Source organism: Seriola dumerili, unplaced genomic scaffold (genome assembly GCF_002260705.1).
Source record: "Seriola dumerili isolate Sdu_G_001 unplaced genomic scaffold, Sdu_1.0 BDQW01000081.1, whole genome shotgun sequence".
Taxonomy (NCBI): domain Eukaryota; kingdom Metazoa; phylum Chordata; class Actinopteri; order Carangiformes; family Carangidae; genus Seriola; species Seriola dumerili.
In genome coordinates, this window is record NW_019174336.1 from 4,085,495 (window position 1) to 4,228,223 (window position 142,729).

Genomic DNA, 142,729 nt, shown 5'->3' on the forward strand with positions numbered 1-142,729 from the left:
TTTGATTGGTTGTTATCATTATCACCAAGGTCATGTTGTCCTGCATATTTCTGAGCATTTGAGAAACTTGATTACATCAAAAAGAGTTTCCATTTCACATGCCGGATGTTTTTTTTAAATCAGATTCAGATATTTTATTTGTTTGAATTGCTAAAAAAAATGATTATTGTTATTCAATAAGCACAATAAATGACAAAAAAGGAATGTACTATTTTCCAGTAAAGGTATACACCTGGCAATATAGAGGACTGAATTTAGATTATTGGGACAGAAAATGCAATTGAAAAATGAGTGAGTAAATAAAATGTTGAATTTTGTGAATTTAAAAAACAAAAAAACTGTACTTTAAATAGTAAAAAGCTGTGTGGGGTTGCACTGGAGAAATTTAGACTCAGTTAAGTATTTCTAAAATCCTGCACCCAGCCCTTTAAAGTTGTGATTGTTCGTTACACAGGTTGACATTAGCATTTAAGATGCAGTTAGTTGCTTTTATACAGTCTCAGATAGAACCTGGATGCTGTGGATCACATGCTCCACAACAACCATAGACATACAGAAAATCATGCATTTAATCTAGTATCATACCTGCTCTTCTGAAGTTTGGGCACAGAACAGTCAGTTACATTGGAAGCAACACAACAAATATATTTACTTTTAAATAATTTTTATTGGAAGAAATACTTAGTGTTTTTGATAAAGCAGCTTCATGGCAACTCAGGCCAATTAAATTCATATGTCCTTCATTCACAAATGATACATTTTTCACAAAGGGCTTCAGCCTTCAGGTATTAGCCCTGAGCTCCAGCGATGGCTTCAAATACCTGATATGAATGTAAAAAATGTATCATTCAGTCAATAGTTTCCTTCCACAAACACTTTCTCTGAACTGTCACATGGTGTTATTGACAATTAAATCTCAGTGCCTGATACGGCAGTTGTAGCAGCTCACCAGTGTGGATGCTATTTTAGGGTTGTATGGACTTTACATAACTGGTCAGTGACCAGTGAAGTCGTGTTACCCTCTTATGGCTGACTGGACAGATAAGGCCTGTAATCACTCCATAGAGACTATGAAGGAGAAATAAATTCAAGACAACACTGAATTTCACATTCAATTGAGTCCATTTTTATGTAAACTGCTAAAATGCATGCATGCAGCTCGAAAACTAGAGAGATTCGTTGGAAGAAAATGCAATAGTTTGATATGGTTTATGACTCCGCAAAAGATTTTCAAAACCAATAGACACTGTATCCTACCTGGACCTTCATCTGTATTATACTGTATGTCACACCTTTGTAAGAAAATAGAACTGAAAGCTGTTAAACCAACAAAAGCCTCCTTACACCTTCAGTCCAGGTCACTCATGAAGCTCCCAGTAACTGTCACAACATCAGTGATAAATGAAAATGGAATGACAGGTGAACTGGGCCACAAACTGTGGTGCGAGACAAATGATCAACATTTCCTCTGTGCTGTAGTACTGCATACTGTATAGGTACACATTTACTAAAATACCTAATTCTTAATTTATTTTTCATGGAAGCCCTGACAGAAATTATTAAAATCATTTTGTCAATAAAATCAATAAATATAATGAGATTCAAACCCCCAATCTCCTGGGTGAAAACCTATATTTATCATACAGATCTATGACCTATTCTACATATAGGCTTTGTGGCTCTTTATACTATTTCACCCGACTTCATCAAGCATCTCTGCAAAAAGACTTTTCAGATTAAAATACATCTCTAGCCAAAAGAAACACGTGACAGTATTTTACATAATTTGCTAACGCACAACCTTGTTTTTAGAGTACATGGAGAAATTAAAAATAACCTGGAAAAAAACATGTTGAGTGTTTTTAGTCCTATTTAGACAAGGGTAGTGGTGCACTTCAACTTCTTGTGGCTAAAATCAGTATTACAAAAACATACACCTTAAACATTCTTTTTTTCACTTGCATAATTTCTCCTTTCCTCTGACACAAAATACTGTTACCCCCTTGTTCCCCATGGTCTTGTTTTCTCCTTCTGTACCTAGATGTTAAGTACCAGTAGGAACCATCTTATGAAGTGTTACCAACTATGATATTAGAATTTATTGTCAATGTTTTAGAATCTGGTTTCAGAAATGAATTAATTCAAAGCCATATTTTCCATGAGTATACATACATACATAAGCATACATAAAAAACATTTTTATCACTCTTTTTTCAAACTTCCACATACATTTTGAAGGCAGACAGTTCATTATGAGATTCTATATCCACACAGCTCCATTTTTTTCTTTGTCTTACTTCCCCCACACTCTGTTGTACTTAAAGACGTTTGAGGGCGATTGCAGTGAGCAGGATGTGATGAACATTCATCTGTATAACAGTGTGGGTTAACGGTGGATAGCCAGTCAAAGAGCACTTAACAGTTCCCCGGTAGTCTTTAGTCATACACACAGAAAAAAAAGTCCAATCACTGAACTCCTACTTCAGTCCTTCGTTGGCTCCATCAGCCTGTCAAAGCAGAGGCTCCGCACTCAGACGAAAATGGCCACATTAGCTCTTCACATTAAGAGCTCATGAATAGATTTACATCTCTGTGATCATTAACTGGAGGATACTCTCCACTGCCTTTCACGCCACGCTGTTTTTATTACACTGCCGCAGGTGTCATCACCATCATCATCACCCTCCTCATCATCAACAACATCATCATCATCATCATCTTCATCATCATCATCATCATCATCATCATCATCATCATCATCATTATCATAATCATCATCATCATCATTATCATCAACAACATCATCATCATCATCTTCGTCGTCATCATCATCATCATTATCATCATCATCCTCCTCATCATCAACAACATCATCATCATCATCATTATCATCATCATCATCACCCTCCTCATCATCAACAACATCATCATCTTCATCATCATCATCATCATCACCCTCCTCATCATCAACAACATCATCATCATCATCATCTTTATCATCATCATCATCACCCTCCTCATCAACAACATCATCATCATCATCAACAACATCATCATCTTCATCATCATTATCATCATCTTCATCATCATCACCCTCCTCATCATCAACATCATCAACATCATCATCAACAACATCATCATCATCATCACGCTCCTCATCATCATCACCCTCATCATCATCAACAACATCATCACCCACCTCTTCATCATCACCCTCTTCATCATCACAACCATCATCACCCTCTTCATCATCACAATCATTATCATCTTCATCTTCATCCTCCTTGTCATCATCATCTTCCTCAACACTGTCATCACAATATCATGATCACATCAACATCCTCATCATTATCATCATCCGCACCTTTAATGCATCATCATCCTTTTCACATTCTCATCATCATTGTCATTATCATCATTCTGATTCTCCTCATCACACCATTATCATCTTCAGCCTCATCATCAGCATCATTGTCATTATTCTAGTCTTCATCACCATGACAATGACGATCGATGACGAGGATCATCAGTGTCCTCGTCGTTTTTATGGTCGTCATAATTGTTATATTCCGGCATTAATGATCTCACTCTCAGTATTATCATCATCATCATCATCATCATCATCATCATCATCATCATCATAATCATCATTGATTCTCCTCATCACACCATTATCATCTCCAGCCCCATCATCACTACCACTGTCATCATCATATGCTTCATCAACATGATGATGTTGATGACAATGATCATGATCATTATTGTCATCATCATCCTCCCTCTCACTATCATCATCATCATCTTTACTCTTCCTCCCTCATCAAAATGTCATAATTTTTCTCAGTCTCATCCTCCTCATGGTCATCATCACCATCATCTCCATCATCATCAACATTATTATCATAACTGTTCACTTTCATCATTGATTATCTTTGCATTTTACACTATTGTTCCCAGCTTTCACTAAAAACTTTGAACTCTGCAATAATAAAAAGCTTTAGCCAGAGCCACACAACAAAAAGCATGAACAAAACACGCACAACTGTTGCTTTGTTTATTTTAGCAGCTCATTATGTTCTGTGTTCTTACACATCAGTCAGTTGTTTAACATGTAATAAGGGGAAAAGCCTAGTACTATATATACCGGGTTCTTCCCTAAACCTGAATTTAGCCTAATTAATCCAACATCAAAAAGACATTAAGAGTAAATAAACTAATCGACGATATCAGAATGAAGAAGTTTATTTCTATAATCGTCTTTTTTTGAGAAACAGTACAGCTCCTGAATCCTTTTCTGACAAGTTGCCTGTGTGGATCACCTCCTCTGAACCACAGTTGAGTCTCTGATAACAGATCTTTTAATATTACTCTGTTCTTCAATATCAGAAGATTGTGAGGTTCTAGGCAGAGATATTGAGTGAGAGCTAAGAGTTTCTCCCTTTCGGCTTGGCCCGGCATCAAAACTTATTAGACAGATAAATGAGAACTTGCGTCAAAGCAGGCCACTTTCTGTGCCTGCGTGTCGTTTATACGCCCCCTGAATACTGGCTCCATCAGATAGCAGCCCGCCTTTCACAGCAGCCACAGTGTCTCTGCATCTGTTGACCCACACTGCCGAAGCCAGTGTGGTCTGCTTTGGTGGCACTGACACAGCCATTTCCCTTTCACTTTAAGACTGTTTTTGTACAAGCTGTCTTTTTATTTCTCCAGATGAAGCTCTGATCTAAAGGTAGATGCATTAAGAGTCATAATTTGCCTCATTGATCGATGATGTGGAATAATATTCATAACAAGCTTTGGACCTTGTCTGAAAGACAGTTATACATGCTCACATGTGCGATTTGTTCAGACCCACTCTCAACTCAAAATTAAGTCCTTAAAAAAAGACATCCTTGACCAGTTTCCTGTAACCATGGAAATAGGAAGTGCTCTACAATCATGTTTCTGTATTGTGTGTTAGGGAAATGCACTGCTTCCTGCTGTTTTCACTGGCTTCCTCCCATTGGTGTGTGCTCAGGATTCAGTAGCTGGTCCTTGAAAGCTACACAGTTCATAACATGAGCTCTTGTTGTGCTCATTATTTTTATTTTATGCATTCGTTTTTCTTATGGATTTACCCACAACACCATAATATTTAAATAACGTAAGTTGAACAATTTATTGTAAAATATTCAGACAAATATTAAGATAAGATTGTAGTTTTAAGACAAAAGTTTTCTGTTTGAATTTCCTTTTAGTTGTGCACATACTGAATATGCCACAAATGTAATGTTTAATGTTTGTGTAAATATCTGCATTGTGCAGTGATATCTCATCCTTAACACTGTGATTAATTCATTGTTTAAAGAAACTGTCAAAAACCACAATTAAACTGACATAAACTGAGATTGTCAGCAATTCAATGAACAATCTTTCATAAAATCATAATAATTTAAAGGTAACCTGTAGAGTTTTTGACCACTAGTGTTATGGAGCAACGTTTTTCAAGTGGGTCTGAGTGTTGATGGAGCTTTTAGCAGTTGAAGAGACAGCTCTTTCCCTCAGGAGTTGGTTAAGACCAAGAACAGAGCTGACACACAGTGAATATTGGACTTAAATTCACCAAGAGGACGCAACACAACTCCAGATTAGTTTTTCTCCAAATTAATGTTGCTCCATAACTGCTGGATGTGTTTAAGCATGTGCTTGCTAACCAGCTCATCATATCAATTTAAAAGGTGATTATATGTCAGTATTGTGTTCACAACTTGTGTCCACTTCGCCCAAGTGGCAAAAACACAAGTTATTGGTGGTTAAAATGGTTAAAAACATCAACTCCTTCAACCCAAAAATAGTTTGTTTTTTTCAATCCTCTGATACGACCCATTAGAGTGTCTCCTGAAATAACGCCCCTATTGCGGCAGGTGTACTGGACCTTGGTTGTCATGATTACAATAATACACATGGGCTGTACTGAGAGTGGGGTACCTGCCTTTGTGGCTTCATGGCTTGGTTGGATCTAAGAAAAGATCATGATGTGGGTTAAAATAACAATTTCCTCAAAACATTAGATGATCTTCGTCTAATGTTAGAAAGAAATAGGCTTTTCAAATTTTTTTGGGGAAGGAAATGCACTCAACACATACGATATGTTAGGCCCATTGGATAGAAAGAGATACTGAATACAAATATTGAATTGTTTGTTTGCAGGAAAATTTTACAGGTCACCTTTAAATTTTGAATTAAAATATTTTTAATTCTTCATATTAAAAACATCAGTGATGGGTGTGAGAAGAAAAGTGTGTTATTGCACCTATAACTACGTTTGATGATGTCACTGTACTGGCACACCCTTAAGCAAGGAGAGAAGTTTAACAAAAGATCAACAAAAACAAGATTATCACCTGGTGTTAAGTTGCTCTGTCAATGAATAATATCATTTTTTTTTTTACAGTTTTTGTATCTTAAAACAATAGTATTAAGCAATGAATTGCGTCATAGATGCTACAGACAGGGAATAAAATATGGAAAATGTCTTTTATTTGTCTTCATTTTATGTGTGAAATTTCATTTTTAAACGTGGTGATTGTGAGGTTTATGTTCCAGAGCATCACACACTTAAAGCCATTCGAAGCTGCCTCCCTGGAGACATCAGCTCACGCTTCTCAGAATCTATTCAACATGGGGTACTAATTTACATCAAGCAACACTCTGCCACTTCTCCCCACTGGATCAAACCTGGCAGCGATGCAGATTGGTCATCACGTAACTGGTAGCACCTCTCTCCAGATCCCTCCCCAGCCTAGCCTACACCCAATCCTGCTGGACACTATCCAACCCATCGTCGTTCAGGCCCTTGTCGATCCAAAGCGGGAAATGGAGGGACCCCTCCAGCCGCAGACACCAAAGCCACCCAGGACCTGCGGTTCACCTGGACCTTCAGGGAAATCCTGCTGGAGCTTGGATATAAGGGTGGCTGTGCTTCTGTTGACTCTGGCTGGAGCTGTGATCGTGCTGCTGTTATACAGACTCTTACAGCTGAGACACAGGTGGGTACATATCACAGTAATACTTGATGTAATAAGCTCCTAAAATTCCCCAGTGTTTGGTGCATGCTGGCCCCCTGTTGCAAAATTGTTGCCATGATTATTGCCAAATTGCTGTCATGAGGTCCATGACTCTGCAAAGGGTTTATAATTTGAAACTATGGATAAAGGAAGTGGTGACACCCAGTTGAGGTGAGAAGGAGAGAAAGAAAGAACAGAAAAAAGAGAACAAGAGAGAGAAAGGCAGATTTAACTAACATTAAGTTGGATAGATTCTTCACTCCTATGCATGCACACCACTTAGGTATCTTTAACTAAACTCTTCATAGTTGGAGCACTGGGAAAAATGTGGTGGACTGCCACAAAGGTGGACCATGGACCATCAGATACAGTTTTTACCATCCCTGTCTGTCTCTTTACCAGCCTTCTCTGTGTGCCTGTCATTTGGGGTGCACATGAGAGCGTGACATACAGATCCACCAGGGACCAGAGAGATCACAATGGAGGGAGCCAGCTGTCAATTGTTGGAGTATAAACTGTTCCTCAAAAGAGTGATGGTTTACAGACAGTTATGAGGCAGGAATTGACTATACAAATATGTCTTTTGAATAAACTGTGTGAATGTATTTTTTGGGCTAACAAAAGTGTCAGTTAGCAAACGTTAGCTCATTACCTCTAGCATAAGTCTTTACTGAATGAAATAATGTACAATTCCAATAAAATGTCACAAGAGAGCTAATGGCATAGCAGATAATAGAACTAGAACTAGAACCATATATATATAGTGAAAAAGTCGATGATTCATTGTGCCATTTTCTGAAGTGACCAGACACCACCTTTGGACATAGTTGAAGTAGCTGTCTCCTCCTGCCTCCAATCTTTATGCTAAGCTAGGCTAAGCATAACTTGATATCAGCTCTATACTAAATGCAAACAGGAGATTCAAATGAATATTCTCATCTTATGTAAAATGTTGAACTGCTTTATCATGATGAGAATTTTACCTGGTAAATAATGTAAAAGAAAGAAAGAACTTGCTTAGCTGTGTCATATTTATTTTGTGTTTTTATTCTGCAGGCTGAGGTTGGCCAGGGCGAGGCATGGTCTGGAGTACTACAGCTTCTACCATACCGCCACCTACACTCTCAAAGACCCTGCACCATGTCAGGACCTTCCAACCAAGAACGGGACTGTCCCTGAAGCTACTCTGCCGGTCCAAACTGTAACGGCGGTGACACCCATTGCCATCACCCCACTGCCATCCCCGCTGGTAACTAGTCCACCCCCACTGCCTCTCCCACCACCTCCTGACCTGCCTCCACCCTCTCTCCCTACAACACCTCCTGTGCTGGCCCTCCCTCTCCCCCTTCCTGTTATCCACACCACCCCACCCAGCCCTCACCTGTCATGGGGAGCCTGCTCAGACGTAGATGTCTACTCTCGGATCGGAGCTTTCAGGAGCTCCAGACTCTCCAGCCTCTCCACCCAATCGAAGGTTATCCTGTTTGAACACTCGTCCCTCTGACCTTGGACTTAGACTGGAACCAATGACTGGAAACCAAATACATGTTCTTCTGATGAACTGTGTTATAATAAACTGGGGGTGATGAGAATATGTTCACTATATAATGTGTGCATGCAAAACATGGACACATATTTGAAGTTTCAGTTCTTTCAGGGATAACTAAAATTTCAAAAGTGCTGTTTGAATTTTGCCAGCCACGGGATTGATTCATCTACTATCTTTTGTGCCGGACCTGTGCAGGAAAATTGCAGTTTATAACAAAACACCTCAACTGTGATTATGTTTTGTTCCATTGGGGAATGGGTTTTGTCACATAATTCAGACTGGTGGAAGTACTGAATGACTTTCTGAAACCTGTTTTGGAGAAATAAGAAAGTTAGACTTGAAGAAAGTCTCGTTGTCATTCACAAACTGTTGAGTGGTCATTGTTCATTCAGAGCCTCACAATCTCTTCGATCAGCATCAGCACCTTTCTGAATCTTATTTTCTGGATTTAAAAATAGAAACTAAATTCTTACACATACTGAAAAATGAAAAAGTTACTCCAACAGTAAAAGCACTTCGCTAAAAGAGGGCGTTCATTGAATGTGCTCATGTTTTTGATAAATGGTGACCTGAACGCATCTGTTCACTTGTAAGAGTTAGCCACATACCAGAAGGTAAAAAGCTGTTTACCAACTGCCAAGAAAAATCAGAAGAAGAATAACGGTGTTTCACAGAGGCACCCAGGGATTACTTCGGCATGTCTAGTTTTGACAATTCGAACAACGTAGCTAGTGGTTAGCAGTTCATTTGAACATTTTTTAACAAATCTGTGCAGATTCCAAAAGAGAAAATCTCAATTTCAACTATAGCCTGTAATGAAGCCAGTGGTGCAACCTGTACCAACCTTTAATCTATTTTATGTTTTTGAATTGCTGCATAATTTGGTTCATGCAGGATAAATAAAATTTATAAAATCATTTCTTCACTTTCTGTATAATAAAAACATGCATATAATGCATTGCCAGGAGTCATCACTGCTTTTTCTGTTCCGCTGACAGCTTTTTTCAGACCAGGACAAGTGATGTTAGATGTGTCATATCAAAAAAACAGAAGGCTCTTCATAAAATTTTAACCCAAACACATTGCATGCTGGGAAGTATAAGATAAATATGTTTACAATATTTTATCACCTTAATTTGACAAATTAAGTCAAGTATCAGTAAAGAGCTCATCATTTAAAAGGAACAGTTTGATATTTGTGGAAATACACTTGTTTGCTCTCTGGTGACAGTTGAGAAGAGGTGAGACACTTCCTGGAGTCTCTGCTTGTTGCCTGATTCGTGGCCAAGAAATGTGAGTTCGTCAGTATGATTTGAATTGCAATTTAAAGTCAGAATGTTGCTTCAACAGTATTAGACAACAAAAAACGACAAGTTACTTGAATTTTCTCATTTGTAATGAACTATAGGTTCCGAGCCATCAGTTTTAACCACTTGTAATCCTTATTTATAGCAAAGAATATAACTTGGCATTTTTACAGTGTAGTTTTGTAGCTGAGCTCATTGTTTCCTCAGATGAGAGGCATTTCCTGAGCGGGTTTTCCATGGCAGCGTCCCTCCCTGTTTCACACCATTCTCTGTGTTTCCTCTGAATCTTACTTTGCAATTTGGTCACTTACATTCTGAAGTTTTTCTTTCTTTTCTATCCAAATTTTAGGCAAGAATCTTTAAATGTCCATTTGTCTCTTAACAAATTTAGGACAATAGTGTAGCAGTTAACAAAGACATAATTAGTGCAGGTGCAACCAAACTGAGACATTTACATATGAGCACAGACCATCATTCTATAAAGTAACTGTGCTAACACAGGCATCATCTGTCTGTTGTTTATATTGTTTATATAGTAACTTTAGTGTCCATCTTAGTACTAACTGCCTTCTGCTTTCCGGGTTGAAAATGGAGACTTCGTGTAACATCCCTTTTTATTCTTCTCTTTATCTGCTAGTGAGGTCACTGTCTCCATACTAAGAGCCTGCTAATTCAATCTGTGCATATACTGCAGCAGTATTTTGTAATTGGTTCTAAGATGAGAAGGAAAGACATTTGCATGTTATTCATCCGCTTTGAGAATGGCATGATGTAAAAATTATATGAAGGATTTCTTCATATGGTTTTTACATCACGCCATTGGGTCTTAAAAATTATTTTATCATCTATTTATCATTAAGACCTAGTTAGTGTTCAAATTGTAAATGCGATTCATGCATGCATAGTATAACAAACTGTTAATCCTCCTGTTATATGCGAAGCCCTTCATTGAACTCATTTTTAACTCCCTCATAAAGTCACTCATTCACAATAAGCAGGCAGCTGATTCTCCACCAGGGTGAACACTGCTGTCATTGTAGGAGCAGTTGTACATCTAACCTGAACTTTCTTTAAGAAAGGACTCAAACAACAGTGTCAGTTTAGACCTGTAGATGTAGATATTTTATTATTGCCTCCTACTGGTAAAAAAAAAAGTAACAGCTTGCGCCCCCTGCAGGTAATGAGTGTTACAGCAGTTTTTTTTAATGCTTGTACCAGCTGTTAACTAAAACAAAATATTAAAGTAGGAGCTTGTGTCTGTACATTTATAATTTTTTGAAGATATTATACATCAAATTTTCATTTAATTATCCTTTTAAACATTTGAGAACTGGAAGACTGTTCTCCCAAGTAAAACAACATTAGTCATTTGTTCAAAATCCCAAAAAACAACATGAAAAAACATATGTTGATGTTCAATGACGGATGGGAATTATCTCTGCTGGTGGTGTGAATTTTGGACTCACTCAGCAAATGTGGAGTTAGCATTACGATGTTAGAGAAACACAACACACAAAACTGGTGGCAACCAAGGTGGATGGATGGGTCAACACAGCATGTGACTTAAGAGACCACTGTTTGCTCCCTGTTTCCTAATAGAAATGTTGGTTTCAACAGACAATATGATTTCTCTACTATAAAATGCTGATTGGTCTTCCCTTTGTAGTCTAATTAAAAGAGTACGAACATCACTCCCACATCAGCAACTATCTCTCTGTAGAAGCTTTTGTCAGATGTTTTGTTTTATCAGAACAAGTATGGGAGTATGTTTCATATGTTAATACCAACAAAAGCTGTTACTGTCTTAGCCTGTAGGTGGCGGCAACATCAATCTGCAGGTGCAAATGTTGTCTGATGTCAGCTGAGTCTGGTTTCAAGTGTAATCACACGCTGTCCTTGTTCCTGAAATGAACATAAAAAGAGTTCGTGTGGAACACACTTGATAGGTGACCATGTACTGGATCATAAATCTGACTCCCTGTAAATGACTGTTTGTCCCAGAAGCCCTTCACTTGAAGTGCAGATTCTTGGTAATTGCTTCAGTTCTACTCTCATTTTCTAATCTCAGCAGTCACAATGAGAGGAAATGGTCATTGTTTGATTTGCCCTTGGTGTTCTCACCTCTGCATGGTACCAAAACAAGTCCAGTTTTACAAAAGAGTGATGAGAAGAGAAAAGGAAAAAGAAACTCAGACTTTGGTCATTAGGGACAAAACTTCAGGCTGTGTGAGAACTTCCTGCCACGGGAGGATGGAGGCCAAGTAACTCCTGTTTACTTAAATGAAAACCTGTCCAACATATAAAATAGCTGATTATCTTACAGGTTAATACAATTTTAATGTTAATTGTGAAGTAAATTTTAATGTTTTTGTTAATACAATGTACTGTATTGTTGCTGTGTGAGTGAATCTTCTTTCTTCAAAGGATTTTTCTTTTTAAATATAAGTAATGTACTGTGGCCCTGAGAGCTCAACGCACTGCAACTTAAAAAAACATATGCAATAGACAAACATGCTGCAAATTCAGAAAACATCTTCATTAATTTGACAACACATACAAGTGTGTACATGTTTGTGTATTTGCATATGATTTTTTGCAGCACATGTTGTCAAATTGATGAAGATATTTTCCTGAATTTGCAGTGTGTGTATCTATTTGCATGTGTTTTCTTAAGTTGCAGCACATTGAGCTCTCAGGGCCACCATAGTAATGTATAAATTGGTGTGGATTACAGACCCCAGTGTAAATCTTTCGTAACTGTGAAATTTCCTGTTGTAATGTTGAAACCCAATTTAGAAACAAGCAAGTATCGAATAAGAACTTTGGATTTAAGAATAATGTGCACTCCAATCCAGGGACTACTATTCAAACCCAGGATCTTCTGCTGTGAGGCCACAATGCTACACAATCAGCCACCATGCTGCCCATATAAAGTTCTTTATTGCTTTAATAGCAGAACACCTGAGCGCAAGTTCTCAGGTGTTCTATACAAATTTGTAGACTTTGTAAAGCGTTCCCCTAATCCAAGAGAAGAAGTGCCTCCTTTCTGTCATCTGATAATGAAAATACAGAATACAACAACATTGTGGGATGTCGCAACAATTAAGAAACAAGGTAAGATGAACTTCTCTCACTGGAGGTGGTGGTGGGGGGGGTACTCTAGGTGGATTCTAGTTGTGTCCAGAGTGGAAGCAGGAGTTACAGCACCCTGGGCACTAAACATAAAAATGCAGACTGAGGTAGTATAGTATGTTAATCATGTTAGAGCACAACTTGCACTTATATAGCACTTTTCTAGTCTTACTGACCACTCAAAGCGCTTTACAATACTTGCCACATTCACCCATTAACTCACATTCATACATCACACTCATCCACTGATGGAACAGCTATCAGGGGCTATATGGGGTTCAGTATCTTGCCCAAGGATACTTCGACATGCAGCCAGAGGAGCGGGGGATCGAATCACAGATTGCCTACCTCATGAGCCACAGCCGCCACAGCTGCCCTAACAATTCCTTGTTGAAGCCATAAGTGTCACGTACCCCATTTCTGTCTTCATCAGGTGTCTCCTCCAGGTGGATTCTGTTCATGGGGACTGCATGCTGAACCACAGTGACATCTGATGGTAGTGCATTATTTGTGCTGTTGAATGAAGACAGACAATTGATGACACACAGTATATGCAACAGCCCAGTGGTGGAAGAAGGAGGCTTAGACTCAAAAATCTTCACCTGGTGCTTTTTTTTTTATTGTGGTCACCAGTCAGGTGCAAAGTCCAATATAGGGAAAATTGAGTTTGTAACAATAAATGACAAAAAACAAAAACAAAAAGGAGACTACAAAACTCAACAAAAAACAAAGTTAGTTTGAAATCAATCAATTAATATGTGTCATGTTTACATGTAAAAACATGTCTCCCCAGACCCCAGCAGCGTACTCATATGCCCATTCAGGGCCCTAAAAAAGCATCTATGAATCACTACCAGAACCACCCCTCTGGCCCACACAAGGTACACTCCAGGTCCCCCCTTTGCTAAAGCCCTTGGATCCTGCCATCCGTTTTGACAGGTGGACCAGGAATCTCTGCATGAAGAAGAAATTGGATGAACACACATCACTTGGTAAACCAAATTATTACAATAATAATTGTACTTCCTCAGTTAGCTTCCCTGCAATCCCTTTCCACATGCATATAGCAAGCTCAATGATTTAACCCTTACCTCACACTATTTTAACATGTTAAGACTAATGCTAACGCTAATGCTGATGCTAATGCTAGTACCAATGCTAATGCTAATGCAACAACAACACTGGGAAAGTTGTGTGACAACCATGTCAACCCAACACAAGTCGCAACCATCCTATCAGCCAGCCAGATGGAATGAAAAGTAGGACGGTGTGACCACTTGGTTGTGTACAAGACCTGTATGTAACCCACTTCTTAGAAGGCATTGAGTAACCACATGACAGGGGGCATCAGGTATTTTTCTTATGAAAGCAAAAAATTATGTCCTGAATCATAAAACCAGATAGAAACACCACCCACCAGGTGCTTAGATGAGAGCTGCTGTTGAGATAGCTCCTGGTAATGAAGGAATGGTTGAGGATGCAAGTAGGGGTAATCCTCTCTTTGCTATCCCACTTGAGCATCGCCTTCAACAGCTCGATACACTCCCTCCTCTCATCAGCCTCTGTCATGTTGTCCTGATCTATCTAGTTCCGGAAACAATTGGTAAGTAGAACAGTGGTCAAAGTCATCTTCCTAAATCATGAAAAGATAGTGAATGAAAGTCACTCTACCTTACCACCCACCGTTTTGACTTCATCCAGAGAGCGAAACATGTAGGACCGGTTGTCCCTGGGGGAACTGGTTGGACTGCAATACTCCTCAGGTGTCTAAAAGAAGGTAGAAGTATTTAAGAAACATTTCTCAATAAATGCAATTGATTTAATATAGTAACTATAGAAAAACGTTAAGCTTTAAACTATCTTAAGTAAGATTAACGATGAAATAATGATTGTAAAACGTCAAAGAATGGAAATCGTACCTTAAGTATCCACTGGTCAGAATCAGTTTTCTTAAAAAATGAATTAGATTTACGCCCTGCATTGATAAGATGCTGCGGTGGTGGACCCACAAGGTCAGTGATGAATCGAAGCTGGAGACAAAGCAGCGCAGCGTCACAATCATCATGAAGCTTTGTTCTGGGCAAAATCCTAACAGTGAACTTGAACATTATAGCAGCTCTCATAGCAAACTGGTGACTTCAGCAAGCCCAATTATCATGATGGATCAGTAACACCTTGACATAACTTCTTCAAATTTGGCACAAACAATGACTAAGGCTCAAGGATGAACTGATTAGATTTTGGTGGTCAAAGGACAAGGTTGCTGTGACCTCAAAAAACATAGTTTTGGCTTTGTAAATGCAATGTCTCAGGAATGCCCTGAGGGATTTTCTTCAAATTTGGTACAAATGTCCACTTGGACTCAAGGGTGTACTGATTAGACTTTAGTGGCCAAAGGTCAATAATAATAAAAGTAAATAAAAGTATAATAAGCATTCTTCAGGTGGGGGTAGATTCTCTCTTTGGACATTGTAGCTAAATGTCAGTATGATATTGATTATCAAAATAATCTGGAGGGCCAAATATCATTGCTGGTGGGACAGTTGTAGCTGGTTTAAAACTTGTGCAATTGTTTGTGTCTGTGATTCCCTGTGGACTAGTGGAATTCTTGTGACATCATACATTAAAAACTAACACAACTTTTTATAAAGCAAATAAGACCCATCTGTGGCTGGCCATTCAGGGAGAGTTCACTGATGCAGAAGTACTTAATCTGTTAAGAAAAGATGGGAAAGCAAGGGGGGTCTGTTTATTGAAAATTACTTACCGCGTCATATTCGATTCTCGCTGGGAAGAGCATAAAGCCAAACACCATAATCGCCATCACACAGCCTAATGACCAGATGTCTATGGCCTCTGAAAATGGGAGTCCCAGCAGGATTTCTGGTGCTCTGAATGCAGACAAAAAACATAACATGAGGAATATTGTCATGTTTTGAGGATTAAACAAAAAAGGAAGTTATAAACTAATATTAAGCCCCAATGTTAAGATTTCTTGGTTTGAAAATTGATCAGTGTCTCTTACCTATATTCAGGTGTCTGGTGTGTGCTGCCCTGCTTGGCTTGAAATCGGAAAATAGCCAAGCCAAAATCAATCAGTTTGAACCTTAAGGGCCGTCTCATGTGATCCACCACCATGATGTTGTCTGTTTTTATATCAGTGTGGATTACACCAAACCTATCCAGGGCATCGCAAGCTGTTGCCATCTTCAAGAAATAATAATGACAATAATATTAATGATAAGCTTAATTTATAGAAAACTGTATTGCATAAAAACAGATGCAAACGTTGCAAAGATGCTTAAACCACAAAAGCTACATTCTATATTACTATTTTAAGTTCAAGGTTTCTTTGCTTTATAGTTGATTTCATACCTGTTCAGTAACGGTCCTGATGTCCTCCAGACGCATCAAGTCGTCCAAACCCAGCAGGTAGTCCTCTAGGCTGATGTCCAACATCTCAAATACCAGCCCTGTCTGACCGTTCACGGAGAACTTGCCATCATACTTGATGATGTTGAACTTGTCGAGGTTGTGGTCCATGAGGAATCTCAGCATTAATGCCTTGGGAGACATGATGCATTTGTTGATTCACACAGGCTAAACTCATAGTTCTATCCAGAAATGTAATTGAGTAAATGGAGAGTTTTTTGAGTAGACATCTGGCATATGACAAACATCTGGCCCATTTTGACAGCAAACAGGAACTGGAATTATTCACAGACTACTGAATGTAAGGGGGCTTTCACAGTCTGTGCCGCCCATTCATGGTTCTGAGACACTACAGCTTTTTCTTTCCATTTGCATTTCATCGGAGTAATCTAGGATGTAACTCATAGTCCTTTAGTTATCACATGCCATTAGTACATAGGCTACCCCACTCTTCCCCATTTTTTTTCAACTATGAAATGTAACACAGTCCCACCTCCCTGAGGAGATCCTGGTAGGGCCTGGGGATCTTTACAGCCACGATCTCTTCTGTGCCTCTTTTCGCACATTTGACCACTGTTCCAAACCCACCTTCTCCCACAACTTGCAGGAACTCATAGTTCCTGGGGATTTGGAGCCGGTGTTGAGGAGTGGTCTCAAAGAAAGAAGATGATGATGATGAACTTGAACTGCCCATGGTTGTGCAACTTTTTTCATAGACAGGTGGAATCGAAAGGTGAGCAAAGGAGAAGAACTGGTTGCTTTCATTTCAAAGACACCATAATGTAGTAAACCACACGCGTATTTGAATTCTCCTCAAAATTCAGTTCCTATTTGTTTAGGAATACGAACCACTAACACACTATATCACAGAAATGAATGGTTTTATAGTCTTGTGGCCCTGGCCATATAACAGGAACCCTGTGTCCAAATTTAGTTGTAAAATCATTCAGTTTGCATTGTGCTTATATTGTGCATATGCTTAAGCAGCTTTGTGTTATGGAGTGCTGGCTGCCCATACGCAAATATAATATATGTACATATATTGAATTTTCTATGTAAGTAATATATGTACATATTAAATGAAAACATATGTAAAAACTATATATAAATCCTTTCAGAAACTATTTTATATATTGACATGTATGTCTAGCCCATACAAGTATGTATGTTTATGTATGCATGCTCATATGGTAGACATACAGTATGTTGATATTATATATAGTGGTGTCTAAAAGTCTGAGACCACTTTCCTAGAATGGGAAGATAGACATGTTTAAAATTAATGAGACATTAATAAGAAAATACATATAAGCATGTAGAATTTTTATAGGTATGTTGCCTTAATAAACACCATATATAAATGTATATATATCTTTAACATATATCTTGCTTGCAACATGTTATAACTTCTTAAACTTCTTCATAGATATTTTTAACATATGTACGTATACAATTTTTACTGTGGGTGTTTTGTATGTTAGAAACTTATATCTTTATATATCCAGAGGATCTATACATGTGATAATTATATATCCCCTGATAGGTGACATATGGCATCATCACTCTTGATATAGGGACATATATGTCATACATGACATTTCTGTATGGGTAGTAACTTAGCATATTTTGGGATTTTAAATTATCAATAAATCGTTAAATATGATATACATTTTCACAAATTACAAATTACTCAGCAACGCTGAGTAACTACAGTTACTTACCTCACCAAGTTGTTTCAAAGTTTGATTCAGCGCATGATGATGGTCCAATTGAATGTTCTCTGTGTGTGAAATTCTAGAACACACTTATGACATCATCAACAATTCTAATGATTTATTATGAAACATCTTCATGAATGCATTCCATCAAAGCTTACATGAAAGAGTAAAAGAAGCAAAGTGGGTGTGTTCTGGCAGCAGCTGCATGCTCAGTGCAACATGCAGAAATTGTATGGTCATTGTAAACTGGCAAGATGTTGCAAAAAGTGTTAATAATGATGTAACTTGCCAGCTGGACTATCTATTCATGTGTCTCTTGATATCCAACCACTGATAAAAACACTATCAGTTACTGAGGCCACTGAGCTCAGCTGTACAGCAGCTGTACTGTAGACTGAAGTATAGCTGGTTCAGATGAACCAGTTTTTTTGGCTTTTGTTGATATTCTTGAAATGTGTCATCATTATTTTTGCTGAACATGTTTACAGTCTGCAGATCTGTGTTCATGGATGGATCACTGTACAGGCCTAAAAATCCCAGGGCCTAAAGGGTTAGGGGGCATCTATAAGCCAGGGCCCGTGTGTGATATGTTGGATAGTCTTGCTGTTTGGTCAAATGATTTAGTCAGACCTTCTGAAAAATTATTTTCATACATAGAACCTGTATTTAATCTCACTGAGATCAAGATCTTTTTAGAGAGAGCCAAGACACACAACAGTGCACAGCCAGTCAAACAAAAGCACATAGAAACAATCACACACATCTCTAACAAAAACTGTTCAGTATTAAAAAAAGATTAAATTCTTCTGATGGAATGAGACTTAAACATTTCATTATCCTTTAAGGTTCATTCTGTTTATGTGGCACAAAGTACTGAAGTCAGTCTTCCCAACTTCATCATGTAAAATATACAATACGCTGTAGGCACTTGAGAAAATGTGAAGTTGTTTCTAAAAGTAATGCCATGAATAGTTTCAAAGGTATAGTTTAATTTTTCATTTGCTAAAACAGCTGGGAACTGTAGGTTTAAGCAAGCGTTACTCAAACAGGAATACATAGTACATGTAGGGGACTATTTTCAGTGGTAGATTAATCCACATTTGGTGCTCTACTGTCGGTGGTTTGGTCCAATATATAAGTTGGATTGAATCAAAATAATCAAAGGAAGAACATCAGTGCAACTGTATGGCTCATTGATGTTTTTTCAATTAGTTAATAAGATACATGAGGCTTTGCCTACACACACAATACTTGTTAGTAGGGTCAGATCATTGATGGTTTTGGTTTTTGCATACATTTCACTGACAGTAAGACAGAACATTTCCAGCCTTCTCTTTTAACACAGCTGGATGCAGCATCTTACTCAACACTTTAAGACAAAGGAAAATCTCAGATAATGGTGGAATCATGTACACAAGTACACAAGTAAAAAACTTGAGTCAGCCTTGAACAATAAAATCAGACTTCAGACTTCAGACCGTCTGTATGTGTCTCAAAAGGTGCAGACATAGTGACAGACAGGATTCGAGAAGCAGATGGAAGATGTCATATTGATCCAACCTTAATATCTCTGAATGAGGATGCATGGAAACAGCTCTACCAGGTGACACATGTCTTTCTGTTTTGAAATGATGTTGTGCTTTCAGCATTTTTCCATTATTTTTGGAAAAACGAGCTGTGTTGCGAAATTTCCATTTACTATTTAGCAAATAACCACTGTGAATGAATGAATCTACTGTGGGTCAGATGGTCACTGTATGTTTAACAATCGTAGTCATATATTTCTACAGTGAGTAAATAAACATTATTATTAATTATTTGTCATTTTTATGCATACATATCAACTCATGAGCACTGTAAACTAGTTAAATAGAATAATAACTAAATTAATAAATAAATCCAAGTCCAGAAAGACCAAAACTGTAAAGCCCTACTAGCGCCCCCTAGAGACTGAAATATTCATTACATCCAGAATATGATATTCAGATGATTTAAATGTTTATAAGATGTGCTCAGATCGCTTACACCGCCTCTAAGATTTACTTAGATACTTGATATGTGAATCAATGGAAAGAGATGAAGGGACACAGCATAGCTTGCATTCTGTTTGAATGCAATGCACCAGTCATAAAGAAATGCAATAAATGTCACATCAAGACCAGATGATGAAGCTGTTTCTTTACCTTCTTCAGAACAGGAGGAACACCTGCAGAAAGAATCAAACAGCAACACAACAAACAATGAGTCTCTGTTTGATGTCTCACTTAAAATGACTGTAAAAATGAAACAAAGTGACAGCAGTGACACCTGCTACAGGTTCAGGAGGGTCGGGTTCACACCAGGCTTCACTTCAGAGACCCAGGCCTGGATCCGAGCACACTTGAGCCCAAAGTCCAGTTTGTTTGATTAGTGTGAGCACTGTGCACCATACCCAGGCACGGGTCAGCAGTCCACTCACGTGTTCTCGGGTGCAATTCCCATCAGGTGTGAAAACTTCTTAAGATTTGGACAGAGGAGTGGAAAACAACAAATTGTTCAGTGAACAGTGAAATTTAAATTTCTTCATCAGATTGTATTTTCCTCTTACTTCAGCTCACATGCTGGACCAGAGCACCAGACAAAAGCCTTTACGAAACCTTGGTTCAGGCTGGGGAAGCTAATTTAATAGAGATGTACACATAATCAGTCGTGACTTCATTACAGTTGGAGGAGTCCTGTGAAGCATCACGACCTCACAGCGGAGGCTTCATTTGTTCGCTCATAGCTGCAGGAGAGACACTCATATGTGACCTGGAATTCATGTTTTACACGATCCCATCAACAACAGTTTCAGTACCACAGAAACACGGTGGTGTGTTACACTTTCGAAACTGCGTAACTCAAGTTCACTGTGCTGACTTAATTAAAAATAATTAGGTCACATCTATCAAAAGAAGCAAAGTATCAATTATGAGAGTGTTAATTCTTACACAAAGAAAATCAATTCAAAATGTAAAATAATACTGCAACAAATGAAATAATTGTGGAGCAACATATTACATTTCTGTTGCCTTGTTAAAGTGCAAAAGACGACAAGTAGTTATGCACTAGTTAATATTCTGGATTATACTTTTGTTTCATTTGATTTGACAATAAACTATATAATAATGTATAAAACCGAAATCCAATAAAGCTTTTAATATATAAAAATATCTTAAAGCCCCTATGTGTAGGATTTAAATATCCAGTGTGGAAAAGAAAGCACCACAGACGGCACCAAATTTCATTCATTGAGTCATTTTTCTACAAACCAAAACTCATTCCATCTGAATGATTTGAAAGTCACTAATGTATTCAAATCTGCACCACTGCTTTAAATGTCATCATTCCTAGACATTATATAGTCAATTCTTGCTTTTCCCCCTCTTAACGAGAATCATCTGCAGCTCCTGCTCTGCTGTTTCCCTCTAAGCTTGTTAACAACAACAGCTCAAAGAAGAAATCCAAAAAAAGACAAGGAGGGGTTTATTCCTTCTCTGGGTCCTGCGAGGCCGTGAACGTCCATAACATATTTCCTCTGACAGCAGAATGCCACCGGCGCCCCTGTAGGGGAATCATGAATGAACAGTTCAAGAGTGTGTGGACCAAATTTAATCCACACTCCAATATGCCAGCTGATTTACAGCCAAGTGCACTTAGCTGCACTTGCACAAACAGACCCGGAGAATACGCAAGTATCTGCAATGACGTATTCAAACAGCGTTTCAGTGGCTTTAGTGTCGTCCTGCACATCTTCAAGTGACTGCATGGAATTTGACTCCTCTCAGGAAAAAGTTTAATGCTTTAGTCAGCAAGTCGTGCTTTCAAGCTGTTGTTTACTTTTGAGAAATGATCTTTTGAAATGTCTCTTGTCAAAAAGACAACAGCAAAGCTGACTGACAAATGCTGTTGTTCGGAGGGAGTAACACTTCAGGCACTCGCCACTGAAGAGACAGCATAACAATCGTGCTGTGGAGGAAATGTATCAATACAGATTTTGGTGTTTTTATTTTTCAGTTTTATTTTTGCCTTGACGTGACAGCACACATGGTGCCACACTGCAGAAAAAAAGAGTCCTATACAATATGCAAGACTGAAAATTTTCCTAATTACTGATTTTTCTGTGATATTAATGGATGTTAATGGATTTACATGTGGTTAGAGGTGTGTGTAGGCAGCGCTGCAGCTCAATGCCCAATAATACTTTATTACACAGCTGGGTAGTTTAAATTATAGCAAAGGTCACAGAGGTGGCTGACTTGTGAGCGACAGATTTAAAAAGAATGGTTAAAATCAGAGCAGCAGAGGTCTAGATACCCTGACTTTTAGTCTGTACCATTTAAAAGTGTTGCGTCCTACCCATAATGCAGCTCAATAGCATAGTTCCACTACACCCTCTCTGCCTCCTTCCCATTTAAAGCAAAGGTTTTCTGTTAAAAACGAGTTGTTGTTGTTGTTGTTGTTGTTGTTGATAGAAGATAACCCTGATGACATCATAATGACATCACCAGACTTTACATGAGGATGCCTGACACCTGGTAAGTGTGTTAAGTTAATTTTTAATCTCCAACATAATTTGATATGGGCGTCCTGATAGCCAAGTGGTTAAGATTCCACATGGAATCAAATGTTTTGAGCAGCGAGTCCCCGGCTTGACTCCCCACCGGCTGGGCCGTTTGCTGCTTGTCAGGTCTCTCCTCTCTCTCCTTGCTTTTCCTGTCTGTCTCCACTAGTCTATCCTGTAAAGGATAGACTAGTACGTGTTTTGCCGCAACAACATGAAACAAACAAATAAACAACTTTAAATTAGACCTACTTGTTTATTGCAGCTTATTGTTCTCTGACTGCTCATGTTTCTTTTTTCCAGGACTGGAGTAGATTTTAGCATTTATATTCATATTAAGATTATGACTCCACACAATGCACCTAAACACACATAAACACACACACACAGATTTTGACCAGATCAGTTTTTATTTCTTCATTTAGATTTTCTGTATTCTACAAACACAGCCAGGAATAACATTCTGGTGAAGAAACTACTGATTATTTATTTACTGGCTGACAAGTAGTAAAATGGAAAAACTATAGTATGTCTAAAAAATGAAAATATTCGTGTGCAAAAATGTGAACTCAATCCAAGTTGCTAAAACAACTGAATTCCCAGAAAACGTATGAAGACATGAGCTCATCGTTGTCACTTGTGACTAAAGCTCTGGCAACAACTTTGTGCTCCTTGATTTAAGCAATTAATGGAGTTGTAGCAGACCTGAATTAGCCTTTAACATCTACAACCACAAATGGCTTTTGGTGGGTCATTGATTACAAACTCGTGATGTGAACAGGAAAACCCACACACGTCAGGTTGTCTGAAGCAATGTTCAGAAGTCTTTGGTTTGAATATTTATAATGCATCTATCATGTAGCTTGAATGAAGAACTGGAATGAGCATGTATGTGACAATGTATCAGACAATTTGGGAAAGTATTATTCTAATAACCTTAGAGTTATTTATAATAAAAGGGGAAAATACAATGAGGGAAACCGTTTAAACCAACTTTAAAAAGTACCAAGTGCCTGGCACTCTTGTTGCCAGAGGACTTCAGTAGAGTTGTCGTCACTGTGGAAAACAAATAAATGAATAAAACAATAAATATTAGATAAACAATAAAATAATATAATAAAGAAAGACGGAAAGTAAAATAAAAACAAGCACCTGCTCATTGTCTGAGATGGCTGCCAGCTGTGGGCCCCTCATACCCACCTCTGTATTCCTGTGTCGCAGCAGGCCTTTGATCAGGTAATTGCCCCTCGGCCCCCGGAGTTTGGATCCCCCATATGTCGCTATGGCGACCACCTCTCCAGCATCCATCTGTGTGCACCCTTCACAGCCTTTTTTAAGATGGACTTATATGTTCTGAGGCTGCAGAGTGACGGAGGAAAAGGGCAGCGAGGCGCAGACCACTTTAACAGCAACCTTTTCACTGCTGCTCATGTATGGTGATGAATGTGTATGTACATGTGTGTGTTTCCTTTTTGTCTCCTTCTCTGTCAGTCTGTCCATCCATCTGTCTGTCTGTCTGCCCGCCCACCACATCTGAGACACTCTCCGTGTCAGTGTCGCCAGACATCAGCAAATCCACATGTTGTAAGAGGATCAGAGTGCAGCTGGGGGGGGGGCTCATAATGCTGTTTGAAGACACTTTGAGGAGAGTGACACATTTTCTGTTGCAAGTTCTGTGAAGATTTTTAGCCCAAAGTGACAAAGCTAAATTCACAAATATTATATCTCTATTAAAACCCCTTAACATGAAGATTTTCTCTTAATTAAGGCTATTAAAGTCATGTGTTGCCACTCTCTCTCACCAGACCACATATTCAGTTTCAGTTTGTTCCAGCTCTTCATAATAGAAATAGCCTATATATACATTTATTCAAATAAAAGACCTACACCTGCACCTTTCTACCAATTTTAAATCTTCTAGATTTACAGAGCTTCAGTTTTGATGTGTTTGGTATCTTTGGGCGTTCAACTAGAATTTGAATGAAAGTTCTGTGATTTAGATAATGTTTAGCTGCATGTCATGATGAGTTTGTACTGACTGACCATGTGGTTGATGAGGTTATTTGGCCAAAAAAAAATTTTTTATTTCACATTCACACAGGAATAAAACAAAAAAAACAACAAATCCACATCTGGAGATTGTACAGTCTCACATCTTCTCACCCGCTGACCGCTCCCGACAGGAAAACGCGTCTCATTATGTGCCTTGCTTGAGGGCACTGCAGTAGAGTGGCGGACAGATGTTTAATGCCGTGTTTACCATGCATATGAAGAGTTTGCAGGTGCTGGGTGACAATGATCTACACACGAGAGACAGAAAACACTGAAGCAAAGATCTGAGGAAGCTGCAGTCTCGAAGCGCCGACGTTCATATAGAATAAAAGACACAGTCATTAAATGAGAATATACCTGGAATGATGCCCTGGATAAGAGCATAAATGCTGCTCATTTTACATTCATTATTTCGATTGTTTCTGCACATGCAAGAAGTTTTGGAACATGTAGATTGAAGTAAAAATATTATTTCAGTCTGCCACTCACTGCAACACCTACTGTTTTTTTCTTCATTATGTATAAGTCTTTTTTTTCCAATTGACTAATCTCAATTTCCAAGAGTCAAAGGTGACATCTGCAGATTGCTTGTTTTGTCCAGCCAACAGTAAAAAAAACAATTGATAGAAAATATTCAATTTATAGAGTTAAGATAAATGACTTCAATGATTCATTAATAATCAAAATTGTTATTGTTTCATTTTGTGTTGACTGAGTCTTTAGCCACAGGAGACGCACGTTCACCTCTTTCTGATTTTTTTGGCACTTCTCTTACAAAGAATTTAGTTCTGGGATGTAGAATTTAAAAAGCTTGAATGTGCACACAAACATGACTTCAGAACAATTATTTAAAAAAATGATCTCTTTATTGAACATGACAGAACATGATGAGGAACATGGAGCTTCAATCAAAACAATCACAGCTTCATCTATGCATAGGCTACAGACATCTCTGGGAATATTTAAGGATGGTGATTATCAACAGTAATCAGTAGGAGCCCTCTGATCAGTTTAAGCATCATTCTTTGTTCAGAACAATCTATGTGTGCCTCTTTAATGAGCCGTTGGTTTTTAGGGCCGCTCCTCTCTGTTCACCTGGATGTCTTTAACTCAAACCTCAAAACCACAAAAACTGAAACCCTCACGGTCTGCAGAAATGACACTTGATGATTTTCTTGAAAGCGCTCTGGAAGTCTTTGTTGAAGTACGCGTAAATGATGGGGTTGAGTAGAGAGTTGGAGTAGCCCAGCCAGTTTATGACATCCTCCAGCCAGCGGGGAATGTAGCACGACTCTTGGCAAAAAGGCTTGACCAGAGCGACGATGAAGAAGGGAAGCCAGCAGAGGATAAAGGTGCCCATGATGATGCCCAGAGTCTTCACTGTTTTGCGCTCCCGTGCCAGCGCAATCTTCCGCTTCGCCTCGGTCGCCTTCTCGTGCCTGCTTTCGAACAGCGGCACGGAGCTCGGGGTGTTGGGCAGCGGCAGGTTGCCTTTGGAGTTGCTGTGAACTTCGATGATCTCCAGAGACTCGCCGTCCTCCGCGTGTTTCACCGCGCCGTTGACGCTCGGCAGCGGCCGGGGCTCCACGCTCCTTTTCCAGCTCTTGCCCTGCGCGTCTCCGGGAGTCTTTTTGTGGAAGAGCGCCGGGGATAACGCCAAACAGGAGTCGGACACTTTCTTCTTCTCCGTTTTACGCACCGTCCTCCTGATCCGAAACCTCGCTGCTTTGAATATCCGCCCGTATAAAACCAGCATGAGCGTCAACGGGATGTAAAAAGCCCCAAATGTGGAGTATATTGTGTACCAGGGGTCTTGCCTGATCTGACACTGCTTGGGGTTCGCCCTGTCCTCTGCCATGCTGTTGGGCTGGGAGCGCATGATCAGCATTGGCGGCACTGAGATGGAGAATCCGACGAGCCAGGTGACACTGATGAGGACCGCGGCTCTCCTCGGCGTCCTCTTCTTCATGTAGTCTATGGGCTCTGTTATGGCCCAGTATCTGTCCAGAGCGATGGCGCACAGGTGCAGGATGGACGAGGTGCAGCACAACACATCCAGAGAGATGAAGATGTCGCATGGAACCTGCCCGAGAGTCCATCGGTTTAAGACCTGGTAAAGCGCCGCCATGGGCAGCACTAGCACCGACACCATCAGGTCGGTGACAGCCAGAGAACCGATCAGGTAGTTGGCCACATTCTGGAGAGTCCGCTCCAAGGCGATGGCTGCGACAACGCACGCGTTCCCAAATATTGCGCACAGGATGAGCGCGCCAAGCAGGAAAGATGTGACCACTTGATAACTCAGCTTCACCTCCTCGTCCTCAGGGTTGGGGGATATGTTGGAAAGGTTGTCAAACTGTGTCCAGGTTGTCGTGTTGTTTGTGACCTCCATTGTTGTTAAACTCGATGTGTTTGGAGAGCTTCGGTTACTTGCTGGACAGCCCGGTGCGCATGACACCGTCGCTCTCTGCAGAGCGCATAGTGGGGTCTGTTTGCTGCAGAGAGGGTCTGAACTGCGAGTCTCGGCTGCAGCCTGAGAATGATGCTGAGTATTTATACCGATGATGGAAAATGCGTCACTTGTCCGTGAGGATGTAACAGAGTCTGACTGTTAGTGTATGTTTAGTCGGAAGCTCAGGTACTGAAGACGTCGGAGTTATTCAATAAACAGCCTATAATAACTTTACATATAGTTTTATGATCTTCTGACTGAAAGGCAATTCAAAATGATATTCTTTTCTTTTTCTTTTCTAAAGAATTGAAGTGGATTTTGGCATTTCGGTGAGAAATCAGATCAGTTTCTAATGCAGCTTTTGAAAGATTCCAGTCAAAGGACACTTGATGTTAGTGAAGTAATCTGCAGTGTTTTTCTATTAAAGAATAAAGGAAACCTCACAATAAAAAAACAAACTTTTATGCCTAGTTGTTTTAATAGGACAAGCACATCAATAGCCTCATTGTGGAACTACTATAATCAGCATGTACAGTTTGCGAAGTTAAAACGTACCAAAATTAAAAGAAATTAATGATTTGATTGCATCTCGTTGGCATATTCCCAAAACTGTTTGACTATCATTACAGTAACCTTTACATGAGACGTCAGGCTTATTCTATTCTATTCTATTCTATTCTATTTTCTTCTCTTCTCTTCTCTTCTCTTCTCTTCTCTTCTCTTCTCTTCTCTTCTCTTCTCTTCTCTTCTTTTCTCAGCAGCTTTGATCACTGCACCGGGGCAGTCAGGTGTGACACTGCCACCTGGTGATAGTCCGCTTTCATAACAGTTATAAAATGACTGATCTTTAATATTTTTAGTAATTGTAAATCAAATAAATACATTTAATTTATTTTTATTTGGACCAAATAAAAAAATATGATTTCATTGGTATTATTATGTTCACAGAAAAAGTGTGAGAAATTGGGACTGACTGTTTTTGTTGATAAAAATTAAATATGACACTTCTTATTAATAACAATCTGATCAATTCTCTTTAGCTTCTCGGATTAAACTGGGCTGCAGGGGCAAAAAGTTGTATTGCTTTTGGGTAAATTTAGGACTGATCAGGAGGTTGACATATTAATTTCAGTACAGTAATATATTATGGTTTGACCCATAATCAAAGAGTTTACAGAGGTGGCGGCAGAAGTCTTCTTTTCTTTTCTTTTCTTTTCTTCTCTTTTCTTTTCTTTTCTTGTCCTTTTTTTTCTTTTCTTTTGTAGAATCTCGGGGTACTGACCCTTTAAACTGTGCTGCGCGCAAGCGCATGGTTTTTGGTCTATACCACTTTCCGTAATCTCCCACATTCTGTGACGTCACAGCCTACTTTAAACCGGAAAGCCAGTGTAACTTTCTTGTTTTGCACAGGTTTTCCGTGGTTTTCTTCTTTGCTACACTCCTTGAACAATGCCGAACTTTCAGGTAGGCGTGTGTATGGCGTAAAAATATTAATATTGTCAATATGAGTTTTGTCATTATGTGCAGGATGTTATTTTAAGATTTAAACGCCACAAGAGAGCCTCTTGTTGACAGAGCTAAAAGCTAACATTAAATAGTTTTTATTCTGCCACTGTTAGTATTGGCTGTTGTACGTGCTTCAACATGAGAAAATTAAACAGTAATTTCGCAGCTGTGGTTTGAACACTGAAACAGACGGGAAATCCTCTCAACCTGCTACAGAATCAACACCTGTAAACAAATATATTTCTCTTTATAGCCTCATAGCCCAGGGTCAGCAGGCTTTGCATCTAAAATTCCAGTCAAAAAATAATACAGAATACCATATATTACACAGTTGACAGTCCAACTCTGTAGCAGTTTCAACATGACAGTGCCCAGGAGCTCAGTCCTCCTCACCCAGCATCAGTGCTGGACCTCACTAATGCTGTTGTGGCTAAGTGCGAGCAAATCCCTGCAGCCAGGCCCTAGAAGTTGTGTAGAAACCGTGTTTTTTTAGCGGCATATTAATGCCCTTGGTTTTGGAATGACTTGTTCATCAATCACATTTGACTGTTATGTTCAGGTGGCCACATATTTTATTCATATGAGTAGTGTTTAGCACTTTCTCGATGAATTTAACAATTGTATTTGTTTAAAATACAAGCATTTCCTGTTCTGGTCTAAACAGCATTCTAAAGAGCTTCACTCTAAAAAAAAATGCCACATTAATATACTGTAAACTTGATCTTACAGTGCACAGCATCATGTTACTTAATATGTAATTAAGTGCCTCACTGCAATAGTCTCTCTTATTATAATTCTTGTAAAAAGTTTATCAACTCTTAAGCCTGAGATTTTATGTAACATAGGTCTATGTTTGAACTTTTTTTACTTAGTTTCTCTTGGCGTCATTACACACTACATGCAGAGAGTTTGGCAAAAGAAAGAATTTGATACAAATTATAGTATGTGAGTATTTCTAGTATACAGTATATATGGCTGATTATGCTGAGCTTAGAGTTTTTGACAATTGTTGTTTTTCCTTTCTGAATTCAGTCTAAATCTGTGAGGACTTTAGCCAAGACAGTGTCACTCCTAACACAGTGTATGCTGGTGCAGGTGGGTTTTCAGTCTTATGTCTTGACTGTGCTTATTATCACCATCAGCGGAGATGGACTTAAAACTTACTGCCTGAAGAAAGGGAACCATGCTCCGCTGCAGAAGGTGTCGGAAAGGCGTCATAGACTCAACATGTTTGGCCATGGTGGGTGGAAAATTTTCAATATCTGATGTGTTTAGCATGGTTGATCTACATTTGCTTCATCTGTAAACTCACTTTTGCATATATTCTCAGGCCAGTGAGCTGCTACTGTGCTGGCAGTGTTTGACTCATAGTAATAGCTGTTGCTGAGGCAATAAATCAGTGTGTCAATCATTTAAAGCATATCACCTGTTATTTTTGTTGTTGTTTAAACCATTTAACAACAATTTAACATTCTGTGTGTCCAGCTGCTGCTTTTCTTATGTCATGCGCAACTAAGTTTTGCGGTGCCGGTCGGACAAAACAAGACATTTTAGGGCATCACCTTAGGCTCTAGGAAATTTTAATGTGCACTTTTTATATGTCTATATGTCTGTATATACATATATATGTATTATAGTCTATGAAGTTGTCAGGGTGTTGGTAAATGTCAAAGATAACAGCTTGTGTATCAATCACAAACATGATTGGCTGTCAGAGAAGCTGGGTCTGATGGGAAGTGTTCTTATCGCCTGTTTGTCTTTTACACTGAGGCAGGTTGAGGCCACAGGTGAAAGCTCATGTGCTATTTGCAGCATTTGGCATGTGAATGTTGACACGTTGCCAGAGTGGATACTGACCTCAGTTCACCAGGTAAGTATGTCAGCTTAGCAAGGTTAAAAAATAAAAAAGTATTTTTTTTTTCTCATGTACATATGGATAACCTGTGATCATATTTTTAATTCTATTAATTAAATGAATATTCATTCAAAAATATCCATTTAAAATTAAATCTAAAGCACAAAATGTGGAAAACATGAAGTGGTCTGAATATTTACTGAAGCTGCTTTATTATCTGTAAATATTTTAACGTTTGTCATATTTTGTAGAATATTTTTTGTTGGATTTTAATTTAAAACTTTAAAAAATATACATACATTTAAGTCATTTATCCGGCAGAAATGCCAATTTTTTTTATTTCATTTTTTATTTTATAGCATTTTTATTTTATATTTTTATTTAGCATATGAAATGTGAGCATTTGCTGCTTCTTTCCTGTTTATATATCATTGTAAACAGAATATATTTGTGAGTTTGGATTGTTGGGCAGACAAGACAAGTCATTTGAAGACATCACCTTGGGCTTGTGCTCGGCAATTTTCACTATTTTCTTACAATTTAAGGATGAAAGAAAAAATCAAAAAAATAATTAACAGATAAATTGATACAGAAAATAAACAGTATTTGCAACTCTACTTTTATCATACAAAACTGTGAATGGATTTAACATTTTATTTTCAAGATGTTGTTTTGATTTATTTATCTGTGGTTTCTGACTAGACCCAGTGGACTGTAGGAAAACTCAACTGCCAGAACTGCGGAGCTCGTTTGGGCGGCTTCAACTTCATTGATCGCAGTAAGTGTCCCTGTGGTCAGGAGGCCGCCGTTCACCTCAACAAAAGCCGTGTGGATCGTGACCATAAGCACTACGTTCTCATCGTCCAGCCGAGGAGGAGGAGGGTGACAGCGAAGGGACAGGCTGGTCTGCAACCAGACAGCAATCAAAACAATGAGGAGAGGCATGAGTTTAACAGGACTGCACTGGACAGTTTACAGCGTAACCGTGCTGCTGTCATGTCACACATCAGCCCTGCAGAGGTTTCAAATTCACTAACTGACAGTGAACGCACCCAGTCATTTCCTTTCAGTCCTCTGTACTGCATTTCTCATAGGAGAAGGTGCAGTTTGGAAGAGGATGCCACCTTCAGGCCTTCATGTTTTTGCCCTTCAAGTCTTACGAACAAGTCTGCTCTTAATTTGAGGAGAGCAGGGACAGATGAGTCTACACGGTCACCTGTCTCATATCCCACAAGTCAGCAGCTTGACACAGAGGGTGAAGCCTCAGTCAATGCTGTTGCCTTCCATTCCTTTGTTCCTGGGGGGAGACAGTTACCTCTGGATCAGCATCTGCTGCAAACTGTGGAAGATGTGGGGTCTTCTGTAGAGACCACCGCTGTCCACGAGGACGTTTCTGATTCAACCCTCTTCCTCAGAGGACGAACCGTCTCTGACAGTGTAGCTGAGCAGCAAGAGGAAATGGTGGTATGTTTTTGCTCTTTTAATTGACTTTATAGGAGCTATTAGTAGATTTTGCTATATATATAAAATTAGTATTAACAGTTTTTTACTTACCGGTCTAAAAAAAAGGTTGCAAGTTCATTAAGCATTGATTAGAACTGTAGCCAATGATAATTTTGATATATTATCACATTATATTAACATAATTCTTCATTTTTTTTATAACTAATTTTATATTACATTTCAAATAACACATAATGAATTTGTAGCCCATGTAGAATATAAAGGGACGGTATGGACCAGTATATTCAGGGCGTCCTGCATTGTTTTATAGCCGAGGAGGGCCCTCTCACTTGAAACAATGACCACGTCCACTTACAACATAAAAAATGTATATACATTTATGACATAAAGTACTATTTCACATAGAAAATGCCACATTTTAATCAGTGTGACTTTTACTAACTAAATTGATCATGAGATGGGATTCATGAGGATATTTCACTGTGACTAAACAGTTTCTTGTGGGAAATCCTGGCGTTCCTTAAATAGATGAAATAATGGCAGCATATTACAAAGCCGCGAGAGATATCACAACAAAGGGGTCGCGCTTTCATGGCCTGTAGCAGAAGTGAGTCTGTAAAAAAAAAAGAAAAAAAAGAAGAAAAGTAGAAGAAAAACAACTATATATAGTACAAACAAAGAGAACAAAAACATGTTTATTTCTTGAGGCCTTCATGAGGTTTCTTGAAAAGTAATAACCTGATTTCCATGAAATGTGCCGTGAATGTTCATGAACCCCAGAGAATAGATCTTCTTGTCCACAGTGACCTTCTGACCTTTTCAACGGGACAACCATCAGGTCAACTTGTCTCTGTGTCAAAAATAAGCGGGCACATTCCCATCACATTTACTGATGACACTGTTGCCCAGAGGCTAAACCTTTAGATGTTAGTAACCCCATGACCTTTCCTCTACCTTCCTCCACCCTCAGGTCAAATTCAATCGTTTGAGCTTCACTAATGGTAGGGCTCAAATCATCAGTGTAGTGTTTGTTGTTTTATTTTATTCGGTGTTGTTTGATGCAAATGCATGTCTTCATACCCTGTTCACTTCAGGAAACAATAAGGCAGCTGTGGTTAAATCATTGCTGCTTAAACCAATTAGGTTTTGAATCAGTGACTGGACTGTGTGTGTGTGTGTGTGTGTGTGTGTGTGTGTGTGTGTGTGTGTGTGTGTGTGTGTGTGTGTGTGTGTGTGTGTGTGTGTGTGTGTTACCACCTTCATAGCCTCAAGCCTCTGTGACCCCCCCAGCCTCAAACAGCCTGAGCAAAAGAGAGAAGAACCGTCAGAAGACTCTGCGGAGGAAACAGAGGAGGAGAGAGCGATGGCTGCACAGTCAGCTGGAGCAGGAGCAGGTGAGAGAGAGCAAAGTTCACCCTGATGTCGTGGGTGCATGCAGGTGTGCAATTTAAAGGACTACCTATACTTATCAAGCTCTTCCACAGACTCATCAAGTCTTGAAAAATCATTGGATGATTTGTCAGTTATTAAAAAGTTTGGGAGTTACACAGGGAAGCTAGAGAGAAACAGGAAACTATTTCATCAATATGTATCTTATCTGTTAATTATATGATAAAGATAGTATTAAGCAACTGAGAGTTTTATTTATTTGTGCAAGTTAAAATGAAACAAACACATGACATGCAAATGAAAATGGAAAGTAGTGAGAGGAAAGAATGTGTCATCTCTATGGACGGTAAATAGTTATGACTCTTTAAAAAAATATTAATTTATTTTCTTTTAATATATTCAGTAGGGTTTTAAGCAGTGTGTAGTTTTAGGTAAATAATAAAGTTCTCCACATGTGGATTCTGTATATTAGTTTGAAAATGAAACATTAGCATGCACATGTGTTTGTGTGCAGGCTGAGAATGTGACACTGTTGGACAGTGAGGAGGAGGACAGAGAGGGTCTCACCTGCGCCGTGTGTCTGGACGTCTACTTCAGCCCGTACAGCTGTAAGCCATGCGGCCACGTCTTCTGCGAGCCGTGTCTTCGCACGCTCGCCAAGAACCGACCGACAAACACGCCCTGCCCTCTCTGCCGCACCCTCATCTCACACACCGACCTCCACCAAGGTCAAGCTTCTTCCTGGACTCCAAACCACACTTGAGAAATATCTCATTACTGATAATAATTGATATTGACAAACATTTGCTGGTTCCAGCTTCGGAAATGTGAGGACTTGCTGTTTTACTCACTGCGCTGTACTGCTCTCATTCCTCCTCAGAGCTCAACCAGACTGCAAAGGCCTTCTTCCCAAAGATCTACTACACCCGCAAGCAGAACTTCCAGAACGCCCCGTGTGCAAAATGGCCTCTGCCCAGCTGTCGCAAACACTTCAGTACCTTATGGGGTGAGAAACTGTGAAACTGTCATGTGGTCGTAGGAGCATGTTTGTGTCTTGTGTCTTGACACTAGTTCCATTGTAATCTCTGGATCCAGGGTAACCGGGACATTGGAAAGGGATGAAATGTAAGGTTGACATAGATGTCAAATAAATAAAACCAAGTATGTTTGCTCACCCTGCCATAACATTGTTCACTGAGAAAGACAGATATGTTATTGCTTTCACCCTGAGTCTGTTTTGATGAAAATGAAATGGTCATTTTTATGGTCATTTTAAAAGCTATTTGTAAATTTAGCTAATGCCACATAGCTAACTTTACCAGTCTAGAAGAAACATTGCGTGTTCAGGATCAAACTTAATTCCTTTACTCACCAAGAGCTGTCTCCAGTGGTGGAAAGCAACACCAGTCTTGACTCTTGTCTCTATCATGTCTTTTCTTCTACTAAAGTTAGCATGCTAAACAGTTTGCCCGGCCCTACACGTTTCTTTCTGATAGCGACTCACTGTAGCCTCCAATCTGTCCTGAGGGCTTTTTATAAACCCTTGTAAACACAATGATGGCTGAAGCTCTTCTCAAGTTACAATCTCCCGCTCCCAGCAAGAAACCANTACACGTTTCTTTCTGATAGCGACTCACTGTAGCCTGTAGGTCTTCTCAAGTTACAATCTCCCGCTCCCAGCAAGAAACCACGTTCAGCAGCAAAGAAAACTTACAAGTAGCCCCTTTAATATTAGCAGCTCTGGCTTGTTTTAATCCTCCTCAAAAAATCTTGTTCCCACACGATGGAAATGTAGCATTTGCAAGCATTTGCAAATGAATTACTTCACAGAAATCCAAAACATNACTTCCATAATATTCAGCCATCAGGTCTCTGCTGTTGTTGTTGTTGTTGTCTTGTTTTAATTCTGTTCAAAAAATCTTGTTCCCACACACAGCTTCTCTTTTTGGGATAGTTTACAGCAAATAACTTTGGATGGAAATGTAGCATTTGCAAATGAATTACTTCACAGAAATCCAAAACATCCTAATGGTCCAAGTTGCTTAATCATGCTGACTACAGAGTATTATTTTATGTGTTTAACTTTAGGGTATCAGAGACAGGCAGCGACAGCAAGGAGACGCTGGTACTTCCCCCATAGAGGCAACGCTGTGGACCTCGCCTGGGTGTTTTACATCGGCCTGGTCATCGCCTACATCCACTCAGTCAACTGGATCCTGGTTTTCTTGATCCTCTGTTTCCTCATGTATTACTTCTTCTTTTGAGAAAACTGGAGAATTCGCAATGCAGGTTTATCTGTCTTCTTTTTCTTTAAACAGATATGAGTTTTTGTGGTTTCACGGGTTGGAGAGTTGAACCTGTTATTTCAGTTTAAAATATCTGAGAAATAGCAGTGGTTGAGACACTGGTGGTTTTTTTCCCCTGTTTTAAGTGCAATAATTTACTCTGAGGTGTCCTAAGATACAAAAATAATGGACAAGACCTGAAGCAGAGTGCAGTGTCCTCTATCAATTCTGTTACTTCCTACATCAGGAAGACCTCATCAAAAGTGCTGTTTGCTAGTGAAATCTTAGGTGGTAGAACTGTTCGGTAATAATGGTGTAATGGTTTTTATTAGACTAAAAACTGTAATGCAACTTGATACTGTAGTTGTTGGGATTTAAAGAAATAGTTCAACGTTTTGGGGAAATGTATTATTCTTTCTCTCAGAGTCAGATGAGAAGGTTGATATGATCTCATGTTGGTGTTTTAAATAGGGAGCTGGAGCTGTGAGCAGATTAGCCTAGCTTAGTTAAAAGACTAGAAGAAGGGAGAGCCAGAAAAACACACCAACCAACCAACAACAAACAAGATTCAAAGTGTTAGTGAGCTTTAAAGGTGTTGGTAGGTGTATATTTTAGTTTGAGACAGAGCCAGGCTGCCTGCTTCCTCCTGCTTTCAGTATTTATGCTAATGACTCCAGCTCAGTCATATGATTAATAACAATCTTCTCATCTAACTGTTAAATAAAGCAAACAAGTTTATTTCCCCACACTGTCCCTTTAGTGTAGCACAGACAGGATGAGTCAAACTAGCACTTTACCAAAAACACAAGTGATTCAGCAATATACACACAAAACTTTGAAAAATGTGAGATCCGTCAGCCTCTTGTAACGTCAGCGTCAGCGCGACTGAAAGAATTTCAGTCTGGTATTTTAGTGAGTGTAGTTCAGTGGAATGATGTAGAATTCAGATTCAGGTAAGATGAATTGAGAGGCACTGCTGAGAAAGTTTTGCTTCTATGTGTACATGTTGTGTTATTTACAAAGGAAAGGGTTACTCAGGAACCAGATATCTAACAAGTGAAGAGAGCAGCATTGATTGATTGATCGATTGATTTATCGATTGATTGATTGATCGATTGAAAGGCTGACAGTAGCAGGGAGCAGAAAGAGCAGACAGATTTGTGTCTGTACGGTGCCTTTTCTCAGTCTGTGTCTTCCGTCTACAACGGGAAACATGAGACTGGAACCAGTCGATTTTCAGTTTTAGCTCTGTGAGTGTACGCTGTATTCATAGGAAGCCAGACAGGAATAAGCTTTTAGTGAAGGAAAACGACTCACAGAAGTTAGATTTAAAAAAAATATATATATATCAGCTAGATATCAGCATTCATATTGTGTAAAGAGTTTATTGTCTTACTAAAAATAAACTATAAAGGCAATCGGGTGTGTTATTTGAGTGCACCCATGCATTTTTTTATTTAAACATATAAGGTCAGATTCAGTATTTTCATATTATTCTTTTGTTTTGTTTGTTTGACTGCTCAGTAATACGAGATTGGACCACATTAGTGAATTGATGCAAATAAAAATCTGTCTAAATAGACAACTTTATTTAACAAAATGATGAAGCCTGGTTTTTCACCTCTCCACATTTCTCCCAGAACTCATCACAGTGGTCCTCTGTTGTTTTTGTCAGTGGTGTAAGTGAAAGAAGGGGCACCTCTTATGTCTGCTGGGACAGGGTGATTTTTTTTTTTCCAAGTAATTCTTCATAGAAAAACAGCATTTGTTAAAATGATGTGAGCTGGTAAAGTAGGATGTAAAGTGATGTTCTTACAGTGAGTTCATCCCGTCTGCTACCAACAGTCAACGTAGGTCTCTTCCAACCATGAAGGTGATCCTCCTCCCCACACTAATCTATATTTTCTGTAATGATCAAACGACTGTCTCAGCCCCCTCGCCAGCTCTTTTCAACAATAAACCCACTGTAGAGAGAAGCTAATAGTAGTGAGATGGTGGAGACAGTACCGCAGCTAAAAGCAGAGGGAATAATGGATTTATATTCATCAGGTGAACACAAACACACCTGTAGTGGTTTGATAATGTTACTCTGTGTGTGTTGGATGTGTTAATTAATTGCTTACACCGTAGTCCTATAAGGTCCCATATTGTACACGTTTCCTGTGTTTTATTTTGAAGTGTTGATCCATAAGAAGATATATTTGTGGATTTAAGAACCAAAAACCATCACAGTGTAGTTTTACATCTCCTCTCTCAGGCCTCTCTAAGGAGCTCTAGTAACAACAGGTCAGTGCGCAAAACAGAAGAGAGCAGGCTCTGAGCCTCTCTTCTGATTGGCTGACTGTTTTCTGAGTGAACAAATAAAAATATACCAGAATTCAAGTAAACACTCAGAAAAACCAAATCCTGCAAGGCTGGATGGTGGGTCCATATGGGCGGGGCTTGGGGTGTGGCTGGTTGTGGTGACTTTTGTTTTTTGTTGTGATCACAAAGTTCCAGAAGTCCTGACACTACCTTTCTTAATACAGGCTGTGTGCATTTCTCTGTGGACTGAGCGCTTTGATACTCTCACAGTATTAATACAGACATTAGACCTGCTTTATAATCAAAAAAGACATGGACATCTACCTTTATGCAATATGGGACCTTTAATAAGATGAATATGTCTAGGTTGCTTTCTGTAAGTTTATTTTTGAATTTTTCTTCCCCCTGGTGGTCAACAGAATAAATGCAACTTTAAACAAATGTTTAAACAATCACACTCAAAATCACACCAGCAAAACAATGGCAACACTTTGAAGCTGAATCTGTTCACATCTACAGCAGATCAATGATATGCAAGCAGACTTAGATTCGTGCTGTAAAAAAGTCTTTAAGGTTTTAGAAGCAGCCTTGAAACGCACTAACATGTCTAATTCAGTGTTGATAACGTCCTGTCACACAGAGGAAAGCCTGGCTGTTGTTCTCTCTGGACCACTTGTGCTCTTAAACAGTTAATTGTCAGTCGGAGGGTGACGACTTGTTTTGCTGTTGGCTCCCTCTGAATCCTCCTCACACGTGAGCGCGCGGCGGAAGACGGAGGAGCCTCCCTCTCGGCCTTCAGGAGGGGCTGAAGGTGACTCTCCTCTCGGCTGGGATGCAGAGGGAGCTGCTGGGGGTCCGTCCGGCCCGCTACACAGTCCTGCTTCGGGAAATAACGAAACACGCCAGCGGTGGGCATTAACCCGAACCCTCGACCCCGCAAGCGTCTGAGCGGGTCATTTTCCTCTCTATAGAGGACACAGCAGCTATCAGAAAAGAGAGGGTATCTCTCTCTCTCTCTCTCTCTCTCTCTCTCTCTCTCTCTCTCTCTCTCTCTCTCTCTCTCGCTGTCTGTCTGTCTGCCTGTCTGCCTGTCTACGTCTGGCTGGGCTCCGGTGGAGGGTGTGCATGAATGTGTTCTGCACCGTACGGGCGGAAAAAGCGCCCAAGATCCGCAGGGAGCATTTTCCCCGTCAGTAGAGGCTCGCAGACGGAGCCGGAGCGCAGGGAGAGCACGGAGGGGGTTGTGGACGCCAGCAGGATGGTGAGTACTGAAACACCGAAAACAAATGGTTGATAAAAGGGTCCGTGCTTGGCGTCGCTCTGCACCAAGGGACAGACTCTATTGTATCCACCAGATTCTTATCATGCAGCAGTGGCGCTAAAGGGACAAAAACAGGTGCTGAGCATCATTTAAGGCTTTTTTTTTTTTTTTTTTTTTTTTTTTTAAATGGTAATCTTTCCTTCATTTGAAGATGCATTAATAATCTATCATGGTGTGTTCAGGCTCAACCAGCACGGTCGGTGTTGACGGTTTGTTTTTTTTTATTTTTCTCCAGACTGTCCAGGAATTCAACACCCTGGTAGCGCTGTACCGGGAGCAAGTCATATCCATCGGAGAGATCTCAGCCGACTGTCCGTCTCTGCGGGCTCAGATGCACCACACGCGGTCCAAAGGATGCTCCATGGCCCGGGCAGCGCACGAGGACCTCGCCGTCATCTCTGTGTCAGGGTAGGAGAAGGAACTAAAGTGTGATAGTTAGAAGATTTCAACTCTCCATCACTGATTGTTGCAAAGCAATTTTTAACGTCATGAACCCTGGGTTTCCCCTTCAATAGAAAAACATTCCTCCAACCTGTATGACAGCAGCAGGCTACGATGTTTCCAACTTCTCCTTTGACTTTAAAACAATAATACAATCACAACATCTTATTTGTGGCACTTTTCTAAACAAAGTAGCACAGGGACTGAAAGTAAAACAAAAGATTGCAAAAGAGAAACTATGTATTGATATTCTGAAATTATGAGATAAGACGGGTAAAGTATGGAAGTAAAAAGCTGACCAAAACAAAACAAAAATAAGGTACAACTCAAAATAGGCACAGCTGAAAAAGAAGTGGACTGGTACCCTGCCTGCCATGAAGCCACCATTCCCACACACCTTGTGAAAGGTCAAATAAATGCAGAGAATTAGTTTTTCCACATGGGAAATACTGGTTTGAAAATCCATTTATAGTGTTCTTCAATAAAATTGGAGCAATTTGTTGAAGTGAATCTCAAGTTATTACTGAAATCCCCGGGACAAAGGCAGGCATCAGCTCCACTATGATGGGTTTGTGAAGTTCCAAGTGTCTTCAAGCTAGTTCTGCTTTTTTAAAAAAAAAAAAAAAAACTAAATCTGCAGCATGTTTCAGGACTTCAGTTATAATGTAAACCACATATTGCCCTTTTCTGTCTGATGTTTTTTTTTTTTTTTTTTTTTTTTAATCTCTATCTCTCTGTTTTCCTCCCTCGCTGTCTTCCTCTCTCCCCCTCTCTCACCCCTCCTCTTCGTGCTGCAGTCCAGAGGACGGAGAGATCCACCCTGAGATCTGTCGGCTCTTCATCCAGCTGCAGTGCTGTCTGGAGATGTTCATAACAGAGATGCTCAAATCCATGTGCCTGCTGGGGGTGCTGCAGCTACACAGAAAAAGTACAATCTCAGTATCATTAAATTTGGAGAGAAGAGTATTGAAAACCATGTCATTTAAAACGCAGTTTTTGATTACCCTGGGCAGATGTTCATGAATTGTGTGTGCTATATTTTGAACAGATTCAGTCAGTTTAACTGTCTGTGCATCACATGGCTACCAATGAAAAACATGGGTTTAATCAACTTAACTTATATTTATTTGATTTTGATACTAAATGTTGCTGGAACTATCTGCCCGTTTACAAGAAAAGAAACAAAGATCTTTAAGACAGTTTGACATGTCACAGCAGGAAAGTCTTAGAGTAAATATTCAAATGAATGATTTCATTGATTGAAATCCATTTAGCTGTTTCAGTGTCAGCGTCCTGGTATTGTTGCTGCTGTCACACTGTCAGGGCTTAGTGGGGAACTTGAATAGAATGGAGTCATTTTTAATGCTATTAGTAACATTTGTACTTTTTTTTTACCGTGACAAGTCCACATACATTACATAATCACACATAAAATTTATATTTAAAACAGGCAAATGCAGCACTAATAAAATAGGTAATAAATCAATTTAAAAGCCTGGTTATAAAAACACATTCAACAAAAGATTTTATGACTTGAAATTTTAGTGTAAGTCATTTCGAAGCCAAAAGGCTGGGCAGCTTTCTCTGCTGTTGCTCTCCTGTGAGCACTTGTGGGGGAGTATGTTGAGAAATCTGAGTAATGCAGGGATGTATTGAGTTATCAAACTATCTCAAACGCATTTCAAGTAAATAAATTAATTCAAACTGCATTTCCAAATGCTTTTCAGATCTATTTCACCTACGATTTTTCTGCTTGAAATCCAATCAATACGACTTAAAGTCCATTCAATACGTACAGTACATAGAGTATTAATTTTACCTCATTTCAGACACATGCTTTCGTTCAATTTCAACTTTATTGTTATCCTAGAGGCAATGTGGTGTGCATCAGGCACTAACACACAGGTCACTGATGACAATGAACATTAACACTTGTCAAGGACATAAAAGCAAAAAAATAAATAAAAATAAATAAAAGTCGAGGTACCACTTTACAATAAGACTACCCTCATAAAGGATTTTGGTACCAAGTAAAATAAAATAATATAGAATAAAATATTACACCAATAAGAAATAAAATATAGAAACACCATTACCCTCCTGTCCATAGAAGTGAAAGAATATAGTTAAAATGCAAAGGGGTCATAAAAGCTCCACTTATATATATCTCAAGAGATCACAGTTAGATTATACCACACACAGTATAACAGCAGAGGGCAACAGAGAGCTGTTACTATGGCCAACATTTACAGAGGGGCTTGGATTTATTTCCATCATATTTTTAAATAACATTTAATAAAAACTTCATTACATCGAGAGAAGGGACCATTTTCTGTTCCATTTCTTAATTAAATTAAATCCTATATTTCTGATTGGATGATTCCTCACATAGACTCTGCTTTTTTTTTGTATTGTTTTAAAAATCATCCACTTTTTAAAGAGTTTAATTCCCAAATGGGGTAAACTTGAGCTTGAACTCAACCAATGTACATCACGGCATTTTGAAACACTACATGGTGTGCACAAGAATTCCCATTTCCATATAGCTTTTAGATGTGGTTGTTTGTAGTGTTTGAGTCATCGGTGTTGACGGTGTCTGTGTTCGGCCCTGAAGGAACAGACTCAGAGCCGAGGGTAGACTTCAGGATGGATGAAAGCTCTGATGTTCCCATCCTGGAAGACCGATCCTCCTCTCCCATAGACTTCCCTCAGGAGCAGTGGTTGGTCGGAACCGATATTGAAAACATAGAGAGGTACGGTGACTGTACCTGCTTTTTAAAATTCCTTCTTACGCTGTTTTGGTGGAACTTAAACTCTATTTTCTTCTCGTGTTGTGAGCTCATGAGTAAACAATCCAAACTGCAAATATCTACCGGCAGATTCATTGTTTCTTTGTCTTCACAGAGATATTCGAGAGATGAGAAACTTACTCAGCAAACTCAGGGACACGATGCCATTGCCACTGAAAAACCAAGGTATGTAATGTGAAAAAAAATTTTTTTAAGACAATAATATGTGAAAATGATTCAGTACAACAACAGCTAATATCAGATAAACTCGGGTTAGCTGTGGTTATTGAATCATTAGAAAATAAATGTTCTTAAATTTAATAAATGTTAAAATGAATTTACTGGCACTAATATAATATTATCTTTAACTATGGTTTTTAGAAAGACTGATGAAAGCCTTTATTAAAAAAAGTAATCTGAAAGCTAGTGCAGTGGTTCCCAACCTGGGGGCCAGGACCCCCCTAAGCAGTCATGTGATCAATCTAAGGGGTTGTAAGATGTTTAAAGGGGTAGGAATGAATAGAAAATAGTTATGCACGAAATTACGTTTATTTTTCAGATGTTAATCTTTACTTTCTTATTGTGAAAAGCTTTATGGTAATACTTGTGAAATTATTTAAGTAATAGTTTGTCAAAAGTGCTTATTCGTTATGTTGCTGAAAATTAAATGAGAAGACAAATACCGCTTCAACATCTATATGCTAAATACAGCCAGCAGCTGTTTTAGCATTAGCATTAACAGCTGTTTACCTACCAAGAGCTTTGTGGTGTTTACAGTACAAGAGGTTACAGAACATCCTCTGTGCAGTGCCTTTTGTGTTGTGATGGAATAACAGGATGACATGATGATATTATTGTTTGTTCCAGATGACAGCAGCTTGTTGAATCTGACTCCACACCCGCTGATCAGGCAGAGGAAGAGACGCTTCCCTGGACTCTGCTGCATGGTGTCAGGCTGAGAGTGTGACGGCATCACTGCAGTCAACACACATACAGTACAACTGGACATTCAGTTTAGTTTATTTTGTGATTTATATTTATTAAGGGATTCTTTAATTTTTATCTAATTTTATTCTTCATTTATTTACAACATTTGATCTGAAACTGTAATCTTGTAGTATCTATTATCTTACTCTTTGTCTTTCTCATTTAGATTTTTACTTTTTGTTTTTGAGTTCTGCGACTTGACTCGTTAGGAATGTTTTGTTATTGAAATTTCCAGCTTTGGGTCAAAATGACATACACAGTGTCCCAAAAAGAATGATAATGGATAATGGATGAAATCACGCAAAATTATAATACGGACTATGGGCGTCAAATTTGGCAGCACCATTCGGGTACAGCCAGAATAGGCCCAGGCAGCAAAATAAATCCGGCCCATTCTTGAGTCATATGCTTGTTCTTCTGGCTCAGTATGCGCCTGGTTTCATGGCCTGAATCTGGCCCTTATACACCATGATAGTCGGACGCTACTTCTGTATCTGGACTAATTGCGGCACACATTCAGAACATTTTGCGGTTGTCATCCAATGCAACAGGATAACAGCTGGAATCTGCCCAGATGAGGAAGTATATGGGCCAGACTCAGGCTGAGGACCTAGGCATCTGTTCGGCCACAAGTTCAATTTTGCAATCTGGGTTAAGGATACAGGTACGGCAGGGTTTGGGTTTCAGTTATAGGCCCTTGTTATGTTTTGGGGTGCGATTTAATGTCAGGCATACTTGCATTAATTTCCTTTTTTTATCTTACACATGCTCTCACTTCCCTCCTAATCTTTCTGTTTTATGTTATTTGATATAATCAAAGTTAATAAATGTATATATCCAGGCTATGCACAGGCATCTTTTAGTTTTCAGGTGTCCCACTGTACATGTGCCACACCTCCATGTCTGAATGTTTTACACTGTGAGATGTTTTAGTCCAAACAACTCTCTGATGTATTTCCTTTGAGCATCATTCAGCAGAAGCAACTGCCAGGTGAGTCTCTGCTTACCTGTGTGGTGTGACACCATGTAGACAAAGCAATTCATTTACAGTATTATGGTGCAAACACATAATCTACTCCTACGTTTCTCTGTAGAAAAAAGTACATGTGTAAAATAAACTGTATTCCAGATGAGAAAAAGTTTCAAAGCTTTGCCAAAATACTAACTTTTAGACGTCATTAGCCTCTTTGTTTTTGCCACCATAGCGTCAGTGACGCATGATGATGTTGGTCAGTTCGTCTGTCGATTAATTTACCTCTAGCTAAAGTACTGGACTGATTTATTTGGGACAGAGGATAATTTCTAATGGTTTTTGTGACCTCCTGCTCTTTCCTGTAGCAACACGTCAAAATTGTACTAGTCTATAGAAAGGAACCTTAAAAAGTATTGCTTTTATGATATTTTCATGGAATTTCCTGTGTATAACTGTATTCTTGGTCCCCAGAGGATGAATACTCATGATTACACAGGCCTCAGCATCAGCAGCAGCCATAAACTCCAATTTGTACCCAGGAAATATTAAAAAATAAATAAATACATTTATTGATCCAAAGCCTGCTCCCCAGACGATGAACCCTTCTGATTTGAATGGCTACTTGACCTTTCCTCTAGCGCCACCCTCAGGGCTAGGTTTACATTTTTAGCGTCAACAGTTGATCTAATACCCCGTGCAGCTAAATCATCAGTATGTTGCTTGTTCGGTATTTTTGGGGGTGTAACGAGCCTTGCAGCCTCCAGGGTAAACTAGCAAGGCTCTGAGTCTTGTTTACTTTTCAGCACATCATTAGCAGTCTTCCCTGAAAAAGAACATGTTTAACTTTCAGCTTCAGTTTTTTTTCCATCACAAGGGCTTTGCAGATGTTCCACACACAAAAACAGCACAATTGAGGAGCCACACATACAAAAAACAAACGAACTGAAATCCACTCACAGAGGTTCTTATCTGAATCATTCTACTAGAGCCATTTTCTCATTGAATGTAAGTGCAATGTAATTTGTAAATTCGTGTTTGTGAAGATTTTTTTTGATTATTGTAATCTAATGTGGTGATGTCTAAATTGCTTAATTCTTTGTTCTGGCATGTATATGACTCAAACTAGGCCATGTGTAGTTAGTGTGTCCTGCAATGTAGAAAATTAACAGCTATAACTAGTATGTACAGCTTAGGACATTTTATAATGTGAATAAAGTTTTATATGCAAATAAGATGGTGTCTCATTGTTAGTTGTCTTTCACTTAAAGGAACAGGTCAACATTTTGAAAGTATTTACTTTCTTTTCTAATGAAAGAGAAGATCAAAATCAGTCTCCTGTTTATAAGCTAAGCACAGAGCTGGAGTCAGGGTGGTCTCGGTTAGCCTAGCTTAGCGTAAAGACTGGTCTGACCCATGGTCTGACCTTCCTGATTAAGGCTTGGACCCCCTCAAAAGAGGTTAAAACAACAGTTTGGGAGGTTGAAACATTTATATAATCTTCTTACCTGTAATTTTATTACAATACATTTCTCATATTCATGCCAGGAAGAATGTTGTGGCACCCCTAAAGTGGACTGTACTATTTCTAACATTTCCTCTTTCTGCCTCACTCCATCAGTGGCTCCCTCCTCAACTCTGCCCCTGTATCACACAGGAACTGTAGGTAAGTAGCAGTAGCTAAGTATCTAGCTTGTTTATGTTTTACTTTCTTAACATCAGAGTTTCCAAATTGGATTGTGTCAAGTATCTATGGATGAACAATAACTTTAGTGAGTTTATAAATTTAGCATTAAGTTACAGTTTAGCTAACTAATGTTATTGTTAGTGTGCCCTTTCCTTTCCAGTGTTAGCTCGTCATATATGATCTAATGTTAGCAAACACTGGTGCTCAGTCATGAGCAGTGAGACAATGGAGGATTAGTTGTCGTAGAGATATGTTTTGACATCAATATAGAATTTATTATTTCATTTAGTGTGGTGGTTTAGTCTTTTACCTTTAACATTAGTCTTTATCATAGACACCCTCTGTGTTTTCGCTCAAGCTTTACCTGGTTAGGTCATTGAACAATATTAAAATATGTGTGCCCGACACCTTAGTTCACTGAGGCACATACCTGCGCCGTACTGGGTTCCCTGTCACCCTGGAGAAGAAGTGGACCCCTCTGATTGTCATTGTATAATTCGCACTCTGGCTGACATTGTCCAAAGTGAAAAATTATGCCTACCAGCACCTTTAAAGCTTACATATTCAAATATACAGTATCTCCAGCTACAGTGTGGGTTGCCTGGTAGTCAGCAAGCACAGGGTTTGATACTACTAAACCTGGCAACCTCACATTCTCAAACAAGTCTGCAAGAAGCTGTGCAGAGTCACTGCACATGGCTGTTAACCATGAAATAGTGCTGGCACAAAACTCCCTCCAAAACTACAAATTGCTGTTTCTATCTTATATGAATTAAACAAATAAGATACAATATGTTAAGAAGTGAACTTGAGAGTTGGTGTTATATGTTTATTTTTGAATTTTGGACTGAGCCAGGCTAATTGTTTCACCCTGCTTAAAATCCGTATGCTAAGCTAGGCTAACTATAGCCTAACTCCAATTCCACATGAGACTGACATTGTTTTTTTTTTCAGAAATAAAGCAAATAAGAGTTTGTCCTAATTTCCCAACAAAGCCACAGTTTGCTTAGGAAATAAATTCATGTCTAAAGTTTGACAATAACTAAGTTCTGTTGTCTTGTTGCCTTGTTATTATTTTTTGAGTCATCTAGACTTTCTTTTTTTTTTTTTAATCACATAAATCTCTATGGCACATTCTTTTATCATTTATTCCCAAATCTTGAAAAGAAGAGATTTACAATACAATTACAATAAAGACATCAAACCAATTCATACTATTGTATACACTGAATGTAGCCTAATACATGACAACAGCTTTTAAACTTTTAAATAATTGTATCAGTTAAGCTGAATTCACGTATGTGCTTTGTACAATGTGGACCAGAACAATGTGTTCATTGTGTTAAGTGCCAGATTGTGCAAATACTTGGACAACTACAGAAGGAGTGAAAAGAGTAACTCTAGCTGTCAAGTCTTGAAGACACAACATCTGGTTTGTTTCTGCAGCTGGGAAACTCCAGAGCTTTTTACTTCCCGTAACAATGAGGGCCAAGAGGGTTATGTAAGAACATTATTTATTACTATGTACTATTATTATTCGCAAAAAGTAGATTTTCTTGGATGCCGATTGGGCAATGCAAGTCTAAAACTGACTGGATGCCCTTGAGAGATCACTGGGAGAGGTTTCACATTGCTGCTGTCAACTCAGACACAAACCTCAGAGTGAGGTTCAACTCTGTCTGCAGTGCAGAGTCAACTTACTGTGGAGACTCTCGACTGCTACTCTCGACTCTCGACTGATACACAGTCAAACACAAGGGTTGTTAGTTACATGCTCCAATATCCGCTGAAGAGGACGTCACTATATTTGGTGAGTAAGATTTCAATTTTTCTTTTTAATGTTAACTCAGCTTTATAAAATCAAATGTTGCATGAATAAAAATACATCAAACTGCAAAATGACCCATATTTCATTTGTGCTATTTCATTTATTCTTGACTTTTTTCTTATTAAATGCCTTCTTATGCCCCATGTAAAAACATAAAACTTTGAATTCACTCTGTTTATGAAAAAGTGTGAAACCAAAAACTTACATTGCCTGAGAGGTATATATTTAATGCAAATGAAAAACATGTAGTGTTGCCTAAATCAGTGTTTAACATGTTCAAGATCTAAATGTCAGGTACTGAAAGCTGCACTGCAGTGAAAGTTTGCAGCATTTTGGACCATAGTACAGTACAGTACAGTAAAGTAGATGGTAGTTATGGGTTTAGGTTAATGTATTCAAGGTCTGATCATCATGTTGACATGTTGATGAAGGTTTGTCAGGATGGTTCTCTGTGGGAATCAGTATTGTTTGTAATGCTGATATTTTATAGTGTTTATCAAAGTACAATTACGTTTCAGTATAATAAGAAAAAATCCAAAACACATCTTAAATCCAAACAAAAAATAAAATAAAATAACAATCAAATAAATAACCATTTTTGCTGTGTACTGCAGTTGTTGATTCTGGTCTGCTCATTTAATTATTTTCAGAGTTGGTAAAACCAGTCCAGACTCTCCTGATGGCTCCTTCCAGCCAGTTGGTCCTGCTGCTGCAGCTCCTCAGCTGCATATCAGCTGGTCTGGCCTGCATCTGTGAACGATACTCCTGGGGCTCCTGGTCTGCCTGCTCCAGTACCTGTAACTATGGTACACAACAGAGAGAGAGGTGAGACATATCACACATGCAGTAAACATAGTACAGACACAGCTGAGACCAGACATACAGGTGAGACTCACAGCACAGACTGACAAGCCAGAATTAGGTGTATATTGTTTTGTCTCCCAAATTTTCCAAAATAAAACTGAAAATTTAAAGCAGTTGTTGTGAAATACAAGCCTTATACAGATTGTCAACAGCTGCTCTACGTAAAAAGGATTTTCATACTTTTTTTTGGCAGGAATTTTCAAATGGATGACTATTACTGGAAGGCCAGCTGCCATCAGCTGTGCAACAAATACGACATTAGAACCTGTAATGAACAGTCCTGTCCAATCAACTGCTTGCTGACAGAGTTCGGGCCGTGGTCTGACTGCTCAGCCTGTGCCAGGAAACAGGCAAGAAACCCACAAGTCACACTACAAAGCAAACACTGACATATTCCTTCTCTGTGTCTCAGTTCTGTGCCACACCTAATTTTCTGAGGGTTCTGTAGGGTGTTCAGACTAGAAAAGTGACAAAAATTGATTGATGCTACTGTCCCACAATGCAATAATTGAAGAATATGGTGAGGCTGCAGCTAGAAATTATCAAAATAATTTCTATTTTGTCTTAGCATATTAAAAAAGTGTTTAATCTTTAGAAAAACATTTTGCCTTGTGACAAAATAATCTGAGTTTAAAGGTCCATTTTCTTCATTTCATAGTTTTCGATCATATGTCATTGTCCATAGCTTAGTGGCTTCATTGGTCTTTCATGATCATGGTCAGTTTTACTAATGCCCATCTTTGCATGTAGGGCGTAGATAGATACTTTATTTATCCCCTAGGGGACGTTCATGTGTCCAATAGCTCATTGTTGATAATAATAATAATAATAATAAATACTGTTAATAATAAATAAACAATAAAAATTACAGTTGTCCACTTCCTTTGGCTGAGGTGTTGTATAGCCTGATGACAGTGGGAACAAAGGATCTCCTGAACCTCTCTGTTCTGCAGCGCAGGGATATGAGACGTTTGCTGCAGCTGTAGCTGCTTCTCTGTCCTGCCAGAATGCTGTGGAGAGGATGGTTGGTATTGTCCAAGATGGCCTCCATCTTACATTGCATGCATCTCTCCACAACAGTCCTGAGTGAGTCCAGACTCCTGCCAAGCACAGACCCAGCCTTTTTGACCAGCTTGTCCAGTCTCTTTGTGTTCATGTCTGACATGCTGCCACCCCAGCATCCGTGTTCAGGACCTGTCCAGTTTACTGTCCAGGTGCACCCCAGGTATTTATAAGTGTGCACCACCTCAATGTCCTTCCCTTGAATGTTGACTGGCTGAAGGGTGGGCCTAGACTTCCAAAAGTCGATGACCATCTCCTTGGTCTTGGAGGTGTTCAGAAGGAAGCAGTTCTTGTCGCTCCATTCACTGAAGGCCATCGTCCGATCCATGTACTCTCATGTGTCATCCGAGTATTTCTGGAGGTGGCAGGACTCAGAGTTGTATTTAAAGTCGGCTGAATACAGGGTGAACAGGACCGGAGCCAGAACAGTCCCCTGTGGAGCCCCAGTGCTGCTCATCACTGTCCCTGAGACACAGTTACCCAGCCTGACGTACTGTGGTGGTCTTGTCAGGTAATCCACAATCCAGGACGTGCAGGGATCCACCCCCATCCCATCCAGCTTGTCTTTAAGGATGGGGGGTTGGACGGTGTTAAATGCACTTGAGAAATCAAAAAACATAATCCTCATGTAACCACCTGGCTCATCCAAGTAAGAGTGGGCCTGGTGGAGCATGTAAAGGACAGCATCATCCACTCCAATATGTTCTTTGTAGGTGAACTGTAGTCTAATGCATGTTCAACCTGTGGCCTTAGAAGGTGGAGAAGCAGCCACTCCAGGGTCTTCATGATGTGTGATGTGAGGGCCACCAGGCTGTAGTCATTTATCTCAGCCAGACGTCCTACTTTAGGAACTGGAACAAGACATGATGTTTTCCAGAGGACCGGGACCCTCCCTGTTTGTAGGCTTAAGTTAAAGATTGGACACACACCATCCAGGCCTGTTGCTTTTCCAGGACGTAGCCTCTTGACTTCTGTCCCCACCTTCTCCACTGTAAAGGACAGGAGACTTGACCCCAGTGTAGAGGGAGTTGCAGCTGCAGTGTCAGGTGGTGAAGGAGAAGTCGTAGGAGAAGCTGCAGCTGAAGCAGTGGGAGAGAGAACAGCTGTGTCACACCTGTTGCAGAACAGGTTGAACTTAAACCCATGATGAGTTTGAGATACAGGGCTAACTTTTGATAGTTGTTACTCACATTTATTTTTGTCTGTCAGTCATTTTTGATAGAGCAAATAGAACAAAGCAGCCAAACAAATCCATGGTATTCTTTCTACAGTGGAACTCAAATATTGTTCAGAAAGTCCATCCCATCATTGATGTTCCCAAAAATGTGTTGCACTTGCAGTTTGCTTTGCTTTCACCTTCTGTCCAGTTCATTCCAAACCAGCTCCATAGGGTTTAAGTCTGGCGACTGTGCTGCTCTTCCATCATGTATATGTACATAAACTATAAAATGAAAATGAAACTGTCTAAACTGTTTCTGTGGCAATTTGTTTCAAAAGCCCATTGATGGTCAACATGATGGTCAAGTCTGTGACTGAAATCTGTCAGCACACTGCATTTTAAATCGCATTGTCTCCCTGTCATGCCGTTGCCATAGTATCGAACCCGGTCCATCCAGAGGCCGTCCCAGTTTGGTGGGTCGGCCTGCAGTTCGGAACTGACAGAAGAGAGGGACTGTTTCCCCTCAAAAGAGTGCCAGTTACCACCCGTCGACTGCGAAGACAACTTCAAGTGTGATAATGGTAAGTAGTGCTTTTCCTTTCTTTTCTTTTTTCAACATAACTGATGTTTTATAGAATAAATGGTAAGGTGTCACACATATACAATCCTTTAAATACGATGTTGTAATGGTAAAAATGTTTTTGTATTAATTTCTTTATAATCACAATTATTGTGTCTTATTTTGGCAGTCAAGCCAACAGTTACAACACCCACTCACCCTCCCACAAACACACACACACACACACACACACACACACACACACACACACACACACGCATCTAAAAACACTCTTTCTGCTGCAGGACGCTGCATCAGTTCAACACTAACATGCAACAGACAGAATGACTGTGGAGATAACTCTGATGAGAGGGACTGCGTCAATCCCTCAATTGTGTGTCCAACCCCGAGGAGAGTGGCCCCTGGGGCAGACCTGGCCGGCAATGGGTAAGCCAATAGTCAAAAGGTCACTGCTGAGTTTACAACTTTAGTTTCCCTGTGAATTGGCTCACATTCCTCCCTGCTGTGGTCATAAATTACATTCCCCTCTGGCAACTGCTCTGCTGTCATGTTTCTCCTCAGAGTTAATTTTCAGAACGTCTTGTATTTTTGCATTGATTATGATGTTCTTCTAGCTCTGAATGCTTTTGTACCACTGCTGTAAACACGAAATTCAAATGTAGCCTGACTTGTATTACATTTTTGATTCAATACAAATATTGATACTTGAAAACATCAGATGACAAATATCTACCAAATTAGTATTTCTGTTCACATGAACACATCAAACAAGTATGTTATTACAAAGATATGTCTAAGTGAAGATATCACACCTGAACAATAAACAATTTGACAGTAACGATAAAATAATAAATTGCTGCTTACAAAATATCTATTGCTGCCGTTCACTGTTGGCCATCTTCTTTTTGCATATCATTGATAATCTGATATAAGACGTTTAGCCTGCCCGTGTTGTGCAGTGGATTTTAACTTTCTTTGATTTGTGTTGAAAGGTTCGATGCTCTAGCAGAGGAGCCAAGGGGAGCGGTGCTGGACAACATGTTTATGGGAGGAAGCTGCATTATCAAGAGACCTCCAACCACAAATCTATACCATCGAGTCCCTTACAACTTTGAGAGCTTTGAAATTAAGGTGGTCTCGTTATTTTGAATACTTGATTGTACAGCACCTCCACCATCATAACAAAATAACTCAACTCCCAAACAGAAATCAGCTGTCAGGGACATGATGTCAGGCTGAATAAAAGAAGTGAATTATAATTATTTTAATGGTATACATTTTCATTTGTAGTAAAAACGATGCCAGTGAAAATTAGTACTAGTAAATTAGTATTGGCTGTTGGCTGTGTGTCTTTTTGAAACTACCACTAACAGCAGCAATGGTCTGAGATTTTATCCTACACCCAGAAGTTTTAAAATACTAATGTGAAAAATGTTTTTCAATGGTTTTCAGAAAATGCCGTCTAAGGTTTGGCTTCACCTTCACAGATAAACACTTAAGGAAGAGTACAATTTTGTTTTGTTGTTACTTTGGAAACCTTGGTTTACACATGTAGTTGTGGTTGCACAGGTCGGAGTGGTAGAGGACTTCAGCACCGAGCCCCAGCGACTACACACAGACGCCATCATTATGAGGCCACCTCCAATTGCAGACAAAGCTGCAAAAGACATCCTTGCCCTTATAACACTCCTTCATGGCCAGAGTTACAACAAGGCTTTTGAATCTTCAAAGACAACGGTAAGTGACTCAGTAAACACACACATATTGGTAGTGATACAGTGTAGTGTAGTGAGGATATTCATTCAGAAAAGTAATTCCCTAATCCCCCATCCCTACATAAAAATAAAACATAAAAAATGAGGACCAGACACATTCTTCTTCTTATTATTAATTTCCTATTTTTCCCTCCGTAGGACTCAACGTTTTTTCGGGTGCACCAGGTTCTGCCTGTGTCCACATTCAAGGTGAAGGAACCAGGGGATGTCGTCCTGTCACTGCCTTTCCAAGAGTTCCTTCATGCTCTTCCTCTTGACTACAACTACGCTCTCTACAGGGAAATCTTCCAGCGCTTTGGGACACACTACTACAGCTCAGGGAAGCTGGGAGGCCACTATGACCTGCTGTACCAGTACAACCGACAGGAGCTCACCAGTTCAGGTACAACAGCACGGCCTAGTGGACAAAGTTCAAAGTTAGAATGACATGCTGGGCAGCAGTAATAACCTAAGAATGGTAACCTCAGAATGTTTGGGGTTGATTCATAATGCTACCTAAATGTTAAAATAACATTTTCTTCTGACATACTGTCTACTTGGTACTTTTGTTTCTGTGTCAATATTGCTCCACACTCTCACACAAACTCTCTGACAGGTGAAACACTAGCGCACACCTCAGGATGCCTGAAAACAGAAAGCCTCTGGACCATCATCGTCTACACCGAAGAAAAGGATGTAACCCGATGCTCTAACACCAAGATCACTCAGAAATATCAAGGTTACATCACATCATAAATTTTCTTAATTCCTGACTCTACTGCTCATGGTTTACTGACTGTGAAAAGAACAGTGACCTTATTGTCACCATAGTCTCTCTCACCTCTTGTCTTTGTTCCAGGCTCATACATTCAGGCATCAGAAAAGTCTTTCTCTTTAGTGAAAGGAGGCAGAGCCAGAGAGGCAGCAGCTCTGGCCTGGGAGAGGCAGGGCTCTGCTCCAGACAAAACTTCCTTCAAGAACTGGGCCAAGTCTGTTCTCGACAACCCGGCTGTGGTTGAATACAAGGTTAAATTGAGAGCTCCTCACTCAAACATCAGAAACATCTTCAATCTGATAATCAAAATGTCCCCTGAAGAAAAACAATCAAAGATATAAGTCAAGCTGACGCTCTGTTTATGTGTGTGTTTGTCCAGCTGCTGCCTATCATAGATCTGGTTCGGGGTATCCCCTGTGCTGTAACAAAGAGGAGACACCTGAAGAAGGCCCTCTGGCAATACCTGGAAGAATTTGATACTTGCAAGTGTGCTCCGTGTCCCAACAACGCCAGGCCCGTTCTCTCTGGCACAGAGTGCAAGTGTATTTGCCAGACCGGCACCTTCGGCACCAACTGTGAGAAACGGGCCCTTGACTACACTTCAGGTACATGGAGACAGCTGCAGAACACTATAATATTCTCTGTAATCAAGTGATTAAGTCATGACAACACTGTTGTTGGTTGATGAACAAAAACACAAATGCAGCAAAAGTATTGACTGGTGAAGTGGAAGGATAGCAGTGAAGTGGTTTCCTGATAGCCTTACTGTTGCTCCATGTAGGCAACAGAGACACAAGAGTCTCCTGGATAATTTAACCATACTATAGGTTCATGTTGTGACTTTCAGTTTTAAATATATAAATATATTTTAAATAACATTACAACCTGGTCTCATGTCAGTTTGTGTCCAGGCACACAAAATGTAATCTACTGATTTCATGGACATGGATTGTCCATTTTTGTTGTGACAGTCAGAATGACCTTTAGTCTGTAAAATAGTAAACAAATTTAATGTTGTGATTCCTATACATTTACAGGAATTTTCCATTGTTTTCGTGAAAGAAAAATATATAATTTTAGTGACCACAGCATTATTAGACTTTGTAATGGTTGTCTAGGCACTCGCACTACTTGGTTAAGGTAACCAAAGTGCTTTTATTGCCTAAACCTAACCACAGACTGAACTCTGGATGCAAACCCGGGGCTCAGGTGTGAAAGTTGGCCCGGGTACACCAACCCTACCTCCATTTCCATTTTGTGCTTAGTGTCCTGCAAAGCATGGACAATCCGCTCTTCAGAAACCTGTGTGTGACATCACAGAGTCTACGTAAATCCAGTTTATGGTTTTAGCCCTGCCATCATAATAACCCTACATTGGCAATGTCATGCACCTTGTTTCAGAGTAAGATCTTTAACATCTCATGGCCTTGTTTCTGTTATTGTAAATTGGCTGTGGATTTTTCTAGTCCCCATAGGATGAATCCTTATAATTTTGGTTACCTCCTCACCTTTCCTCTATAACCATTAAGCCTAAACTTGCACTTGCACATACAGAAGAAATCAAAATCTAATGAGCAGATTGTTTTTAAATATTTTGATCCCGCTTGTGGTCCCCAGTTGAACCTTTTGATTTCAATGACTCAATAACCTTTGGCCCCACTATTGATGGAAATATTGTAAAACTTGAAAATTCCCTCCAACACTTTGAAATTGTGGGATATGAAAAACACTGCAGTCTGTAGGGGCTGCTGGCAAGTCTTAATGGTTTTGTGGTTTGGTGTTTAATTTCCACAGAGGAGGTGGATGGTTACTGGAGCTGCTGGGGGCCGTGGAGTAGCTGTCGTGCCTCCATGAGGAGAGTTCGGACGAGGCTGTGTAATAACCCTGCCCCGCTCAGAGGTGGCCGACCCTGCAATGGTCCTGACACACTTTGGGATCAGTGTCACATCTCCATCTTTGCGAGGTAGGTCAAACTGTTTACTATTTAATTTGCTGAAATATAACAAAACCAACATATACAATCATTAGAAGTCACATTTTTGTCAGTTAGTCTTGTTTTTACAGCCTAACTTTCCCCATGGAAAAATGACTTTATCTTAAATGATCCTTTGTGTAAGTTTTGCTACTGTTACATAGCCAGCATTAGCATTAACAGCTGTTACTTACCAGTCTAGAAGAAACGCTGTGAGTTCAGCATTAAACTTAATTCCTTTACTCACCAAGAGCTGTCTCAGTAGTGGAGAGCATCGCCAATGTTAACTCTAGTCTTAACGCTAACCAGCTAGCCCCAGCCCATCTTGTCGCTTTCCATAGCGCTGCTCAGAGGGCGTATTATAACCTCTTGGCTGAGGCTAACCCAGAGAGCTCAACGCACTGCAACTTAAGAAAACACATGTAAATAGACAAACCGACAGCAGAAAACATCACAACAAATGCAATGCAGATACTTACCACCCGCTCCCAGGAAGACACCATGTTTGGCGGCAGAGAAAACTAACAAATAGCCCCTTTAACCCTTCATGATGATCAAAACTTTTTTTTACTAACTGAAACCTTCTAACTGACATTTTTGTAACATTAGCACTATTTCCACCCTACTATCTGTAAATACGAATGCACTACTGCTTCTACGCCCTCTTAAACTCAAATATACAACATTTCTAGGTTTTATTTAGTGTGTGTTACTTGAGATTTCTAAATCTTGTGGTTCATGTTTCCTTGTCCAGACAGGAGACCTGTGAGAACGACAACGATTTCACTGTGGGCACGAGGGAAAAGCTGCCTCCTGGTGTGCAGGGCTGTCTGAGGCCACAGGCGCCTGCGAACAGCTTCCTCAGGGTAAAGTCTAACACACCAGCCTGCAATTAGTAATTCAAATGTATGTAAGACACAGAAGCTAAAATGAATTTCTCATGTTCTCTCTCAGTATGGAAGTTAATTACTGCCAAGTAAACAAAATGCATGAATAGGTAAGAATAATAAAAACCAAAATATCCATTAGTATCGCTTTATGAGTAAGACTATTCATCATCTATAGGCAGTATGTATGTATAAAATATAAATATTATATAACACACTCTAATATAGTTGACAGTAGATCTTGAATTACTCGAGTGAAGCCTCCGAAGCATGAATATGCCACTTTCCGAAAAAAAATTGTTCAGTGATTAATTATAACTATAATTAAAATAAAATGATAAATTAAAAAGATATTAGAAAATGCTGAATTAAATTTTACAATGAAATTATACATGATGAGAAAAATAAAGTGAAATAGAAATTAAAAAGCAGTAAGCAGTAATTAAGTTTATTTTAAAAAATATTTCATTGTCTTTGTTCTGTCTATAAATAATAAATCAATTAGAATTACATTTTAACATGTAATTGAAAAGTTACATCAAACACCCATCTGATGATTTATTTACCTAATGATGTCATCAAGTTTATCTCAGATTGGACTTGACACTTCAGAGAGGGGGTTGTTTACCAGACAGGCAGGTTACAACAAAAGACACTTTAGAGCTGAAATAATTATGAGAAGAGGAGAAACTAGATTGATGCCCAGGAGGGTTTATATTTAGAGCCTTTCTAACTTTTTTTTCCTTTTTATTAATTCCCTCCTGTGACAGAAAGCAAAGGAGTATTATAACTTTGGTGAGGATGAGGAGTTCCAGTGCTTCACTGGATTTGAGCTGGAGGGTTTTCAGTACATCAACTGTCTTCCTGATGGAACCTGGCCTCAGCCAAATGGAAAATGCATCAGTAAGTTTGTTTTCTCACAAGTCCACTGAACAATGATCTAAGTAATTTGGCAACCACGTCTAGTATAGTCATGGTAACAGAAACTGTTAAGATTAACTTGAATATTGCACCTGCACCTGATATCTATGCTTATTTAAGGTTCAAATCTGTCCTCCTGTACCTCTAGGAAAGGTCTGTCTGCCTCCTGAGGTCCCTGCTGGGATGTCGCTATCCCCTAACAAAGACGAGTACAGAGTGGAGGAATCAGTGGGTTTGAACTGTAACCAGAGAGGCCTTTTGCCTGTGCCACTAACCCTCATCAAATGCAGCAACAGTCTCACCTGGGAGCCACCATTACCTGCTGACCTACGCTGCACTGATGGTACAGTAGATTACTCATTTTGAGGTCCCACGTGAATTAAGGGTTGCACATAAAAACAAGTGGGTGGAAAGCCAGCGTGCACCAGGACCCTTAAACAGAAGCAGTTCAATGGAATTCTAACATAACAAGATGTATACATGAGCTTTTTATATAAAAATACTGAGTATGTTTCTTATTTGTTTTCTTACGTCCTCCTGTATGTAGAGCAATCATTTATTCCAGAGGGTCAGTGTAGACCAGGAGAGAATCTACAGGGTTCTCGATGTGTCTGTATCCCACGAGAGAGCTGTCTGTAAGTCTTTAAGAAGTCTTTTATCTTACTTTATTGTATTTTTTCCTGTTTTTCGATGTATTCTTATGTGAAGCACTTTCAGCTGCATGAATGATCTTTTGTAAGTTTTATAAAAACCTGTGTTTGTGTGTGTGTGTGCGTGTGCGTGTGCGTGTGCGTGTGTGTGTGTGTGTGCAGTTCACAACCAGCAAATAAGTGTGCCCTGAATGTAAACATCAGCACCGTGGTGTCGATGTCCTTTTGCTCCTTCCTATCCGGTCGTTGCCACGGTGATCCGCTATTTTTCATCAGCAAAGGCACGTGCGACAAGGTCAATGTGGGGCAACTGGAGTGGGCCAAGTTCAGAGCCGAAATGTCCTCTAAGAGCACTGTTCAGGTGCCCTGTGATCTTGACACCTGTTATGAATGGGAGACTTGCTCTGGTGAGTTTGACATGAAACCGTTCTTAACCTTCAGTTTGCTGTCTGATGTGGTTGAGCTTTTCAGGAAGTTCACACTGATATATTTTAATGATTTACTGCAAAGTATAACATTTATTTCTTTTACAACCAAGGTCTTATTTTTGTATCTTTTGCTGTCATTCTGATGGGTTATGATGACACTGTGCTGTACAATTTAACCTCCTAAAAACTAACAATGTAAGTTAACAGCTGTTAACTTACCAGTCTAGAAGAAATGTTGCAAGTTCGGCTTCAAACTTCATTCCTTTACTCACCAAGAGCTGTCTCCAGTGGTGGAAAGCAACCCTTTTGTTTTTGCTTCTATTTCTATCATGTTTGGCATGCTAACCAGCTAGCTCTGGGCCAGTCGTCCCGTCTCCTAATAGAATTTTCTGATAGTGTAAAGGAATGAATGAATCACTCACAACTAGTCAACATGATTTCCTGATTCATCAAATATAAGTATTGAAGCTTCATCAAGCATAATTATGAATAAAAATTAGGAGTGAATACTTGAAGACTTCACATAGTAAGTCTATATCAAAGTGATTTCCTAACATTAACACACATCTCTCCTCAGCATCTAAGAAGTGTGTCTGCAGATCTATTCGGGAGTGCCCCAGAGATCAACAGCACGCGTTCTGTGTGAAGCTAAAAGGGATCCAGACGACTCGCAGTCTGGAACTTTGTCCTCTGGCCTCTCTCAAATGTGCCAGCCGTGAGTTTGAGATTCTCAATGAAGGCGCGTGTGTGTCCAGTTGATCTGTGACATAACACTCAACACTCAAATAATGTTGCACCACTGCTGGAAAAACTGAAAATAACTACACAGTTTAAAATGCATATGATTTCACTTAAGGCAGCTGCACTGCACTGTGCACTGGAAGCACAAATTTAGAACACTATAGACATATAGTACACCATGTTACTCTTTTTAGAAAATACATTATTTTTATAAAGGCAAACTGTACTGGAAAGCAGGTATACCAAAATCCAAGCACCTGACACATCTCAGAGCCAAAAGCACACTTAACGATAGGTGATGGAAAGCCAAGTCACATAACTGGGCCTTAAACAGATTGTTTAACATGTGGTACACAAATTCATGAAAGCACAACCATCTTTAAACTTGAAGATATTGTGGAAGCAAAACACGGTGACAGTGCTTTAAAAGGTCTGTAGTTGATTTGCCAAGAAAGAGAAAAAAACAGGAATTTAGTGATTCAGTAAATCACCTAACTCTGTTGACCTGATCTGAGCCACTTTAGTCAGTAGAGTCTAATTATAGGAATAGAGTTGAATATTTACTTGGCTCAATGTTCTTCACGTGTAATAAAAATATTTCAAAACAATCATAAGATTGTCATTTTTTTCACTTCTTACAGTATGTATTTCTCACTGCACTTGCTCACAATTTAAACATCTATTTACTATTTTGATCTCACCTCAGAATATTTGTCAAACCGTGAAATACACATTAGTGTGACCAAGCTATATCCAGATACTCAAGACTGAGACTAAACTGGAACCAGAGACAGATACCTGTATATCATATTTTTATATGACTTCCTCATTTGATTAAATGGTGTCAAAAAGGCCCCGTAACAATATTTGAATGGAGACCAAAGAGAATGCAGGAAACAATAGTAAATAATTATTACTGGTAGGGCTGCAAAATGAATGAAAATATAATCGAAATCACAATATGGCCAAGTGCAATATCCAAATAACAGGAGCTGCAATTTTGTTGATAAAAGTGAAATGTATCACAACATGGTAGTGCATTGTTAACACCATACGCGTTGTGGTAGAGCCTACAAATCATATTCTCCTGACGTAGGGGAACATGCTTGTTGGTACAAACCCCCCCAAAAATCAGATCATCCCCATTTAAAAAACAATTTCAGTGAAAATGAAATGCAAGAACAATCATTCCAACTAAAAAAACAATCTTTGGCAGAACATTCAGCCCTAACGACGGGGCTAGAAAAATGCCTACACAGCACATATTCTGATCAACCTGGCAAATCCTTAAATGCAAGTTTTGACATCACACAATCAATATAAGGTGTAAGGTATTTTAAAAATAAACATAATTTGAAGTCATTACTGGTGATTTGCAAAATTATTAAATATGATAGATGACCAAGTAAAATAATAATTGATATTTTAACAAAACCAAGAGAACAAAGTGCAATCTGACAAGTGTTTAATTATCTTCCTTTAACCAAAGCAAAGGCATTTATTTCAGCTTTTGTCAAACCTTCAGAACAGAACATTATTGCTTCTCAAGCAAATGTTGTCAGTTATCCGTCTCCACCTGGGCATAGATTTGCATATGGGAGTACAGAATTGTCCCTACCAATCTTTGAGTGAAGTTATGAGTGCTGTTAGTTCAGACCTCCAGCATGGGTGAAAATTTTGTATTTGAGATGACTCTCTTTCCTCTATTGTCTGAACTGCACAGCACACATAATTTAATTTTGTAAGTGTCAACACGTTTTGTACTTTGTAGATATCATGCAACCAAAAAAGAGACATCAGGAGCCTTTTTCACTTTCCACAGGAAGTAATAGATAGTGAACTGTCTAGCCTGTAGCTACATTAAATACCTGCTAGCTACCTAACATCACTAGCCTTACATTATTAGATTATTAATAGTGATGCATCACTGGATTATGTTTTATATTTTACTGTTAAATGTGACATCAAGGGGAAAAGGGGAACTACAACACTTGTAGGCCTACTGAATATAAAAATGCGTTTTTTCTCACTTTTCCATTAACAAGTTATTTCCTAAAGTTTACTTTCCTTTAGTCTTTGATCTGTTATTGTGTAAAGTTTTTTATTTAAATGTAAATACAGATCTTACATGTTAATAAACCGTTCAGTCGAAAGCATTAAAAATTCCTCTTTGTTTTGGAGGGATGGCTGGGTTGTTGTGTCCCTACCAATGTTGAGACCAAACCTACGCCCTTGGTCCTCTATGACAAATATAGGAAGAAAGCACAGGATGGCAGAGGAGCCTATTTACATCATTCAAGTTAAGAAAAGACATTAGCTTCTATTTACAATCATGTCAGTGAGAAAAAAAAATCTGTCCGGTTTCCAGTGTGATACTTCACAGTGAGTAAAACAACCACTTTCTTTATTCTGGACAAGCTTCAATTCCGATCACGTTCATCTGCTCCCCAGCACACCGTCTGGCCCCCACCTCGCATTCGCTCATCGTCGTGGCAACACTGCCCACACCAGAGTTAACGCACAGGGGGGCGGAGTCTTTATGGCATTCTGACGTGTTTTGGCATACGCACTTCCTTTCTGATTCTAGAAATGAAAAAGTAATGATAGTAGTCACACACTCATGTTAAAGGATGAAAGGATTTTTCTCTTTTCTTTTTTTAAAACTTAGGTCTTATTTTGGTAAGAAATGATCAACAAAACTACAAAAATGAAGTTGTAATGAAGTCCAGCAGACTCACCCTGACAGACTGTTCCTGGTTTGCAAGCCTCGCAGGATGTGAATGTCTCCTCTGGCCAGGTACAGTCGCTGTCACTGGCCAACGTGAAGCTCCGTCCCAAACACCGAAGAGCCCCGAGCTGACAGACGCTGAATAAACGGGCTTGGCTTGAGCTAAATCTGGTACACAACTGCAGAGAAGTCCTACATGAAGACAATATAAAAAGAAATACAGTATCTCAATTATTATTGTGCTTTTACAACTGAGACTGGACATTTTCCTTTGTAAAATGTGGAAATAAATCTCAAACGTCATACTCACGAGCACTGGAATGGCATTTTACACACACACCCAGTTTTTCCTACATTCTCCCACAGTTTACACTTGAGGCCGGATGGAAGAGAGGGAGGTGTAGGAGCTGAGATGAAAACATAGAAAGCTTGATTAGTGTATTGTGTATACCCCTCAGAAACACCATTGTAAAGTGACTACCAATTGACTAATTGTATGATAAAGGGTTCGCTTGTAGTGATGAACAAAAGAATCATCACTCAACTCTGCAGTTCCCCTCAGCTCTGTGGAGCTTTATAGCAACATTAAGCTAAGCTAAGTTTTGGTTTTCCTTCTCTACTGTCTCATAGCGTCATTTTCTGGCCACAGCAGGAAACTGTTTTCAGTTTCCGAAGGTTTGACATTACCTGCTCAGCCCCAAAAAGTAGACATACGAAACTAGCAACTAGCTAACAGTAGGGCATAGTGGAGCACTTAGCAGCTGAAGAGCCAGATATTTCCCCCAGGAGTTGGTAGAGACCAGAAACAAAGCTAAAAGAGAGTGAATATTAGACTTCCGTTGAAAAGATGGACAGAAACACAACACCAAATAAATGGAATTGTTTCAACGTGTATCTGCTGAATATGCAGAAGGCAACTGTTGCTAACACGCCACATCAACTTAAAATGTGATACTATATCAGCATTGTGTTCACAGCTTGTTTCCCTGCCCCCAAGTTGCCAAAAAAGATCAGTTACTAGGTTTCATTCAGATAATTTGGATATAGATAGACACACTAAGTTGAGAATGTCATATAGAAAAGAAGTTGTGCGATTTATTCATATCCTACATACAATCACAAATTACTATAACATGAAAAGTGCTATGTACATTATTTTTCAGCCATTTCTTTAAGTTTGGGTTAGAGTGGAATCGAGTGGAAGAATTAGGCTAAGCTCTTTTGAGGCGGCAGTGATTTTTGGTCACTGGTGGGCAGAAAAATGCCAAAACATGCTGACAGACACACAACTCTCTTTGAAATTATCACCATATGTAGTTGTCCTGGCTAACATGATAGCAAACAGAAGCCTGTTTACACATCCAGCAGACGCAGAGCAACATTATCATCTCATTTGAGTTGTATCTTTGTCCATCTGCTGTCAGCTAGTCTCCGCCTGACGCTTTACAGCAACAACATCTGATTATGAGAGCAAATGTACCTGCTTTACAACGAGCGCCTGCTGGAGAGGGAGACCACTGCAGACTGGGGTTGCATAGGATCTCTGACACTTCACCATCCAGCACCGACTGCGCAGGACAGGAGAGAGACACACTGTCTCCAATCTGATAGGCTGCTTGGGTGGGTGTGGCTATAACATCACCGGTGAGAGGGGGAATCCCACATGTGGAACCTGGGACAGGAAGAGAGGAATTTTGAGCAAGAGGAAGTGAGGAAAACATTAGAAATATTGTGATAGAGTGCCGCAGGGATGGCGTTTTTCTGTAGGCCAACCTGGAAGTTAGTTTCACCCTGGTTCCCTCGACAAAAAGCCAATAGGATTTTTTTTCCTTTGAATTACTGCAGAAAATAAGCTTACTAAAATAAGCATACTTACACGTTTTGTTCAGCTTGATAATCTTAACAAATAAACACAACTTTTATGATTCTTGAAGCCTACATACAATTTCCAAAAGTAAAAAGCTAATGTTATAATTGGCTATAAACCAACTATACCACGGTCACATGACTTTAACGTCACCACTGCTAAACTTCCAACTTGTGGTTTGATTTAGCTCTTACCTACAAAAGCCTTTCCTCTCACAAAGTTTGTAGTTTTTTAAGAGCGCAAGTATAAACACAACAAGACTGTAAAGGTGAACTGGTGAGTAGATTGGTTTTCATGTTCAGTGTGATGATGTTTAACGTCCCCAACAACCTCTGTAGTCTTATTTAGACACTTGTAAGGATGTAGACATAAAAGCTTAAAGAAATCAGGACTGGGGTATTTACTGATGTATTGTATGGCCTAGAATAAAACATCCCTATTTCAGCCATCTAACCAAAAACCCATTCAGAAAACCCAGAGACTTCAGAACGAGGTAACAGGAAGTGCTTAAATGCTAACTAGTTTCAAGGTTTTAGGACTCATTCCTGTGGAACTCTATTCCTAGACAGTTATATCTTGTGGGTGCACAAGATTGAGCAGTATAACATCTATAGAATTGGGTAACCTGCAAATGAATCAACATTTGCATAAAAAAGACACAGTGACAGACAATCATGCTGATTGTCTCGTCTTACTTCACCTGCTTCTTGGCCTATGGGCCAGCTTCAGACTAAATTTAATTGAAATCTGTTATAGTGACATATCCTGCTTTTAAACAAACGATACAACAAAAAAACAATTCTTCTTAGTAATGCGAAGACATACTTTTACAAACCCTTGTTTCTGTCGTCCACCTCTGGTTTTCAGTGCACCGAGACACAGCGTTTCCACTGAGGTGATGGCCGCTTATGCAGGAGTATTCCACTATGCTTCCAACCTGGTAAAAATCTCTTGGATTCTGAGAAAGAAATACAACACTTAATCACCTAGATAAAACTTAACACAGAAACTAATTACAGAAGAGATTCTTTTCAAACGAGCTACAAGTTTAATACAGTTTTGGAACCTTTTCTGTGTCTGAAAACAAAAAGCCAAAGTTGACAATAATGGAAATATCACTTTTGAAGACTCACCTCAACAAATCCATTCCTGAGGTTAGGAGGTGGACCACATGTTTTAGGTGGAGTCACAGAGAGACTGAAGCACTGAGGCTCCATCCTCCTGTACACACAGTTTACAATGAGAAAACTCTCAAAAAGCATCTCTGATACTTCTAAAGTGTTTGGATCAGATTAGACTGTGAAGAAATGATCATTTGATTTGATCACATTCAAATCCATAACTATGATCAAATCATTAAGGATATCAACAATACATTTCTTTTGTGGTCATGAAGATATAAATGAAATATGCAGGTATGTGCATTTTTTATAATCAAGCTTTGAAGGCAAAAATCTCCCATTCTGTAACAAATGTGGTTAGTACAAGATAAACTTCATATTTCAAGTTAAAACCTTTTGACAGATTTAGGGTTAGGGAAAGTGTCTGCTCTGCTACTGCATGACAAACAAGTTGTTGTGTGTTCATGTCCTTACTGTAAATACTGGATCTCTGGCTCCTCACAAGGACTCCGCTCCTCTTGCAATCCAGTGCAGTAGCGGCCGCCTCTGCTGGGCGCGGGATTGTTGCAGCTGCGAGTCCTCATCCTTTGACCATTGGAACAAGATCCCCAGGATGACCAGCAGCTCCAGCTGCCGTGGATCACCCCTAAGAGAAAAAAACACAAAGATTCTCTTTTGTGTTCTGTGTCGTATGTGAAGGAGTTGGTCGCGCTGACTGGATGCCATGGTAACATAAAACTTCAACATAACCCCTTTAACTTTTGATCATTTTAAAATCTTATCATTTGATTAGTTTAGTTGATTTGTTAAGTTTATACAGATCTTATGAGAATAAATGAGAGACTAAATAAAAATGTTGCAAAATACTTTTGTTTACCTGGTTGCTCTCCAATCACAGCTCCACTCTCGCAGGCTCGTCCGGAGGTTCCCGGCCGGCAGACGCAGCTACACTCGGAGCCTGTCAGCTGCGGCTCTCCGTTGTTCTGGCAGGGCCGGCAGTGACAGGGATGCTCCTCCACCAGGTACTCCTCTGTGGCTCTTTTCAGGTGGAGCTTTTTCAAACCTGCACACTGGACCTCCTTCACCAGCTCATACAGAGGACGCAGCTGTAAAACAATTTACAGTTTAGAGTTTCCGAATGAGCAGATAGAAAACACAAAGAAATACAGTGACTACTAGACAAGGAATTTAAAGATCCCGTATTTTCCTGTGTTTTATTTGAAGTGTTGATCCATAAGAAGATATATTTGTAGTTTTAAGAACCAACCATCTGTATGTAGTTTTACATCTCCTCCATCAGGCTTCTCTCTGGAGCTCTAGTAACAATGGGTCAGTGAGCCAATCAGAAGAGAGGAGGCTCTGAGCCTCTCTTCTGATTAGCTGACTGATTTCTGAGCAATAAGAATAGAGCAGATTTCAGGTAAACACTCAGAGAAACCAAGTCCTGGTAGGTTGGATGGTGAGTCCAGTTGGGAGGGGCTTGGGGTGTGGCTGAAAGCAGTGACTGCTTTGTTGTGACATCACAAAGTTACAGAAGTCCTGACGGCTCATTTTAAGGCTTCTGAATACAGGCTGTGTGCATTTCCCTGTGGACTGAGCACTTTGATACTTAATTTCACACAATAATAATTTCACAGTATTAATATAAGACCTAGACCTGCTTTACAATCATGATGTATCACTACAAAATCAACATGTATGGCAAGCAAAGGTAAGGGGAATAATAGGAAATAGAAAATATCAAAAAAGAGCCTTTTAATCAATCGGTCGTTCAGTAAGATATAATCAGCTGTGTCGACTCTCATACCTTCTGGTCTATGACATCAGGGAAGTCTTTGACAGATGAAGCCCAGTTATCATAGACCTCTCCGTTAGCTTCTGGATTTTCCAGATCCAGAACAGACAGAGCAGCTATGAAGGACAGATCTCCACCAAAAATGTTGACCTTAATGGGCATCTTATTTACATTGTGTCCTGTGGAAAAATGACAATAAAAACTACAGCTCAATCCAGTTTGTATATGATTGTCAAGCTTAACTTCGTCAATTCAAATCCAATTGAAATAAATGATTTCTTTGATTCTGCACTGTGTGGTTTGAAAGTGTATATATGAAGGCTTTCACTCACCATGGCTGGATGATAAAGATTTTGTCAGTTTTTCACAGACAGTTTTCACTTTCTTCCTGAACAAACGGCGTTTCACTTTCCTCCAGCACCTCTTGTACTCAAAGTCTGTTGTATCTTTACACAAGCAACGCAAGAGCAACAGATTTAGTACTCAGTACAGTTCAAAATGCTCAAAATATCAGCTGGCTGACACCAAATTTTGGCACATAGAGAATGTAAGATTTATTTAAATGCTTAAATAAGTCACAATTTTCAAGCTTTTGTTGCTATTAACATCAATACTATGTGTTAAAACCCATGCAAAAAAACAAATTCACAATATCCCCTAAATATATAGCACATTACATTCAACCCCTTTACATTTTACATGCTGAATCAAGTCAATCAAAAAAATCAAACGCTCTTACTGGATGAAGAGAGGAACTGACGGTCTATCTCCAACAAGGCTTGGTATTCGCCTCCGAGGGAGCCCTCAGAGAAGTAGTGTGTGCCGTACGTCTGAAGCAGCTGGCGGTAGGCAGAGTAGTCGTATGTGAGCGGCAGCGAGGACAGGGCCTTCCAGAAGCCTTCGGCCAGGGTAAGATACTGGGGGGCAGAGTTTTGGAACTGTGCCAGCTCCACTTTATTCTTCAGGATTATCAATCTGTGGGCCTGCAAGATAGAGAAGGTAAGACTGGTTAATTAAGACCTTTAACCCAGCTAGTGACAGGGCCTAAAGACAGCAAGTCATTCTTAAAGTTAGTCCAACACTTACAGTAAGAAGGAGGCTACAAAATAATGAGCTATTTGTGCGGTTATGTCGTCACCTTAGACTCAGTGACATCTCTGTGGAAGGTGCGGCGGTCATGTCCCACCAAGGCGTTGGACTGGATGTGTTGCATGTAGGACCAGGAGCTTTCGTAGGATTCATCATTCTCATCATTGTTTACTTTCACCTGCAGCACAAACAAAGGCAGCAACGTTCAACATTTGCTTTCAGTCCAACCCAATACTCAACAACCATTCCATGGATTGCCTTAAAATTTTGCTCAAGCATTCATGTTCCCCTCAGAATGACTTCTAATAACATTGATGGTCCCTGGAGTCATCTAGCACGTCATCAGATCAAAACTTTAGTTAGTTTATGACAAAATACCTGCAAAAGTGAGATTCTTAGCCTCAGCTGTACATTGTGTTTAACACTACAAAGCAAATGCTAGCATGCTAACATGCTGACTTGGTAAACACAACTCCTCCTCAACATTAGCATGTTAGCATTATCATTTTGCTAATGTTAGCATGCTGACATAAGCCTTACAAAGCTGTTAGCATGGCTGTAGACTCTTGTTATTATATTGGTTTATTTAACAGGGACCTAGGATGTATTAACACACTATTTCCATAAATGTGCATGAGTTAGCCAAAGATCAGTTCTCCCTATGCAGAAAATACAGTAACCTAAAATTACTAGAAAAAAATTGTGGTGAAAATACATTTCTATATTCAAGCATACATTACCAGTAACGTTTGGAATAACACTGTATTTATTTTGCTTTTTGAAAACACATAAGTAAATATGATATGTAATGAGATTCATAATAAACTATTATAGTAACATGATGGATAAAAGAAACAGCTGGATGATTGACTTTTCAAGCGACACCTTTACTTTTCTCCACACTTTGATCACATCACGATAACACTTCCTGTCTCTAAGTCACATATCACTAAACTGACCAATCAGAGGCAAGAAGGCCTTAGACTGAGGTAATTAAAAGGAAAACTAAAGAGATGGATTCAGGAGGTTACTATAACTGTTTTTAAAGATGCAGGTGTAAATATTTAAACTTGTCAATATGTAAATAATAATAGTGGGAACATGAATATGTAAATAGTAAACTGTATAAACAATGAACATATATTTGAATAAAATTAACTCCAATATACAGTATGAATCAACACCAAAACCTTACACTATCTTGTTAATCATGGTTTAGTTTCATCAAGTGTCATCGCAGCGACCCAGCAACTAGCTCAACTAAATGGAATGCACTCATTTTTACTGTTATCAATTACACCTGTGCTTTTTTTCAAAATGGTCAACTCACCTCAAAGTTGTACCGGAGGATGTTCCGTGGCAGTCTGTAATAGACTTGGTGGTCACCACTGAACACCTTCCTGCACTGGCCTCCAAAGCTCAGAGTGTTGATCACACCTGCTCTCAGTTTCCCTGTCAACACGTCATACCTGTAAAACGGGATACAACAAATCAATTTGATGGACTTCTTATCCAACAGTTGTCTGCATGACATATACTCATTCGCAAGTAGATAGTAAGGACCCAGTTTCCTGGTGGTGGTGGAGTGACTCACCCTCTGCCTGTGAAGTCAGAGTTGGGAGGTGTTTTGTGAAGGTCACATGAGTACTGGCTGTTGTCTTGGCCACAGCCTCTCTCATCCAGACCATCCTCACAGTCCTGGTCTCCGTTACACAGAAGAGAGCGGCTGATACACTGACCTGCATCAGGGTTTCAATAATACGTTTTCATTCCACATTGCAAAAGACATCATTTACAGAGAGAAAAAAATTGAATAATATGGATTATTATATCTGTAAAGTTTTTTGAATTATATATATATATATTCAAAAACTTTAACCTTAACTTTAACCCTGAAAAACTGACCCCAAAGAACGTAAATAAATAAATAAATGAATATGTATAGAGGAACTTTTGCTGTCATTTGAAATAGAAATTCTTCCTAATATGAGAAAATATCTGAGGCATTTTAGTGTGATACAATATACAGTATGTTGCCACATACCGGAGGTGCAGCGGAACCTGTCTCCGCATCCTGTTTCCAATGGACATCTTTTCTGTGGGACACACGGTTGTGTTTGTGTTGCTTCTCCTGAACATGGCACACCCCCAAACTGGGCATACACTTGCACGTGGCGAGTACGCACCTGAAAAGGAAGCGATTATACACATTGAGTTAAAGAAGAGATCAAATGCAAGGATGATCAGTTTCTCTTCTTTCTTCTGACCATTGTGGTGGCTCTATTTCAGGTCCCAAATGATAATAACTTCAAGCTGTGGAGTTGTTATGAGACTGAAGACTGAAGTTGTACTTTTATTTTTAAAGATAGAGACAATTGCTATTAGATGTCTTAGAGATTTTGACAGTATGATTCAATCTGGAGATACAAACAACTGATTTCATCACTCTAGTGAGCCCGTCTGAATATCAAGAGACTCTACATTACATCCCGACCCAAGTTGACAAACTCCATTTTCAGGCCTCTCCTCCGGTGAAAATCAAGTTTTTAACCTTATTAAAATGTCCATGATGTTTTTTATATAATGAACGACATATCACGAGTGAAAAAGGCCATCAATGCCATGACGGAGCTACAGTGAACCAGTTACAGTCTCATAAAAACAGATTCATACAGTGAGGGTGTCATACCTCATGAAACTACAGAACCAATCTCATCAACTTGTGGGGACAGGGGGCGGGGCTACATAAACCTGAAACCTTGTTAGTACAGAGACTGAGAGTTTGCATTATCATAGGGTGACCAGATGTCCCCATTTTCCAGGGACAGTCCCCGTTTTGGGTGTCTTGTTCCTGGCTGGAGCTGTCCCCGGAAATGTCCCCATTTTTAATCGTGAATTAAAACCAGGCCGGACAGAGTGAGTGGGCAGCAGAGACATCAGACAGGCAGATGTCTCGTGTTGTGTTTGTTTTGACCAACAGAGGTCACTGATGGCTCGCTATAGCAGCTTCATATCACTCTTCTTTTACTACTAGCCACTTGCTCACCATCTTGATACTCTCTGCTGTTTCACCTGTCAGTTAGCAGCAGTGGTGGGCGGGGCTCAAAACCTAATCCAGCTTTCTCAGTGAGGAAGTAACAGTAGATGTGCTTCCAGCCCCAGTTTTTGATTATTTGTTTTTTTTTTTATGTGGGAAAACCATGTTAAAGAAAATATGAATCATAGCAGAGGGTTTTTACATAGTTTAAGACATGTCTGGAAACGAAAAAAAAAGAACGCTAAAAAAGAAAAAAAATCAACAATCAATTTGGCCGTGCTACCTCCTGATGTGACCAGGCCTTCAGATTAAACCTACAGCATGATTCACACTCTGCTCAGTGGATTTATTTAAAAAGGTTGACATCACGACCATCAGACACCTTTGGACGTTTGGCCATTGTTGTAATAATTTGTGTGTCCCACTGCATTGTGGGAGCAAAAACCTGTTCACACACTTGCATTGTGGGGACTTGCCTGTCATCTGTGAGTAAAACCAGGGTCCCCACAAAGTTGGTTCATTTACTGTATCTTATTGTTCAAACTTGTTTTACAGTAAGGGTTTAAATGATGTAGGTTAAAGGCATTGAGCGTTTAGGGTTAAGTTTTGACCACACCTTCAAGGCAACAAATATAAATATACACAATATCCTCATAAGTAAAATATTAGTGTGTGTGTTGCTTTGAAGTACCTTTGTGCTGGTGCAGCCATCACACTCAGACCACTCTCCATAAGCCCCCCATCTGCAGTTCACAGGCTGCTGACAGCTGAGAGGAATGGACATTAACATAATTAAAAACATTTATGTTATATTATTCTCTCGAGTGAATGTTTATGAACCACGGCGCCAGTGATGTAACAGTTTATGTAACCATTCCCTGTTTTACAATGGAAGATAAAATAAAAGATGCTCCCCTGCTACGACACAACCTTAAGCCAAAAGAAAATTTTACAATACCTACCAAACTGGAGACAGACAGATGAGCAACGACACCAAAGAAGACAGAGCTGCTGCCAAATGCAACTGTGAACAAAAATCAAGAAGACAGTTTACTCAGTCTAAATGATTAAAAAATAGGATAAGATCATTCATGATGAAAACAGACTGAACTAAAACGATACTATCCACTTTTCGATATTAAAGCAACCTTCATGATGTGTTCCTCAGAGTCCAACCTTCTCTTCTGGTCCAGCACCCTAACATCCAGGGTCATATAATCAGCAGTGGAAGGCGATTGTGCAACAGAACCCCAAGTTCAGGAATTCCCACAATGAGGAAACTGGTATTCATCAAGTCTGAACCAGATATGCTCTGCCTCCGTTCACACGGTGAGTCATGAACAGGGAGACTCTGTTCTTTTCCAGTGCAGCTTCAGTCCAAGTCCTGTCACATTTAGTTTTGCTCATTTGTTTTGTCCAACGGCAGTCAGCCCATTAAAAAAAAGTGCTGTATCTTGCGTAAAGAAGCATGACGGGAGATGTTGCGACACAATTGTTTGTCCTCAGTGAGGCGGTCAGAATCTGCACGCTTTAGTCAAAGGTCAGAAAAATCCTATTTTTGCACATGCGTTTGACCCTGTTGCTGTGTAAACATGAATACACATGGGAATAACACACATCTTCATCTGTAATACTGACCTATTATTAGTTTTAATTTAATCCACATTTCATATTTGCAGCCAGGATCACGATATCTTTATTCAAAGCCATCCAGAGTTATTTATAGAGCAGTATTCATAGTTATATTAACATTTTTGGTTTGTTTTATTATTTTAAAATCTGAGCTCAAATATACAGATAGATATTCTTCTACTGCTTCTCCCCCCTTTGTTTCCATCTTTTCAATATTTGAACCACCTTATTCTCAGTCTTGTGTTTAATTGTTTAATACTTGAAGGGAAAACAGTGAAAAACTTAGGTCAAATAGGAAGAATGACGCACAAAATAAAAAAACTAATACACATTAACGTACACACATACTGTTCATTGCCACTTAGTGTTTATAGGGTTTTAGTGTCTTAAATTCTTCTGAAATCCCTTCTTTTCATCTTGGGCACAACTGAAAACATGATGAGTATTTAATTATTGTCTGTCACTTACTCATGTAGACTTCATCTCATTCCAGTAAAGAAAATGCAACAGCGACAAAAGAAAAGAAGACAAATAAATATCGGCCATAAACCAAAAAACCACAGAAAAACCTCACATCTACAGAAAGTAGAGAAACTTTCAGTTTTCTTTTAAAAACAACATAGCTGTGAATCACAGCTAGAGAGAGCGGAGATCTGTCACAGGCTGTGACAGATGTGACACAGCTGAGAGTCACGGCTTTGTCACTGTCTGTGACAGATCTCATGCGGTTTGTTTCAGATAAAAGGACCAAAGTCAACAAAAGCACCCTCACCAGATCTGGATCTCATCCTATAGGTCCAGTCAGAAAAGCACCAGCTGATGACTGGAGAGGTCTGACTGGATTACAGTAAAGAGCTGGGTGTCCTCAGAGGCCCAGGTGTAGCTGCCCTTTAGTGGGGACTTCATTTCTTCTGTAGTGTCCAGCGCCACAACACTGATCTCATACTGTAGCTCCTCAGTATGTCAACATGTTTAGAGGCAGGCAGTGTGTTTGTGTGTGTGTGTGTGTGTGTGTGTGTGTGTGTGTGTGTGTACTGTGTGTGGTTGGGAATGCTGTAAGATTCATATGATCTCTTTTTTACTTTACATATCTATACTAACTTTTTTGCCTTAACTCAGTCATTTCCCCACTCACACAATAACACGTGTGCATCTCCACCTGAAAATGAAGTGAAATTAATGAATAAATGAATCATTTCTATTTCAAAATACTCCAAACTTTTGTTTGGAGTTTGAGTTTGAGTTTGGTTGCTGGCCAGTCCTGGTTGGAAAATCTGGATTCAGGGAATGACCTTGCTTCCCACACACAAGACAATAAGAGCTCAGATATCAGCAGAAACCTAATGAGGATCATGACGTCAAACATGTGTCTGACTGTCTTATTTTGGTCTGCTCTATAGACTTGTGGTCTGCCGCAGTGCCCTGAAGCTACCACTGTGAGGTGGTAAAGATGGAAATGATCATCTTCTATAAATAGTGGATTTCAGTGATAAATCAATTTCAAGGTGATCACCTGGGAGCGAGATAATGAATAATCAAATGCAACATTCATGAGCTCTTCATGCACCAGTATCAGAGGTGGACAAAGAACTTGTAGAATAAAAGCCTGTAGAATATGATACAAAGCCTGTAGAAATGGCCATAAAAACATAATTGAATCAACAAACAGACAGCAATTGTCATTTTCATATTTCTTTTTTGAAGGCAGTGAAGTCTGGTCCTGGTAAACACAGCCAACATTTAAAACTAAAGGAATCTTTCTTTATTTTTAAAACTTCAAGCAGGGACTTCAGATAAGGCCATGGGTGCTCATGGGCGCCTGACTGACAGGAGTTGGCTGTGATAGTTTTTTTTCCAGTGACAAACACAGCACATGACCTATCCCATTTTCAAAATAAAATAAAATAAATTCCGCTGACTAAAAGCTCTGCTTCATAGAAATGTAGTGGAGTCAAAACTACAATATTTCTTTTCAGTGTAGTGGAGTAAGAGTAACAAGTTTCCAAAAATGTAATTCTCAAACAAAGTACAGATACTGGAAAAATATACTTGAGTAGAGTAGTCAGGTAAATGTAGTTTGTTACTGTCCAGCCCTGACCAGTATAAAACTGCCATGGAGACACAAAGGCACCAGTTTGTTTTTGAACTTAAAGCTGCAATAACCAATGTTTGTGTATGTGAAAGGGGTTGCATAGTCTCATAGTGACAAAACCCACAAATAATCATATTAATAATACAACAACCACCTGACTTGTGATGAGTTTTATAGCAACTTCAAAGATAACTGTTTTTTGGTTTTGTTTTCTGGTGCACAACCTGCCCAAACAGCACACACACAAAGTTAGCGACTAGCTGGTGAACATGGAGTGATTAGCTGCTGAAGAGCCACATGTTTTTCTCCCAAGTTTGTAGAGACCAAAAACAGAGTCACATTCATCAGGTGGACACAAACGCAACTCCGAGTGAGTGATTAGTAAGGCTGGGCCTGGGTTAAGGTTGAGTTTAAGGTAAGGGTTAGGGTTAGGCAAGTAGCACTTATGGTTAAGGTTAGAGTAACTCCTGGAGGGAGACCGTGTGTCTGTGTCTCTGTGTGTGTGTGTGTGTGCGTTTGCTATGCAGAGTATGTGGAGAGTGTGTGAGTGGTCCTCAGAGCCTGTGTGTGGTGTGGTCTGACGACTCAACGCCTAAAACAACTTGCTGCAGACATGTGAGCGGGTGAGACTCACATGTACTACTGACTGAACACGTACTGAAATGTGACTCCGCACAGGCTGGGAACTAGGCCGCCTGCTGTGAGAGAGTGGAGGAGCAGTGTCCTGACATGTAGACCGATAATATTTAAAGTTTGACAGAAGAAAAAAGTAGTTGAGCTCAATTTTAAATGATTTTCTTTCAACCCCTGTTCGGTTGATCATAGTTTCTTTCCGAAAATAGTTTTGGCACATGGGGCATAAACAAAACTTGCACCTTACAATACAGGTGAAACTAACAGACTTAATGGAGTTACTGTACAAATACAATACAGGTAAAATGATAAGCTAGATAAGACCCTCCACTACATTTCACAGGGAAACATTCTACTTCACATTTAACCACCTTCAGTTATAGATGGAGGACTTTACCTTGTGGAATATGGTGGTTATTGTTCCAACAGTAAAAGCCACAATTATTGATCCGAACGCACCACAGTTTAAACATGAAGTGTATGAGGGCAGAGATTTTGAATACTTCTTCAGGACAGACATTTTGACAGAATTACGTTTCAAGAGAGAGTTTTGTTATTGTACTTTCATACAACTAAACTGTAGTGACATCTCTCCATATGCAGCAAGCGTAAGAATAATAGAAGGATAATACATTGGTAAAATAGACAATAAAAACATAGGCAGGGAATAAAAATAAAGTAAATTATAGAAGACTAGCATGTGTTTAGATGCAATATACAAAAAGCCTGTAGAATATGATACAAAGCCTGTAGAAATGGCCATAAAAACATAATTGAATCAACAAACGGACAGCCATTGTTATTTTCATATTTCTTTTTCTAAGGCAGTGAAGAAGTTTGGTCCTGGTAAACACAGCCAACATTTAAAACTAAAGGAATCTTTCTTTATTTTTAAAACTTCAAGCAGGGACTTCAGATAAGGCCACGGGTGCTCATGGGCGTCTGACTGACAGCACTCATATAGGCGAATTACATTTTTTCCCTTATACACAGTAGAAACAAAAAACACAAAGACAGCTATAAAACAGAAAGAAACCAAAAGCAAATGGAATAATATAATGCTGGATATACTAAGGATGTTTATCGGGGTAATATGTGCAGTCAAATTGGCTAAGAGAGAACGATATGAATATAGGAAATTAAAACACTGCAGCAAAAATAATTCCGATTAGAAAAATGCAGACACCGCTTACACACACCCTTCACCGCCTTGCATCATAATTCAACGTCCCTGTCTCCACTTAATACTGTGTTTTGCTCATTGTTCCTTCACCATGATGTTTCAGCTTCATTGTGCACAATGATGTATGATGTATGATGAGTTTGACACCAGTGGTCTGATGATTATTATATAAATAAACTGTATTTTTATACTTATTTTATACTTAAAAAATCTAATGTTGTCTACTTTTATCAGGAATTCAGCATAGTGGCAGTAGCTTCGAGACCAGATTTGACAGAAAATAATGACTATACAGCAAAATAAAAGAATTCAATTAAAACAACGTTTTGTTTTCTTGCGAGTGACTTCAGTGTTTCTAAAAAAAAAATAAAAAAAAATAAAAAAAAAAGCGTGCTTGCAGGTCTGCTCATGTCCCAGTCATCCTTCCTTGAGATCTGCGGGTTGTGTTTTTTCTTTTTAACCCTGAGCTCGCCGGCAGATGGCGCCCTCCCCCTCTCCCACCCCCCTGCATCAGAGTGTTACATTACATTACCCGGGCACAGGCGCAGAGCGTCCCTCCAGCGGGACGGGATTTCTTCGACAGCGTCACCACCCCTCATGGAACACATTCGTGGCTGGCTGGTAGGAAGGAGTCCTCGCTCTGTTTGGAGGGAGTGAGGAGTTCATCTGAGTCACCTCGCCGTTTTGGCCGTTGTGTTTGGACGGAGAGCTCACCGCTGTCCACTGTGAGTTACTTCTCCTCTCTGTCCTGCATGTTTAATGTGTTTACGCAGCTGCATTGGAGCCGCCACTAACTGATAGTGGCCAGCTTGACTCATAATCACAAACGCAAAGCTTTAATGTGTTACACACAGGGACTTATCCTTGTTGTTGTGAGTCATTGTGTCAGAGCTTTGTTGTTTACATTTTCTCCACGATTCTTGCACAATAATCCCAGAAAGCGTAACACAGGAGCAAAACGCCTGAGCCCAAACTGTGAAGCGTTCTTGAAAACAAGCCTGACGAGCCTGAAAGCACTGTGGGGCAGTAACGTTGTCCTGTAGTTTTAATGAAGTAGAAAAAGAAGCTTGTCAAGGTTTACATTTGACAGAAAAAACATCTGTCAGGTCTACAGGTGCTACAAGGTGGAAAGGTAACTGCAGTAACCAGATGTGAAGGAGTTTGAGTTACTTCACTGGATGATTTCCATTTGGTGCAGTTTAAAAGGGGAATATTGTTAACTGTTTATTTGTTTTTTTTATACTGTATAGCCAGAGTCAAACTATTTGTCAGTGCAGCAGTTAGTCGACATACTTATCAGCAACTGTTTTTATGATTAATGAATCACTGATGCCAAATATTCCCTTTGCAGTCCCAGTTTCTGAGATTGTGAGGATTATTCTGTCTCTGGCAAAACAGGAAATTTGAGAGGAGTTAAAGAAATACGAACAGGCGTTTTTGCTCTCTGTTATTGAATAAACATGATCAGATGACCGAGAAGAAACGATGGATAGATTAATCAGTGATGGAAATAACGGTTAGTTGCAGCCTCTATCATACAGAAACACAGATAGAGTACGTCCAGCTTTATTTTTTATTTGCAGCATGTCAAACAACCACTGGATAAATTACAGTCTGCATGCCAGGTGGCTTGCAACCACACTGCAGGAAAATGCATTTTAAAATCTTACTTTAATGTTCTCCACAACTTTATGTCCTGATCTTGAGTGTGTTAGAGCCCACACCTGTTCGTGTGAAGAGAAATGGTGTTATTTCCAGCTGAGAGGGTAGTTTAGTCTGTCAGTCAGTCTTATCAGCCTGAGACAGAGTGAATAAGCTTGTGTGTCTCCAGCTGTGTGTACTGTGTAGACCATCAGCGGTGAACAGAGAGAGACTATACAGCCAAGCTGATGAAGAGTTACCCTCTCTCCTGATGGATACATGTAGTGATACTAAAGCTTTTCACTGCAAAGTGTATTTCGTCTCCACTTAAATGAACATAACATAATGTAACAGTAATTATTTCTTAGCAGACTGCACATGAGAACGTATCTAACCATCACAGAGCTGCATGATGCTGAACTTTAGAGGCTAATATAATGACATTTGAGAGTTAAAAACACAACATCTAATCATGTATTTAACATTTTGGGCAAGTAGCCTCATATGTGGCAATCAAAGTGTTGTCACAAGGACACGCACATTGTCAAGGAAGATCTCTATTTCTTTATTTCATCTTCAAGATTGTTCACCGGAAAAGAAGTTATTACAAGTAATTATGTTACTGAAACAAATCACGAATCTGCAGAAATACTTCAACCCAATTCAAGACAGAATAGTGTCAAATATAAGTTATATACAGCGGGGTCCAAAAGTCCAATAATATAAATGAATGCAGTATATTAGTCGAGCTCTAACAGAAATATAAAACTGTGACTGCAACATAGGAAACAGTGAGGGTCCATCTTTGTGTGTCACTAACAAAAATGAATGTATTATTAAGATGTGTATGACTGATAGAAGGAAAGATGCTGAACTAACAGGACAACGCTTACGAACATGAGTTAGCATCAGCTGGTATGAGGGGAGGAAAAGAGGAGATTATGTGACTGAGTGCATTAAGGTTTTCACTTAGTTTAACATCAACAGCTAAATAGAGAACTTTGGGTTTGGGCAGAAATATTGGCTTCATATTGATTCATTGGTTGACCGTTTTTTTTTTTTTTGATGAACTGATTAAATGTTTTGTGTGTAAAATGTAAAAAAAAAAAAAGCACATCACTGAAGCTGACATCTTCAAATGGCTTGTTCCAAACCTGCAAGACATTTCTTTCTTTTTATTATTTACAATCATGTAAAACTGAGAAAAGCAACAAATCCACACATTCAGTAAATGGCTTAAAGATTAATTGACTGATTAATTGAAGCTATTCATAATTAATTTGCTTTTCATTAGCTAATCAGTTGATTTGCTAAGAATTGGGTCCATTGTTAGGTGAAAACTATTTTCACAAAAATCCACCATAAAAGTATTTCATACTGCAAAGGTCTGATCATTTATCTTATCCATGCTCGTGAATGACAAGGCAATATTTTGCAAAAGTGAAATGGAAACACTTATTTAAGTCACATGACATGACTTGAGTGGTCACATGACTTTCAAAAACACTGCACGGACTATTGTCTCCCAACAATCCCTGATGTGTTGCGGCTGTCAGATAAAAGGGGTTTGCCTTCGTCGCCGTTGAGTAAATACTGCGGTGGGTGCTGTCAAAATCCCTGTCCCAACACTATAAATGTAAAGAAAAATGCTGACCTGTTTAATTGGAATGATATTGCGAGAGAAGAAGACCCAGCATTAGTTGCATAACATAACATCAGTAGAAAAAGAGACCATTCGCAATTGTGTTTTGTCGACTTTCCCATGAAATCACTTCTATTTTGTACAAAACTGCAGTGGAAACTCAGCTAGTGACTTGTTCTCAGTGTTTTTTTCTTTGAGGCCACATACTTTTTCTTTTTTTTTCTGGCCTTTGACACATTTTTGGGCCCTGAAATTTTCAAAATGTCAATATTTAGACAGCTTTTAAGTTGCCATTGAAATCTGAAAATGAGATTGCTATTCATATCTTAGTCAGAAAGCAGCCACAAATATATCCCAAAGATACTGTGAAGTATTTTTAAAACAATATATCAGGCTGAGAAATCTCTTAGGGACTCTTATCTATCAAACCTCACATGGGGACCAGGCTTCTGGGTTGAAAACCTCTGGATTAGAGGATAAATAAATATGAATCCCATACAAGGATAAGTAAATAAGATCTAAATGAGGCCCAGAACGTAGTAGGGATAGATTTCACAAGTGTTGACAGAAATCCAGCAGTGCTGGCACAGAATGAATGTCATGTTCAGAACAAAACTGTTTACTGTTTCAAAACGTGCCTCTCCAGGAAGAATTAAGCGTGTGAATACCTGGAAGAAACTAATGAGTAAAACATGCTCGCGTTCTGATTTAGACCCGCTGGTCCTCCCTGCTGTCCAATAAGTGTGGTGTACTATGATTCATCACTTGATTTTTTCAAAGTACATGAAAAAAAACATTAGACAAAGTCTAAAATTTCTAAAATGTGCTGAAAAATTGCAGCTGAAACATATGAAATCCTTTTATTGCCTTAACATGTTGAATCTTTAGAGATTTTAAAACAATAACAATGTGATAGATAATGAATGAAATAAAATAGTATCTTGGGTTGAAGCCCCCAAACAACTTGAACAGCATTATTGAAAAGGATTAAAGTGGTTGTTTAAAATGGAAGTGCCCATTGTTGAAAGTTCAGTTTAAGTGCAAGCACTGAATGAATTTCAAGTTTAAAACCTGAAAGAAGCTGTAGGACTATCAACTATCAAGTGAAAGTGTAGAAAGGAGTTAAAGTTTATGTGTAAAGCGTGCTCGCTGAATGACACTGAATGTCCAAGTTAAGTTCTTTAAGTTGGTTCTGTCAGCGGTTGCACTGAGTGAACTTAAAGTAGAGTATCAGTTGAAGTGAAGGTGCTGAAAGGAGTTGAAAGTTGTAGTACAAGTGGAAACATTAAGTATATAAAAGGAGGTGAAATGTCCCTGAATGTGAAGTGTAATTAAAACAAAGTTGTAAGTGTCAATGTGGAGTCCTGAAAAGAAAATGTGTGTGTTTATATGGAAGCACTGAAAGGAACTGAAGTGTCAGTTTAAGTGTATATGTTGAGTGAAGCTCAAGCAACAGGTTCAAATGTAAGCGTGAAGTTTAAGTAAAATTATTAGATGAAGTAAAAGAGCTGGATGCAGTTGAAGTGTTAATTTAGACATTAAGAGGAAGTAATGAAAAGAGTTGTTTTGTCAGTTGAAGTGTAAGTGATAAACGGAACAGTAAAGCTCGGGTGAAGTGAAGTCCTAAAAGGAGTTAAACTGAGAGTCCAGATTCTTAAGGGAAGTTAAATTGCAGTTAAAATTGAAGGGGTAAAAAGAATTGAAGTGTCAGTTTAAGTGTGCACTCTGAGTGAAGCTGAAGTGACAGGTTAAGTGTAAGCTGTGAGTGAAGATATTAGTTGTAGTGGAATTGCTGAAAGGAGTTGAAGTGTTAGTTGAAATGCGAGCAATGAAAGGAGTGGAAACATAAGTTGGAAGTGTATGTGACAAAAGAAGCTGGAAGAGTCAGACGAAATTAAGTAATGATGTGAATTTGTGTTAGTCCAAGTGTAAAAAATGAAAGACGGGTACTGAAAGTAGTTAAAGTGGCAGTGAGAATAGAAAGGAGTGAAAGTTTCAGTTTTAAATGAACATGCAGAGTGAGGTTAAAGTTAGTGAGGAGTTAGTCTCAGTTCATGTCTAAAAACAGAGATCAAAAGCTGAACAGATATCAATTACTGAAATCACTTGGATACAAAAAAAATGATTTAAAATAGTTTTAAAACCATCAAATGTCAAATCCTGCATAAATCAAAATCCGAAAGAACATGAATGTCTAAAAGCAGCACAACTGTAAATATTATTCAGCTAATTTATGCTGTTTGGAAAACATTAAATATTAGAGGTCAAAGGGGTGGGCTGGGTTCCTGAAGAGGTTCCCGTCCTTTCAGATTTAAAGTATTTAGCAAAATGTTTGGGAAGTGGGAACAGATTTCACCTGAATTCAGCTGAATGTTATTTTTATTCATTTAGAATAAACCTGATAGATGTTGAAGTGGGGTTACATAGTGAAAAATTATGTCATTTGATGGATGCTTTTAGCTAAAGCACTTTACAGTCCTATGACTATACAGTTTGATCACGGGTTAAGTTAAGGAGTGGGAAAAGTCTCCCTGTTTAATGGTGATAGTGGGCAGGGCCTTTGTGGGTTATGTAGTTCAGCTGGGGGGACTGCACTAAGACACTAACATTCACCACATGTTTCCCCCACAGCTCAACACCATGGCTGCTGGTCTCACCACGGTCTTCTTCATTCACATCTTCACTGCTTTAGCGCTGGAATCAACCTCTGTGAAAGGTATGTTCACGAATATTCATTAGGTAACCATTCTTTTATTTTTTTAGTTTAATGCATTGCATAACTAGATTAGAATTAGCATTTAAAGACTTGAGACAGGTTTGAAAGTAGGATTTCTTGGCATTGATGATGCTTTCTTTGAAATTTGGTGTCTTCTGGTGGCCTATTGATCTGTTTGGTTTGGAATCAGAAATTTCCAGATGGAATTTTTTTTGACATAAATCTCCTTTTAATGGGCCACAGGACAATGTCAGCCTGGAATAATAGAAAACATTAATAGTTGCATAGTTTCTGTGTTACTTTGGCGTTCAAACAAATATGACATGTGCTGCACAACAGCGAAGGGAACAGCCAGCGGATTTCTAGTGAAGTGGCTTCCCAGGAATTCTGGAGAGCAGAGAGCACTCCGCTGCTGAACAATGAGAAGCTGTTTATGTGTAGAGCCCCCCCCCCACCCCACTCCTTTTTAGCAGCAGTGGCTCTGTGCCATCAGAAAGGCTATGTATTTGCATACATGAGCCATGTTTTATCCACAGATATAAACAGGGTCTACATTGGCCATTTAAGTCACGCACGGACATACTGTGCTTCGTCCTGTTACATAACGCTGTCAGTAAATTAGTGGAGGCGTGGACGGAGGACGTGTTCCCCTCGACTCCTGTTCTCCTGCTACTTTTTATTCTGTTTTTGTTTCATGCCACTACGTGGGATTGAACAAAGCAGGTGTGTTTTTCTCCCTGTAGCAGAAACATGGGAGTGAGAGCCAACAGTGTGTTCATAGAAATCAGTAGTGCTTCAGCTAAGTGTAATTCCTCCAGCTGGTTTGCCAACCTTTAATGGCCTGCAGAAATCTGAATCGCTGCCTTGATATCAAATTTAGTTGAGTGATTTAGATTGCACTGGTGTCACTGTGGTGAATGGCAGCTTGCCCAGTTGGAGAAACAACTACATGTAACTGAAATACAAATATACACTGAACATGTTCAGGATCTTAGAGTTTTCTAAAAGATAGCCTACTTCATTATGCAGACACAGGCTAACAGTTTTTAGCAGACACGCTAATTAAGACAGCCGAACTATGCAAGCTGACTATCCTTTGCTAACTTGCAACATTAGCTACACCAGCCGGATGTATTTACTCATATTATCATGGCTGATCTTTATAGTGGCTGTAACTGATATTTTTATAATAAGAGTGCATACAAGAATGTATATATTGTTATATATTAACAGTGTGACAATGTGGAAGGGGTTGCTTGCGGTGCTGAAACTAGGGCTTGGTATTGCTACTGAATTCCCTAATCCCTAATATTTAAGTTACAATACCAACTTTGGTTAGATATGGATGAGATTCTCAGAGAACGAATGCTATAAATCTCTAATTTGGTACCTTATTAAAAATATTAATGTTTACATTATGAATGGACCCCAAAGCAGTTACTTCAATGCACTTTTTAATTTAACGTGACCAACAGTTTAGACACACATCTCAAGAAATAATAGATAGGCAAGTAATGCTAACGTACCTCGGTGCACTGGCTACAGCGTTTACTGCCCACACGGCTTCTTCTTCTATCAGCTTCTTCTTGCACATCTTCTTGCAAGTTGTCCATATTGTCTCTCTCTTCGCTGTCTTTGAATCGGAAACGCAACCACACATCTGCCTTTAGACTTGCAGGTGTCTTCATTGGAGCCACATCTTCCATGTTTTTATCCCTCACATGGCCAGTTCTTGTTGCACGAGAAGGTTGGTGACACGAGACTAACGTGATTACAGCTGCAAACAACTGTAAAAGGCGAGACTGTCCTCAAGCCCATAGGTCGTCTGTGCAGCAGGTTATTATGACATAGTTACATTTTGTTGTTAGGTGACATCTAGTGGCCGTAGTAATTATGACAGGAGCAAATGGAAAAGTTTGGCGTCGTATAAAGGGAGACAAAGTTCACGTCAGGAGGAGGTTGTGGTGGATGGATGAATATGACACAGGAGAGCGGTGTTCGATTCCCATGTGAAAGTAGCAGTTTATGTTGTTTCTGTTATCAATAACCGTTCAACAAAGTTAACCATGTTATTATTATTGTACCCATGACAACAAAGATTGTCAAATGTTGAGAAAGTGCTTATTTACTTTTCCTAAACCTAACCAAGCCATGTAGTACGCCGCTCTCGGTGCAGTCCGCGTGTTTATTATTGTAACTATGACAACCCTGGTCCGGCATTCCTGTCGCCATAGGGACGCTATTTCAGGAGACACTCCTATTGGTCGTATCAGAAGAAAAATGACCTACATGGTTAGAGGACTGGTTGTAAAGGGAAATATTAAAAGACAGATCTCTGGATTTTATGAACCAGATCAGATTATTCAAATGAAGGTTAGATTTTTTTCAACCCAGCCCGAGATGAAACTACAGAGAATTATTACCTGAATCTGCAGCTCCCCTCAGCTGTTTATTGTCTATCTGTGCAGACCACAACTTTACAGTTTCAGTTCACTCTCATAGCATCATTTCAGCAGCAGCAGCTGTTTTCAGAGAAATAGCACTAAAAACCCACTGTGCACCCCCTTCCTCACAGGAGCACCACTGTTTATGTCCCTCAGGAATCAGGACATTGGTTCTTAATGTGATTAGGTTTCTTCACTAGAGAAACCTTTTTTTCTCTCCACAGTTTGCCAATAAGTCTTGTTAAGTTAGTAAAGAACTGTAATCAGTGATGAGAGCATTGCGGCCCTTCGCCAAGGGAGGAAATAGCTTTTCTAAATGCACAGGATGAGGTGTTTCCCCCTGAGAGCGTACTGATTGATGTCTGAACATGTGACTCTGTAAATAACCATTTGCCCTCTGTGCTCACCGGAAAGACATTAATAACAGCTTCCCCCCAACACATTGTGCAGATGTTAATAAACGCTATAATAGGAAAAACACACATTCATTATCATAAAGAGGTTGCATAAACAGAGCAAGACAATAGGCTGAGGTTCTACCTGCTAGCTTCAGCGATCTGCTGATGGTGCGAGTTAGTCCTTTAAAAGAAATTAATGCTAGCTGCTATTTCCTGCTCTCCTCTGAAAAAATGGCTAAAAGGAAACACATCTGGGCTTATAAAAACACATTGACAAGGATGTTTTGTTTCACATGGAAATAGACAGTGGTGGTAGCACTCAGAGAAAAAATCACGCAGTAAACATGTTTACTCGGTAGAGCAGTGATAGTTTGCCCCAGAAAGAGGAGTCCTGTAATGAGAATACGCTGTAAATTGATATAACCGTGTTGGTAATATTGTCTGTGTGTTGTGTGGAGCTAATGACTGTGTTCAGAAAGCTGCTCACATGTTTACTTACACCAGACGTGAACTCTGCTTGGCAGCTGCTGAGCAAACACAGCAGCACTCGCCTTGACGTACGAGCACAGAAATGAAGCCTGTCAGTTTGCAGGGAGCTCTAGTTATTCTAACAAGACAGAGCTGTACACAACACACAGTATATATGTTAAAGGGTATTATGTGAGATGTGAGATCATGGAACAAAACATCTTTTCCTTTTTGGTTTCCTGTATTTTTCACTCACTCAGCAGTGAAGTTTTCAGATCAGCTGTTAAACATAAGTGGCTTAAAAAAAATACTCACATGTAAAAGTCCTGCAGTGAGAATTTTACTTGAAAGTTGACAAATTACTAAAAGGGGCAGTGGGGAACTAATTCTGACTACTTTATACACTGTTGGATATGCCAGTGTAATTATTGCAGTGCATATGATATATGTTAAATCTGTAGTCTTCAAATGAATAAGAATTATTCTACTTCAGTATGTGCTGCTGCTCCAAAGGTTAAGAATGAATTTCCATCCTCGAGCTATTTCATTGCTTTGATGCAACAAATCTGTAAATCCAATATCTCAGTAAATCAGTCCGGCTCTCTGATTGGCCCACACTGGTCCAACACCACCAGAGATATCTCAGTAGGAATGATAAAAAAAAAAGTGAAATATAGCTGAACGCTCTCACACAACCAAAATGGCAGACTGTCTTTTGAACACACTTTCCCCTGTCATACACACGGTTTACAAGCCACCCACACATCCACATTTATCACGATGAAGTAAGACACAAAAATGCTCGGCATGACCGAGTGTCAAATTGATTTTACTCTCAATCCTGACCTCAGCACAGTTCTGAGGAGGAGTTAAGGATGTGGTAAACAGGTTATTTTTAACCTGTAACTCCCCTGCCCTGAAGCACCCTAAGCAGGCCAGAGGTATTCATCATCTGCTCCCGGTGCTGCCTCTCAGCTGTGAAGGAGCCATCTTGTCCTGACACTTCTCAGTACTCAGCCAGCCAGGGCTTGTGTTGTTGTTGCTCCCTGAAGTGTTGATGAGCTCAGCTGAGTGCTTCCGCTGCTGCTGCTGCTGCTGCTGCTGATGCTGATCACGAACCCTCCTGCCCTGCAAATATAATGTTTACTTAACAAAAAAAAAAGAAAAAAAAGAAAAAAGAAAGCTCCCTCAGCTCTTTGTATAAAGGGCCAGCTCATTAAACATTAAACATATTTCCTCACTTACCTCAGGACTGAAAAATTCTAATATTATTATTCAATGTTTATTTATTTATTTAAGTTTTTCCCTGGTTTTGAGTTGAGCGTTTGATACTGGAACTTTAAGGCCGATACCAATATCGATATTTGAGACGTAAAAGATCCGCTAACAATGTGGATTTTAAAGTAAACACACACATGACACGTCTAAATTTAGTTGTTAATGAATTTTGACTAAAATCTTTATTTGTGTTTGGTAGTATAACAACGCCAGTAAATCCTCTGATAATAGCAGCCCAGCAGATGCATCAGTCGTGCTCTGTGTTTTAAAATGTCTTTCCCAGTTACTATTAATAATCCACAGTTTTTTATTGAACATACTCACTAAACCCACAGAAATAGTGCCAGTGAAAACTGTTGATAGTGTTTTTTGTGAATTACCCAGATTAACTAGAACAGTGTTTTGTAAGAGAGATGTTGAGTATTTCTCAGTGCTGTGACCATCACAAAAGAAACTGCAAAGATCTCTGTTTTATTAGAGGGATATCTTACAACCTGGGCAATATAAAACCATTATTTGGACACAGAAGAAGAAAAGAAAGAACATATTTCTATTATTTTTGTTTATTTGGGTGAACCAGCCCTTTTAAGGTGTAATACGCAGCAATATAATGGAAAGCATGAAGCTAATCGGGATGCTTATCTACCTTTCCATTATATCTATTTATTATTAGCACTATTTTTGTGTTTCGTTTGTACTACGTTGCTTCAGGGAGTTGCTTTGCTGTCTTGTTGTTTTTAAATATGACAATAAAGATACTTGACTACTTGACGTGACTTGACATGCTGATACTTGTGTGTACTGCAACACTTGTTATAGGAAAAGAAGAACTGTGCTCCACTTCTATACTAGATACAAGCGTATCCAGTAAATATTATATGCTAATTGTTATCGTATACTATTTTTACAGTTAGTATAAATGAAATGAATGTACTTGTTAAAGTTAGTACCAACAGGAAATGACACAGAACATGTCAATCCGTGATTTTAGAGGATACGATGCCACTGGAAATCAAACTTCACAAAGACGAAACAAAATCTTTTTCCATAGATTTGCTTTTCTAGATCTTTCCGGAGCTGTCTCAACACCATCCATAATTTGTTTGCATGTGTTGCAACCGTCACAAGCTTCTGATCGTCTTCGTTTGCATTGCAGTGTGCAAAAGTCAAACAGTTTTTAATTTTACATACTGACTGCTTATCGTGCGTTCCTTTTTGCAGGAGCTGAAGGAGCTAAAGTCAGCAGCAAGGGAGCTAAATAGAGAAGCTGCCTGCACACATTGTTTGAGTTTGGCAGCTAGTAAAACAGGATCCATGCGGTCCTTTCCGTGCGGAGTTATTGCACAGTTATTCCACGACAGCCGTGGCCGTGAACTCTCTGACTGCAGCTTTTCACTTGAAGTAAAATGACTTCCATGAAAATGCTGATGTTTGCCCTGTGGCTGAGCCGCTCACTGGAGTTAGTTTGCAGTTATTATCCTGTCCCTCAAGCGCGGCTCAGCCATCCTCAATAGAAACCTTGACTCATAACAGCTGCAACGCAGAGAAGAGAAAAAAAAGCAGATCTTGACACTATAAAAAAGGTTAAGATATGTAATTATTTCTCCCTCTCTGTCTCCCTGCAGTCCTCCCCCAGAGACGCCCACACCTCACTGGCTGTGTCTCCAGCAACATGGAGACTTTCCGCTGCAGATGGCATGTCGGCACTTTCCAGAACCTCTCCGAGCCCGGAGAGCTGCGCTTATTCTACATGAACAAAAAGTGAGGGGTGAAAAGATTGTTATCAATATCACAAATATGGGGTTGCTCTGTGCTTTGAAGGAAATCAAGGTGTGCAGGCTTTTTAAAATATGGGCGTGAAAGAAACTGATAATAATTCCAATCACAGAAAAATATAATAACACAAAAAACATATGCAATGTATAATGAATAAGTGAAAATATTCAGGTGCAAAATGAAACAAAAAAACAAACAAACTCAACGTAGAACTATAACAGAAATCTCATTTAACAAATGGTGGATGTAAGTTTGTGATACACAGGAGTATAGTTTTGTTTTTGTGGCCTACCTGTAATATATATTATTTAGTTTGATCTTAGAGCCTTACACAGTGTGATACAATTTCACATTATAACATTTTACCTTTTGCTTTTTTTTCGTTTCCAGCTGTCTTCACATAGTGACAGATTGAGACAAAACAAATGAACAAAACCAATTACACTGAGTGACGCAGATAATAAAGAAAGAAAGAAAGAAAAAAAGAGAGAAAGAAAGAGAGAAAGAATCTTAGGAACAAACAAAATAGAAAATCATCCTCACTTATAAGTCGCTTTGGATAAAAGCATCTGTCGAATGAGTGAATGTAAATGTAAATCTAATGTAGTCACAGTATACAGTGTGTGGAATAAGGAAAGACAGAAAAGAAGCACCAATTGTTAGAAAATGCATGAAGGTTTAAGAAAATGTAAGTTATAGTCTTTAGTCAAATCAACTGTTGCTTTAAGTCTTGTGGTAGTGGGGTCACTGCTGTGTACATAGTTGTGTCTAAGCCTTACCTGGCTCACTTATGGTGCACCTGTTCACACTGTGCTGACAAGGCAAACGTCCAGTTCAAGGTCACACTCACCTGCAACTCTGTTACTTTTAAAATGTATAATTTGGGTCACAGGTTTTTGGTCTTACTGGAGAGTCAACATTAAATTGTTTTGCAAATGCGCACCAAAGTCTGATGAGACGTCTCAAAGTTTCTGGCTTAAAGCATAAGGCTGGAAATATTCTATATTTTTATTTAGTGTTCATAGGGTCCCATGAAAAGAACAAAACCAATGATGTGTTAGTGGGATTGGGTCAAAATAAACTACAATGTGTGTTTCCCGTGGTTATGTAAAGGAACATGTATCTCAGTGCAACAGTGTGGCTCACTGATGAGTTTTTAATTTATGATCCAGAAGAATAAGTTATGTTAATTGATTCATCGTTTGTTTTGGTATTTTTCATGGAATTTGCTAACAAAAACAAAAAATAGAATATCACCAGCCTCATCAAATCAATAGTAGTTATCAGTATGTACACCCAGTTATAATCTACAGCTGTAAAACATTGCTCACCACTGGGAGTTTTCTCATCTAAAATATTAGGAAACTGCTTTGTTGAGTAGAATTTCACAGCGAAGATCTGTTTCCTGTCGCCTCCTTCCTGACCAGTTGTTGTCTTTCCCCCCAACTCGCAGACCCTCCCTTGCCTCTCCTAAAGAGTGGAGCGAGTGTCCTCTCTACAGCACTGACCGGCCAAACGAGTGCTTCTTCAATGAGAACCACACATCCATCTGGACGTATTACAGTGTCCAGCTCCGCTCGAGGGATCAAGCCGTCCTCTACGACGAGAGCCTTTTCTATATTCAAGACATTGGTGAGTGTACGGCCTCACTGCTCAGCCGTCACGGTCCAGATTAGAGAAAAATCGTTAAAAACCTGATTAACAAGACAAGGTCGAAACCTGATGTATGGCTGGACTGTGTATGGTCAATGTGTGAAATTGAGGACGTAATTTAAAACTGTTGTGGAGCCGCTGTAAACAACTGACATTGTGTCATATTTGCATTCAGGTTAGTGTCAGCCGGTTTCAGCTCGTTATCTGTTAGCTTCTCTCCTCCCCTCTGTGCTCACATATACAGTATTTTCATACAGCCGAATTCCCAATAAAGCTGTTCTCATTTACATGTTTTTCTGTTTCTGTTGTCATGACAACGGAACAAGTTCTAAATAGTGACTGAAATGTGGCCCATTAAGACTTCCAAGTCATTTCCAAGCTGCTGCTAAAATACTGATTTTATAACCATGAAAAAATCACCAAATACTTAAATTAAAGACAAAGACTGTGCTGGGATTTCAGCTATATTTACTTGTAAAATGCTCACACGGAGAGAAAGTTAAGAGCGTCACAATATCTGCTGCTGACGCGAGAGAGGGTATTACTGGCAACTCTCTTCTTAGTAGCCATGGTTTGTCTAAAGTCATTAGATTTTTTTGCTAGGTGCTATTTTTTCAAAGTCTATCATTCTACTGACACATGCATTAAGTTGTTAACACTGCGGGCTGTAAACGGCTCCCTAATAAAAACTGTTTGCACCAATTCATTATGAAAGAGCAAAGGCCAATGGGGAAACTTCAACTCAGTCATGTGGCATTTGGCCGAACAATGTTGCAACTATGATCATGCAACTCTATCACTCAGTCAGTTGGTCAGTTTGCAGTCCAGCCAAAAATCTGTGTACGGCCATGCATGTTTTCCCGTATTTCACGCACTCAAATTGTAATGTTTGAAACTCTGAGGATGTGTTCAATTGCAAAATTGCAAACTTCTCTAAAATTTTCTGTTCCGCAGTGCAACCAGATCCACCAGTCGGCCTGAACTGGACGCTGCTGAATGTCAGTATGACCGGGATTTACTATGACATCATGCTGAGCTGGAAGCCTCCACAGTCTGCAGACGTAGCGATGGGATGGATGACGCTGCAGTACGAGGTCCACTACCGCAACGTCAACTCCAACCAGTGGGAAGCAGTGAGTGTCTTTTAAGTTTTTATTGTATTGTGTTCAAGCTTCAGTTAATTTGAATTTCATTGTTACATCAAACCATACTTTTATATGCATCAGTTAACCTGAGCACAGCTGATTTTAAGACTCTGTGACTCTAATATTCCTTTACTGATTTGTATAGTAAACATTATATCATTGTCAAAGGAAAAATGAATGCTTCTTAGTGGACAGGACTGTGATGGTGTAATACTGCTTCTAGTATTGGAACCTTATTTTCTCCACCACAGGTCGACCTTGTGAAAAGCACACATCGCTCCCTTTATGGGCTTCAAACTAACATCATTCACGAGGTTCGGGTCCGGTGCAAGATGCTTGGTTTGAAAGAGTTTGGAGAATTCAGCGACTCGATATTCATCCACTTCCCGTCCAAAGGTAAACACTGATTGCTATGTTCACAGGCCAGGTGGAAAAACTGTTACAAGTGCTGTTATAAAGATTTTTCAGTTTTACATGAAAACTCTAGAGGCTGCAGCTCAATGACTTTGTCGCTATAAATAAACCTTTTAATATTCCTGCCGACAGATCATCAGTCATTTTCACTGAGCATTGTTAGCTCAATACAGCATTTAAAGAGAAATAACTCTGTAATTATCTGTTTGATCAACTTAACTGGGTGACCAGAATGTACCCAAAGCCATGTTTGAATCCAGCCCCAGAGTATGCCCAGACACGCCTTGACAAGCCACAGAAATGACCCATTGTACTTATGTCTTAAAGTTTTATTTATCTCGTGCAAAAACAGCATTTTATTGTATTTCTGTAACAAAAATGTAATCCTTATTGCAAACATAAAATTACTGAAAAACTGACTTTGTGTACGTAACATTAAAGGATAGGTTCACATTTTTTCTAGTTTTTTCAAGTCTTTCTCCATAATGGTCCTGTCATGTCTGAATAAAACTACAATGAACATTCACATAATCAACACCCACTGTACTGTGCATCTGAAAGACAAAAAGCCTTTACTTAAAAAGATAAAGGAAGGCAGTGTTAAGTATTTAATATCTGAAAAGGACTTCTGTGAGTTTTACACTTGTCAACTTTAAACTTGAACATAGCCTTTTTATTTTGTATGATTTTATGACTATATTAAACATTTGTGGATTTGTGTGTCTTTCTTCCCCCAGTGTCAAGATTCCCTGTGGTGGCTTTGCTCATCTTTGGTGCCTTGTGTTTAGTGGCCATCCTGATGTTAGTTGTCATATCGCAGCAGGAAAAGTAAGTAGTTTTACAACCCCCCCCCCCCCCCCCCCCCACGAATTCTGTGCAGAAAAAAGCTTAGAGAAATGAGGGGGTGCAGGATGCTGCTCAGTGACCTTGAAAAACCATCTGTGTCTGTGTTATCAGGGGTGTTGTTCAAATGTGTTAAACAGCAAGGCTGTGTATCTGCAGTGCTTCTTATTTCATCCATGTGTTATGTCAAATTAACATTTTCCCTTTTTTTCTTTCCTAAGGTTGATGGTTATTCTATTGCCTCCAGTTCCTGGGCCTAAAATAAGAGGAATTGACCCTGAGCTACTTAAGGTATTCAGCCTGTTCACCCACATGTTATGATGCTTAATCCCTAATTCATAAGCACACTGGGTGTTAAGTGGAGGTCACATTACAAAGTGACATTTTCCCATTTCACAACAAATTCTTGCCGTTTTAAATCCTGGTGTATTCAGGCCTTTAAAGTAATACTTCACCTAAGATGTATAAGAGAGACTATTTTCAGACCCACAGAAAGCTTTTGACTTAACATTTTAAAGGTTTAACACTGGTCATAATTTGGTCACAAAGCCCAACTTTGTAACTTAAAGGATCAGTTCACTCATATCACAAGCACATTCTCACTCCACAGTGAGGTCTATGTATGGGGGCGTCTTAATCGTTTATTTTCCAGACTAAATGGTAATCATGTGATGCTTTTAGCGCCACATACTACAGCGATCAGCCACAACATTAAAACTGGTAACCGGTTTCAATGTGAGGCTTGATCCTATTAAAACCAGTAATTGGATTTACGGTTGTGGTTGATGGGTGGATTTCTTTATCTCACAGAAAGGGAAGCTGAGGGAGTTGACATCCATCCTGGGTAGTCCCCCTGATCTGAGGCCAGAGCTGTACAACAGCGACCCCTGGGTTGAATTCATCGAGCTGGACATTGAGGAACAGAATGACAGACTGACAGAACTGGACACGGACTGTCTCATGGAGCGCTCCCTATCCTCCAACTGCTCTCCCCTGTCCATCGGCTTCAGAGATGACGACTCGGGCCGTGCCAGCTGCTGCGACCCAGATCTCCCCATCGACCCGGAAGTATCACCTTTCCATCCTCTCATCCCAAACCAAACCCTCAGTAAAGAACCGTCATGCCCGGCAGCATCTGAGCCGAGCTCCCTGGTCCAGAGTCCAACCGCTGAGGAGCCTCCTTTTGCAGCTGTGGGCAGGGAGGCTTTTTACACTCAGGTGAGTGAGGTGAAGTCATCTGGCAAGGTGCTGCTGTCACCTGAGGAGCAGACTGAGGCGGAGAAAACCACTAGCAAAGGCTCAATAAAAGACATCGTGGCGGAAAAGGAGAAAGAAAAGAAAGAATTTCAGCTACTTGTGATGAATGCAGATCTCGGAGGTTACACCTCAGAGCTCAACGCAGGGAAAATAAGCCCAAGAGTCTCCACGGGGGATGTGAGTGAGCCCTGCCAGACAGCAGGCGGCTTTACGTCTTTGCCATCCCCATCACCTTACTACAAATCAGATACCACCACCACATCCCCACTACAACCTGCTCCTGTCTACACCATGGTAGAGGGTGTTGACACACAGAACAGCCTCTTACTCACACCAAACTCGACACCTGTTCCACAACTGATAATTCCAAAGGCCATGCCCACACCAGACGGCTACCTTACCCCTGAACTTTTGGGAAGCGTCACACCGTAGATCAGCAGTGGGCTGTGCAAAATGAAGACTATTCAATCAAAGGCAGAGATATGCTTCGGCACAGTCTTGGAGATTGATTTTCCCAAGGTCGTGTTTCAATGTGAGCTTGCCTAAAATAGTTGAGGGGGGCCATCTGTGCCTGTCCTGACACCACCTCTACCTCCTCTGACCTCCCACTGCACGGTTTGAAAGAGCTGCAAAGACCATTCAGTCAGAAGATGGGTATGAACGCTGAAGAGGGCACAAGAATGTGTTTGTAGAAAGGGAACCAAAAGGGAAATAACACAAGCGGAGGCTGGGAATTGCCTCAATAATTCAATATTCTGACAACTAAAACAGGCTTACAACACAACTTATTAAATAACTACATTTGTTAAGGCTAGATTGATCAATTTAGGCCACTAGAGAGCAGAATAATCCCCCAACAGCCTGAGAGACTCAGCGCTAGCATATAAAATCCTTATATAGTCGTTTTCGCTAACACACTTTACACATCCAGCAGGGAAAGAGCAATTCTTTCATTTATTTAAACTTGCGTTTCTGTCCAACTAATGAATGTAAGTCCAGTATTCACTCTCATCACCAGTTACTCTGTAACTTTTGTCTGCTATTTGCCACTATGAACTAAAAGACACTAAAAAGCTCTAGGGCTGCAGAGTTGCTGGTAATTCCCTGTTGTGTTGTCACTTCAAGAGACACCTTTCACATTACAGGTAGTCATTTAATTACGTTTTTTGATGTAAAAATATTGACTAATGCTTCTTTAATGAGAGTATGTTTACTTGTTCTGTCTTGTTCTTGACATTTTGTACATATCAAAATCTTTCTTTTTGATAAAATCAGGTAATGTGTATTGATATACCCTGTGAAAAATGTAAACGTAAATTAACCATGTGCCCTCTTTTTATGAATCAAAATGACTGCTTTTCATATCTTTTCAGTCTTTCAGATGAGTGTTACCTCAATGGAAATGTTACTTAACCAATAAGATAAATTTTTAACACTCAGTCTTATTGGGGTTCATATGTCATGTTGTTGCCAACAGATGAACCCTTGAAAAAGCTAAATAAATGGGTTGTCTGTAAAACGATCAACTGTAGCATAAATCATTAAATGGTTATCTTACTTTAATACCTTTACATGTAGTGTTCTGTAGGCTTAAGCTGTGAAATGAATTCAGAGCTGGAAGCAAAAAGTATTTGATTGTCTTCTACAAGACATATCAGTAGGTTCAGTCAGTATTTTGAGTGCATGGGCTGTTTTGTTTTTCATTTGGTGTCTGGTTAACAGTTCATCATATGTATTAAAAGGTTAGGATACATGGTCATCAGTGTTGGACTTGACAGTTATTGCTTTTTAACAGTTCAAAAGTGTTTGTTACAAATAAACGTTCATATAAAACATATATGAAATAAACTTTCATACTTTTGCTTTTGTCTTTCTTGTCATTAATATCAGTTAGTTTTAGGTTTTCACAACACTGCAAAGACTACACAGATGACTTCATTTATTTTTTGTTTAGTATGCACTAAAGGAATACTTGTGTAGAGGTGGAAGAAGTATACATCTTTTTTAAGCGGAAAAATACTTCATTTAGAATATACACGTCCTAATGTAACTTAAGTTAAAAGTAATTCTGAAACAACTCTTGGGATCCTACATTAATGACGTACATGTATGGCTACATGCACAGATACACAGACATTTAAAAAAATTTCCTCTGTGAAATGCATTACATTTTGTAATTAGTATTTTCACTTCATTGCTCTGAATTGTTGAGTAAAAGTATTAGGTACAACAAAAGTAAATACTACTACCTAAAAATTGTACTTGCTTAATATATTTAATAGATTGGCTCAGTATTTAAGTGTAACCTGACATTTCCAACCTCTGCTCTTATTGAAATCAATTAATAATTGGTCTGTTCACGAGCCTTGGGCATGGGCAATGGCGTTCACGAGCTCGTAAAGATAACTTTAACAGCGTAACTTCTTAGCTAGCAGCTAAAGAGGATTTTTATTTCGCTAGCTTAACGTTAATGTCGCTTTTTAATCAAACAGTCAGTAATACGACAATTAATTTACTCTTTGCGACAGTAATTTGCTCTTTGTAGGACTGGCACCATGACAAAGTTAAACTGTGTTAATCTTGACAAGTTTATGGAGGAGTTTGCTGAACTGGAACAGGTAAGGTAGCTAGCTTATTAATGGATACATATGATCTGTGCTATTTGATGTAATTGCCTGTTTTTCAGTAGGTGTCACTTCAGTAGTTTAATGAGTGGAAAGTATGAGGAGGAGAAACATAATTTAACGCTAGGTCTTCACTCAAAGATAATTACAGGTTGCCGTAAGGAGTGTTTGGTAACCTCAATCATAATCTGACAACTTCAAAGAAGATAACATAGCCTACTTTTACTTTTAGCCTACTACTTTTACTTTTTAACTTGCCTCGTAAAAACCTCGTTTTGCTGTTTTTCTGTATTTCACGTGGATGGATTAAGTTGGCAAAGGAGAAGTGCTCATTAACACAGATTTAAACACATTTATGAACAAAATTTAAGAGAAAACATTCCCTGTGTGTGTTAGATAGATAGATAGATAGATAGATAGATAGATAGAAATTGTATTATCGCAACAGCCAAGACACATACAACAAAACAAAGATATACAACAAAAAGCATTAAAACAATAATTGGAATACAATGGAAACCTAAGACACTGAACTAAAACTGTGGTATGTCAAGTTTAGATTTTTTATATTGAAGTTTAGAGTATTTGTATTCACCTTTTATTTTTATCCAACAGAAAATTACAGCGGTTAATGGCAAAAACAACTTGTTGGAGATCATGCTGGAGGATGCCAATAGACTCATTAAATTCTATCTGACCAAGGAGAAAAGTCTGATTGAGGGTGAGTTTCTTGACTTTACATGTAAAAGCTGGGGGTTTAACATTTGTTTTACTTTTGTTTGCTTTCCAAGATGTAAGAGCCCCGTGAAGCCTGACTTGATGTTTGTCTCCCTCTGCTGGTGATATTGCCAACGACAGTCCTGACTGTCCTCTTTCAGTTCAGTCAAAGCAGAGCAAGGAATTGCAGCACAAATGTTTAAGAACTTTTGTAAAAAAAAAACAAGAGCAACACTATGGAATATAATTTCTAATACATTGTCATGAAAGTCAACATTCAAAGACAGATGAACTTCATAGTTCAGACAGATTTTACTGTCACTGGAAGGGTGAGTTGTAGTGTCATGTAGTTCTTAAAGAAGTTTTAAACCATAGAAAATTAAGCAATACATTAAAAAATACATTTAAATGGTTGTATAAACTTCCTCTCTCTCATTGAGTTGTGTTATACAGGATCTTATACATGTGTATGGTGTTTAAAAACTAGCAAACCATCCATGAGAACTTGCTAATTCTATTGATCAACCTGTTGCAGAGAGAGACAGCCTTCTCATCACAGTCAGCAGACTGCAGCAGACTCTACAGGAGCAGTGCAACCTCAGAGGTAACTGTAACAACCAACTGAATATGCATATAAAAAAAAACAATAATAGAATCCCAGGTAATTTAAAATACTCTCAATAGTCTTTGTCAGGGAGAAACAATATGTTTGAAGTGTTTCTTAAGTGCTCACCACAGTGAAGCTAATGTTGCAAAAGAATAAGGTCTACAATAAATAAAGAGTCTTCTGTTACTAGATATACGTAATTATGTTGCTGTTGCAGTGGAGAACGAGAGACTGAAGAACAATATGGCGCACATGAAACGACAGAACGAGAGATCAGCAGAGGTGAGGACTGAAGCAGGGGACAAAATGTATTATTATAACAGACCTTTTTCACAGCAGACATTTTACTAATAGAGTTAACAATGGCTCCAGTCATGTCAAGTGTCCCAGTAAATCATGGCAGTGAGCCAACATGCACAGTATACATCAATGTCATGAACCTGAAGCAGCTAAACAGGATTTAACCATCATTCATTTTATTATTTACACCTCTTCAGTTCCTGCTGCGACATGTCAAAATGTCTTCCATGTGATTCCGTGAATCAAGACTTTTAATTTAAAATTGTGCGTTTTCTATTTCCATAGCTGTTCTGGGAACAAGGAAGTGTTGTTTATATGGCATGATATAAATGTTTATTATGTTCTGAGATATTTATCTATTGTAGACTGTATACAAGAGTGTAATTGGGGATAATCTCTGTTTGATTTATTCACTTAAATATTGATACGTTCATCCTTATTACCATGCACTCAGTATTATTTGACATGGTTTCACCTTCGAGGCCACACACAGGCTGCCCTAATCTCCTGAGTGGTGGAGGCTTTTGGGGCGGACAGAAAGCTCTGCAGTAACTACTCATGGCATAAACCTACCGCCTACCACGTCCTTTGCTCTGGTTTTGGAAAAAGGAAAAAAAAAACATTTATAAAACATTTATTTTTATTTGCATGTGACATTCTTTATTTTTTTTTTAAAAATCATGAAAGTTTAGTCCAGCTGATCATCACTCAAGGTTAAGGCACTTTTGCTTGTTTTTTTATTTATTTATTTATTTATTTTTATTTGGTTTCATTTGGTTTTGCCACATCTCTAAATCTCAGTTTCTGAAGACAGATTACATTGTAATGTGTAATTTGCATGGTCAATATAAATGTAAGTTAATAAACAGCACTGACATATATATTTGTTTTGGACGTTGACGACAAAACTGTAGATGTAAGCACTTTTTTTCTGGTTTCAACTGAACACCTACTAAGTGACAGATTAATTTGAAATCAGAATGATCAGTTGACCGTCTTTGTTTGCCTTCTTACCAATATTTTACTTTAAAGTAGGTAGCAATGTGAAATGTTTGCCCAGAGCCAGCATCGGTCAGTGTCGTGGTGTGTGGCTTGTGTGTTGTCGACAGGACGGAGAGGCTGAGGTTCAGCGGCTGGTCGGTGAAATGAAAACAGAAGAAGACAGACACAAGAGGGAGCTAGAGGCTGTGAGGCAGCAGTGCAGGAGAGAGGTGGAGCTGGCTCACAGGAAGGGTTTCAATCAGTGTAAGGCCTCACAACTCACTCAGTACACTGCCTCAGTGGTCCTGGTCCAACTTCAGACGTATATGAAGTCAAAATCTTGCAGCTACACATGCACTTGTTAACAAATTGCGTGATTGTAGTTTAAAAACAAAACTTGCCGACTCCCTCCATGTTCCATTTATTTATTTATTTTTCTATGATGCAAAACTCAGCTGTTAATTGGACGTCTGCTTTTCAGTGAAACATCAGAGCAGAGCAGAGCTGCAGAACAGAAAATAATTAAGCCAAAAATAGAGACAAACAAAACATGTATGTTAAAGATGAACCTGTATTTGGCTGGTGCCTCTTGTTTTATTTCCTGACAGTGGAAGCCAAAGATGCAGAAGCAAAGAAGCTACTGGAGGAAAAGGATATGGATCTGGAGGAGATGAAGAAGAGGCTGAAGGATCAAGAGAGGGAGAGGCAGAGCGAGCTCCTCAAGTTACAAATGGAGGTAAATGAAAAGCCACACTCCACTTCACTTTACTGTAATGCAGTCAACTCAGGACCCTTCTCCAGGTGTTACTGATGATTATAGTCAACATGATTCTGAAATACATGTTTATGTGTAAAAACACTAAAATGCTTGTTTTGTTTCCTTGTGTTAAAAACCTCACAATGTTTAACTGAAGAATTCTTTATTTAATCCTTTATTAAAGCACAGGAGTTTTTAAAGATTAACAAGTAAAGTCTGAGTCTGTAATTGTTTTTTTCATCTTCATAATATATGAAATACAATAACTTGTCAGATAATCTGCAGAATCGAAGAGGCCAAGAGTTTGTCTGCAGGAGGTTCACATCTAGTTTCACATCTAGTATGGACAACATGACTGATCCACAGCAGCCTTAAGTATTATTAGAAATGCTCTGTGAAATTAGGAGAAGTCCTGAGGAATGATTTCATGATGAACCCAACTCTGCTTTGGTCTTGAGTGGCCGGTTTCAGCTTTACTAAGTTTATTGGAACCTTTGCTCTGTATGTTTTGGCAGTTTGGTGCGAAGTTAGCCAGAGTTCAGAGTACAGCTCAGTGGAGTCAACAGCAGCAGCAGCAGCAGCAGCAGCAACAACATGGCTCCAACCTTCTCCCTCAGAGTGTCTTCAAGAGGGTGAGCAGCCCACACAGAACCTTCAATGTCCTCCCTCTGTTTTTCATTACAGGGCTTTATTAACACACACAAAACAGATTCAAGTGGTAACTAATCTGTAACTCTGGTCAGAAACATATTTCATAAGTTCCAGTTTCTGCAGGAATGATGACAAAATGTTGAGTGTAACTGCAACAGGTTTTGTGTTTAAGATGCAAACTTCCGCTGAGAGGAGACCAAACTTCCATTAGGAATGACTGCATGTTTCATCCTGTTAGTCCCTTCATAATTTAGTAATATCAGACTACTTCCCAGCATGCTCTCTCCCTCAGCTTTTTCTTTTGTCTGGAAGAGAAAAGTGTAAACAAAATAGCCCGAACAGGCCTTCAGACATATACTGATATATCTATTATAAACATTGTGAATTAAATAGCAATTTCAAAACATCATCTTTGGGTTCTTGGAAACTGTGATGTGTATTTTTCATAATTTGCTATTTTAGACACAAAGCTATTTCAGAAGTCATAAACAATAATGAAAACAATTTGTTTCAGCTGTAGAAGAAATGTGATTAGCAATTACTAAATAGAAAGCACATCACACTCAAATAGTCTGTGCATACAGAAAATCATTCACCGGCTGCCGTCATTCACAAGAATCACTGAATAACATGTTTAAAATCAGTGGGTGGCATTTTTATAGGTCGTCATTGTCAGTCCAACTCCGTTGTTCTGAGAAATGTGTTGCATGTCTTGTTTATATTGCCTCTTTCTAATGTGTGTGTGTGTGTGTGTGTGTGTGTGTGTGTGTGTGTGTGTGTATTAACTGTGCGTGTGTTTCCTCAGAAGCTGCAGTTCTTCCAGGAGGAGAAGAACAAGGAGATTGTGGCTCTGCGTCAGAGAATCAAAGAGCTGGAAGAGAACCAGCGAGCCTGCGGCCTCAATGACAACCGCCTGAAGAGGAGGAAGATCTAGGTTGTTTCGAGGCTAATGATGCTAACGAGCTGTTGACCTGTCAGCTCTGCAGGTGCATGAGGCTCCTGACTCTCAGGGGGCAGAATAGATTTGTATTTCAGTCTCATTTCAAAGCAAAATTCCTGAGTTGTCGACTACTACTACTACTACTCTACCACCTGTTATGCTCTGTCACACCTGACTAGATTTGCAGTTTCACTGCCCTGCTCGCAGGTGACCAATGTGCAGAGAGTACATTTAAACACAGGACATATTCCTGTCTAAGGCTTTAATCCAATCAGACGTCTGCAGGGTGCGGGAGGAGGGAGGTGGAGGTGTCAACATTGAAGAAGCAATAGATAGCTGGAAGGCCAGTCCCATTCAAGGAGTTAACCTCGTTTATCTCCTTTCATTCAAAGAAAAAAGAAATAATTTAACTCTGAGTCATTTTCCTGTTTTTTTCAGGTTCCTTTAAGTCAAACTCTTTCTATTAATCTTGACATCTTGAAGTCTGTTTCCTGTAACTTCTGTTCAACGACTTCCTGTTGTTTATATTTAAGAAAGCAGGGGTCTGCAGTGATCTGCTTTCCTTAGTAGCATGAATCTTGTAATAACAACATAATAACAAGAACATAAAAGTGAGTAATAATAAGAATTTGTTTGTATCTGCATTTAACGTAGTCTTTCTGGACAGAAGTACTTCCACTTTATCGAATGGAGTATTTAGGATGTTAGCATATGTTTATGTTTACATACAATCTTACACACAAGAACCCAACTGATTCTTGATTTTGGATGCATGTATTGATATCGGAGTAAAAACATTATAATATTCATATTTGACATTTTAGTAATTGCACTTACTCGCTCTGTTTCCAGAGTTGGATGAAAAGGGTTAATGGCACTCTCGTGTCTGTTGTACGCTGAAAATTAAGCTATAGTCAGCAGTTGGTTAGTTTAGCTTAGCATAAAGACTGGAAACAGGTGGGAAAGGCTAGCTTGGCTCTATATACGTTTTAATTATTCCCTACATTTGGATAATTAAAGACTTTAGAGCTGAAACAATTGGTTGATTAGTCAGAAACAGACATTTCAGTTCTGTCTGTGATACGATAAAATGATCTGTAAGTAGCAGTCATGCCAATGTATCAATCAGGCTGCAACACAAGCTGCTTCTGCATTACGTAAAAGAAAGTAAGTTCAGCTGTGCTCTGTAATGTCTTGATGTCTTTCGATCGCAGCGTCTCCTTGTTGTCCCTCCACTGCTGCTCACAGGGACGACACACCTGAATGAAGATGCTCCGCCTGGTGCAACATTGACCTCATGCTTTGTAATCTCTTTATCTGTTCTGTTCAGCCAGAGTCTAAGGGGGACAGGGAGCTAATCTCTGTAGGAACATTGGGTAATACTCTTGCATAACATTTCATCTTCACAGAGGCCAGTCAGTTCAACCTTGGCTGCACAGCACAACCGTTTCTATCACACAGGTGTCTTCTCCTCAACCTGCAACCCAGTGCATCCTGGTCACATACAGGCGCACTGTAGATACCAATACATGCACACGTCCGTCATGTGTTGCATGTTTTTGGCCTTATTTTTGCCACCACGAACTGTTGTTAACCATTTGAAGGGATTGGGGTAGACCTAAGTTAAAACAGGATTAGAGTTCATGACACCACGTTAATCCTTCGTCCTTCATTGAGGAGGAGAGGCTGTAAACAGGGAGAGGTGAAGGCTGAGGGGTGTGGCCAGGGAAGACCGGACTGACTGTCCATTTCAGTGATGGCTCAAACGCACATGCCCCTTCCCCTCCTGTGTCTCTGGCCACCAGTGTACAGCAGTCTGTTAGAGAGAGAAGAGAGGGGTGGCAGCGTTCTGCTCAGTGGACTGAGACTTTTTGAGATGTTGTGACACACACTGAGTCAGACTTCAGCATGTGTGAAGAAAATTAATTTTTCTTGGTGATATTGGGCCAAAAGAAGTACTTTCTTTATTTTTTTTGCTTGCAATGGACTCCATGGCTGTGTTTTGATGCAGAGCACCACTTTGGAAACTTGGTAAGGAGATGACAATCTTGTTTTCTACATCCTATTTATATTTTGTCAGATTTCTCCTGTGTTATTGCAGTCATTTCAGGGTTGTATGTTTCTGATCTCCAGTAAATTTATTGTAAAATGTGTACAAATGTATTTCCTGAGTTTACTGTAAAGTATTTCCTGTTTATCTGGTTCAGCTCTGTGTACAAACTAGCAGCTGGTAATGACACAATCCCACTGTCATGTTTTTGAAGATGACCCTATCTCTGACCCACTACAGAAATGCCTGGAGGCCAGTACCAGGTCACAAGCACCAGGCTCCACCACAGCCTTTACAGCTTGACGGACAGCTCTGAAGCCGGCCCCGAGGATGATGAGGCCGAGACCGCGCTGCGCCTCACCCCCCTGCAGAAGCTCACAACTGACATGTGCAAGGACGAGAAGACCATCAAGGAGCTGATCATAGGTCGCAGGGTGGGCTTCTACAAGGTCCGTGGGGAGATCGGTTATGGGACCTTCTCCAGGGTCAAACTGGCTTTCCACGCTCTGACTAAAGGTAAATGTGCAGATGTGTGTGCTACACTTTCATATGCTACTGTTTGGACCATCTGTCGCTCACACCTTGAGGAGCCCCTTTTGGTAAATGGACTGCTGTTTTATAGAGCTTCTCTAGTCTTACGAACCAGTGGAAGCCACATTCACCCATTCACACACCGATGAAACATCAGAGTTCAGTATCTTGCTCACGGATACTTTGAAATGCCGACTGGAGGAGCTGGGAATCAAACCACCAACCTTCCGATTAGTGGACGACCCACTCTACCTCCAAAGGCGGCCAATTCCACCTTTTCCATTTCGACCCTTAACGTTTGCCTGTGACCTTTTCCTTCATCATTATTCAGTCACAGCATAAAACTTGGCTTTGTAAAATGACTGTTTAGTAATTTCCTTCAGAGAAACCCAGAACACTCTGAGAAAAAGCGTAATAAGCAAAAGAGCAAAAGAAAATAAGGTCTTGATGTTCTACATGCACCTGGAACTGAAACCCAAACCCAGCCTGTACCTGCCTCTTTTAGAACCCACCAGAACACCAGTTGTGAGCCAACCTGACCCAAGACCTGAAGTTGTATTTTTGCTTTATTTCATTCATTACTGGCCGTTGGCTCTCCAGGCTAACGCACACGTTGCCTACTCTCTATCTCTATTTCTGGCTAATGTGGATCTACTTGACACACAGATGCAGAGAAAAAAGAAAAAGATTTCTGAATAAAGTACATTTAAAAATAACCACACACAGACTCAAAAACCAAAATCTGAAGTTTTACAAACAACAAAATGGCCTTAACCTGACACGAGGTTGTGGGTCAGGTAGCAAACTACTCTTTTCATTATTAGTTAATCTACAACTTATATTTTTAAATGAATAGTCTGTAAAATGTAACCACTTTTTTTCATTGAGTTAATCTGATGATCAAATGCTGAAAAATGTCCAACAGATGTCTTCCTCAAGTCTGAACAACAGTCCAAATATTATGTAGAAAAAGTAGCAAATCCTCATATTTAAGAAGATGGAACCAGAGACAGTTTTTCATTCTTGCTTGATAAATGACTTTAATTAAAAATGATTAAGGAAGGCTGGAAGTGACGGTTTCAAACTACTTTGACAGTCCAACAATCCAAACACAGAGTAGTATTCAGTTAACAGTAAAGTGAAAGTATTAAAAATCTTCACGTTTAAGAAACTTGAACCAGCTTATGTTTGGAAAAGATTCATTAATTCCAAACACTGTCGTTGAAGTTGAAGTTTGTGTTCCCACTTTACCCGCTGTTGACCAATCATCTGTCCCCCTCGTAGACAAAGTGGCCCTGAAGATCCTGGATAAGATGAGGCTGGACATCCAGGCCCAGCGTCTGCTCTCCAGGGAGATCAGCAGCATGGAGACCCTGCAGCACCCCAACGTGGTGCGTCTGTACGAGGTGGTGGAGACCCCGAGCCGCCTTTACCTGGTGCTGGAGTACGCAGGCGGAGGAGACCTGCACAACAGGATCTGCAACGAGGGAAAGTTTTCTGACAACAACAGCAAGATCACCTTCGCTCAGATCCTCTCTGCCATCAAATACATGGTCAGTGACTCATTTTAGTTTGTTTTTTACGTCATGCGGTTGTATTTTTTTACCCTTAGTAATCATTAACATCACACATTTCTAAACCACAACTAATTAAAAAAGCAACAACTTTTCATTTCAGAAAGATAAAAAGAAAACATCTTAGTAAGACCGCTACAAAAATGAGGAAGAACAAAATGATTTGAAACCACTAACAACACATTTAGATTTTCACACAAACTAAAAACAAATGTAATTAATAATTATTCTATTATTTTCATCAATTACTCTGCTGATTACTTTCTCTATTAATTTATGTTGTCCATGACTGTAATTATTTGCTTTCAACATAATTAATCATAGAACATAGTGTAATTTACTACCATTAAGAGTTCAGTTTGATGTGATCTTTAGAAATTTTTGTTTAAATCCAATAAAAACAGAATCAAAATCAAGGTGAATAACATTTGATAATGGAACCCATGATGTTTGGCCAGATACTGATATGTAGATTTGCTATCATGCTTATAAAGACTGGTGCATCCTTATTATGTGACCTAATGATGATATGAGTGGGTTGGCACTCTGTGGCAAGAAGTTTATTTAAATCAGATGAAAAACTGTTTTGCACACCTGCATCAGTAAACGGCAAAGCCACAGATGCACTGGTCCCTTTAAGGTAATGCCCACGTGTAGTCAGAGATCTTGTCAACATCCATTAGAGCAGAACCTCACACACAGTGTCAAGGACCAGTGCAAAACAGTGGAGAGGCAATAGACCTTTTTTGCAGCGGACATTTTTGGCATGTCATAGCAGGACAATAGGTGTAATGAATAATGTTAATTATGGATTCATTCCACTTCAGTGTGCAGGTTTTCAGGGTCCTGGTATTGTGCATGCTTACTTACTGTTTTTTTTTTGTTTTTTTTTTCAACTGGGAAACTTAAATAGAACTGAGCCACTGCAGTGCTATTGTCTTGAAGAGTTGATTCCCACAGGAACATGTTTGGGTCAGGTCCTTCCTCTTTGCCATGGTCTCTGTCCCTTAAAGTGATTCTCCAGCATTTAGGCTTGTCTGCCGTCTCACCAGCAGTTTCATGACCTCCTACATGTTTAGCTTAGATCAGCACCACCACAGGAAGCTCTGGGAAACTAGCAGCTGACAGCTTGGTCTTATTTTTATGATGAGGCTTCATTGATCACAGGATCTCTGTCAGTGTGCAGCGAACAACATGGGAAGCTTTCAAGGTTTTGAAATGGTACAGATTTGAGCCAGTTATCTAAAGCACTCCTTTGTGAAAACAAAGATGGCTTTTAAACTTCTTTGACCTACACTTGTTACTGCAGAGCTCGCATGCAGGTTTACAAAGCAGTGTCCAATCACAACAAACTTTTCAAGGGAATTCTCATTTGTTTTCACTTCCAAGTTGTTTGGATTACATTGTTTTGTTTACATTGACTCATTATGATTCTAATATGTCACAATTATACAGCAGTGAAGTCCTGAGAAGAATAGAAAGACTGTTCACTTACAGTCTGAGTTATAGCAAAAACAACAGCCACAGATCATCTACAATCTCAGACCTGGTGGATATGTACCAGTTTCAAACTAAACATGTGCTTCGTTCTGCAGCACAACATCAACATCATCCACCGGGACCTGAAGGCGGAGAACGTTCTGTTCACCAGCGCTGGCTGTGTGAAGGTGGCTGACTTTGGCTTCAGCACGCAGGTCTCAAACCGCAACAACGCCCTCGACACCTTCTGCGGCTCTCCACCCTACGCGGCCCCGGAGCTCTTCAGGGACGAGTGCTACCTGGGGCCGCCGGTGGACGTGTGGGCCATGGGCGTCCTGCTTTTCTTCATGGTGACCGGCACCATGCCGTTCCGCGCTGACACCATGGGCAAGCTGCGGCGCTGCATCATCGAAGGCGCCTACACCGTCCCCCCCTGGGTGCCCGGGCCCTGCCAGAAGCTCATCAAGGGCATTTTGAAGACAGTCGCGGCCGAGCGCTACGCTGTCGACCAGATGATGGGCTGCGATTGGCTCTTACCTGTGGAGTTTCCCTGGTCGTTGCTGCCTCCCGAACCAGTGAGCCCTCTGCAGAGCCTGCTGGACTCGGAGTACGGGGACCTGGAAGAGATGGTGGAGGAGGTCAGGGGCTCGCTGGAGGAGCTCGGCTTTACAACGGAGCACCTACGAAACAATCAGCCCAAAGACAGCCGCAACCCCTTCACCGGGGTTTATCGAATCCTGCTGCACCAAGCCCAGAAGAGAAGGGGCTGCGACTGCCTCCCTGTGGTCCGAGGCATGGTGAGGGATCCCAAGAGAGAGGGGCTCCGGGCCTACAGGGGCCTCCGACACACCTCCAAGTTCTGTGTGCTTTCATAAGAGAGAAGCTTCAGCACAGTTTTTATACAGACTTTTATACCAACAGAACCAGTAGCATTAGTGATTTTTTTTTTATTTTACTTTGTGTAGTTTTTACAGACAAATATTTTTGATAAATGTATTTTACTCCTTCCAATGCAGCATTTTGTCATAGCCTAACCTGTGAGTGAAAGTGCCTAATGAAATGAAACAACAGTGATAGTTGTTGCTCCTTGCAGGAACAGTGAATTTAGATTCATCCTGTAAAACTTGTATTAAATACAGCAGCAAGGCAATATACAGTATCTATAGCGATGAATCTGTTGATCATGATTGTCTGGTTAATTGATTAATCATTTGATCCAGTGATTACTTGAAGTGAAGCAGTGCTGCTCAGTGTAGTTTATGGCCTTAGTGTCTGAGTGTGGACATGAGTTGTCAGCAGTCCAACTGAAGACTCAGGTCTGAAGATGTAAATAAGTTTATTTCTTATCTTTTTAATCTTCCTGGGTTCCAGTGGGGGTCCCATCCCTTATTTTGAGAACTTTATTCTGTAAAATGTTGGAAAATAAAATAATGAGAATTGCCCTTAACAGGTTTTCCCTGATGCATTAAGTCTTGTCATGTAAAATATGATATTTGTGCACATGATTTTGGCCTTTCCTTTTGAGCGCACAGAGGACTTTCAGGAAATATTCAAATAACAAATGTTAAAGTTTCTTCAAGCTTACACCCACTTAAACCATTTCTGTCTCTTATTGTTTATGAAAAAAGAAATAAAGTGATTAAAGGAACTGATGTGTCAGGCAGATTTCATTGTTGAGATGCAGAGCAGGTGCTGCTGCTGCTGCTGCTGCTGCCGCTGAACCCAAACAGAGCTGATCTGGCGACTTTGTTGCCTGTTTACCAAAGTTTCACTAAGTGCCTGCTAGTAAATAATAGTCCGGACAGCAGCTGGCAGGACACCAGATGATACCCAGGACCCCCTCGCGTCTCCACAACCGGCCCAAACCAGTCAGACCCGAAGCGACTGCCCCCAATGGAAACTGACTAACCCCCGGCTCCTCCCAGCCCCTGCCCTGCCCGACCCCCACCTGCAGGAAGCGGCAGATGGCGCGGCGTGGCTGCAGAGACATCTGCAGGCCAGACAATAGGCGCTCTGTGCGGACCGCTGGAGCTGACAGGCCCGGAGCTCCGCTATTGTGCGCTGCGCCATACACATGCAGATGAGGTCTGCAGGGGGAGGGACCGCAGTTTTTTTTTTTTTTTTTACTACTGGGACAACAGTGAGCAGATGACAGGCCTTAGCGCCTTCCATGCAAATTTTGCTGAGTTGTAAACTTTTGTTAGTTTCATAACACCCCCAACCCTCACCACCTCCTCCACCCAAACACACACAACACACGCACACTTGTAAATCATAAAAGCCAGGTTTGTAGAGAAAGTGAAAAGACATAACACCAGAAATATCATCTTTTGTCTTTTATTGAACATTTTCCACTTACAATTTCTAATGTCTGTCAAACTTATGAATGAGTTTGTTTCCAACAGGATCAGAATATCTTCAGTCAAATCTTCATTTCTTTAACATTTCTTTCTTCATTACATAATGAAGTGTTTATAAGATCATTTTACAACTTCTCATATTTTTTAACATTAACTTAATTGAGCCATTTTCTAAAGTGAAACCTTTAGAGAAAAGACTTTTTCAAAGTTTTTTTTTTTCTTTTTTTTGTTTAAGAATATTTTTGTCATTGTTAAATTTCTAAAGTGAAACCTTTAGAGAATTAAGACAATTCTGGAAAGTGGGAAACATTTTCGCTGACTGCAACTGTTGTCATGTTGCTCAGCGAAGAGGACATCTTTAAAAAGTCCCTTTTTAAGAAGGCCTCTTCCTCAGCACCGCTTCTTCTCCTGCTGCGCGTGCTTCAACGTGCGACATTTGCTCTGTGGGACCACAGGACGCAGAACTCGCTTCTCCTTCCTCTCCAAACCTCATCCGCACAAAGAATGAGGGTCGATGTGTCGCTCTTGTGGCATACCTGACCTCGTTCACATAAAGAATGAGAGTCATCTTGGCATGGACGGGACAAGAGGCGACGGTTCACGGGGGCCCTCCTCGGGCCGGCGCCGTGCTGCCTGGACGGGAATCCTCCTCAGGAGTATCCAGGGATGAGCAGAAACAGGGTCATCCTGTTCATCAGGATGAGTATTTCCAGATAAGAAGCTTCACAGCATCTGAGCAAGAGAGGAGCCGAGGCCCAGATCAACGCTCGGGGAGGCTGATCTCAGGGACCCAGTCGTTCAGACGGCGGCTCTCCTCACAGAACAGGTGCAGCTTCTCCAGAGCAGGGTCCTCCCAAGACCCGTCAGCTGGGTTCTGTTCAAGCAGGAAGAGGGGAGAGAGTTTAGTCACGCGCGTCTTTCAAAACAGCATCACGTACAAACATGTGAAAGATAACAATAACAGAACATGATTTAACTGAGGTCTACATACCGTGATGAGGACGCAGTGAGCGTCTTCAAGCTGCTCCGCCTTGTCACCAACGATCTCAGCCAGACGCTGCATGTCGCTCACTCTGACGATGCTGATGTCGTTGTCGAAGCAGAAGGACTGGATGAGGGTGAAGTGGATCTGGAGAGCGATGTCACACTCGAACTCCTCATCCATGGCCAGGACGCAGAAAGACACACTGTCCGGGTCACTGTGGAGAAACAATAAAGAGAAAAATCTCGTGAGATTTCATCCAAAACACAACCCAAAGTACCAGAGTGTATCCGAGTATGTGAACTGTCTCTCTTCAGCTGAGTCTCATACTTACAGATTCATTATTTTTGCGCTCTCGTAGACACCGACGGTGAGGGAGTCGTTGTCTTTAGCGGACACCAGGACCTCCTCCAGGGCTTTGCCGGTGCACTGAGCACGCTCGGTGGGTTTCTGGATCAGAACCTCCTCAAGAGTCATGATGAAGATGAAGATATTCCGAAAAGGAAGCGCTGTAGAGAGTTGGATCGGAGAGTAAATCCGGAGTGGGAGCAGAGTGCTTACAAACTCGCAGCCTCCCTCTTTTATACTCTCCAGCTCGTGCGGCGCAGTGAAAGCGCAGCGCCCTGATTGGCTGAAGCTGAATGGTGTATTGGTATGATAATGCTATTGTCACACTCCGGCTCGTGGCAGATTGATGGGGGTCATCGAGCCACGCACGCTCCCCCTCTGCGCGCAGCAGCCGGGCCTGAAACTAAAAATAGCTTCTTCTTTAAAAAAAAAAAAGTTTGATCACTCTGCAGCACTACATTGGTGCAAATGAAAGGAAACACAGCAGGTGATTGTGCTTGCAGAACTACATGCTGAACACCAAGTTCATTTATCCATGCAATTATAAGAACTCTAAAAGTTCTTCTAAAGTTGGCATGCAATGACATGAAGTCTAAAAACTGCACAGAAGCGTCTTATTGTTCTTTTTAGGAACGCAAAAACTATTTTGAGACCTTTTGAAACTCAGCTCAACATGCCACAAACTAAATAGCCTAAATACTGATGAATGAACTCCACTGAAAGAAAACCCAACAAACTCTCAACAATGTTTTTTACATGTTAGACTTATGTTGATAGTATTTCAGAAACAACATGGAGAAAGTCTGAAGGGCCCCTCCCCCCCTCTCCCCGAGCAGCAGAGAGAAAGGGCAGGTGGATGATGCCATCTGTGGACTAGAGGCTGGCCATAAAACGGCCTCATTGTGCGCGCAGAAGCCCTCTATTATCACGGCCCCCCATACAAATGCAAATGAACAGCGCGTGCCAGAACGCTGTGCGTGCTGCGCAATCTGCATTGCTGGCCCATGCGGACCACGTGGCCATCAGCTGTCCAGAAAATCCTTGCTAGCTTTTTATTTATTTACTCTGGGGAGTTCAGGGGCCACACGGACTGAATTCTATAGGACAACTTGTGAAGTTTATTGCACTGTTGTTTGGTATTTGTTGCAGAGATGCACCAAATGTTTTCATCTGTGATTCAATTTAAAGCAATTTCTGCAACTTTCTGTTATTTTCCGATCACTTTTACGCACGACGAAACATTTACGCACTCATCATGTCCACTGATTTCTCCCCAATACCTCCTGCTTATTTGTTTCTGTTTGGTATTTTGTGTAGATGCACTGCATGTGTTTGTCTTTTGATTTAAATAAATATGACATCTGACAACTTTCTATTTATTCCCTGTCACTTTTATGCACGACAAAACTTTTACGCACGGGTCTATTTCTTTTCTTCCACTGATAGAGCAGTTTCTCCCCAACAGCTCGTGCTCATTTGATTATCATTAAGCTGCATAATAATTCAAAACACATCTTGCATCAGGTCAGACCTGCTGCCACTGCTGCGTAAATATAGTGGAGGGGGGGCTGGAGTGGAGAGGCGGTGCAGGAGGAGACACAGGTTGGCGGTGATTGATTCAGCGCTATTGTTCTGCGGAAGGCAGAGCGGCAGATGGAGAACTGTCGCTATGAGGGGACCCCCCCACCCATCCTGCTCTTTTCTCTCCAAAACCCAGGTCAACCCCGACCCCAGGGCGCGCCGATCTTTTGTCAGCGAGTCTCCACATTCGCCAGTCTGTTGTCTGAGTTTTGATTAAATTTGAATGCCAAAGAGCAGAGCTTATGGTCTAAACTTTCACAATGACAAGTGTTATCTCCAAAGAATGCCAGACGCGTAAATGCAGATAAAAATCACTCTCAGTTTGAGCTGTAAACACGTGCAAGAATGCTGAAAGTGTGTTTTGCTAAACAACAAATCGCTTATCTGCACATTATTGCAGCAACAAAATCATCTGTTTATTTGTACCTCGCTTTCAGTTTCTGTCCGCGTGCTGCAGACTCATCAGCAGGTCAGCTGGACGGGAGGCTCAAAGTTTGATTTGGATCCAGCTGATAGTGAATCAAACGCACGGGCTATTTTAGGAAGGATCAGCTTGCATGGCCACAGGGCAGGCGCGTGCAAATCGATACCGAGCCTTTGTTGCTGAAGCACATCTGCCAGACGGAGGCCTCCCCGGCAGCGCGCGACAGGTGTTGGTGGTCAAAGCTCTCTTCTGGTGACCTGGGGCGACTCCACAAAGCCCTAAACCTCTTTGTAAAGATGGAAGTGTCTAAAGCTGGAGGATAAGTCAACCTTGTTTATATTTGGCTTCTAGTTTGTTCTAATATGACATGGGCTTTAGGAAAATAGGCCAATATTTTAGTAGGTGTACAACAATTATTGTTTTTTCTTTTATCAAATAACTGATTCTGAGCTACAATATAGCAGAAAAACGATATAAACCTAAACATAAACATAAAGTTATATGTAGGTTCTTAAATTTTGCTAAACTTCATCGTTAGGTTTTGTTTAACCTGAAGACTCAAAAATCATATTTGCAGCGAAATGAAACACTGCGGCCATCACGCCCAGCAGGTGCTGTCTGACTTCCTTTCTCCACCCTCCCTTCACCTTCTCCTCGGGGACAGATGGTATCTCTCAGTTGCTATGGAGAGTGATGCAGACAGAGAGATAAAGCACGCAGGCATCTCCAGATGCCACGCGCCTCGAGTAAGGCCCGGCTTTACGAATGCAAAGCAGCGGCGCGTGCCACTGCCCAATCTACAGAAAAACAGTTCAGGCAGTGCAATTGGTCACGAGTTATAAAAGTGTGTCGGACACCCAGTAGCTACAGTTACAATGGTGGATATCAGCATCAGAGCGTTCAGAACAGTATTGATCAGTGTTTTTTTTTTTTATCAACAATGATTAATTACTGTATTTTCCAAACATTATCATGCAGTTTTTATTTTTATTTCTCTCATAGCACAGGATCTGGAAAATTAGGCCTTTGCAAAAACTATGTAACTTCATCAGAAACATTTGCAAGTTTTAGCTTCTTATCTCCATGGTATGCATGGTTTTAAATATCACGGTTTCTATAACAGTGTAGGGACATCCAGAGATAAAATATTGCTTTAAAAATGGATGCAAAAAAAGAGAATGTCAAAACTTGAGAAGAAAAGGTTTGTATGAGACCTAATGTGACAACTTTTATCTTAAACTGCAGTCAGAGAACAATATTGAATTTAAACTTTTATTTTGAAGGTTTTACACAACAGGCCACAATACAAAGAACACGTTTCTTCTTTTGACATGAATATTCATTTGCTGAAGTGAAACCTACAGGTAGTGTTACATTGCGTGTTGTGGTGTACTTGCACGTTCAAGCTTCAAGGTGAGAGTTTCAGCTGCAGGCAGTCATTGGCCTCCATTCATTTCCATATAACATGAAAATCAGCAGACTCTTGAAACTTGGCTGACCACTTACAGTGAAAATCAGGTCTGCCATCGCTAGTTCAGTGTTGACCTGAATGAAAACAGGTTTGATGTTCAATATGATGGATTGCACAACTCAAGCAAACAATTGTCTGATGTTTGTTTTGCACAGAAATGAATGGAGGCCAATGGCTGACTGCACTGGAAAAAATACATTTTAAAATCTGACCTGAATCTTGAAACATGACACAATATGAAAGGACAATAACAAAACAGAAAAATGTAGCACTTCTTGACGGTTTCACGTATTCACAGTGCTGCAGGGTCCCAATGGTTTCCATTCATTTTCTGTGCAGTTTGAAAAACAATAGCAGACTCCTGAATCTTGTTTGAGTTGTGTAATCCACTAAAGTGAAAATCAAATCTGCGTCAGTTTTGGCAGAAGTTACTGATTGCTATTGATCATTGTCATTAATAATTTTTGATCACTGGGTGGTAACAGTTAAAGTGCAGGCTTATTTGAAAAGTCATGGCTAAATTAATTTGTAACAATAATGTAACTTGATAAAAATGAATGTGGACTTGATGTTCACATGCGATGGACAACAGTTCTCAAGCAATTTTCGAGATTCTGTTAATATAATTAATATCAATATTGATACCATACTGAAATGAATGGAAATCATCATAAAATTACATTACAGACATGCAACTCAGTGGTTGGTGGTCTTCAAAATGTTTAGCTGTGTGTGTGAGATACTGTAGATGATAACATGCAAACCCCATTGTGGAGTCCTCTAAAAGTTTGAATGGCAGTTATTGGTCGCTTCTAATTCATCCTGAACTTTGAGGACTTTGACGACAGCAGTCTGGTCTTCCTGTGTGGTTTCATTATTCCTGTATGCTCAAAGAATCACTTAAAGGTCAGAGAGTTTCTACATCTGATCCTTTCAACCAAAGCTGCCCCCGACTTTCTAAGACTTTCTATAGGCACGCGTCCCTGAGGGTGGGGTGGGGGCTCCAGGCCTGTTGTAGCCATTGTGCCCCCAGCAGCCAATCAGGGAGTGAGCGTGTGCCGGGTCTGCAGTATAAATGCTGGCACACTCTAGGAAGCAGCACAAACACTGTTCTCTGGACTTTCTGACCACATCAGCTGTACTGTGAGAAACAAACGTGATCATGCAGTCTCCTGGAAAATCTCTGAAGGAAGCTCTGCTCTGCGCTCAGAGCGAGGACCGACTCACTGTTGGAGTGTATGAGAGCGCTAAAATTATGACTGAGTAAGTAAACTAAACATGACTTAAATATGACTTTGGCATATTCACTAATGACCCAACTTGATCAATATCTGAGAGCTGTAACTAACAGGACGCGTCTTTTCTTTCTCCACAGTGACCCGGACAGTGTGTCTTTCTGCGTCCTGGCCATGGATGAGGAGTTCGAGTGTGACATCGCTCTCCAGATCCACTTCACCCTCATCCAGTCCTTCTGCTTCGACAACGACATCAGCATCGTCAGAGTGAGCGACATGCAGCGTCTGGCTGAGATCGTTGGTGACAAGGCGGAGCAGCTTGAAGACGCTCACTGCGTCCTCATCACGGTATGTAGACCTCAGTTAAATCATGTTCTGTTATTGTTATCTTTCACATGTTTGTACGTGATGCTGTTTTGAAAGACGCGCGTGACTAAACTCTCTCCCCTCTTCCTGCTTGAACAGAACCCAGCTGACGGGTCTTGGGAGGACCCTGCTCTGGAGAAGCTGCACCTGTTCTGTGAGGAGAGCCGCCGTCTGAACGACTGGGTCCCTGAGATCAGCCTCCCCGAGCGTTGATCTGGGCCTCGGCTCCTCTCTTGCTCAGATGCTGTGAAGCTTCTTATCTGGAAATACTCATCCTGATGAACAGGATGACCCTGTTTCTGCTCATCCCTGGATACTCCTGAGGAGGATTCCCGTCCAGGCAGCACGGCGCCGGCCCGAGGAGGGCCCCCGTGAACCGTCGCCTCTTGTCCCGTCCATGCCAAGATGACTCTCATTCTTTATGTGAACGAGGTCAGGTATGCCACAAGAGCGACACATCGACCCTCATTCTTTGTGCGGATGAGGTTTGGAGAGGAAGGAGAAGCGAGTTCTGCGTCCTGTGGTCCCACAGAGCAAATGTCGCACGTTGAAGCACGCGCAGCAGGAGAAGAAGCGGTGCTGAGGAAGAGGCCTTCTTAAAAAGGGACTTTTTAAAGATGTCCTCTTCGCTGAGCAACATGACAACAGTTGCAGTCAGCGAAAATGTTTCCCACTTTCCAGAATTGTCTTAATTCTCTAAAGGTTTCACTTTAGAAATTTAGCAATGACAAAAAAAACCTTAAAAAAGTATAAGAAAAGAAAATCTAAAGGTTTCACTTTAGATATTTAACTTTGAGATTAAAAAAAAATACAAAAAGTGTTTAAATGAAAATAATTACAACTGTGTGAAATTGAGCTTTGCTTGAATCTTGAAAATTGGAAAATGCAGAAAAAACTAAAACTGAAGATATAGTACTTCCTGAAGATTTCACTTCAGCTCTATTTTTATCTCGTTGTCAAATGAAATGACTTGTTCACTGCACATCTGATTGTTGTGTAGGAATCTTGAAATAAAAATATTTGAATCCAGTTTTGCTCTCTGACTGTTCTTTAACCTTTTCATCTGAGATTAAAGTTTCCTGAAGCAACAAATTTAGCTCCAAACCTGCTCCTGTCTGATTGGACTGTGTGACTTTCTAAGCTCTTTCTGGCGCTTTTCGTTAAAAGTTTCACTCCTTCAAATCTGAGTCTGAAATCCGTCTGCAACATGTGCAACTCAAAACAACAAAAATGTCATGTCTTTATCTGCTTGTGTGTAATTCACGCACATACTCATCTCTGCAGAGGCTTGTGATGTGGATATTTCCTCTCTATATAAAATGTGCTATACTGAAACAAAACTAGTAAAGTTCCCTTCACAAAAATGGGCACGAGGAATAACAACACTGGTATTAAAGGAGATGAGATATTATTGGTAGATGAGCAATGTTCTGATTTCAATGTGAGGGATGTGTGTGGATGGAGAGAGTAGCGGGGGCTGTGTTTATCATCAGCTTTCATTTCTCTCAGCCTCAAAGTGGTATTTTTTTATCATTGAAGCACATGTCATCCCAAGGCTGTACAACAGGTGACTGGCAGGTCTGTCCTTCACACAATCATCTTTACTGTGAGATCAACTCACCAAGTGACCCTGATCCGGGTCTCTTCAGACGTTGCAGCTCGGAAGACGTGGAAGTTCTGCTTGCAAAAACCCTTCTCTGCTTTCTGTTATCGTGAAGCCTTCCACAATAATCTGTTCAGACGACGTAAACGTTTTCATAAACAATTAATCAAAATCAGAGTCGGAATAAATCTGGGGGAAATACTATGTCCCAGGTTAAAGGCTTTTGGGAAATACCTCGTTAACTTTCTTGACAATGTTCGATGAGAAGTTTGCGACTGTGCTCATGTCTGCAAAAAAGGGCAAACACTTCTCATGCTTCTATCCAAAGGTAATAAAATCCACCTGCCAGCTCCTCTGAAGCTCACTAACCAACACATTATAACTTGTTTGTTTCATCTGTGCAAAAGCCCAAGTTTAAAAATGATGTTGTGTTTTTGTGGCTAAGCTAACCCCCTGCTGTATATTTAGCACACATATATGACAGTGGCAGCATTTCTTCTTATCTAACTTCCAGCAAGAAAGCAAATAAGCGTATTCCCCAACATGTCATCAGCTTTAGCGTGCCAGAGCTTTCTCATTCGTTTAAAGACTCCTTTGGCCCAGCAAGAGTGCTAACATACTGTAGGTGCTCCAGCAAAAAAGGAAGTTATTTACTGCTTCATTTCACAGGGAAGTAAAATATTCCCTCCAAAATAAAAGTCCAGAGTCATAAGATCTTGCGTCAAACGGCTGCAGCATCTTGAAATCTGATATGGCTTTGTTCTGGTTCATATTTCATCCTCTCACCTTACCCTCTTCTTTGTGCGGCGTTATTGTCCGTCAGCTTCCTGCTCAGACTCAACTGATTCACTGGAAGCTTATTCAAGAGTTAAATGTCACAGCGACTCTGAGCTGGTGACACGTTTTCTGACTTTGAGCAGCTCAGCGATTCAGGGTTTTATCAGGAAAACTGTCAAACTGACTCCACTTACACTCACTAACAGCAACAGCAGAAGTTTTATTTCACAAGTCGCTCTAAGTGGAGAAATATCAACCAAAGTGAGGCTGCAGATTAATGAAGGTGATCCTTTGCTCCTGGCACACGCTGCTTTTTCTTCTCTTGCTCTCATTTGTGATTCAGAATCTTTAAGAGGCTTTTGTGTCTGTGGACTCGAACTCTAAAGTCACTCTGACCTGTATGTTGCATGTCACTGCGCCCTATTGTGGAGCCAACAGCTGCTGTAGCCCCCACGCCCCACTGTGACACACACACACGTACACAAACTCAGACACACACGCACACACACAGACTTCTTTTTCTTACTCTCTTGAAGTGTTCATCACAACTTGATGCGATGCTTACACACAGATTGCGATATTTTTACCAGCATAAAAGATTAAACCCAGACAGACCAAAGACGGAACAGAGGGACTGATTGTGAGTCTGCACAGTCCTACTTCACTTTGTTGCACGCTCACACGTGCACACACACACACAAACACACACAATCCATTCCTGTCGAAAAAGAAAGAAAAAAAAAAGTAGGACCAGCTGAAACGCAATCAGCCCTTTAAATCTCCACGGCAACCACCCCAGAACTCACTCCATCTGCTGTCCAATTTAATGATGAGGAGAAAGGGAGAGAGAGGGAGGAGTGGATTGAGAGGAGGAGGAGGAGGAGGAGGAGGAGGAGGAGGTCCTGTGCCTGGCACAAGCCGGCTGCCGTTCATCCATTCAGAAGCAAATCCTGACTAATAACATCAGCATCCCCCGACAGTCAGCAGAAACACGACTGTCACGACATGAAGTCGCAACACGGCAGCAGGACGGAGCTGAATCACTCACTGCTGCATCACCACACTAAACAGAGACAGACATGCACCTCTTTAAAGGAATAGTTCGACATTTCCTCGCTCTCATGTCGCGGTGTTAGCTGGAGTCCGTGCATAGTTAGCTTAGCTTAGCATAAAAACAGCTAGTCCAAAGTTGGAAAATACGCCTCTAAAAGTCACTAATGAACATGTTCTGTGTGGTTTTATTTTATCTGTGCACAAACAGAAATGTAAAAAAAAAAATACTTGAATCTTCTGTCCCTCCCTCTGAACTCTGTCACCCTCAACAACCTTGGCTGCCCTCTGGCTCAACCCCGGTCATAAAGAGCTCTGCTGCTGCAGCCACATGCTGCTTCTCAAGTGTCCCTTCAGCATAAAAGCCTCCTCCTCCTCCTCCTCCTCCTCCTCCTCCTCCTCCACCCAAAATCTTTTCTGTGGGCTGGAGAGCTGCAGCAGATGGTAATGACGGGCTGCAGGCTGACTGTGCGTGCATGTGTGTGCACGCGTGTGTGTGTGTTTTTCTGTGTTCTTAGTTTGTTGATGTTTTGGTTGAGCAGGTTGCCTTGGATACAGGTGTCATACACCCAAAACACACATCTAAATTCTATTTGTTTGTTTGTTAACTTATCTGTCTAATTGTTTTATATATTCTTTATATATTTCATTACAAAATCTTAGTGGCACATATGATACACAGTAAATCTAACCGTGACTCAACAGCATATGTGTCTAAAACCTTGAAGCATTTGTGGATCCATCAGTTGTATCTTTGAGAGAGGAGATCTCATGTCATTTACATCTTTCTTAAATATCTTTGTTGGAACAATGTGAGTGTGTTAAGATGGATCATAGTGTTTCAGAGTTTCTGAGGTTAACGTCTGCTGACTTGCTCTGTCTGATAACTATGCTAATATATGTTTCAACTATGCTAATATCCTCCATGATTACCATAGGGCTTCTGCTGCTGTGCTGCAGGTCAGAGCATGCTCAGTGTGTGTACATTCAGTCAGATCTATGTACACACATACACACACATACACACACACGTCCATTCCCTCAGTCATCAGCTGTTGATGTTAATTTCTGCGTCTGATCTCCATCATGATGAATTGAATCACTAATAACATTAACAAACCTGAAGCCCCGCAGGCTGCTGCTCTCTGATTGGTGGACTACTCCTTAGCTCACATTCAACCAACACTGACGTCTTTTGCATTTGCGTGACTCTAAACATTCGTGCAGTCTTCCCACATCGTCATTGTGGACATCAGTTAAGAGCTTCTATATAAAAAATGTGTGTTTACCCAACGCTGCTTTATAACAAGCTCATTAGATGTTAGTCAGTCTGCATCAGATTTTATCTTCAGAAGTTACAACGCAGTAAATAAATAAATACTGTGTGATGATAACTCGGTTTTATCTGTTTACGCTCAGTGTTGCAGCTTGTAAAGACAAAGTGGACTCAGAGTTGACAGCTCACACGCACACACTCACACACACACTCACACGCACACACACACACACACACACACACACACACTGCCAGCTGTTGCCAAAACACTGGTCTGCTTCTCCATTCAGCGCTGGGGCCCTCGAGGGCCTCGTTCAAACACTGCAGCTGTGTGTGTTGTATTTGAATCAGTCAATATAGCAAAATTTGACAAACATAACACAAAAGTACATTCTTGAAGATTTCTAAATATAAATACAACTCAAGGTCCACTCATTGGCTTTTTCTGCAGCTTTCAACCACACATTGCAGATAAATGGTGCCATCTTTGAGGACCTTGTGCCTTGGGTGAGTTCTGCTTTGTTTTAGTCACAGAACTGAGACAAAAATCAGAATAATCTATGTAATAATGACCAGACAAGACTTGAGACTAGATTGCACAACACTTGTGTGTATGTCTCAGCGTGTGTACATGTAGTGTGTGTGTGTGTCTGTATGTAGAAACAGATCAGATGGCTTAATGTGCTTGTACTGCGCCCCCCCCCCCCCCCCCCATCCACTGCACACCCTCACCAAAACAAAACTCAGACAAAAGCGACAGCCAACACTTCTACACCCTTATCAATGGGCACAAAGAGCAGAAAAACGACAGGAGGGGCCCCGCACAAAGGTGCACCGAGACCCCGGCCCTCTCTCCTCTTTTGTGCTGAAGAATGGCGAGGTCCAGGAGCAGCTGCTGTTGGCTGCACGAGACATTTGAGACGTTCCCTTTCACCAAAAACAAAGTCTGGAGCTGTGAGCGTGCAAGCTGCAGGGCTGCAGGGGTGGGGTGGGGGGGTGGAAGTGAAGGAGGAAGCCTTTAAAGTTGACGTAAGTCACATCAGTCACAGCACAAAGGAGTCCCAGAGGTCTGCCATATGGAGCAGGCACTTCATCTGTTCAGGAATCACTAAAGGAAATCCAGCCAACAGCAGCGCAGGCTCTGCCCCTGCTCTACCTAGAGACAACACAGGTGGGGGGGGGTTGAAGTGAAGGAGGAAGCCTTTAAAGTTGACGTAAGTCACATCAGTCACAGCACAAAGGAGTCCCAGAGGTCTGCCATATGGAGCAGGCACTTCATCTGTTCAGGAATCACTAAAGGAAATCCAGCCAACAGCAGCGCAGGCTCTGCCCCTGCTCTACCTAGAGACAACACATCGCTGCTCTCTGATTGGCTGCAGAGGTGTTGTCATTAACACAGTGTCTCAATTAGCCAGACAGGTAGGAGGGCTCAAATTAAGGAGCTGTGTTACTAATATTTTTTTTCTTCTCTCTTTACAACTTGTTCATGTGGTTCTCCAAAATGTCACGTTAGACATATTAGTCTAATTTTCCTGATTAAAGAACTTTCACAGAATCGTTTTCTGTATCCCTGATTTTAAAGGGTTTGTTTCGATTACATTCATCATTTGTCAGTCAATACAGGACTCTCTGCTCAGCTGATTTCTCTTTAAGCGTCCACTGGAAAGAATCAATCAATGATAGAATGGAACAGATCAATGAAATAAATCAATGCATTTTGCAGACTCCAAGATTAATAACAAATGACTAATTCCTTCATTTCAAAATAAAAAGATCCATCTGATTTGCAAACGGCTGCTTTAATTCTCACACTGCACTCACTGTCACTATAACAGAAGAGTGCACATCTGACAGGATGGACTGTTACAGCGCCCCCTAGACCCGCATGGAGGAAATTCATATGTTGCAACAGTATGCCACTAATCAGTGGTAGAAAATAACTATGTGAAAAAAAACGGTATTCAGTCGTTTACATAGATTTATTTTGAAACATCCCTTTATTACCAACCATTGTGATGAGTATAAGGCTGTTCATTTCCTGTCTTTAAATGCTAAATCAGTTTTTACTGATACTCTGATCAGCTTTGTCTCTCTATTCTCTCAGACAACAACAACAACAACAACAACAACAACAACAACAACAACAACAACAACAACAACAACAACAACAAAATGTTAAACTCCATTTGATTGGAAGAATTTATCATTACACATTAAATCCACAATATCTTTTATGAGAAAATAACGTTTTGTCTTTATTTCTTTTCTTTTCTTTTGTTTTTCTTTTACTATTTCCACCCTGAGGAAAACATGGTGAAGCTGAAACTGGTCAGCTTTTAAATGAAATGGAAGACCAAAGTCTTCTATTACATCTCCACTTCTTGCCTGCAGAACTTTTTTTTCTTCACTTTTTTTAATCAGCACTTCACTTTCACTTCAGGCTTCATCACACAGTGAACACGTATTCCTTATTTGAAATTAAGTTGTCAATGAGTTTCTGTGTGTGTGTATGCGTGTGTGTGTGTGTGTGAGTGTGTGTGTGTTGTGTGTGTGCGTGTGTGTGTGGGTGTGTGTGTGTGTGCGTGTGTGTGTGTGCGTGAGTGTGTGTGATGCTTCTCCAGAGGTTTCTCCAGTGAACAACAAATCTGCTCCATATTTTATTTATTTCCAAGTGTCCATTTTCTAAATGAAATGAATAATAATTGCCTCTTTTCTTAACAATTACTTTTCATTTCGGAGTTTTCAATCAACAGACCTTAAAACTGCTGGAACTAAATGAACCTGCAGAAAACAATGTTATTGTGAAAAGACTCGGGAGCAAATAACATTTCATAATAACAGAATATTATTGATACAAGAGTTTAAAATGTGTTTGATTATTTCACACATTTCATGCTTACTTCACACATTCTGTCATCACTTGGTCTCCATATTGACCGAATCCATGTGCAAAAAGCATAAGTCCAGGAGTGCAGAACAACAATAGATTATTATTGTATAATATGTAAAGGAAGATAAACATATACGACTATGAATGATAAGTAAAATACACACAACAGAACACAAACCTTCAGTGTGAATGAAACGTTTAACAGGCTTTTCATTTACACTTCTTTCTCTTTGTGACACCTGATCGCAGGTTGAATACGTCTGTGAGTTTCGATGAGTCATTTCTCCCCTAAAAAGATTCATTCATCTGAATTACTGTCAGAGATCTCAAGAGGTAAAACTGTCCCATGAATCCTCCCCTGACCCCCTCAGATGTGTCTTGTTCTGAACCACTGTCAGTGAAGAGGGAACAAGTCCCTCATCCTCTTGCGTGAATGAACATGATCTTCTTGTGCTGCCCAGTGGTCTCACAGTGGTACTACAGGTCTGGGTCAGTCATCAACATGTTGCTCCATTGAGCCTGATGAAAACAGAACAACATCTCCACCCAGTGGTCAACAGTTGCTTCTGCATCACAGCGCTTTATTGTTATCAGACAATCTGGACCTGATTAAGCTTATCTATAAATACTCATAACGACCATCTAAATCAAATTCAGATGAAAAATAAAGAAGCTGCAGGGTTTACATTCAGTTAAACAGAGAGCACAGAAATAACAAAAAATATTACTGCAAAAACATTACAGAGTGTGTTAAACTATTCACTTTCCTTTGGTTTGTTTGATATCCCATTATACACGCTTACTGAGGCTGTCCGAGACACACACACACACACACACACACACACACACACACACACACACACACAGAGCCATGGAGAGAACAACACCCAGCTTTTGATCGATGACTCGTTCTGAAGCCATTTAATGTCTCATATTAAATTTTGGAAAATTGTGTTTCTCTTCATTGTGATTCAGAATGTTTTCATCACGTGTTTATTTGCTATAAAACGACTGTGTGAAAGTGACTGTAGAACTCGTTGATTACATTTTTTTTCTCTTAGTTTTCAGAATTTAGTTTCTTTTTTGATTATGTTTGTTAACTGAACCCGAGAGGAGTGATGACAAATGACAGATGCTGAATCCAAAAGTAAAAAAAAAGAAGAAGGAAGAGACATGGTACTACTCTACTTTCAAGTTAAGATAACCCTGATGACATCATAATGACATCATCAGTGTTATTTGACAAAGCTCTTTCACAGCCACTGAAGACTTTATTCTACGCCTGCCAAGTATGATGAGTAACATGTAAAATCTGGATCTTTAGATACTGTTTTTTTTAACACATTAGCCTCTGTGACAGAGAGGTGTATCAAGTCAAATTTTGGAAACAACTTCCTTTTTTCTCCACCTCATCCATAACATATATTCCTCTCCTCCTCCCTCACACTTTATCTGCCATCCTCCCTCTCCCAGACAATGAGACACAAAAGAAAACAAGAGAAAAACCCAAATGGTTTCTGCCAGCCATGAATGACTTTACAATGTCAATATTTGTGTGTTTGTTGTGTGTCCTCCTTCATTGTGAGGTGAACTCCAAATCTGTTTGAGAGTTGAATTTTGAAATCAAGTTGAAGCAGCAGCAGCAGCAGCAGCAGCATCAGCACATATTTCAGAGGAGGCGATCAAACCTGCAATCTCCACAGCCAGACCACCCAGACATGAGGCCGGCCGCAGAGGAAGAAACAGGCTGCTCATGCTTTCAGCTCACAGTCAGTGTTGACTCAGTCAGTAGAGGATCTGCGTGTGTGTGTGTGTGTGTGTGTGTGTGTGTGTGTGGTCTGAGCAGTGCGTTAGAGATTCATCCATGTTTCCCTCTGACAGATCTGCAGCTCTGAGCGGAGTATGGCAACAAACCAGGCATTAACATGTTTAAACACTGACGTTCATCTACAGTCCATTAAACCGAGGACAGACGGATGAGAGAGAGTTTAAAGCAGTGAGACTCCGCTGACTTACAGCCACGTTTTGCTCCACTGGAGAAACACAGTTCAGACTCAAGTGCTGTGGGTTTTTTTTTATCCTTTCGCAGAACCACAGCAGCAGGAACACAGACGTGCACTTGGACGTTAATACAAAACATGTTAGCACTGATGCAGTCCTTGTTAGCTGAAGTTATTATGATCAACAGTTTGGCTTTCTGCCTTATTCAGGATCAAATCCAGCAGTTAAGTAACTGACATATGTAGTGCAGGTGTTTCAGTTCACTAAGTTCACAGGAGAATCATGAACGTGGGTCATGTGATAACAGATGAGATGTGGCTGAAAGCCTGGAACTTACTTACTGACTTGGAACCAAGTAAGTGAACCTAAGGATGGATTTCCAACATCATCATGCCCGCATGTCCAATAACCAGCACAAACTGAGAAGTGCAAATCAAGGTGGACTGAACCAGTGAGCAGCCTGTAGCCTTGGCTTCCAACAGATCAACCTGGACAAATACATTTTTACATTCTTGATTTATTTGATTTCAGCAAAAGAAAATATGAATAAATGTTCATTTCAATCCACTGCTGTAAGATAAAGAGTTGGTGAAGCTCCTTCTCCAGTTGAGTGTCATTCAATCACTGAAGAAGAACATTTCTGTTTGTTTGGTGTATTAATCTGATGAAGGTTACAGTCCCGTTGCTGCACACAGATCGGATGTTTCTGTCTGGAAGCTCCATTGACCATGATTTATTCAAGTCTGTTAACACTGCACTTTGTTTCTGTTTCTGCATTTTGTTTTAATCGATGCACCAATTTTTCCACCTCAACCAAAACTTTTCTGCAATATTTCAATATTTCAGATCTTTGAATGTAAGTTTTTTTATGTGCAAACTGAAAACATGCATGAAAACAGGCCCGTGGAAATACAGTTATTGTCCAGATGCTAAAACCCAGGGGACAGAAGCTCTGAACGGATAAAAATGTTAATATGTTCATCTAAATCACCTTCAGTGACTGTGACTGTGTGCTCACATTAGAAAGCTTCATTAGCAGCAGCGAGCGCTTTGTGAAGTGTTTTGGGGCCGAGCCTTCGCTTGTCAGACTGTGCACAGGCTGCCTCTCCTCAGCTGGTGGAACTTGTTGGGGCTGAACACAGAGACCTGCAGACACAGAGCTGAAACACACCGTGTCTTCCAGAAAAGAAGAAGGACAGTGTTCTTTGTAGCAAAGATAGAAACAGAACAAGGAGTAAAACTAATGAGATTTTTAAGTTAGTTCATAAATAATGCAGCAGTTGAGTGTTATTTGTTTTATTTGACTACAACAGTCAATTTCATGATATAATTTTTCTTCATTTATTGCTAGTTGATATAAATGTAATAACATTGTAGATTTACATTTTTACATGGATTTTACTTTTTGTCTTCTGGTTGATGAAGCCCCAACTTTATAGCACCCCTCACTTTTACAATCAAATCTCTTCTAACGCAAAAACAAATTTTGTGCCATTCTGTATTGGCAACAGAATTTATACTTTTACTTAAGTAAACAATTTGAGTACCTCTGCTCACCCTTCCCTCTAGTGCCTCCTGATATTATCTGGTTTTCTCTGATTCTGTCTGTTTTTCCCTCCGTCACCCTCTTTTAACCTCACACTCCCCCCGTCTCTGTCCCAGGGTGCACACAGAACAGACTGGAAGTCATTTCAGAAAGAAATTAACACAGGAGTCTAATACTCTAATGCTCCCACACAGCAAATTGGATTCGTGCGCTTCACTGACTCTGAGTATCAGTGTGTTGCAGGACACAAAGTCTCCTGCAGCAAGTCAGAGACAGAGTCAGGGGGAGACGCTGCCGCATGAGCACCTCTGAGGAAACACCCGAGTGTCTGCTTTGGGACAGTTAGTCCTATATGAACTTACAGTACATGGCCAAAAGTATGTGGACACCCAAACATGACACAAATACAGTATGTGATTGTTGAAAATCTCAGTCCAAAACCATGGGCATTAATCTCCGACTCGCAATCCATGTTCCAGTTCATGCCAAAGGTGCTGGGTGGTGCTGAGGTCAGGACTCTGTGTAGACCAGTCAAGTTCTTCTACACCAAACTGGAAAACAATGTCTTGATGTGTTGCATTCTCCAACCATTGCCACAGAGCTGGAAAGACAACTCTAAATTATCACAGCCCCAAACAGAAGTAGACAAAAGTATGTTAATGATTTTCTATGTGGCAAAACTGTCATGCAAATAAGACTAAGTCAGTATATGGCTGGACCGCGTTGCAGGCTGTTTGCATTCTGCCTAATCTCAGACGGTTTCAGCCCTTTATCTGTTTGCTCCTCTCCTACTCTCTGTGCTCACGGTGGATTCTGTCGTAACCAGCGGCCATGTTCCATCTATATGTTTTTTCGAGCGTCCCAGTGGGATGCCGTGTGATTTGCTAAAATACAATTGCACAAGGCAAAGCGAACCTGGAGTGAACCTTTGTGTTCACAATGCACCTCCTCAAGAGGTGGCCTCAGTTCAGTTCATGTGCTGTGTTGGAAACACTGCAGGCTGTTAACGCCCCTCCAATGGAAATTGTTTGCGCCAATTCATTGTGAAAGAGCAACAGCCAATGGGCAAACTCCAAATTACTCATGTAGCATTTAGCTGAACAGTGGTGGAACTATGATCACTCAGTCAGTCAGTCAGTCAGTTATCAACATTCAGAATTATAGGACTGGCCTTGCTGTTATGGTTCAGCCAATAATATCAATTAAATAAAATATTTTAGATAAAAAAAGAAACATTTTTAAACATGGTTGTGTTTTTGTCTTATTACGTCATTAAATTCATGAATGCATAAATAAATAAAAAGTAAAAATCTGTGACATGCCCAGAAAACATGTTCACTCCTCTCAGAAGGAAAAATACATAAAGAGAAGCAAGAAGCACAAACTTCCTGTGAGATCTGGCTGCACCAAAACACTTTGTACATTCGTAATGGACAACTCTAACTACCAGTTCAGAGTTAAACAGACTTTCATAAACTCCCCCTTGGGTAAAAAAAAAATCTTGTTACATCTACAACTGAATCAGCTCAATCCTCATTTCCCACCGTATGTTGCTGTAATGTAGTAATATGTTTCATTACTTTGTTGCCCGAAGCATGAATGTTAATTAAGTTTGTTCAACACAGAGACACAGCACATTAATACAGGAAGGCATGGATGAGGGGGAGGTCAAGAAGTTAAGTTGAAAACTACTGTTAATGTTGCAGTTTTGTGTTCACCATAGTATCACTAAACTGTTTACGGTATACTATACATGCTGTGCGTGTTCAGTCTTAACATTTAAAGCATTGATTTGCCTGTATGTGAAAGAATACTAATAAACTTGCTTTGTTTGTTCTTCCTAAACAATGTGTTAATATAAATTGTTTTTATCTTGCTTATAAGTGATTCAATATACTGTTTTCTTGTTTAGTGCCTTTTTTTGTGTGACATAATATGAACCAATTTATAAGATTTTGTAGAATATTTTCTATTGAATAACATGTAAGAACATAGAAAACACAGTTCTGCAGTTCTGGTATTGTTCCTGTTAACTTTTCCCCATGTAGTGATGGAACCGGTGCATGTCAGACTCTGTTGTAAGTTTAAACAAAGCAGTAATAAAGCACATGCAATGGATTTCATACTGTTTAGTAGATAAGCTTCAAATCATCCATTCATCCAATTCACATTCAGTAAAATGCCTGTTTCTATTACGAGAACATTAAAAATGAGAAATTAACACACAAACAGTAGCTTTGTAAGTCAGCGTAGGCTACATAGCTGGCTAGCTTTCACACTCTCAGGCTGGGTTTAAGGAACATGTGTACTGAATGATGCAGTAGACATTTAGAATATTTCTATTTGATGGAATGAACATTTCCCTCACTGTAAACATGATGTAGCTTCAGCGAAGAGGTTAAACAGGCTGATACTGTCGGTGTGAAATAAGATGAATTTTCCAACTTTAAAGGAATAGTTTGACAGTTTGGGGAATACACCACGAGAGTATAGGTATAGTGTGATTGGGGAAATGTGAGCTTAACATAAAAAAGAGTGACTTTAGCTAGTCCTACTACTTTTTATGCTAAGCTAAGCAGCTCCTGGCTCTAGCTATAGCAGACAGATTAGCAAATTCCCCAATATGTGAAACTATTCATTTAAAGCTACTTAAGCTGGGAGAAAAGTGTAGCCTACGTTTTGCCGTATTAAACTAGGTTGATCATTGCTAATAGCCCTTTTTCTTTAATGAGTACTTATTGAAAGTCAAAGTAGGAAAACACAGGCGTAATAAAATAATATCAAAGTAAATGAATAAAGTCTTAATTCCATTTAGCTGCTTCAGTTTCAGGGTCGTGGTATTGCTCATGCTGGTTCACTATCACACTGTCAGGACTTACTGGGACACTAACCATGGTTAATGTCTTTAGTAACATTTGTGCTTCTTCTTCTATGACAAGTCAAAATGTCAGCTGTGAAAAAGGCTTTTTTCTTACCAACAAGGCCTCAGTGTTGACGATAAATGACACCAGAGCTGCTATAGGCTACAATGCTAAACTATAAATACATTTAAACCACAAGGTTCTACAGGCCTTAAAGTCTGTTTAGAACCTCATTCTAACTGTTTTAACCAGCGTAAAGGCTCAAAGGAGATGACCATCTTGTTTTTATCATTCAGAGGTCATTAACACGAGTGTGTTTTGTCGACAGAACATCAGCTGATGACCTTTGAAAAGCTTTCATACGGCTAGCAGCTGGATTTAGAGGGGAGCACGTGATCCTCCAGCTGATATTAAACTATGAAAGTCAAAGGTTGGATTTACGAGGTTCTGGCAGGCATGACGGACACATTATGAACACCGGCTGCATCACTGCACTTCTGTCGAGCTCCTTAAACAATTTCCCCACAGCTCATTTTTAACCTGCCACACAGCCGTCATCATTTAGCCCCATAATTCCCCAAATTCACGCATAATCAAACAAATTAGCCTTTATGCTAATTTCTTATGACTCAATTATGTTAAAAGCCTGGCTTGAATGACAGTCATAATTACAGTCATAATGCCGGCAGAGATATTACCGGCGAATAATACGGTAATGGATATCAAAGGAGCAGGCTTCATCTGCCATATAAAGACGCTGCTGAGTGGGTTAGCAGGAGTAAATAAACTCTGATGTGTTTGCTGATGAGCTGTTTTTGTCCTACAGCGCTGCTGAGAATCCACAGAGGTCAGAGCAACAAACACACTGATGGATGGAAAGAGACACAGCACCCTTTCGAGGTTTGATCAGGTTTCAGTTATGTGCCAAGATATGATGCTGCCTTTACCTTATTATCTAGATGTGCGTGACCTCTCAAGGTTTGTAACTCACCTTTGTTTTAAAACTTTATTTTAATATTGTGAAATGGATGGGTGACTTGCAGACCTCAGAAATAATGGGCATATTGTGTGTGCTGTGAATCGAATCTTCTTCTGCTTGTTTGACAGTGATGTGTCAAATCTCCCATATTCAACAAATTGAGGGACAAAATCCGCGGTCTGTCCGTGCCCTCCAGAACACAGAAGCATTTTCCATATCAGTCTTATAAAAACTGTTACAAATCTCTGTTGAAAAGTAAAAATCAATTTTAAGCTTTGACACCACTGGGGTTATGGTTTGATTAGGTTCAGGTACAAACACAACTTGGTAGGGTTTAAGGAAAAACTAGGGTTTATTTTATTTATTCATTTATGTATTTGTTTATTTGACAGGGATAATGCATCTTAATGAACATCAGTATAAAATACACAATGTAAATATGCCGGATTTTAGCACAAATGCTAATTTACCAGGCCGGGACCATAAAACTAAAAATATCACAAGTAACATCACACATTCACGAATATAAAATACACAAATAAAAGGACGAATTCATACATTTTGCTCCATACTGAGTTAAAAGTTATCACAGATTTTGTTTGACTCAAGGTAATGTTTAAGATTTGTCTTGAAGGTGGGATATGTAGGACACTCCCTTATCCCAAGCAGGAAGCAATTCCAATGTTTACTTGGGTTAAATAGGTACTAAGTTAAGGTTAGGGGACCTTTATTGTCATGGTTACAATGTTAACCGTGCGGTTAATGATAGGGAACGATAGGAAATCAACAGCAGTCTCTGGTGTTAAAGTCCAACCCTGACGTCCTCTATACAGTAGAACTTGTTGCACTTTTACACTGTCACCTGACTTCTTCCTTAGTTCCTGTCATAATGAGTATGGCCACTAGAGGGAACATACAGCGTTTGAGCAAGAGGCTGAAAAATGAAGCCAACATGGAAGTGCCAAAAACTGCAGTTCCTCTACTCGCCACTACAGTCTGGCTCCAAAAGTGAGTCAATTCCCATAGACTCCCATGTTGTTTTGGTCATTATAGTCCATCTTTATATACAGTCTATACTTTTGGGGCACTTGCTGAAAAGACTCACTGAGGATGGTCTCGTACATTGACTGTGTAGTGGAGGAAGCAGCAGAGTTGGGGTAGTGTGAGCATTCCCTCAGCATTTGGCGTCCTGGCAAGATCAGACTTCACAGTCCTGATGGCGTGCAGACAAAAAGTGGCACCTGAATCTCTGCGTGCTGCTTTGTGCAGACCGTCACAGCCGTTTGGTGCTGTTGCTGTATCAGGTGTTTCTCCCCACCAGGATGCTTTTAGCAGCACAGGGGTAAACTGTATTTAGAGTTTTGGAAGAAACCTTGATTTTTCTAGCCTGCCTGAGATGATAAAGGTGTTTCTGTATGCGTGGCCCTGTGATGTTGATCCCCAGATATACTGCTGTTAGTGATAACATCTATCACTACTGTGTCATCAGCAAACCTGACGATGGAGTTTGAGCGGTGTCTGGTGTGCACAGTGATCGAGCACAGCAGACACTATAGGTGATTGCACGTTTACTCCAGGAGAGAGAGTCTGGACGTGATTCTTTTTTAGCTGGTGCTTCAAGCACTAATGAATGGTGAATGTCGCTAAAACAAAATGTATGACCGTAGCTTTCCAACATCACATCGACAAACAGTGGAACAATTATTGACAAAGAGTTTTTCAATACTAATACAGAGGCGATGTGAAAAAAGTCGATGAACTGTTTTATAAGGATCCGTCATCCAGTCTGTGTTAAACTTTTGTCTCATTTCATGGACACCATGTCTTAAAAAGAGTTGGAGCTGCTTCCCTCAGGGCAGAGGTGCAGATGCCTCAGGGCCAGATGTAACAGATACAAAAATCCATTTTTATGTTGTATAAAAAAATCACTTAATTTGCACTCCAGCAATTAGTCTGCAACCTCTGACAGTCCCTGTCCTTGTAAAGCATTTATCAGTTTTAACTGCTTCTTTATTTTTACGTATTGTTTACACTCTACTGTTATTAATATATATTGATATTATTTTTTTCTTTTATTTTGTTTACTAATGTATCTTGATGTGATTTTGCCGTGCAAGTCTAATTGTCCATATGGGACAATACAAAGTGAACTGAACTGAATCTTGTAATAAAGACGGACAGGTCAGGAAGTAAAGAATCATGTTGAAGCCTACAGTATCCTGTCCTGCTGTCTGATTCACCATCAGTGCTGCAAGACAAGCTTTGTTTTTCAATGTCATTTGTTTTGCTTTGGTGTTTTTGTGTGTCTAAAAAGCATAAAAGCTCAGAGAAAAGCTGGTTAACAAGGGTAGATTTAATCAGGTGCTTCCATATTTCATATTTTGCAGGTCCCGCTGGGACACAAAGACATCTCAATCACAGACTCCAAAGTTAATTCAAGGAGAAGAGGAGAGGAAGAAACTGTTCTTCTGGCAAACATGTTGATTAATATGTCTGCTTATTGCAGCAGGAGTCATCACTAGGATCTTTTTTCAATCATGTTCGCTCTTTTTTTTTTTTTTTTTTTCAGAGCCTTGGAATTTTGCTCCAAAATGAGATATTTGGCATCTAAAACCTGCTGCTGGCCTCATGACAGATAGCAGTGAAAAATGAAATCAAATCATAGTTTCTCAGAAGATGGCAGGAGCCCAGAGTTTGTGTTGACAGAATAATGAGACATTAAGAAACCTGGACGTTAGTTTTCTCTGGGGAATGATTTTTCTTTGTTTCAGGATGGATTGATTGTGTTTTGGAAGTAGTTCATTCACTCCCCGGCTCCTCGTTCTTGAGGTCAGAGGTCAGAACACTTGGCTCTTCACTGTGGGAGAATATTGTAACCTGCGACCGTTCCCTCAATGTTGTTTTCCTGTTGTGCATCGGATCTATGTCCCAGTCAGCGAGAACTAACAACAACAAAACAACAATAATGTTCTACCCCTTAACTGTTGTGGTGATAAAAGCGCTGGCTTCTGTAGGCGAATGGTGCCGTGATAGATGGATCCGGAGCAACTGCAGAGTAATTGCATATTTTAGGGCCCTCAGATGAATTATCCAGCACTGATCTGTCATTATAATACTGAAACTCAGGCCGTCATTTGCAGTGAGGAATGTTGCTTGACACTGGTATTTGCACAGCTGCAGGGGGTCATAAATTATTGCTGAGGACACGCGTGCATTAGTTCAAGTCTTTCATCACAAGTTCTCAAACAAGGTAGCCTCCTCCTCCCCTGCATGTTGTCAGGGAGGATCTCTCTCACGTTCTCCTTTGGTCTTTTTGTACTTCTCTGTTTGTGCATATTCTATGCACCTTCAGTGCACTACTTCCCCTGATCTCCTTGCACTTATTGAATAAATGTAGCACTTAGTACTCACACCAAGGTCTCTTACTGCCCTTAGTGTTGTCCCTCATTGGTAAGTCACTTTGGATAAAAGCATCTGTTAATTGAGTAATTGTATTTTACTTATTTGTGCAGTTTTACAGGAAGTTTAAGATATCTGATGTTTGCAGTGCAGAGAGCGATTCACACCAATTCTTCATCCATCAGTCATTCAGTCATCAGCTACGTCCACACCACTACATTTTAACAGTTTTAAAATGCATGACTTTTGCTATCTGTTTTCACTACTCCAGAGTTTTCAAGCACCTAAAACAGAGACTCTTGGAAACACTGCTGGACCCATTTTAGTTTGAAAACTCCAAGGCTGTGTTTTAGTCTGGACTAAAACACAGCCTTTTGGGAATGATGAAGAAGACTCCCACGGTCGCTCCCTGATTGGGTCTTATCAGCCTCGACAACCAGTGGTGAAAGCAAGATGAATAAGGAAATACAAGTGTTACTGACCTTGCTGTCTTTGCTAGCAGCTGTTGTGGAGTTGAATTCTGCATTTTAACGCTACAACTGTCGTAGTATTTTCCGCAACTAATCAACTGCAGAGAAGACAATCTGCTCCATGTTAACACCGGCTCGCACATGCTCCGTGTACGTGAACGCTCATGTGTGTATGCGTTTTCAGATGTACAGAGATTGTCTCTGATACAGAGGGAGACCATTTTCATTTTAAAATGCCACTTTGAAATCAAAATGCACAGTGTAGACGTGGCCTCAGACACATGATATTTTTACAGACAAGCAAACTCTTGTGGTTGTGTGAATAAAGATTGTTGTCTCTGAGTAGCAAAGGTGGATTTATTGTTGCGCTATTGTTTTGGTGCAACAATAAGTCTTGCGTATAGGTTGGAGTAAAAAGCCCCGTTTCCTTTGGTTTACATAGACTGAACTTCTGATAGCACGTAAAGCTTTAGTAGAGGTTCTGCCTTGTGTTTCTACTGTGTTTTCCAAACATGTTAGATAAAAAGGCAACAGCAGGACAGACCATGCCTGTGCCATAATGTGCTGTTTGGTAGGGAAGTGATGTTGGGGGATACATATGAACAGACGAAGTGATGCTAGTGTTAATATTGAATTTCTTTCACATTTTCACATTTTGTAATTTTTCTTAAATTACAAAACACATTTTTTTCCTCTCATTTAGCCCACTTAAAAACTAAACCAGCGAAAATGTAAACACGACACTTTCCCTTCTTTCAAAGATTTCATTAAAACTGAGATTCATAAGTGGAGATCATCTGACAATGTTTGTTACAGATGGGTGACAAATCCAAACGTGAATAAATGAGTGGAGAAACATAACGAATGCAGATGCTTCCACACGGGTGCACTGCATGGTACAGGAAATCAATTAACATCCAGTCATGCTCTGAGTCGTGTATAAACATGCTGAGCGGGGCCCGAGTTGATTCTGATTCTGTATCAAGAGGAAAAGATATAAGTGACTTTGAAAGACAGTTCATTGTTGGAGCACTGATCAGCTGGTTGGTGTTTGGATCAATGACTCTATATAAAGATGGACGTGTCCCGACTTCCTTCTACTGCACAAAAATGAAGCCAAAATATCCAGGAAACAGGCGCTGCCGTCTTGCGGCGTTGATGATGTCATCTGGAGCCAGAGTCTGCGCAGTAGTGATCAGGGAGTGGAGCTGCAGTATCGAAGTCCCGCCCAAACACCCACTCAACCCAAACACGAGTCAATCACAGCTGTCAAATAACTAACTCAAACCATAGACTGTGTATAAAGATGGATGTAGCCTCCGTGACATCACCCACAGGATTCTGAAGAGCTGTTTTGAAGATCATAGTGAGCTGCTCCACTGTTGCTATCTTGGCAGAACTCCGCCTAACTCCCAGCTACTCCAAAAACAGTCAGAGGTCAAAGAGACTTTGGGGCATGTCGGATTGTGGCACCTGTCACTCAAAGCGGCACACCCTCAATTATGCATAACTTAAGCCTCAATGAAATTTAAACAGGTGAGTTACACAAAAATTCACCTATAGAGACCAAAACCATTTTTGTACCAGGCTGTAAACATGTTTGTTTCTGCTGTAAAGTTGGACATTTTAACATGGGAGTCTATGGGGAGTCAACTCACTGTTGGAGCCAGACTCTAGTGGTCATTAGAGGAACTGCAGTTTTTTGGTACTTCCATGTTGGCTTCAATTTTCACGGTGTTCATCACTCCAGTGGAGCTCAGAGTAGAGTCAATGTCAAAGGAGCTCAAAGGAGCATTGAAGCTGTTCTGGTGGCATGTGGTGGGTCAACACCTTACTAGGACAAGTAAAGGTTTTTCCTTTAATTTGTCACTAGTCTGTTCATTTTGTGGTCTTCAAATGTTTCTTATTTGGACATTCTTCTGTTGTTGATAAGTCATACTTGTCATAAGGTGGATTATCATGGCATCAAATTGAATAATTGCATATAAGCAGATTTTCCTGCAAAATCTGAAAGCATTGATTTTGGCAAATGCATCAAGAACTCAGAAACAGAAGTGCTGAAAAAAATATACTTTTGTACATTTGAACATGCGTCAGCCTGGTTCATTATGATGACATGTTGCTTCTGCTGTGAGGACATGATGAATATCCATGTGTCGATCTGTAAACCAGTCTTGGCTGTAAATCTGAGAAGGCATAATGACACTAAAATAAACATGATACATGATACACTGAATGTGTGTGTGTGTGTGTGTGTGTGTGTGTGTGTGTGTGTGTGTGCTTCTGTCACAGGCTACATTTGGGGACAAATTTCTGACTAAAGACCAGTTCATTAGGGGACAACTTGTCCAATAGGGGACAGAAACAGCACCCCCAATGTGGGTCAATGGTTAGGTTAGGGTTAGGCAGGTAGTGGTAATGGTGAGGGTAATTCTCTAGGAAATGAATGCAAGTCTATGTAATGTCCCCAAAAGTGACTCATGACAACATTTGTGTGTGAGTGTGCGCGTGTTTACAGGGATGTGTGTGAATTGATGCATGCGTGCGATGCTCTTAATGTCTCTCTGTCTCTCTTAACGACTCCTCATTCTCGCTGTGAGCAGGATATGGATCACCGCTGCACGCCGCTCCGCTGCCGCTGTTCGGCGTCTGATAACTCTGTCCAATTAGATGACAGAAGCTGCTCACACTCACCGCCTCAGCTCGCTTCTGAGGGTGACAAATATGACAATTACCCAAAGTACCAGGCGCTGCGGCTCATTCCTTATTAGAGAATCAATCAGGACCAGGAGCACCAGGGGCCCCAAGGCGCCGGCACTCGCAGAAGCCGCAAGGAGGGAAGGCTGGAGGTTATTCTGCATGTTGGCATCATGCTTTAAAAGAGTTGGAAGTGCTTGTTGGTGCTGGGTAAAAACAATGTAACTGAGGAGTTTCTATTTCCCATACGCCAACTTTACATTTTCATATTCAACGACATTTAAACCTGTAAATCCTGTTGCATGGTTTCAAAAATGTTTGTATGTATGTCATGATCAAAAATTTTTTGGATTGTAATGTGATGGAAATAGGTCTTAAAACAATGTGTAACCAGGAAGTGTTTTGTGGTTACATTTTTAGAAATGGAACAAAAGGTTGGGACTTAAATGCAAGAAATGAAGACAAATAACATTCCACAGTTTGATTTTCCACCGTCACACAGGCCAGGGGGAAATCTTCACTGTGATGAAATAATTAGTATTTTTGTTTATACTACAAAATTTGATATAAACCTCACGTCACCACTCCTCTAACCTGTAACAGCGGAAACCAGTGGCTTTAGCCTGGTCACACATTTTAATTTGACCTTTTCTCTCGTTAAGGTTCAGTTGCAGCAAACTTTCAAATTTCAACAACTAATAAGGTTTGACTTTGCCATGGCTTATTAGCATTTCAGACATTTACCATTTTCTAGATGAAGCACACACCTTTACTTAATTTTGTAATGTTTCGTGCTAATTCATGTCAACTTTAACCTTTAAGTGCAAGATATCAGTATCAAAATCGCCTCTTCATCTCTTACCCCAAGACTCAGTACACCACCCAGCTCTTGGTCCAGGCCGTGGTTATGTGTCGCCTGGGTTACTGCAGTGCTGTTCAGGTGGGCTTCCCTTCACGTACACAGTGGAACCCTTACAGATGGTCCAGAATGCGGCAGCCCGTCTGGTCTTCGATCAACCTAAAAGGTCACATGTCAGTCCGCTGCTCATCGACCTACACTGGGTAAACATGGCCACTAATGCTCGCCCCATCTACTTGAAGTCAATCATTCAGCCTTATGCTCTCTCCCAGCCACTGCGTTCCTCCAAGGAATGTGGTCTGGCGTTACCATCCCTGCACACGAGGCAATTGCAAACCAGACTGTTCTCATCTCTCTGTTCCTTGATGGTGGAACAAGCTACTGAATGCTATCAGAGCATCCCTGTGTATCTTCAAGAATCTCACCCTAACATGCCTAACTAGCTCATACTATCAACTTTTGGTGCACTTCTTTACCTGATCTCCTTGCACTTTTGGAATAGATGTAGTACTTACTTTCGCCAAGGTTTCCTACTGCAGTGAAGCTCGTAAGTTGCTTTGGATAAAATTTTCTGCCAAAATGCGCAAATTTAAATGTAAATGTAAAAGACGCCTGCAACAGGTTTGGAGAGATAACATGTGTTTTTGTAAATTCATTTCGGTTGCAGCTCAATTTGTTGTATTTTGCATTCATTTCAGCTTTGTTGACCCCTCAGGAACCAATTCAGTGACTCTTTATACATATTACATATTATGTCTGCGCATCAGCTCTTCATCACCTTCATAACATCTCTAGGGTTCAATGACATGCTCTCCTTTGCTGACAGAGAGAAACTCACACTGGCTCTGCTGTCAACTAGATTGAATTACTGCAATGGTGTCATTGCACATCTACAACAGCAACAGACTAAATCTTTGCGTCGGCTGCCTATGTCTAGACTTTTAGCTTTGCAACAGTTTGTCATCACCTGGTAATTTATCAACCATCTCTACAAGAATTGAGGTCAGAGAATCAAGGAATCAGCTTTCAGTTACTTTAAAGAAGAATCTTAAAATCCATCTTTTAATAAAGTTCTGTTTATTGTCTATTTTATTGCCCTTTCTTTTTATTCTTTGAAGTATATTTTCCTCTCGATTAAAGTCATGTCTTAATTGTAATTTTCTTACTGTCTTAGTCTCACTGTGCTTTGCTATTTTTTTTAATCCGGTGAAGCACCTTTTTGTTTTAAACAGTGCTGTACAAATACAGCTGTTCTTATTCTTTATTCTATTCTTATACTGCAACAAAGGAGGGTTACTCATAATTAACAGGTGAAACACAGTTAATACAATGACTTTCTAAGGTTCTCTCTGTTCTCTCATTGGGTACAGTGCTGTCAAGTAAATAGTTCCTACAATATGCAAGTGCTGGAAATCAAGCTAGCACTAGCATGAGACTTAAAGGCAGACCCCTCCACCCCATCCACCCTTCCCTGCTCTGTTACACTCCACCTAGCCCTTCACCTACATCCTTGTCATGTTCACTGTCTCAGCTAACGCAGGAATCGGGAACGTTAGAAGGGAATACTTCTGAGCTGCTGCCAGGAAGTTCAATGAATCTGAGTCACAGAAGACTTTGACTGCACCTCTCCATATTGAGATGGTTTTGGAGAATATTTCAACTGAAAAATATTAGAAAAAAAAATCTAGCTTTAAGTTGCAATGAATTGAACTGGATCCGTTATAAAGGCTGGCGTGACTGAGAACCTGAGGATTTACTTACTTTGAGTTTTCACAGTGGTTATCATGCTTTTTATGACCCATGTGCAGTTATTAAAATGGCTGGCCAACAGTGTGAAGTACCACTGTGTTTTCCAGAGGCTGCTGAAAATCTAACTTGATGTCTGTGTCTCTGAAGACTTACTGTACAGTACAATGACTCCAACAGAAAGCTTCAATGATTAAAACAAGAACCAGACTTTAGGGGTCACAGCCACAGAGCTCAGATAATAGCGAGTTTTTCTGCAATATTTATAAGGAGTTAAGAGTCTGGCAGAAAGTTTATTTATTCATTCAGACAGCAGCAAGGAGTAGGAAGAAGATGTCGCTGAACAGAGGACACTGGATGGTATGTGAAGCATTTCTGGAAGATGTAACACTTCCTCAAACATGTTGTCACACTTTAGCACAGACTAAACATACAGAATAAAACACACAGCTTCAGCCACAGTGGAGACAATGACTGGAACATATTTCTTAGTGATCTGTCAGTTGGAGTAGCTCCTTTAGTTCAGGTCTGTAAATGGATTTGTGGAAGCTGCTCGTCATTCTGCTAGGATTAGACATCTAGGACAAACATATTATGGAATAAGACTGAACAACACTTCATCACAGTCAGTCGTTGGTCTGTCACTTGGGTAAGCACTCATTGTTTGGCGTCAATGGGCAAAAAATCCATAATCACCTCTCAGCTTTTTGTAATTGAGATGGTCTGAGAGTGACGACGTCTGCGCCTCCTCTTGGCTCAGTTTTCAGGCTTTAGAAAATGTAGCCCGGTGTGGGAGACTGTGGCCAATCACAGGTGTTTTCAGAGAGAGAGTGTGTTCTTAATTGCAGATGCATGTGCATGTCCCTTCAGATGTATATGTGTCAATACTGGTGGAGAGAACTTGCTGTACTACTGTAATATCTCAATGTGCTGCAGTGGTTGGTGGTGTAGGTAGATCTACCATGAAAACAGGCGAATGTTGCTAATAAGTTTGCAGCTGCGGCTCTTTTCCTTGTGTTACGTACATGTATGAAGCACATGCATATGCCAGTGAGGAAATGGGGGATGTATTTTCTATTTTTTTCCTAGTTTTTCTGCCTCCCCAGTTTTCAGCTTTGTGATGGATATTTTTCCCCCTCACGTGTTGTTTAATTCATGCTGCTTTGTGTTATTCTGATAGTAAAAGAGACTCATTCAACATCTCTTTTCTGATCGTAAACAACAACTGTCTATATCTCTTTTAGAGGAATCTCCTAAACCCTCACCAGTCTGAGTTCAGGGCAGGTCACTCAACTGAGTTGACCCTCTTTGGAGTGACAAAGCTCTGCACAGTCTGCCTGTGTGTTGTGTGCCTCCACCTTCAAACCTTGCATTGTTTCAGTCTCTGCGCTCTCTGTTTGCATCCTACCTGAGGGGTCATGTTTACCACTTGACAAGGACAGGATCAGTCCCTGGACCATGCAGCCTGTTAAACTCCACAAGGCTCCAGTCTGGGCCCACCTTGGGATGCTTGTTGCTGCTATTCAAATGGCTACAGCCCCCATGCAGACAGCAGCCTGTTAGTCTTGTCACCCCCACAGACACATCTTGCTTCCCACATAGAAATGTAATATATGATATATATGTCCTTATATCAAAAGTGATGTTGCCATATAGCTCACTTATATATGAAGATATAATTTTATAATATACATGCCCATGTAAAATATCAATATAATGAATTTTTATAAGGTATAACATGTTGAGACCATATATGGTAATGAATTATATTTGATTTATATACAGAGGTTTATTAAAACAATATACATAACTATTGTGCTCCTGTGTCTTTGACTGATTAGCTGCCCCATCACACC

The 142,729-nt window shown here is 40.0% G+C and overlaps 10 protein-coding genes across 14 annotated transcripts; 7 read left to right on the forward strand and 3 right to left on the reverse strand.

Annotated features, from left to right (window-relative positions):
• Positions 1-5,039: 5,039 nt before the first annotated feature.
• LOC111221190 (classical arabinogalactan protein 9-like) lies at positions 5,040-9,657 on the forward strand. 3 transcript variants are annotated; one of them, XM_022744551.1, is made up of 3 exons: positions 5,040-5,143; positions 6,586-7,028; positions 8,103-9,657. In XM_022744551.1, exons 2-3 carry the CDS (start codon positions 6,727-6,729, stop codon positions 8,548-8,550), a joined length of 750 nt encoding a protein of 249 aa, XP_022600272.1. In that variant the 5' UTR covers positions 5,040-5,143; positions 6,586-6,726; the 3' UTR covers positions 8,551-9,657. The 3 variants fall into 3 exon arrangements, with proteins under 3 accessions (XP_022600272.1, XP_022600273.1, XP_022600274.1); XM_022744552.1 differs by having other exon boundaries at positions 6,725-7,028; XM_022744553.1 differs by having other exon boundaries at positions 6,769-7,028.
• Positions 9,658-25,687: 16,030 nt separating this feature from the next.
• Positions 25,688-27,307, reverse strand: LOC111221198 (5-hydroxytryptamine receptor 1A-beta). The gene has a single exon (XM_022744561.1). The coding sequence runs from the start codon at positions 27,208-27,210 to the stop codon at positions 25,960-25,962; it is 1,251 nt and encodes a 416-aa protein (XP_022600282.1). The 5' UTR covers positions 27,211-27,307; the 3' UTR covers positions 25,688-25,959.
• A 1,337-nt stretch (positions 27,308-28,644) lies between these two features.
• Positions 28,645-37,336, forward strand: rnf180 (ring finger protein 180). The gene is made up of 8 exons (XM_022744547.1): positions 28,645-28,734; positions 29,919-30,016; positions 30,551-30,646; positions 31,334-32,095; positions 33,361-33,489; positions 33,999-34,212; positions 34,365-34,490; positions 35,573-37,336. The coding sequence occupies exons 2-8, from the start codon at positions 29,960-29,962 to the stop codon at positions 35,746-35,748; spliced, it is 1,560 nt and encodes a 519-aa protein (XP_022600268.1). The 5' UTR covers positions 28,645-28,734; positions 29,919-29,959; the 3' UTR covers positions 35,749-37,336.
• Positions 37,337-39,181: 1,845 nt separating this feature from the next.
• c6 (complement C6) lies at positions 39,182-60,497 on the forward strand. 2 transcript variants are annotated; one of them, XM_022744454.1, is made up of 21 exons: positions 39,182-39,334; positions 39,630-39,802; positions 40,633-40,763; positions 42,450-42,588; positions 48,790-48,921; positions 49,154-49,310; positions 51,618-51,762; positions 52,046-52,187; positions 52,754-52,892; positions 53,331-53,498; positions 53,675-53,918; positions 54,132-54,254; positions 54,375-54,541; positions 54,670-54,895; positions 56,085-56,253; positions 57,017-57,128; positions 57,920-58,052; positions 58,219-58,413; positions 58,618-58,705; positions 58,883-59,127; positions 59,726-60,497. In XM_022744454.1, exons 1-21 carry the CDS (start codon positions 39,203-39,205, stop codon positions 59,905-59,907), a joined length of 3,342 nt encoding a protein of 1,113 aa, XP_022600175.1. In that variant the 5' UTR covers positions 39,182-39,202; the 3' UTR covers positions 59,908-60,497. The 2 variants fall into 2 exon arrangements, with proteins under 2 accessions (XP_022600175.1, XP_022600174.1); XM_022744453.1 differs by lacking the exons at positions 39,182-39,334; positions 39,630-39,802; positions 40,633-40,763; positions 42,450-42,588 and adding an exon at positions 47,858-48,078 and having other exon boundaries at positions 48,747-48,921.
• A 1,474-nt stretch (positions 60,498-61,971) lies between these two features.
• LOC111221121 (complement component C7-like) lies at positions 61,972-72,755 on the reverse strand. Its single transcript, XM_022744455.1, has 18 exons — positions 72,675-72,755; positions 72,489-72,550; positions 72,218-72,293; positions 70,534-70,675; positions 70,084-70,228; positions 69,820-69,958; positions 68,539-68,667; positions 68,140-68,383; positions 67,733-67,846; positions 67,413-67,579; positions 66,483-66,711; positions 66,080-66,251; positions 65,618-65,705; positions 65,310-65,442; positions 64,098-64,289; positions 62,928-63,024; positions 62,628-62,809; positions 61,972-62,472 (listed from the first exon to the last, which is right to left on the reverse strand). Exons 1-18 carry the CDS (start codon positions 72,738-72,740, stop codon positions 62,294-62,296), a joined length of 2,556 nt encoding a protein of 851 aa, XP_022600176.1. The 5' UTR covers positions 72,741-72,755; the 3' UTR covers positions 61,972-62,293.
• Positions 72,756-77,627: 4,872 nt separating this feature from the next.
• LOC111221123 (growth hormone receptor-like) lies at positions 77,628-96,441 on the forward strand. Of its 2 annotated transcripts, XM_022744460.1 has the most exons (9): positions 77,628-77,791; positions 82,981-83,065; positions 89,279-89,414; positions 90,883-91,061; positions 92,037-92,215; positions 92,479-92,623; positions 93,379-93,469; positions 93,706-93,775; positions 94,295-96,441. In XM_022744460.1, the coding sequence occupies exons 2-9, from the start codon at positions 82,990-82,992 to the stop codon at positions 95,171-95,173; spliced, it is 1,755 nt and encodes a 584-aa protein (XP_022600181.1). In that variant the 5' UTR covers positions 77,628-77,791; positions 82,981-82,989; the 3' UTR covers positions 95,174-96,441. The 2 variants fall into 2 exon arrangements, with proteins under 2 accessions (XP_022600181.1, XP_022600180.1); XM_022744459.1 differs by lacking the exon at positions 77,628-77,791 and having other exon boundaries at positions 82,966-83,065.
• An 855-nt stretch (positions 96,442-97,296) lies between these two features.
• Positions 97,297-102,312, forward strand: ccdc152 (coiled-coil domain containing 152). Its single transcript, XM_022744438.1, has 8 exons — positions 97,297-97,359; positions 97,981-98,086; positions 98,618-98,686; positions 98,907-98,971; positions 100,099-100,222; positions 100,600-100,706; positions 101,243-101,359; positions 102,184-102,312. Exons 1-8 carry the CDS (start codon positions 97,297-97,299, stop codon positions 102,310-102,312), a joined length of 780 nt encoding a protein of 259 aa, XP_022600159.1.
• A 1,967-nt stretch (positions 102,313-104,279) lies between these two features.
• Positions 104,280-109,531, forward strand: LOC111221217 (serine/threonine-protein kinase NIM1-like). The gene is made up of 4 exons (XM_022744584.1): positions 104,280-104,349; positions 104,609-104,884; positions 106,184-106,452; positions 108,069-109,531. The coding sequence occupies exons 2-4, from the start codon at positions 104,611-104,613 to the stop codon at positions 108,825-108,827; spliced, it is 1,302 nt and encodes a 433-aa protein (XP_022600305.1). The 5' UTR covers positions 104,280-104,349; positions 104,609-104,610; the 3' UTR covers positions 108,828-109,531.
• A 1,525-nt stretch (positions 109,532-111,056) lies between these two features.
• LOC111221204 (growth arrest and DNA damage-inducible protein GADD45 gamma-like) lies at positions 111,057-111,771 on the reverse strand. The gene is made up of 3 exons (XM_022744567.1): positions 111,629-111,771; positions 111,304-111,511; positions 111,057-111,186 (listed from the first exon to the last, which is right to left on the reverse strand). Exons 1-3 carry the CDS (start codon positions 111,769-111,771, stop codon positions 111,073-111,075), a joined length of 465 nt encoding a protein of 154 aa, XP_022600288.1. The 3' UTR covers positions 111,057-111,072.
• Positions 111,772-116,280: 4,509 nt separating this feature from the next.
• Positions 116,281-116,948, forward strand: LOC111221205 (growth arrest and DNA damage-inducible protein GADD45 gamma-like). Its single transcript, XM_022744568.1, has 3 exons — positions 116,281-116,381; positions 116,494-116,701; positions 116,819-116,948. Exons 1-3 carry the CDS (start codon positions 116,281-116,283, stop codon positions 116,930-116,932), a joined length of 423 nt encoding a protein of 140 aa, XP_022600289.1. The 3' UTR covers positions 116,933-116,948.
• The last annotated feature ends 25,781 nt before the right edge of the window (positions 116,949-142,729 follow it).

Excerpts from the sequence above, each read along its gene's own strand:
- LOC111221190 (XM_022744551.1), top strand. The coding sequence starts at position 6,727 with ATGCAGATTGGTCATCACGTAACTGGTAGCACCTCTCTCCAGATCCCT. Across the intron at positions 7,029-8,102 it reads CTCTTACAGCTGAGACACAG|GCTGAGGTTGGCCAGGGCGA; the intron begins GTGGGTACATAT and ends TTTATTCTGCAG.
- LOC111221198 (XM_022744561.1), bottom strand. The coding sequence starts at position 27,210 with ATGGAGGTCACAAACAACACGACAACCTGGACACAGTTTGACAACCTT.
- rnf180 (XM_022744547.1), top strand. The coding sequence starts at position 29,960 with ATGCTCCGCTGCAGAAGGTGTCGGAAAGGCGTCATAGACTCAACATGT. Across the intron at positions 30,017-30,550 it reads ACTCAACATGTTTGGCCATG|GTTGAGGCCACAGGTGAAAG; the intron begins GTGGGTGGAAAA and ends ACACTGAGGCAG. Across the intron at positions 30,647-31,333 it reads TACTGACCTCAGTTCACCAG|ACCCAGTGGACTGTAGGAAA; the intron begins GTAAGTATGTCA and ends GTTTCTGACTAG.
- c6 (XM_022744454.1), top strand. The coding sequence starts at position 39,203 with ATGTGTTCTGCACCGTACGGGCGGAAAAAGCGCCCAAGATCCGCAGGG. Across the intron at positions 40,764-42,449 it reads GCTGCAGCTACACAGAAAAA|GAACAGACTCAGAGCCGAGG; the intron begins GTACAATCTCAG and ends TCGGCCCTGAAG. Across the intron at positions 49,311-51,617 it reads CAGCCTGTGCCAGGAAACAG|TATCGAACCCGGTCCATCCA; the intron begins GCAAGAAACCCA and ends CCGTTGCCATAG.
- LOC111221121 (XM_022744455.1), bottom strand. The coding sequence starts at position 72,740 with ATGACCCTGGATGTTAGGGTGCTGGACCAGAAGAGAAGGTTGGACTCT. Across the intron at positions 70,229-70,533 it reads CAGGTTCCGCTGCACCTCCG|GTCAGTGTATCAGCCGCTCT; the intron begins GTATGTGGCAAC and ends ACCCTGATGCAG. Across the intron at positions 64,290-65,309 it reads AGAAACAAGGGTTTGTAAAA|GTTCCACATGTGGGATTCCC; the intron begins GTATGTCTTCGC and ends TTCCTGTCCCAG.
- LOC111221123 (XM_022744459.1), top strand. The coding sequence starts at position 82,966 with ATGTTTCCCCCACAGCTCAACACCATGGCTGCTGGTCTCACCACGGTC. Across the intron at positions 93,470-93,705 it reads GTCATATCGCAGCAGGAAAA|GTTGATGGTTATTCTATTGC; the intron begins GTAAGTAGTTTT and ends TTCTTTCCTAAG. Across the intron at positions 93,776-94,294 it reads TTGACCCTGAGCTACTTAAG|AAAGGGAAGCTGAGGGAGTT; the intron begins GTATTCAGCCTG and ends TTTATCTCACAG.
- ccdc152 (XM_022744438.1), top strand. The coding sequence starts at position 97,297 with ATGACAAAGTTAAACTGTGTTAATCTTGACAAGTTTATGGAGGAGTTT. Across the intron at positions 98,087-98,617 it reads GGAGAAAAGTCTGATTGAGG|AGAGAGACAGCCTTCTCATC; the intron begins GTGAGTTTCTTG and ends AACCTGTTGCAG. Across the intron at positions 98,972-100,098 it reads AGAACGAGAGATCAGCAGAG|GACGGAGAGGCTGAGGTTCA; the intron begins GTGAGGACTGAA and ends TGTTGTCGACAG.
- LOC111221217 (XM_022744584.1), top strand. The coding sequence starts at position 104,611 with ATGCCTGGAGGCCAGTACCAGGTCACAAGCACCAGGCTCCACCACAGC. Across the intron at positions 104,885-106,183 it reads TTTCCACGCTCTGACTAAAG|ACAAAGTGGCCCTGAAGATC; the intron begins GTAAATGTGCAG and ends TCCCCCTCGTAG. Across the intron at positions 106,453-108,068 it reads TCTCTGCCATCAAATACATG|CACAACATCAACATCATCCA; the intron begins GTCAGTGACTCA and ends TTCGTTCTGCAG.
- LOC111221204 (XM_022744567.1), bottom strand. The coding sequence starts at position 111,771 with ATGACTCTTGAGGAGGTTCTGATCCAGAAACCCACCGAGCGTGCTCAG. Across the intron at positions 111,512-111,628 it reads AGCGCAAAAATAATGAATCT|TGACCCGGACAGTGTGTCTT; the intron begins GTAAGTATGAGA and ends GTTTCTCCACAG. Across the intron at positions 111,187-111,303 it reads CTCACTGCGTCCTCATCACG|AACCCAGCTGACGGGTCTTG; the intron begins GTATGTAGACCT and ends CTGCTTGAACAG.
- LOC111221205 (XM_022744568.1), top strand. The coding sequence starts at position 116,281 with ATGCAGTCTCCTGGAAAATCTCTGAAGGAAGCTCTGCTCTGCGCTCAG. Across the intron at positions 116,382-116,493 it reads AGCGCTAAAATTATGACTGA|TGACCCGGACAGTGTGTCTT; the intron begins GTAAGTAAACTA and ends CTTTCTCCACAG. Across the intron at positions 116,702-116,818 it reads CTCACTGCGTCCTCATCACG|AACCCAGCTGACGGGTCTTG; the intron begins GTATGTAGACCT and ends CTGCTTGAACAG.